The sequence below is a fragment of the Ixodes scapularis genome, unplaced genomic scaffold (assembly GCF_016920785.2).
Source record: "Ixodes scapularis isolate PalLabHiFi unplaced genomic scaffold, ASM1692078v2 PGA_scaffold11__112_contigs__length_91849675, whole genome shotgun sequence".
Classification (NCBI taxonomy): Eukaryota; Metazoa; Arthropoda; class Arachnida; order Ixodida; family Ixodidae; genus Ixodes; species Ixodes scapularis.
The window spans coordinates 35,983,151-36,127,329 of NW_024609837.1; the positions used below are offsets into that span (position 1 = coordinate 35,983,151).

Sequence of the window (144,179 nt, forward strand, 5' to 3'; positions counted from 1 at the left end):
GTTTGTACTGCCCCGCATGGTGGATGGTCGAATTAAGAGAGCATTAAATGACCTCGTGACACAATTTACGCTGTGAAAGACTCCGCCTCCGTGGCGAAGCAGCGGCTGGGGCGAGCAAATTTCAAAGAGGACCCTCCGTGATGCCTCGTGGCTTCTTCGGATCAAGTGTTCTCAAAGGCGCCCAGAGAGGGCGTCACGGGCGTATTGACCCAGCCCGTGTCGGTGGTGCGTCTAGACTTTTACGGCTGAATGGTTCACTGGTTGCGGTTTAAAAGGGTCTGTGACACGCACCGCGAGCCGCAGTGCAACTTTCCTGCTCCGCGGTGCGAAATATTACTTGTGACTCGGGATGAACGCGGACTCTTGTCAAATTTCAAGTTGGAGCGGTTCGCAGAACCTTCGTGCTTTTGGCTTAGTTCGAGGAAGTTTGAAGTCTGACACGTTGCCTTTTGGCGTCCTTTACCTGCTCTTTCCACAATGGCTTGTCCGCGTTCTTCACCCAGACTTGGGTGTTTTGAAGTTGATAAATTTACACCAGCTCGCCTGCGCTATCGCTTTTTTTGAACAGAGTTGCCTGAATGCCACAGCCGAAAATTGTAAAATTATGGCAAAAACTAATTTATAGGGAACACTTTAAGGTATTTGGAACGTCTACTCTTGCGAAAATCACTTTGGAGAGCAAATAGCCGAGCAGTTTACGCTGGTGCATTTAGTATGACCTTTCACCATGTTCTGTGCAGCCTTGTACACGCTATACTCGAAAAAAAAATCTAATCGATTAAAAATACAAATACCCTTAGTTAAAGAGCATTGAATTAAATTACTTGATTACTTCAGAAGAAAAGTAATTGGCCTTCATTTTAAGAAGTGACCGCTAATTTAACGATTACTTCCGATTTTCAAAAACGACAGGTTTTAAAGTACGTTTGAAAACGGACTTTTTGTACCGTTCATTAATGGATTAGAATCACCGAACAATAAACAACTTATCTTCTTAATGCAGCAATTTCGGTAAACCATTCTCCGGTCGGAGACTTGGATTGAATGATTCCTTCGAAGAAAACTTGTACATATAAAGGGTACCATTCGAAAAGAGAGAAAAAATTGTAACGGTTGCAATTAATAAGACTACTCTAGCCGATTACTTTCCAATACATGCATTCAAATGAATGCAAAGTTATTTCAAAAAGTAATCGATTACAAGTAATTTGTTTACTTGTAACGAGTACTGTACAAGTCTGGTTCAGTGACACAGCGCAGCCGCCCTTTTTAAATTTAAACGCACTATCACGATTCACCGTGCTTCTTCAGTAGATTGCTGTGATTGGCTGTCCTAAGTGCTCTGTGGGAAAGTATAGGCGCTCCAGGTTTATTAGCGTGTACTCTGCTTTATACTTCACGCAATAAAAAAAACACGTTAACTCTTTATTGATTTAAGTAGTTTTGTCAATGCGAGACAACAGACCCAATAAATGTGGCACCCCTCCTCCGCCGGGTGATGCCAGCACCTTTTCTGTTTCCACGCACGCGCATAACAGTCAAACTTTGATCGACCTGTCGTCGAACTTCGCTCTTCGAGTTCGAAAGAAAGTCGAACCTAGCCGAAACTGGACAGATGCGCGACATCCTCACATGAGGTCACGCGTGTGAAGTCCTTGAGCTCCCTGTAGCAAGTTGCTTGTTTGCAACCTGCCGAAAAGATCGCGCGGCCTCGGTTAAGCAGTGCGGGTTACAAAGGGCAGCCCGTGTGCGCCCTGACCGTGTCGGCGAAAGCGGTTTTGACCTTCCTGGGGTGCGTTGCGGGGGGTCGCTATCGTGAGAGACGCGAGTGTTCCAGGCCGGGTATTGGCCCCGGTTTGGGTTGGAAAGCTCACGCTCCACTGAGAACTGGTCGAGAGCCGAGGCTTAAGCTGGGATGCAAAGCTTCGGAAAGGTACTCAGTAGCGAATCTTGCAGCGTTATCACTGTTTACAGCGATAAAGCCGTAAGATTCGCTGCTCCGTGACCTGGAGCAAAGATATACATAGTTTGCTCCAGGTCACATTAGAATAAACCTCGTGGTATACTCCATTTCACTTTGTGTCTCACCGGAGGCGATGAATCACGCAGAATTCGCTGCAAAAAGAACGCAGAATTTCGTCCCATTTACGGTGCGGGACTGGTTGAGTCGACCATAGCAAACGCAAGAAGGCAGTGAGCGCCGTTAAGATTTGCTTTTGGCGGCGATTGACTCGCTTCACTGAATTCTACCGTTGGTTGAGGGCAGACTTAAAGGGAAACTGAGCGTAGAACACAATCGAGCTTGCACCGGCACTGATCGCCAATAATATTCAAAACCCACCCGAGCTAAACTAGAATTAATGCTCGTAATTTGTAGATGGCTCAAAAGTCACTTCTAACCGAGAGAAATTGATCACCTTTCTTGACTGAGAGCTTTAAGCAGACCGCAGACCGCAGGAACTCCAACCTGTCTTACCTATACAGAATCACGGGAAACATTCTAAAACCGACACAGAGACGAACAAAAAAGGCAGACACACCGCTGGCGCTTTAACAAGCATGAACCAAATAGCTCAGCTTCAAGCCGTCACATTCCAAAACCGTGCCGTGTGGTTTAGTTGTTGAACTTTTTAATTTCTTTATGTACATTTCTTCCCTTACATAGTGCCCCATCACGGTTCTGTAAGGTACTGAAATATATATATATATATATATATATATAGATATAGGTGAGGCAGAGTGGTTTGAGAACAATGGACCGGGAAAATGAAATAAGTTCAAGATCCGTACTTTCGGAGGTGCTATGCTAGGAGTTTATTGTGTGTATTACAACCACTGATCTCTATGTCTATTTGCTGGATCGCGTTTGCCCGCTCCAAGAATGCGGCCGCTGGCGGCCATCTTTTTGGTAGAGTTATATTACCTCTAGCCAACGTACAGCTGGTGCAGCCACTATCATCCATCCAGGGCAGACTGCGTTGTGGCAAAGATAGCCGTGGATTATATTTCGTTCTTGATTGAAATTGTTTGACGAAACATATTTTTGAAACCTGGCGTGAACGGTAGCTCGATCTTTAAAGACCCGGTGAAAGTTTCACAAAATTGCAGCACCGGGAAAGAGCAGCACAGCACGCATCGAAATTTGCATCGAAAGAAGCATTAAAAGCAGACGCCGGTACTGCGCCTGCTTTCGATGCGAGCTGCGCTGCTTTCTCTTGGTGCTGCGCTTTCGCAGAACTTCCGCCGGGTCCTCAAAGATGAGGCTACTGCTCAGGCCGGGTTTTAAGAATCTGCTTCGTCGAAAAACTTCAATCAAGAACGAAATATCACCCATGGTACAGTGTACTAGATCCACGGCTATTTTATGGCAGCCTGCCGCCATAGCGATGTCCGCAATATTACTGTGATGGCTAGAGATAATATAACTCTACTAAAAAGATGGCCGATCGTGGCCTCATTCCCGTCCATAGGTGGAGCTGGTCAAACGCGATCCAGCAAATAGACAGAGATCAGTGATGACGACAGTTTCGCCGAAAGGCAGAGATGGACGAAGCCGAGCCTCTCGGCGAAATATAGCAACTCCGAAGATACGGATATTTTATATATATATATATATATATATATATAAAAGAGAAATGTTCACGGATAAGGACAATATTCAAAATAAACACGGGCTTTTGGGTTCGGCGCTTATGCACGCAGTTTAAGCTCAACCGCAGCTGACAATCCGGTGGATTGAATCAAGCTTACAGCGCCAAAAAGTCCATCGTCAAGTTACTCATTGCCTTTGTGTCTTGTCTATCACCGACTGAACCATCACGCACAGTGTATGCGCCGCTCGGATTCAAACCTTTCGCACTGCATTTTCTGGGTCACCAATGGAAGGGAAGCGCGCGTTCTTGCATTTTTCACCGGTCCTCATTCCGCGGCTCCCTCTACACCATCTGTTCCGGCTCCTCTCTTCCCTGCCCTTTCCACCTTTCTCTCGGCTCGGCGCGCTTTCTTCCACCACCTTCTTTTGCTCCTCCCGTTCCTGCATGCTTTGTCGGTAGCTCAGTCGGCAGCGCGCTCGGCTTCCAGGCCGGTGTTAGCGTTGTTCAATCCCTTGCTCCGATTGCAGTCTTTTCAAGATCGTTTAGTGGTTAAGGACTGACCCACCTACAGATTTCGTGCGTACGGGGCTCCTGAAGTTATTGAACCAAACACCAGCACTTGAAGAAAAAGAAGTCTGTGAGTTTACTTTTTGGCACGACGCAAAGAACGTCTTTAAAGGGTTAAAACAGCGTAAACGACGTGGGGCAAGAAGCAGAAGGTCACATACACTGCGCAGCGTTGTGTATGTTTCCTTCTGCTTCTTGTCCCTCGTCGTTTTCGCTGTTTTCACCTTTTAAAAATGTCACACCAACTAGCCCAAGCTTCAAACTTACCTATATTTATAAAGAAAGACATTCGCGACGTATAATAAAAGGTTATCCGATTAAGGATGGATGAGAAAGCTCAGAATGCGATCAGATCAGAAAAACTTGATTGCATAGAGACAATGAGTAAGCAAAACATCGGGTTTATTGTTTCTGCGCACATCGCATTTTTCAGATCAGATCGTGTTCTGAGCTTCATCATTCACTGGGACCCTTCTATTCTTCACTGTGGTTGGCGGTCTCCGTGTTCTGCAGGAAGATGTACTCACAAACGTTTTTGGAGGTGGTGGCGCATCTCACAGTCTAGGCCCTTATGCACATAACACATGAGGCCGTTACGGCAGCCCTGTGAAAAGACATCGTTTCGGTTTTACCATGAGACGTCCCAGAACCGTATTTCTCCTGGCAGTTAGAAGTAAAAAGGACTACAAAGACGTGCCGCTGATTAAAAAAAAAACACAAAAAAAGCACGCAGGTCTGCCAGTCCCGGAAGGCAATTACGTCAACGGCTGGCATGGAACGTAATTAGGTGCCAGAGAGTATTATCTGGCGCGACAGCGTTCGATATTTTCCGTTACAAGTTGGAATCTTAGGCTCTAATTCGAGTGCCCTAATAAAAATGCACCTATGTTTTTGCGGTGCCTCGCTGCAGACTATGTCAAAATGTGACAGCCTTGCTTTTCATTTACGAAGGTTATATACGGCTGATTAAATTGTGACGGACGCTATAGTGGGTTACTAGCCATGAAATGGCCGTACTTTTACATTCAGTAGAGATGGATATACTTAGCTCGCTACCGCTCCTGTTCAACTACCTACACTTCAGTCCGCTCCGTTCGGAATTTTATTTGTTTTCTACTCAAAATATTTACTTATCGCATTTCAGCAAATGCGCATGGAATTCGCGTTACAGATGAAAATTCGCCGAGGGGGGGGGGGGGGGGGCAACAAGTTTTTCATGAATTTACACAAGCGTATGATGGAGAACTATCATCTCAAATTTCAGTAAAATCGAATATGTTTTTTTTTTTAATTGCGGATTTAATTTTTTTAGCATTGTAACTTACAACAAGTTTGGAGCGACATAAAAATTTTAATATTTAAGATAGAGCAATCATTTATATATTAATCGAAATAAAGTTTAAATAACGATATATGATATACATTTTAATGTTGCATCTATGACATACATTTTAATATTTCATTATAGATAACGGCTCAGAAATCTAGTGGCAAAACGCCAAAGGAGCCATGTTTGCACATTTTTGACGCAAATGTATGACATCTACAACGCTATACATATACCACTCAATAGTTACTATGATGTATTATAAGTGCAAAATATTGGATATTTTTGTATTTGTATTTTGCGTAGTAGGTGTCATCAGACATGACATAAACGAATTTTTTTTATCTTTAAATATGATGTTTTCCGAGAAGTACTTTTTTGTTACGTTCTCTGCACATGTTAAGAAGGAACAAAAAAAAAAAAAAGAACGTCCAGACTCGCGTGCATGATTTTTTTTTTAAGTATATGTTGGTTTTCTAGGTTTTTCTTCTGGAACCCAAAAGAGCGTGCGCTCCCGCCTTTTGCAAAAAAAGAAAGCGTCCGTTTTTGTTTGGTTTCGTGAGAGACGACAAGAAAACCGCATTCATTTTCGCGCATGTTTACATACTTCCTAATCATTCTAACAAGTTGCCAGCGCCTCGGGTATCGTCCTTCTTATTGCCCTAGGCTTTATATGTTAACCGTCGCGTGTTTCTGATGCTGCGCAAATATATATATATATACTAGTCTGGAACATGATATTTTAATTTGACGCGCCATCGTTTTTGCCCCTCATCAAGTGCGCGTTTTCTTCCAGATCCCGGTTTGTTCGCTGCACCCTGAGGAAGGTTTTTTTTTTTTTTCGTTCCTTTTGTGGTAATTTGTCCAGGTTCTTCATTGTACGGTACGATCCAGTGCACGATTTCCAACTAAAAATTAAGTAGAATGCTTTTTCCGAGAAGCGAACAAATATCATTAAATATTGCAGTTTAAATTTTTTTTATTTTTTGGTTTTAATATGATTAAATACTCGAATTACACGAATTCAAGGTTATTTGTAGGTTACCTGAGGATATTATGAACGAGTAAATAAATAAACAAAGATAATTGTTTCTTAATTTCTAGCACTACTGTCATGACCCTGATGGTCACTACCGTGACGATCATGGTCATGATATATATTCCTATAATGATGAAGGTAAAACCATGAAATAGACGTTGAACCACCTGTCTGAGACAGGTTGCACACTCACATGAAGATACATGGTGTACATATTAACATAATACCGAAGGATATGCTTGGGTGAAGACTTTTAAAGAGACCTTATAAGTTATAAGTATAATGCTCGAATTTAAAATTTTATATTTAAAGCTGTATACTTCTGCTTAGAAAGCGGTCCTAAACGAAGTGACGTAATGGGAGGGAAACACGGAAGGGCGACGGTACACCTCCAGTTCACAAAAAAAGATACCTAAAATAACTTGTTACGCGTGCACAGATTTGATTTGGTAGGAATGCTCGCTCAGACTTCAATGTCTTGAGAGAAAGTTTACAATATTCCCGCATGTCTAAGAATATTTCAATATATACCTATTAAATTGTAAATATCTGTTGTTGTTGTCATTTTTTTTTTCGGGGGGGGGGGGGGAGCAATTATTTTAGATGTGATATTTTTTTTTAATTAGAGATATATGACAGCCTTGCCTTCTACGCAGAAAACTAGGTACTACATGCCAAGTTTTGAACGCACGAAACTTAGACTGGCAATGTGGGTCATACTATGACGACCACTATAGTCACTCGGTGCTTAAAGGGGCCCTGCAATAACTTTTTGACTAGTTTTTAATTTGGACCGAACCTGAGCGCACTGAACGTAGTAACTTAAAGAAACTTTTCTTTTCTCAAATTTCGCTTTATTTTAAAAGTTATAGGCAAATTGGAATTACAAAAACAAGCAAAAAATAACCTCCTTCATGACGTCGTAGGTCCTGGCTTGAGTGGCCGTGAAGTAGTGAGCTCATCGAGCGCTCACGGCTGCCGCACTCAGTGTCGACGGCTCGAGAGGGCGCCACTAAAGCACGTGTTGAGTAGGCTGTATGAAGCGGGCGGCCAGGGTGGCTCGCATTGCATTTGCCGCGCGATTAAAGACTAATTCGGCATAACACTTCATTGGCCACATACGACATCAAACACAGGGTAAAGATCAGTTCAGAACAGGAGCCACTTCGCGCTGCCATACCGCCAAATGGCCAAAGCGCCAGCCAAGCCCGCGCCGAAAGCCTTCGGAATGCTCGGAACTGGTAGGATCCTCGAGCCGGTATACGACCGCAGCGCCGCCGCGTACATCCGGGACCTTTCTACGCCTGCCGTTCGTCGGAGCCTCATCCCACTAGGCCTTTCTAGAACGCGCCGTTTTTTCCGCCGCTTGGTGGCGGGTTTGTCGACGGGTCTTTTCTTGTTTCCGTACTTTATGAACTGCATTTGTTTCTTTTCTGATCTAAAATACTGAACAAAAACTACTTTCATACATAATTGAAACGGTTCGTGACACTTATATTTTGTATCTCGACTAAAAAAAAAGCTTTTAGCGGCTCTGACCAGTAGTAAGCCCAGGACCAAAGACGTCACATATTGCGCGCTATCGGCAACGCGGGTCGCCCTCGTAGGTGGAGGAGGTTTCCGCGTCGTCCAATTAAAATATGACTCACTGATATTTAGTTATTCTCTCCGTGCCCGCTGGCTTGCCCGAAGCCCAAGAGACGTGGAAACCACAAAAGAGGTAGACGCTTAAATATGATTGCAAGGCCCCTTTAAAGGGCAACTCCGGTCAATATTTTCGAATTCGGGATTCGACCGTTTTCAACTCAGTCTGTGTCCCTAAATTACACCGTATCACTTTTTTTTTTCCTATAAATATTTTTATAAATATCACGACTCAAAATATCAGCAAAGGCGTCACTCCGCAGAATTACGCACCCGGTGAACGACGTGTCTGAAGGAGCTCTGCAGAACGACGTTTGTGGCTTGTGTGCTGTCCGCATCTACGGGAGACAGCAGCTCCTCATCCCTTCGGCTGGCTGCAGTCGGCGTTTTCATTGCAAGTGCCTCAACGTTGGCCATGAAGAATACAACATCTACCTGGAAAGCGCCAAGAACACTTTAAAGTGCTCTGGCTGTGCCAGAAGATGCAGCATGTCAACGGGCCACAACAGCACGAATGCTTCTTCCGGCGAGTCGGTTCCTGCGTCTGAACTGTTGGACCCGCCAGCGGACGCGCTGGATGGAAACTTGTTCCTCCCGGCCTCTTACGCATCTTCGGAAGCCTGTCGAAAAGGTGCGGCTGCCGTCACTTCCACCGACCCCTTATGCTTCCATCGTTTCCCAGTCGTCTGTCGCATCGACGACAGCTCCATATACTGTGTCTGTTCCATCTTCATGTAACGCGCCTCCGGACGCGGTTGGTCGTCCGACGCCAGCAGCAAGGTGAACCGAGCGTTGCGGTCTGCGAATGCTGCTCTCTCGAATACCGAGAACGCCGGGAACGACGGTTTCACACTGGTGGGACCCGGACGACGAACCAACCCGTCACTTGAAACCGCCAAACCGAACAAGGTGACTGCTGTTTTTCGTACTGCACGCCGTGTCGCGCTGTTTGTCTCTAGGCTTTCCCGACACGAGTGTGCCTGGTGTCCTTGCACTAATCGAGCCCATCAAGGAAGAAAAGTTGGTCGTTCGCTCGAAAGTGATGACGAAATTTGAAACGTACTCCATTTCATTCTTCAAGCGATGAATCAGTATTTGGCGCAATCAACAATCCTCAAGTTTGGCCGGAGGGCAGCATCTTTCACGAGTTTCTTGGACAACTCGACCTCTCTCGTGTTCACTCTCTTAACCCAGTAGGCAATGAAAAAGTCGAACATAGTTAAGTTTTTTTTTATCAAAAAGTAAGAGGCCTACGTACGAAGGCAGACGAGTTTATGTATAATTTAATTGTTTCAAAACATGATATAATTTGTCTTTCTGAAACTTTGCTCTGTAACGGAATCACTGGTGCAAATTACCTTCATCCACAATGCAATATATATCGTCGAGGTAGAGATTATTCTTACACAGGGTAGAAGCTAGGCGGGAATGTCATAACCACCGTTGAGGCCTCTCTTGTCTCGCAGAGAAGGTACGACCTTGAATCATATTCAGAATGCGTTTAGGTGGAAATCGAGGCGAGTGACGGTTTTATTTTTTTATTTATACCTATTATTTTCTTCCTCAATCAAATCAGACAGAATTTTTTCATTGAGCATTGTGACGCAAGCAGTAAGCAAATTAGTTTCGAGAAGTGCCGTGGTTAAATGTATAGCAATTTTTTTCTACCTTGTGTGAACTGGGCAATGAAATCTGTAAACAGTAACACCATAACGCATATCAAGGCGTATTTTTTGCTATCTTTTATAAACTTTTGCGGTCTTGAACAGCCCTATACTATTAGAAACAATGTTGGAAACGTACTAGATCTTGCTCCATCCAATATGCCAATCTTAAGTTTAAATCAGGTGTTTTTTCTATGTCTAATGTTTATCATGCTACTGAGATGCTTACGTCAGCTGAAAAAAGTGCTATTGACAGATATATTCCTAAATGCTGCAATAAGCCTTCGATATTTCCTACTTGGTTTTCAAAGGAGTTACGAGTCAGCCTAGAAAAGAAAAAGATCCTTTTCGCCGACTTCTTTAGAAGTCCTTTTTTTTTCTTCGGTGTGCCACAATCAGCACATTCCGTTCCCTAGTAATAAAACCGTTTAAGCGTGATAAGCGTCTACACCACGATGGCTATAGAAAGCAGCTTGAACCGTCGACCAAAATCATTTTGGAAATTTGTGAAACAGCACACGCGTGAGACCGGTAGAAGCATCTGTTTGTGCATGTTTGTGCTCCTCTATCAGTTTTCACCTGCTGATGTTGCAAATATTATCGCTGATCATTTTAGTACATGTTACTGTCTGACAGCAATCTTTTCAATGTGGCGACGAACTGACTTACTCTCGTGACTATTTATGTTCTGTGGGTGTCAATTCCGGTGGAATCGCTGAAGCGATAAAGCTGAAACCTAAGTTTTTGAGTGGTGTGGATAACATACCCAGTTTTATTATCAAAGGTTGCTGTGAACTGCTCATTTCGATTCTGCAACATATCTCTAATCTTTCACTCAATTCTAGCACCTTTCCCTCACTTTGGAAGAAATTGGTGATTGTTAGCATTTTGAAGAGCGGTGATGCATCTCATATTTCAAATTATCGCCCAATTTCTCTGCTTTGTGGTTTTTCAAAGATTTTCTAGCTTGTCATTCGTACGTGAATGCTTTTTTGTTCCCGGCAAAAAATAACCCCTTTACAGCATGGTTTCATGAGTGGTCGGTCCGTCGAGACTATGTTCTGTTCGTTCTTATAATTTTCTGTGCCAATTGTTATGAATTTTTACTTAATTGTTACGAACTAGACCAAGTTGATTCAATATACTTCGATATGACTAAAGCGTTTGACAAAGTCGGTCATCCGTTACTATTGCGTAACCTGTTTTCATGTGGAGTGTGTCATGACCTGTGTGAATGGTTTGACAGCTATCTGTCTTTGCGCTCTAACACTGTTCGCGTTGACGAGAGTTCCTCGGAACTCTTTTTTACAACTTCCGGTTTTCCTCAGGGATCAGTTTTGGGCCCTTTGTTCTTCTTGATTTTTATAAATGATAGTGTGTTTTGCGTAGATACTTCTGAGCTATTACTTTTCGCTGATGATATTAAGTTGTTCAAAAGCATTCATACACTTCAATATTGCGATATCTTACAAAATAACGTGTCAAGCGTTCTTCCAAAATTTAAAAAAATTGAATTGTTGCTCAACCCCGCAAAAACAAAAGTGCTTTTCTTGTGCCGACGGCTTGATGTTATTGACTTTATTTATTACCTTGAGGGATCGCCAATACAACGTGTGTGTTGATTGGGCTTTAACTTTCAAAAACCACGTGTCTTTACTCATCGGAAATGCTTGTAAGGTACTAAGAAATATCTCGCTTGACGCGTAATTTAAAACCACCCCTTTCATTGATCCACCTTTTTAATTCCCTAGTGAGGTCACGACTCAAGTTTGCTTCTGTCATATGGAACTCGATATCTAAGACACAGGCTATAGACCCCTTTCAAAAGTGTGACAACTCCGTGCGCCTCGGGTAACAGTGTGCGCGCTCTCCATGGTGAAGGAATCTTTTTTCTTCGGCCCGCTGGCTCTGCGTGAAAAGGTGGCATGGCAAATGAAGTAACGCGGCTGTTTCCCGCCGCCGGCCTTGAAACTAACCTTGCTAGCTAGCTTGCTAGGTATGAAACTTGAAAACAAAGATGGTGAGATGATGACAAATCATGACAAATATGACAAATCATGATGTCTCTGCAAGTCCCCACTAAAGTTGCATAAAAAGATGCCCTCAAGGGGAACCTAATTCGGTGCTGTCCCAATTCTGCATGGGAGCATAAAGTAAGATGGTGTTAGTGGACGCCTCAATAACATAAAAGAAGATTTTGTGAGAAAAAAAAAAAACGCGCGTGCAAGGTAAAGTTGTTTTTTTTGTGTGTGTTTATTGTTCAAATGTAGAAAATGTTCGCAGGACTGATAAGGAATTTCGACAGCTCGTTTAGCCTCGCCAATGGTGTCTGTCTACCGAGCAACACCAAATAAATCTGCAGCGAAATAACAACGTAGTGCATTAAGCAACCGCATGCAAAATAGCGAGGCCGGCCGAAAGGCAACGGATGTGCCGGGTAAAACCGAGGCTCGTTTATCCGCGTCAAACGTATACCTGGCTAACAGCAATAGTGAAGAAAACGCAAATCAGTATAATGGAGAACAAATATATTATCCTCATTAAGCAAATGCATGCGAATTCGTGAGCTAAGCCAAATGGTCGCGGCAGCGGACGGTCCGATAGGTGTATATAAGCACTCCCGTCCGTCCGAATTTGTCAGCGTATCCATATTGCATGCAGACCGGGACACAGCACTGTGTTGGCATCTTCACTGATACTCTGGAGCGCGTAAACTGTCCTTTAAACAACACATGAAGCGCCTAAAGCTCGGTTGGCGTAAAGCGAGGTTGCGACCTGCTTTCCTTCACCATGTCACGCAGCTGCTGACCGCCTCGCTGTTGCCATGGTTACCATGCCGAGACACACTGTTGCCGTGTTTTCTGTAAGGGGCCTATAACAATCGAAAATGTTCAGAAAAAGGTTATCCGAATTGCTTATAATCGATACTTTGAGAGGTCTTTTTAATATAATTCTGCACGTATGCTCCAAATATTTTCACTTTCACTTCTTTCTACCAGAAGATCTATTCGAGATATTGCTTTTCTGCACAAGGTTGCTAATGATGATTTTGATTCTCCACAACTCCTTGAAAAGGTGAACTTTCATGTTCCTCTCGTCTAACCATTTGGATACTCTTATATTTGTCTCTTAACTTTATGTGTGCTTAGATTGTTTTCTTTTTTTGGTTGCTGGTTTTATTGTTACAATGTTACAAGAAACCCAATGTGGTTGTTTTTGGGCACCCAGAATAAAGATTCTTATTATTCTTATTATTAAAGTTTGGTTTCGGGCGTCTACACCAAAACTGAAACTATCTGCTAGAGAGAGATGGCAACACTGATTATAAATTGTACGGCGGTGACGTGACGGCAAGGGGGTGATGCGGTACGCGTCGCCCAGTGTTGTTTGACTAAAAGCTAACCCGCTTGCCACCCGCTAAAGAGAAACCAGTCGCATCTTTAAAATCATTTTATCTTTTTTTTTTTTTTTTTTTTTTGGTGGAGTGCGCGGTTTCACTTCGGCTTAATATTTCGGCTGTGATCATATTTCACTCCACTAAAGCAATACCAGTCATTTATTTTGGTTTCGTTTTAGACAGGACTCGCCCTTTAAAGGCTGACCCACACTTTGTGCTTACCGCTTTTGCCCGATTCTTCCTTTTTTATATCCTTTCCACTCTCTACCTTGCTCCAACTTGGCTGCCCTCGGATTATCTCCCCTGCACAAAAAAAAAAAAAAAAAAAAAAGGTTTTTACGTCAGCTTATGATAGCCACTGAATTGCCTCGAAATTGGTTCTACGGATTAATAGACACACCGGATCTAGTAAACTAAATTGCAAGTCGCAAATTTCTTTTTTTCTCATGAAGTTTTTCTTTTTCCTTTGATTTGGGTTCGAGAGACTGAGATGCTTTACTGGCAACATTGAAAACGTAACGTCAGATGCTGTAACGCGGAACAACATGGGGGCATTACAGTGTGTTCCCTACGGAGTTACAAGAAGAACTTTAATGATGTGATATGAATGCTAGTTAAACTCATGCGTGAAAAAGAAAAAAAAAAAACGCGCAACGTTTTGTGATTTTTAGACTGCCTACTCGATTTGCAAGTTATACACCAACACAGTGTTTACAAACAGGATTCCGTGTTTTCAGTGTTTTTCTGTCTAATTTGAGGGTACTTTTTATGGAAATTGGTTAAGTTATAACCAGTTTACAGAAAAGAATCGAATCTGTGAGAAATACACCCCCTTCCCCTTTCCAAGAAAAAAAAAAACCTCAAATTTGAAAAAAAAAAAAAAAAGAGGAAATCGAGAACACGGAACCCTGAGTAGAAACCTGATCTGGGAGGAGTGAATCGTCCACGCATGCGCAGTGCCGACAGGCGCGGCAATGCAGTGACGTGACACCAGAGTTCAATTGGCTTATAGAACGTGTGACGTCACCACACAGAAAAGCGCGGGAAAAGAATTGAACGTTGATTTTTGTATTTTCTATGTTTGTCATTTTCTCAGTAGCTAAATTATGAATTTAGAGATAATAAATATTAATAATACATGCCGGGTAGTAGTAGAGCTCCGTTATTTCGAAAATGCCTTTTAGCTTGATTATCTAAGCGAGATGGCGGCATTAGACCAAAGGAACACCAGTGAATGATTCCTGAATTTGCAAAACGCGTGAACTTCATAAGCCACATGCTGAGTTTCTTCAGTTGCCCGGGACCATAACATCGTTGTCAGACTATAAAACAAACAAAACCAGAAAACATTCTGTGACTTGTAATTTTTGTAATACAAGCCGTAAATATGCAGCTAAAGCAACATTAACGTGCTCATTACCCGAGCGAAGTTGCGTGCAAGATGTTGTTCATTCCTGTAAAATATTCACGTGGGTGCGATTGTAATAATGTCGCAGTCTCGCCGAATAATTTATTAAGATAGTACATTATCGAAGAACAGTGCTCTCCGCTTCCTGAGTTGAGTCGTTCAGAACAAAATGTCCAAACTTCACCCGCTGAGAAAGGCAGCACGACACAACCTCGGTTTTCTTTGGCTAAAAAAGGTTTTCTTAAACTCTTTTTTTTTAATATACACTTAATGTAGAAATAGAAAAAATAAAAAAAGGAAGTATCATAGTTCTCCGCTTGAGCTGCAAATAGCCACAGGGCGACTCATCCCACAATGCTCGCCATTAATATTGCTAGAAATGGAGCAGGTAATATAGACCAGTCTAAGCGAGTTAGAATAGAAGAGACCAAAAGCTCTTAAGGGATATGAGCGCGCAAAGCCTCGTCGACACCGCTAATATAACATACAAATGACATGTTCGTTCATAATTTTGCCATCGTGTCTGCAGCCAATATCGAGTCTTTTGTGTAACGTGTGAACGGTGTGATCACGATTTTACGGTTCGTCTGAACTTTCGAAGAACTGTAGCGCATAAATGGACTAACTGCAAATGGCACGGCCGAGGCGACGTCAAGCACAAGGAGCTTGGGTGTATTGTCTTCACGGTCAGTTCAATGTTGACGTAAGGCGAAGAACATAAATATACCTTTTCACGCTACAGAACCAAACGCGGAAATTAACTGTCACACATTGAGGCGCGTCGGTCGGAGGATTAGGCGCGTTTACGCGGACGCCAGGCGCGCTCGTGGTTTGAGCGTGCTGTTTCCGTTTTTCGTCTGTCGGTAGCTTGGGAGCGAATAGTGGAAGTGGTGACCGGAACAGAGGGAACCCTTCCGCTTTCGCCCTCCGACAATGTTTGGGCAAAATGACTTCCGGAAAACTCCCGATGACTCGCAGGGAGGACGTGGACTCTGGTAACGACGTGTCCGCGCAGAGTCGCCGGCTGAGCTCAGTTCATAAAACTCCAAATGACAAAATATGTCCCTCCAAGTGAGATATATCGCGTAAAGTAATTGAAAAAAAGAGAATACAAAGAAAAAAACAAAATGTTCATGCGAAACAGCGTCAACGTTAAAGCAAAAATATTTCACACAAGAAATAGCAGAACGAAAGAAAGGAAAAATAAAACGTTCTACACTTCCGAACGTTAGTAAACAAAAAAATATAATAATGTGGAAAAAAGCCGAGAAAAATAAGAGCATAAACAGAATAAGGGAAACGGAACAAACATTTGTAAAACGCACAAACAAAATCAACCCCCCGCAAAAAACAAACACACACACACACACAAAGCGTCGCAGACATCAAAGCGCGCGGGGAGTAGACAGAATAAACCCACAATGGGCAATGACAAAAAGGAAGCAAAAAAGAAAAACAGCTGGCGCAAAGGAAGCGATGCTTCACCATGCACTCTTATTTTTTTCCATTTTCCGGAAGTCAATTGTGTGGAGAATCCGGAGCCGACGAGATTGCGAATGCACAAAAGAAAAAAACAAAAAAAAGGGGCGGGTGTTTTACAGCAGGTGCATAGAAGCTCTCTAGTCCGCTGTCGCCTCTCCATCCCATTGAATCAAAAATAAACAAATAAAGATGCCACTGATAGTACATTTCCTACACCCCTAAGCTGACAGTACGGTGGTAGCTACGTGCTCGTTCCACCAGTCATATTGCGAACTGGCCGTGGTTCAAGTTTGACCAGTTTGACTTTTTCGAACTTCGTTTCTAATAATTCTACAAAAGTTCGACTGAAGTTCAATCTTCGTGCGAATGCGCGAAAATTGACAACGAGTTGACACCGTTTCTGACAGAGGAAAAGTGCAATATTTACCGGGAATAATGTTGTAACGTTTCCTCGTTATTAAACTAACTAAAACCCTAAAATATACTCTGCGACACAGTTAGCGCGAACGAGCCATTCTCAGTTGTACTACTAAACTTAAAGTCAAAGTAGCACTGATCGTGCTGCATACAGAATATAATGCGGTCGCTGGAAATGCAACTTAACAGAATAAGCCCCTTTTCGCAATTTCGCAATGATGCGTAAATTATGTGCGGCCGCCATGAGTTGGTCGTGCGTTGTGAGCACCCGTTGGACACGAGCGCTTCGTCTGCATTCGGAGCGTACTCGCATCGAAACCCATTCCACACGAGTGCTGCGTCAGTGTTCGGCGCGCACTCGGAACCAATCACGGCGCTTCACGCCGGAAGCGATGAGACCAGCTCTAATAGCGGCTGCGCATAATCTACGCGTCATTTCACAATTTCGGAAAGGGTCTATTGTCGGCGGATACGCCGCAAGCACGATCGCAGCATGTTTGCTTTATAATGTGCACACTTCAAAGATGTCTGCAAACAGTTGTTCTTTTTTTAATAATGTGACAAGATTGTTATACGTGGCAGAAACACGCCCCAGACAGTTTGTGCAGACGGTCTCTTGTTCGACGTATCAGCTGCACGATCCCGGCTTCTAACACGGAGATGGTCGTAGGCCTATTGTTCGCCACGTGATCACACTTGCGCGCATACCCACGTGCAGAGAGCGGGGATCAGCCGATGAAAGCGAGGCGGTTCATTTGTCCGGCGAGCGCGTACCTCCCACCACACTCTCAGTTCAGGCGTGAATGGAGTAGAGTGCGGGGCCGAAAAGGGAAGCTCCCATCGGTCACGCGAGACACAAATACGCGAGAAAAAATACGGCGTCCACGGCACGTTGTATATGTGGAGTCCTCGCTCCCGATATGACATCCGACTAATACAATTGGCCCGCCGCGAGGCCGCTCCTGAGTTCTATCAATAGCAACTTGTGCATCTCCGTGAATGCTGGGCGTTGCCGGGGACGAGCTTTTGCAACCTGTGCTACTCTGCGGTCGTTCCTCTATTTTGTTCACGGTATTCGTGGCTCGCATCGCCGCTGAGCACGTATACCTTCTGCTGCGTGCATTTCGAACGGAACGAATTTGTTTTCATCGGCCAGTAGGCATGGCCGCCCGCATGATGCTACGACGCCAGGTACAAGTCGTCGTATACGACGTATCCAGCGTCGAATCTGGTTCTATACTTTGCTTGCACGTTACGCCATAGCACCGTGCTGGTAGCCATTCTGGTTGATCCTGACGATTTCTTGGGGAGAAGAACACATTCGGTTGTGAGAAATGTGGGCGGCGGAGAAAAGTTCATCGGAGAAAAGCTCAACGGAGCTCAGCACACCGGGGGAAAAACAGAAGCAAACCACAATATCGTTCGATGCGAGAAAACCTCAGCGGAATTTTAAACGATGAGGAGAAAAGCTCACCTACAGATCAATAATCCGAGCCCTCACTAAACTAATGCATGTTTGGATGATATATGCATATTTTTTGTTGTTGTGCTTGCACTTCACCAGGCAATACTTTCCTTTTTTTACAGCGTCTTTGGTTGCACGCCAAAAATAAAATGAAGCATTTCTACAGAACGTTAATTAAACAATAGGCAGGGGAAATATGGCCAGTGTAGTACAACTTGACTAGTTCTCTATAGATTATTCTATAGGGTGGTCCATGTCACCAGGTTCGATCTGAAAAGGACCGTAAAAATCGACGTCTGCACGTAGCAATCTAAACTTTTCGTCAAAGGTGTATTTCACAGCATTGTAAAACCCGAGACGTAGGAGAAAAGGAGAAGCAAAAAGGGGACAACACAGACACAGGTCTCAAACTCAGCTGAACATTTATTCCCCCAGCCTCGCTAATAAGGACAACAAACCACCATCCTTCGGCATACGACGACACACTGTCAAACACTCTCTCACCCACCCTTTCTACTCACCCCTCCGCCGAGAGTCTTCAAATAAATTTCGGACAAAACCGGAGCAATCGCCGAGCCGATGCACACACCCTCTTTTTGCACGTACTCGCATCCCTCATACCCCACCGTGGTCGAACTCAAGAACCTTTTCAACGATTCAACGAAACTTCCTGCATCAATGCCTGTCGCTGACTGAAATCTAACTAAAGTTCTCTTTTAACCATTCCCTTACGCTAAGAAGCAGTTTTGACTGGTTTAATGAGTAGTACAGGTCATTTATGTCCAACGAACACATTTTTCACGGCCTGCCATGAAAGCCATTCAACACCTCTACCAACTCATCCGAATTTTTCAGTACCATTGGGTTCACTAATTCCACGGCTGTCAAACATTTTTTGCAAAAACTTAGACAATGCACCCTGCCAAGTTCCCAACTCATTCACGACGATCCTTAATGGAAAGCCTACCTTGTGATCCTTTAGGAACAACTTCACTGAAAGCGAACTCTGCGCCCTCTCTCTGAGAGACTTCATTATTTCAAAAAATTCGCAGTCTTTCAGTATAATCATTACTTCTTTTTTCAAGTTCTTCACGTTCAGATGATTGATTTTGAATAAACCATCAAACGCCTCTTGCACCTTCTGTAATTCACAGGTCGTTTTTTTTTTATATATATAAAATTGCAAAGCGTAGCTCTTTCTGTAAAAAAATGAGGCAAAGAAACTTGCCAGGGTCTACGGCAGGCAGCAACGCAGATGACAGGGGTCCAGTAGCGGGGAGGGGGGGGGGGGGGGGGGGGGGGTTTGGCGTTCGTATTGATAGATGGCGCTACCTCCTTATCGCGACGGCTCGCGATCACCATGGTTTATTAAAATAAATATAATCTTTTTGAAATGTACCTTCGGTTACAAAATAAATTCGAACAATAAAAGCAAAACTTAAAGTAAAAAAACGCGTCTCCATAACGGTGGCGCTTTTGCTACCAACAAATTTCGTCTGCGTGTCGTCTGCTATCTTTCGCTGGTCGGCTGCACCTTCAGACGTTGCCCCCGACGCCATCTATCAATAATAACGCCAAACACACCTCGCTACTGGACTTCGTCGTCTGGGTCGCCGTTCGCCGTAGACTCTGGCAAGTTTCTTGGCCCTATTTTTTTACTAAAAGAGAACTACGCTTTGTAATTTTAAAGAAAAAACCGACCTGTTGAATACACCTTTGACGAAAAGTTTAGATGGCTATGTTCAGGCGTCGATTTTTACGGTCCATTTTAGGCCTAGCCTGATGACTTAAATCACCCTATATATATAGGTACCTTTCACGTAGTAGCCGGCACACCATTGCCAAATATTCACGTTTCATGATTTATTCAGGAAATTACGCTTTTATTTTGAAGCTCTTCTAATCGCCAAATAAACAGTGCTAACATTTCATCTAGTCCATTTACGTCAGAATGAAATATGGCAGCAGTAACGCGAAAACGGCCGTCCTGCATCGGAACGATCGCTGCAGCTTGCACCCTGCATTGAAATCCACACCGCCTGCATGGGGCGCGACTGCAGCTTTCAATGCACTACTGCTCTAAAATGTAGAATCCAGTTCTCAAAAATAGGAACAAATTTTTCACTTCATCAGATAGACATTTAATTGATGACGATTACCTCGAATAAATATTGAAGTTAAGGTGGGCTTTTCTCCGTGTCTGCCAAAAGAAGTGAGCTTTTCACCGTGCCCACGCAAAATGTGGGTGAGCTGCGGCAAGGCCATACCAATGACCACTCGCTGACATGACGTTATGCAAGCCATGTATGCGGCGACACCAATGAAGCGCTCAGGTCAGCGTTTCCGCATGTCCACCCTCGGATATGAATCCTGATGATATGTGTATTTCTATAATTTCATTTATAACGTTTAAAGCATTAGAAAGTAAGGCGCATAAGGAAGTTATGAGGAGGGTTCAAATGACATGCTCAATATTGCTTAGTGAGTTGTCCCGTTGCCCTTACCACACCCTCGCACCCTCACACGTCGCCTAAAACAGTATGACGAAAACGGTAGTCGTTGGAAGTCAAAACACAAGACCAGTTCTCATAACTTAGCAATATATGTCCCGATAGAATTAAAAAAAAAAAGTTAAAGTAACAGCAAAATAAACGTTGCAGTTCAGGTTATAAAGATCGATTCACACACTTGTGCCGTACTCGACCGACTGCGAGGGTTGCTATGGCAACAACTCCGTTAGCTCCAACAAAACTGGGTAAAAACGGGGTTTGCTGGAGCCGACGCAGCTGTTGCTATAGCAACCCTCGTACTCAGTTGGACTCAACGCGAGTGTGGAAGTCGCCCTCAAGGCAGAGTTAGCAAACCACGAATGTGAAGACCGACCATGCTTTGATTAGCGGAACCTATAAAGGTAGGCCACGACCAGTGAATTCGCGCTATAGTCCAATTAGTAGTATTTCGGTTTCGTAAATGCTAGTGAATCTATACTCGTTGTCACATCAAGAAAAACTGATGAATAGAAAGCGCCACAGGACAACGGACACAGAAGGAGACACAGACACAGCGCTACTTACAACTGAACTTCATTTCCCTGCAGCTCGGTATATATTACCGGTAACAACACAAACAAGTTAGGAAGATATAAAATTCACATCGTAGAAATCTTTAAAAAAAACATAAAGGATAAAAATTCCTGCATGACTCATCGGCCCCCACCCGAAACTAGTCATGCTTGTTCAAGAAACTGCAATTCTTTTCGGATAAAGGTAAAAAGAGGGTGCGCTCACACATTGCAGCCCTAATCTGGAAATTTCTCGAGCCTCGAGTATTTTCCTCGTGGTTTTGTTTCTGTTTTTGTTTACTACTGCACAATCTGTGAAAATCAGAGTACAACCACAATCCCGGCGATGCACACCGAGGTGTCCTGATATGACGGCATCAAGGGTGTAACGGTGTTCCCTCAATCTTTCATTGTGGCAGCGATCAGTCTGCCCCACATAATGACGCCCGCACGATAATGGCACGGAGTACATAACCTCCTGAAAACATTCAACAAAGCAAGTTTTGTGCTTTTTCGTGCAGCCGGGTCTGCTTATGATGTTCGAGGTAGAGTTTACCTTTTTACATAAACTAGTGAACTTGACAGGTGCTGAAAAAACAACGTTAACCCCTGCGTGCAAGCCCACTCTTTTCAGGTTATGGGACACTTTATGTAGGTATGGTATTACCACTGGTTTCTCTTTTTTCTTTCCCTGTACTCCCGTTCCCTGCTATTTTTATTCCTTAACGTCTTGAGAGTGTTATTCTCTGCTACGGCTGATAGAAGGGAGACTGGATACACCGCGGGCTTGAGTCTTGACATCTGATTTTTAAAACTTTCGTTCATCTTGTGAGTTCTTTAGAGCGTTACCGAAGCAGAGATTGATTATCTCCCTTTTCACAAGCCTTGGGTGCGCCGACGCGAATGGCAGGATCGGCTTGTTCCCCCTTGGTTCATGAATCCAACATACAGGCCCCGGTCGGAAGTCAAGCCTCAGGTCTAAAAACCTAGAATAAAAATAGGCAGGGAACGGTAGTACAGAGAAAGAAAAAAGAGAAACCAGTGGTCATACCATACCTACATAAAGTGTCCCATAACCTGAAAAGAGTGGGCATGCACACAGGGGTTAACGTTGTTTTTTCAGCACCCGTCAAGTTGGCTAGTTTATGTAAAAAGGTAAACTCTACCTCGAACATCATACCCGGCTGCACGAAAAAGCACAGAACTTGCTTTGTTGAGTGTACAGAAGAGGCTGTATACTCCGTGCCATTATTGTGCGGGCGTCATTATGTGGAGCAGACTGGTCGCTGCCTAAATGAAAGATTGAGGGAACACCGTTACACCCTTGATGCCGTCATATCAGGACCTCTGTGTGCATTGCCGGGATTATGGTTGCACTCCGAATTTCACAGATTGTACAGTAATAAACAAAAACAGAAACAAAACCACAAGGGAAATACTCGAGGCTCGAAAAATTGCGAGATTAGGGCTGTAATATGTCAGGGCACCCTCTTTTTACCTTTATCCAAAAAATAATTGCAGTTTCTTGACCAAGCATGAGTTTTGGGTGGGTGCCGTTGAGTGATGCAGGAATTTTAGCCTTTTTATGGTTTTTTTTTTAAAGATTTTTACGATGTGTATTTTATATCTTCTTAACTTGTTTGTGCGTTTGCCGGCAATATATACCGAGCTGCAGCGGAAATAAAATTCAGTTGTAAGTAGCGCTTTGTCTGTGTCTCCTTCTGTGTCCGTTATCCTGTCGCGCTTTTTAATCATTATGAATCACCAACTGGCCCAACTTTCTACTCTCGTAAGAAAAACTGACGTTGTGCGCGTAATATTCATACTCTGTGCGAAGTAGTTCTTACAAGATCTGGTTTTCAAAGAAAGAAGCGATGATATTGACTTTTGACGCGTGTACGTGTTGATACAATAACGTGGAGTTTGTACCGTTCACAAAAAAACGGGGCATTTTTTTTTTGTTACTGCTGTTCTTGAGGTGAATATGAGAATAACAAAAAATCTTATATTACACGCCACAGATATACTGACTCATTCACAGCTAACATTTCTGCGGCTGAGTCATAAAAGACTCACGTGTCAATGAGCACCAAAATAAAGACAAAATATTTCAGCTTATTACCTCTATCCCTAACAGAAATATTGCGCGTAGAGCAAGTTATATAGTTGCCACCTGGCATAGCCTCAGTGTATCGTCACGTGACCAACCTCCACCAAATTTCGCGAATGACGTCACTTCCGTGTCGTTATTTCTAATGTTGGTATTTTTCTACCCACACAGGCCTATACCGATGCGCGTTTTCAAAAATTGATAAAACTGGAATATAAGATACCATTAAAGAAATACAAACTGCGAATATGCTTTTTTCTACAGTATATAAACCGCATTTTACAAATGTTTTGCGAGTGCACTTAATGATCCCTGTGATATGATGCTTTTTTCAGGCTCGGAGTCGGCGCGGACAGCGAGCCATGCGTACGATGCATGGCTACCTGCTCAGTCTGGTCATCGCCCTGGTGTATACCTTCTCCACGGTCCGTGCGCAGAGGTTCCGCTCACCCTGGCTACATGGTGGGTCGTCACATTAAGCTTTATGCGCACGCAACGCTATACACCGCATTGTTCAAACCTCCATCATGCTTTAAAATGTTAACAAAAACAAACAAACAAGGATATATATAAAAGTTTAAAGCTCCTATTCGCGACTCCAGCAAACTATAGGGGGCGCGCTGGTCAGGCAAAATGACGGACGAAAGGAGGTCATCTTCATCGTTCAGCACGCGGACCACCATAAATTTCTTGCACTGCAGCGTAAAATTTTTATTACGTATAAAAGCAAAGTGGTTTTTCGACGGTAAGAACCTTCTTCTAGTCAGTGCGTAGGAATGACAAAGCGGAAACATACAAATAATTACTGAAAACGATGTTTGTTTCTATGCTGCCTACAAGAACCAAACACCGACAGCAGACGACAGAGTCAAAACGACCTCCTTTCTTGAGCTTCTCAGCGTTGCCGCCACGCGGCGTCGATTTCGCTGGAATTGGCAATATTGGAAACCTTTCACAGCAATGGTTAAACTGCGATGACGTAACGAAAACGGTTAATGTCACACCTTTCAAATGTAACGAACTATAATAGCCAGAGTCTAAAACAAAAAACAACAAGAAAAACAACATCCGAGTTTAATTTTTTGCAGAACTTCGAGGCAGCCAAGCACGGCGAAGAGCAGACGAAGCTCGGAATGCATTTGAAAAATAGGATGTGCACATAGACAAGGAACCTTACGTTTCACATGCTTATTATCGATAATCACATCGCTTTTTTCAGGCCTGACTATATTCTGAGCATAGTCATGTACTGGAATTCTTTCTATTGTTGGCAGTGATTGGATGTAATTTCCGTGTTCTGCGGAAGTAACTCGCGGAGATTTATATAGAGCGCAGTTACTAAGCCTTAAATATAACTACAGGGTGTCACAAAAGAAAATTTACACGGTCTTTTTTACCGCAAAAATAAACTAGGCATAGCCGAACGCTCATTCTCCGCCCACAGGTAGAGCTAGAGGTCACAACCAGATGCCAAAGTTTCAGCCCGATCCGATAACTTAATCAAAAGTTATAAGTGATTCTCTGAAAATTTCAATGGGAAAATGGCGACCGACGGAGTTTTCAAACACATGGGGCTCTATGGCACCAGAAACCGAAAACGGGCAAAAATGGGCTCCATTTTCCTATCGAAATTTTCAGAAAATCACTTATAACTTTAGATTAGGTTATTGGATCGGGCTGAAACTTTGGCGACTGCTTGTGACCTCTAGCTCTACCTTTGGGCGGAGAATGAGCGTTCGGCGATGCCTAGTTTATTTTTGCGGTAAAAAAGACCGTGTGAATTTTCTTTTGTGACACCCTGTATATATGTATCGTTAACAATTACTGGTTACATTTGAAATGAGTTAGCCGATCGCCATGTCAAACGCAATATCAATTCTGGTTTTGTACAACAAATCTCACTACATGTATTACGAAATTTGCCGTGCAAGTTCTTCCCAGTTCAATTTAACCAATCCCATCTCTACCTGCCCTCTTCTGTTCTATTTTTAAGAACGTTATTTGATTTTTAACTTTCTCTCTAAATCTCCTTCATATCCTTCCAATCTTCGGTAAGAAACACTTACACCCCCCCCCCCCCTCCCTTTCCCACAACATAATTGTTCCATCATCGATCCTTTCAGCTCGTCTGGATCACCAGAACAAAGTGGTTGATCCCTCTTGCCACAATAATAAATATTTTAACTCCTTCGTTACAGGAATCACGAAAGAATGGAATCGGTTACCTGCATCTCTTACATCAATTTTTGATAGTGCTCTTTTTCAGTCAATTGTTAGTGACCATGTTTTTCCGACGGTTTAACTGCTGTTTTTCTGTTGTTTCATGTTGTTTGTTTCTCTTATATTTTTCACCACTCCCCTTCGCAATTCCCTAGGGCCCTGAGGGTAAAATAAATAAATAAAAAAACAAATAATTGAGCTTGCTGCTTTAAAACAACAACATAACCCGCAATGTCCTTACGTCGCTACAAGGTGTTCAAACAATTGTGTTTGTTGCTCAACTGGAACGATTCGCTCGGCAATACCTTGGACACGTAGGATTGTGCGTTAAATAAACAAAGGAAGCCTCTACCGGAAGAAAGACATTCAATCGAAGCGTCAGAAACTGACATTGTGGTGTTGGCGACACAGTTGCCAAGAAAAAAACACACAAAAAGGTTGAAACACACAGTGTCATCACACTCATGGACGTTTCTACACTTTAACTGTCTTTACTTCATTTGTTCCTCATGTTACTGTTCTCAGAGTAATGGTTGCTTAGACTACTTCGGTGATTGGATGAAGACTGAGTGCCGTTATCTACTGGATAGGCGATTCCTAGATCCGTAACATCCGAATTGTTTTGGCTCGAAGAAAGTATCTTATATTTATATCTAATCTTGGTTCCCCGGAAATCAGACCTAGGCCGTAATCACCGTCGAATGTGCTCCGCTTCCGCTTAAAAAAGACAAAACAAAAAATACCAAGATCGATCTTTTTTTTTTTCTTTTTTTTTTTTTTTTGTAAAGTGCCGGAAATAACGGTTTGTATGGTACGCGTGGGAATCGGAAAATCGAACTTTTGTCTCCGATGAAACATTCGAGGATTTACAATCCACCAAAATTGGGCACGCGGAACTTGAGTCCAATTACGTGAAGGAAGTCTTTTTTCTTTCTTCCTCAATTTTGTGCGTCGCCGTAGTGTATCGTGCACGCCCCAACGAGCCCCACATGCGTGCTCAATCATGTTTATAATGTTTACATAGACACTTATGACGGAATTTTTAAAACTTTTAGGTCGTAAAGAGAACGTATAGACTCTAGAGTATGTTGCCGCCATAAAATTGCGTTAAGAAATAAATACTTACCTTGATATTTGCATATAGTGCATAGATGAATACATTGTACGTGTTAGCTTCTTTGACGTTTGAAGCGCTTCCAGTCTTTTAAGTGTGTATTGTTGTTTTCGAACATTTAGCGATTTTAAAACACTTTCATGTGTATGCGGAGAGCCAGTCGTCTGCTTCTTGCTCAGGAGTTGTGGTGATGTCAGAACGCCGCCGCCGAGCTTTGATTGGCTTTGATTGAAAGGATGGCGGATATACTTTAATGCTAGATGCCTTGATACCTACCCACTATTCTTTTTCAATCAGCCAATAAGAGCTCGGCTTTCTGACATCATCACCACTCCTGTGCAAGCAGCAGATGAACTTGCCCACCGCATAGCTCTCTTTCAACTTTTGGGACCCTGATTTGTTTTGAGACGTACAGACACACAACGGATTCTTCGTCTTACTTCCTCACTAAATGTAGCTGAAAAACTGTCTCGCACAGTTTTCGTTACTGTCGCGCTTCACATTCGCTATCAACTCAAAAGCAAGCATGCAAAGCGTGGCTGATTATCGTCTAAAACCACACTACCGCTGTCTGGGGAGTGATATTGAGATGCTGGTGACTCAATTTCTTCCTTTCTTTATTGGTGTCAGTGACTTTTTACGCGTAAGGGTCAGCGGCATGGCGCCTCACTAATGGTACTCTCTATGCGGAAAAGTAATGACATCTTTTGTAGAATGCCGCCTGCTATCTTGGAGTGATCCGGGCGGCACCACCGTCAACGCGCGAGTGGGAAAAAGAAGAAAATAAAAATAAACAAAGTGTGCACGGGGGAGGAGGGAAGAGGAGGAATGTCATCTGATGTCAAAGCGCAGCGGATGCACGCCTGGAGTCCATGTCGCCAATCAAGTAACGCTGAAAGGGCAATCTCACGTCTTTCATCGTCTTTCTTGGAGTGCATTCATCGCGGTTCATCGAATTGAATGCAGAGGATACACCGTGACAGTTCGCTTTTAGTACGTCTATCTCTTTATGTATTTGCTTGTCTTTGAGCCTCTGACTGCGCTCTGACTCAAGTTGAAACCGGGTATAGGAAGGGTGTCTGCTATTTTGGAACAATCCAGGTGGAGCTACCGTCGACGCGCGAGTACGGAAGGGCAAACAATAAAGATTAAAGTGTGCGCGCACCGCAGGCAAAGGGAGAAGATGTCGCTGCCTTCTTTAGGTAACTTCAGGGGACTTATGATTGACGGGTTCTTTATGCCCCGTACGGTTTAGCAGTGCAACGTATCAACCTCAGATACATAACTCGGGCCGTATACAGTGCTTCAAGTTTCCCATCGGTGGCAAGGGGCCTCCATCGTGGCCACCTCGGTCCGGGCCAAGCGGGGGGTTTAGAGGGACATATTTTGACAGACAGCTTGCCATTAAACAAATAAAATGCGCATGCATCCATACGGTGACACAGCGTTCGGCTGACACAGTCAAACGCTGCGTCAGAAACACGCCCGAAGAATTTATGTTGTACCCATGTGTTTAGTTCTGAACTTCGCCGCTAGGGGCACAACGGTTGGATCTACCCCCCAAAGGGGTCTCAGACCCCCGTTGAAATCTGTCGGGGGACTGGACTCCCCAAGACCTCCCTAACTTTAAGCACTGAGCGTAACTGTAGTGCACCTTTGGATCTTATTTTCTTTCACTGTTACTGTGTTTGCCCACAGACGTGGATCATCTGGAGGCGGCGGCCGGTTACCGGACCGCGAGGCTGCGCTGGCGCTACCCGCACAGCCCGGAGCCGCCGGCGTTTCGCGTCCAGGTCTGCGAACTCCTGCCCTGGCTCCCCAAGTCCGGACCCCGGTGTCGGAACCGGAGGCTGTCCCTACGCACGTCCGACTCCCCGACACCGGATGCCAGCCACGAGGGCTCTTCGCCGAACCTGGACATGCTCCGGAGGTCAGTCTCCATGAGCAATAGAAGAAGTACGCTAATGACACGCGTCTTCGACTAGCGTGTTGAACACCCTATACCACCCGTGCATCCCAAGTGGTCCGGCAGTTGGTAACAAATGACGTCTCAGGAGCCCGGCGTGTCATGTCGGATGTCACGATCCTGCCGGTCGGTCTCTGTGGTTTCTGTGCCATGGCGGCACGGCGTAGGTCTACGTCACAGCGTCCGCAGCAGTTGCTACTGTAACCGCCGCGCAACGTTAGTTTTCGTCGTCCATGTGTTTGGGACTTTAGTATCCTCGGCAAAAAGGTATAACCTGTTGTGGCGTCGTCCCACCTCCCGGCTACCGAAGCTTCCGTGAGCTGTGAAGGAGGAAAGAGCGAGCTGCAGCAGAGCGAGAGTCTGCCTCACCCGCCCCTGCTCCTGCGCCCCCGCTAAGATCGCGACAGCTAGGTAACAGAATGATACTTATATGCTGTCTTGTACGCGTTACTGAAAACAAAATTTAACCGATTACAACTACAATTACTTTAATAAAAAACGTAACTTATAACAGTAATCAATTACTGCATCACAAATGTAATTAAATAATTACCAGAATGTAAGTGATTAATTTTCACCATATTTTTTAACTTTTTATTACGATATCATAAATGCATACATTTGTTCGAAGTGGTTACATTTATGTTACATTTTAAGCATGTTATATTTTACACGTACGTTCAAAGTGGTTACTAAATGAGCTTAGTGCAGACCACAGTCGTCTATTACGAGGCAAACCCGGATCCTAACAACCATTACACATGAAACGAGGCACTCTCGACAGCTCGACTGTCAAAACGTCACTGAGCGCGTTGACATTGTAATCCTTCTGGTATCTTGGCATTCTTTCTTTTTAGTTGTTCAGGGGTAAAAGAAAAAAAGTGTCAAACGTCGGTGCAACGTAGGCGAGTGACATACGAACAGAACAGAGCGAGTTTTTTTACCGTAGAAAGAAAAAAAAAGAACTCAACTAATTCATTTTAACTATTTTGAAACATATAATTGTCTACTTTTAATTGATTACAGAAACATAGTAACTAAATTACAGCGAACGTTATCCGCACAAAAACGTAATTGAAGCGTTAAGAAGTAACAATAACATGTAATTGTTTTCGAGTAATGGGTTAGTTGTAACTCGTTGCGTACAAGTCTTCTTCTGTGGCGTCATCAGGCGGAAACTGAAGGACCACATCAGAAAACGCGTTGAACGCACCACTTGGGGAGACACGTTCCAGACACTATAGCAGAAGTGTTGAACTTTGAAATAGTGGGGTAGCAAAGCACGCAGAAAACAAGATAAAAAAGAAACATCCACAAGAGACGAGGGCTTACTCGCACCTGATAGATTATTGAAACTTCGTATACATCTAAAGGGTCCCACCTCCGGTTCGCTCATGCGCAGTACAAACCCACGGCTATAACATCAGATAGGAGCTTATATCCCCTTTCCTTTATACACTTTGCCGAAGAAACCGTGATAATCACTTCACTACATTCTCAAGTTCTTGTTCTTAAGAAAGAAGTAAACTCAGATTCTAGAAACATGAACGATGGATGGTGAGTTTACATTTATTTCAGCAACTAGGTTTGGCGTTTGGCTGAACGTTTTTTACTATGAAGGAGATAAAAGGTCTTGTCAAGGATTAGGGTGACCGGTGTGTACTTCGGAGGACAGAACCGGAGGCGGAAGTTGTTCCTGGAGTATGAGGCTTGAATTAACTATTAAACTATTAGTTGCGCGTAAGCCCCTGCCGGGTGCCTGATTTTTTTTTTTTTTTTTGTCCTTGTTTATTATCGCGTTTCCTTTTTCTTTGCGCACGATGAATTTTACGCGACCCGAGGAATTTTGTTTTATGTAGTTAACAAACTGTCTGTTGACGAACGCGCGAGCGCTTTCCCCCATCAGGCTCGAAAACGTTACTTTGCGAAGAAATTTCGCGAGAAGCATGACATAAGAGGCGGCGCGTTCGTCCGCGCATTAGTTCGCTGCAGCTTCGCCAAGTTCAGCTATGGAAATCGGTATGCTGAGCGCGAATTCGTCTGCTTCTTTCACGAGGATTTCGATGACGTCAGAACTACGCCGAGCTCTCATTGTCTGATTGAATAAAATAGTGGGTAGACCTCGAGGCATCTAGAATTGAGGTCTACCCACTATACTTTCAATCTAAGCCAATCAAAGCTCGGCATCGTTCTGACTTCACCGCGACTTCTACCCAAGAAGTAGACAACTTGCTGTCCGCACTGAAAGAACCTACTAGTCAGATAGATGACCTAATGATGTAAATTCCGTAATTATACGGGCCAGTTCCGAGTCGGGATACGCTTTGAAGGTTGGTTATTCATATAAATTAAAACTAACTAAAAAAATGATTGAGTTTACTTTTTACTGTACACGAAGAAGACCAGCCTTGGCGGACGACCTAAGGATATCAGCAATAACGAAGCTCACAATACTATTAGGCCTTAACAATGCGATGTGCGCAAGGATAATATGTTCAATGAAACGTAGTGCTATTTTTTTCCCGGGAAGATCGTTTTTTTTTTGTATTGTCTACTCGTAGTCTGAGTTCTGTTCTTCGCCGGGATTCTTCAGTTAGTGTTGTGCAGAACGGCACTGCAAGGAACGACCTTACCAAAACTCATTCCTTTTGGGGGAAACAAAGTCAAGCCGCCGTTTCATCCTGTATTTGTACAAAAAGCAAGAAAAAAAAAAAAAACGGCAGGAGGAGTCTTATCTGTATATAGATAGACATTTAGACTTTTTTTTATTATCGACTGTTTTAGCTTCCGCCTTCAAGAGATGGGAAAATATGTCTGAAAGATTTAAAGGAAAAAGAAAAATCTGGAACAGATGAGATTGTGTGGCGATGCGACACGCAAGTTCAATCTGGATATTTTCTCTTGCTTGCCTTATCTTATAAAGTGATTATTGGGTAGAGTATTTCATAAATATACGCGACCGTAACGTTAAGGTAACGACACGTTTTTAATCTTAAATGTGTAACAGAAACGCGTTCCTTTCGAACCACTGGAAGTCGTAACAGGAACTCGTTCGATGATCGAGAAGAAATGAGGTACTACAGGTTTTACTTGAGCTAGTTCGTACATACTTGAATATGGTCAGCTGAACAATTACAAATTAGAAAAAACCGTGAGAGGAAATTTATACACACCGCTGACTATCAACTTGCTGCCTTTAATACTTCGTCTTCCTTTTTTTTTTCCTTTACTACAGCTAGTGATGACAGCCATTCGCCATGTCCGCGCGATGCCCCCATCAGGGTGCATTATTCAATTCCACACGCGAGCATCATGCCAATTCTACGGGACAGCATTGAGAAGCAAGGAGTGTCACCTTTTCAAAATGCGGACGGAGTGAACGTTGATTCCTTTTTGAAACTGTTAGGGTGCTACCTGACAGCTACAGTAGTGTCACATGAAGGCCAGGCATATATACAGAAAAGTGAAGTATGTATTGGTTCCCGGGTAGCTCCTCACCTCTGCGATGTATATTTGGCAGCGTGCGGAAGGAACATTGAAAGCAAACTAAAGGATACCAGAATCAAGGCCATCTTCCGATATGTCGATGACTTTTTTATTCTGTGCAACACTGAAGTGAATGAAGAAGAGGATGGGTGCAAAGCAAAAGCTATACAGTGCTTCCAAGAATGTTGCCCCGAATTGGATTTCACATATGAATTACCCGTTGAAAAATCCATCAGGTTCCTTGACCTGGTGCTTCAGTTTCAAGAAGGCCATGCGTGCTGGAGATATGAGCCGCGCTCGTGCCAAGGGTTTCTTCCATACAACTCGGGGCATTCGAAAATCATCAAAAGGAGTGTTGCCACAACTGCTCTTATTTCCACCTTAAAAAAATCATGTCACCATCAACTTGAACCAAGTTTTGAAACACAGATGAGGCGTCTACGTGAGTCTGGTTATCCGGAGTCTCTCCTGGTGACCGTCACGGAAACCATTTGCCAGAAGTTGAAACGCGAGCATGCAGGGAATGAGGCTTCATCGCAAGCTACAAATCGAAGAAACGTAGCTGTCATACCCTACATCCATGGTCTCACACACAACCTAAAAAAGATTGCCGAGAGGCATGATATTCGGGTTGTGTGCTCGGCACCAAACAAGGCCTACTCCCTGTGCCGGAGGACTAATCGAAAAACAAATCAAGAGAAGAAGCAATGCACAATTGCTCACAGGACACAATACAGCCCGTGCCAAAGCGGCGTTGTGTACAACATACCGCTTTCCTGCGGCAGGTGTTACATTGGGCAAACGGGATGGTGTGTGAACGATCGAGCTAGGGAGCACGCGGCTTCTGTTAAAGGAACATCGGCAGGACATCTTTCTGCACGTTGCCGGTCCTGCAAGTGCTCTCCTAATTTTAACATCACCATTATAGGGCGGCACCGGAACGCATATGCACGTGAACTAATTGAAGCTCTGGCCATCGAAGACAGTGCTCAACTGTGCGTGAGCACCCCCCGTCTATCATAATCCACCCAAAAGAAAAACAATACTTGGGACGTGGCACGAGCCGCATAACACCCTGATGGGGGTTATGCGGACATGGCAGATGGCTGTCATCACTAGCTGTAGTAAAGGGAAAAAAAAAAGAAGACGAAGTATTAAAGGCAGCAAGTTGATAGTCAGCGGTGTGTATGTATTTCCTCTCACGGGTTTTTCTAATTTGTAATTGTTCAGCTGACCATATTCAAGAAATGAGGAACGTGCTTTCGTTCCTGTTTTGGATTAACTGCCTTCAGTTGTCTTTCGTTATTGGTTGTCTCTGTGTTACGCAGGTAAATAAACTTCCATACGTTATTTTTTAATTATAAACTTACATATAGATATTTTTTTTAATTTCACCATGAAGGCGGTCGAACCGATGCTGTTCCTCTTAACAAAAAAGTCTGACACTGAACTTAGCTTACCTGTCAAAAAAAAAAAAAGCTTTTTAGCTGTTTTGAGGTTTAGGGTTTGCATCACAAAACACGTGTCTCTTTTCCCATTTTCCCGGCAAGTCTCGTTTGGCATATCAAGTCCGGCTGCTTCATTGTTTCCTCCAGTTTTTAGCATAGTTCCGCTATGCAAATCAGCATTGAAAAAACGCACTCGGCGTGTAGCTACACTTCTAGACAAATGGTAAGAGCGCGGACGAGGGGTTATCGATCGTAGCGCGGATGTAGCTCATTACCGAAGGAGATTAGGCAACGAAGATAGCAGGGTGTCGAACCGAAAAAAATACGGGTTCGGTTACGGTTCAGGTTCAGGTAAATTACTTTTGTTCCGGTTCAGTTCCGGTTTGATTAATTCGATCCGCGAACCGGTTCGCGAACCGGTTCGTGGCGCTGAACCGGTTCGCGAACCGGTTCGGAAATTATAAATGACAAATTGCAACATCAAAATAATAAAACAAAATACATCAAAATAACATGAAAAAAAAATTGCAACATCACGTTCTAGAAACGTGTTATGAAATGAGCACACATCGGCATTTAGGATTTACGAGATTGTAGAAAAATGAAATCCCGTGACGCGATTTTTTTGTTTTTGCACAGCTTTCCAATTCTCTTTCTTCCGTGCAAGCCGCGACCAGCACAATACTGGTTCCTATGTCAAGATTCATGGATGCAGCGTTTGTCAAGATTCATGGATGCAGCGTTTACATTCCTAGGACTGAGTGGAGAAGAAAAATATGTAAGCGAGGTGTGTGTCAGTTGACGGCACTTAAAAAAACAAATGGCATTGATAGCACATTCATTGTCAACAGCGCGTGGCCGAACCGTTTTGACATGAGCCGGTAACCGTTATTTTTTTTTTCGGTTCAGTTCCGGTTCGGGTTAATCGCGATAACAATATAACGGTTCGGGTTTGGGTTCAGTTCCGGAAAAAATACCGGTTCGGTTCCGGTTTTCGGTTCGGTTCGGTTCCGGTTCGACACCCTGGAAGATAGAAATAACGGATCTACTGTCACTGACATCTTAAGGAACAGGGGCGTGACTGATCATGTTCCCACTTCCTGCTTTGTGACTCGTGCTCCGGCGTTCTTATTGGGAATCGCCGCATGACTAGACAAGCGGAGTTCTGGCCAGATCTTGTACTTGTTTTTTCGAGTTGGGAGCTACAATGTTTTGCCGCCGAGGGTTTCACATGGTCACGTCACCACTCGCAACCTCGTGTTGGCAAAAAGATCACAGTACGTGAATAGCTATCCCGAAGGTTTATTTAGACGTCTGAGACCCCAAACCTCCTAAACAGAATCATAAAAGGACATTTGCCAGTCCAAATAAGCTTGCATCTTTAAAAATGCGCACGAATAAAAAAATGAAAAAAAAGGCCAGCAACCTTTATCTCTATAGTCCTCTTATAATGCATGAAATGAAGTATTTATGGAACGACCGTTTAGTTTTGTTAGCACAACATCAAACGGTCGTTTTGGAGAGTGAAGAGCGTATCGTTGAATGATTTCCCCTCAGAGCTTAGCGAAAAAAGGCTCGTCAAAGGATTTTATTTTATTTTGTTGACAGTATGATTTGTCACCGTGTAAATCATGAGATAATAAGACGTCACATGACGTCATGTACTGTGACCTGACGTAACGCGATGTAAAACGTGTCGCGACGTCACGCGACGCCGCAGTATCATGCGTCACGTGACCACATCACGTAACGTCAAGTCACGTGAGACGAATTTCCTCGCCGAATTTGGCGGAGAAATTGACGCCACGTGACATGACGTTGTTCTACGTGGTCAAGTGACGTGACACCACGGTGACAAGTCGCAACTCTATGTGGTCACGTGATATGACGTCATGCGACGTCAATTTTCCTTCTAAATTTAGCGGGAAAAGGTGCGGATGGGCGTCCTATGCGCGGACGAACGAACGAAGAAATGTTGCCAACGCTACGATTTAATGGTACCAATCAAGCATCGTCAAAAACGCAAGTCACTTGGCCTTTTTGTTTATGATTTGTTGAGCAATAATAGAACACACACAGAAACATGACGAGCACGATTATAATACGCCTTTGACGCTGTCTGATTGTTACCATCAGCTCGTAGCATAGGCTGCGTCTCGACTTAAAGGGGCACTGACACCCCAAAAATCGTATTTTTTTTTTTATTGTCTAATACGATGCAGGTTGCAGTCATAGACACGCAAAAAAAAAAAAAACGCATCGCGAAAAAAAATTTTTCCGCACGCGCGCGCGCCTTTTTGTTTTTGGCGTTTGATTCTCCCGCCTTTCGCCTCCTCGCTTCTTTTGATTCGTGACGTCAAGAATCATGAAATTTAGAAGCTTTGTAGGCGACATCTCTATAACATTTAATAACGGCAATCTTAAAACATGTTTTTTAACGCAATTGCGAACGCACTAAGGCCCTTCTTTTCGAAATACCTAAAATCGGGAGTTCGTTGTGGGGCCGTCTCCTGGATATGTATCCTCCCACGGAGAAAAAACGACGACGAAGTTTAGAGAGATTGGGAGCCTTTTGCATCTGCTCCCTCGAAAACGTCATCTGTTTTTATTTTACGGGTGGTACGCCGTGAAATTTAATTTCCGGCACCAAGCAGCAAGTTCCCGGTCCCGGCCCAGGGTGGTACTTCACCAGTAGCCCCGAGCCGAAGACCTCAGGGATGTCTGAACAAGCTCCATCGCTGGCGCCAGGGATCTCCGAGGGCGGGACACCCGGACCATCACGTGCAAGTGCTCAGCAGCCATCTCAGAACGCCATAGCCATGTCACCAGTTGTCATGGCTACCAGTACTATAAAAATCCCAACCAAGCGACGATGCCCGGACTTTGATAAAGATCCACTATCCGACGACGACCGAACCTCTACCTACACCGTTCACGGCACAGTCGCCCCATCGGAGGGAGGCAGTCATGATCACATGCAAGACGTCGACCTGGACGATTACGAGAACCCTTTCACTGAAGTCCGATACAAGAAAAACCGCCCTGCAGGGATACCAGTAGTCTTCAAAACAGTCAACAGCGAAAAATCTTTCTGGCGCATCAATCCCAATGTTGTTGCCAACGAAGTGATTGGCATCACCAAAGAGAAACTACTCTCGCACCGCATCAACAAGTATGGCAGCCTTGCTGTTACCGTGGAATCTCTCCTAGCGGCAAACAGGCTTCTTGCTGTTACATCGCTTTGTACCATCGAGGTGACCACGAGTGTCCCCGAGTCGTACTCACGGAACCTCGAGAAAATCAAAGGAGTCCCTCTTGAATACTCGGACGGTGAGCTACTCGAATATTTAAAAGATTTCGGCGTCCTCTATGTTCAGCGCCAGATTGCTTACAGACGACAGGATGACGGCAAAGTCGAAGAACACAAGACAGAGAGTGTCATTCTTCGTTTCCGTCCGGATCGCCCAATGCCACAGCGCATTTTAATGGGTTTCACATCTCACCCTGTAGAGGAATACTTTGGCCCACCCATCCAATGCTTTCACTGTCAAAGATATGGGCACATTTCAAAATTCTGTCGTGGTCCACAACGTTGTAAAGTGTGCGCTGGGCCACACAATCACAAGGCGTGTACATCTTTGCAAGACCCAAAGTGTGCCAACTGTGAAGGTCCACATCCCTCAACGTTTGCTGGATGCCCATGCAAGAAGTCCGCGACAAACATACACAAGAAGGAACTCGTGAACGGTAGGGATTACCGAGCAAAGAAACCGAACCCGAACCCAGACATTGTACGTTTTTCAAGGCCACCACCATCTGCAAATCTAAAGAAATCAACGAAGATAACGTACTCTGACGTCGTACAAGGGGCACCAAAAGAAGATAGGAGCAGATCAAAAGCAATGTTACAGCAAGACATTCCTCTGTCAAGAAATACCTCGGATCCTACGACACGGCCGCCAGTAGCAGCACCTCGTAGAGGAAAGAACAATGAATGCAACCCACCAGCTGCTGCAATTCCAGGTAGAATACCTCAGGAGCAACAAAACGACCTTGGACAAGTTATTGTTCCCATGCTTTTTGCTGCGCTTCGAGCAATAATCAGAACGCTGCCCGGTTCTAGCGACCTTCCGGAAGTTAGGGCAATACTGGCCATGGAACCACTCATCAGGACAACATGCCCATTGGTGAGGGGATACCTCCATGGCTGAGGTCTATAAGCGCACATCTATCCACCAGTGGAATGCCAACAGCTTGCAAGGAAAATTAGGGGACTTTCGACAATTTGTTGCACAATACTCTTTTCCCATTCTGGTAATATCAGAGGCGCGTGTAAATAATCAATTTCGACTTGCTAAGTATGTTATGTACCAATCAAAGAAGCCAAAAGGAACAAGTCGTTGCTTAGTCGGGGTGCGTAAAGAATTTGGCTCGATTCTGTTATTTACTTCAGATTCAAGTGCATTGGAGTATGTCGTCTGCAAAGTCAGTTACGGCACGACCTCACTTACTGTAGTAGGCGTATATATAGAACCGCAGAAGACTGTGACAAGAACAGAATTCGAGGCATTATTCACAAGACTTGAACGTCCCTACGTTGTTTGCGGAGATTTTAACGCCCATCATACCCTATGGGGCGGATCCCACTGCGATCTTCGAGGAAACCTTATAGAAAGCCTGGTAGACCAGTATGATATGTGCATTCTGAATGACGGCTCTCCAACATACTTGAAAGGTGTAAACTTTTCAAGTTGCCTTGACCTGACCTTGTGCTCCTCCGATCATTCACATGAGTTTGACTGGCGCACAGACTTGGACACGCGTGGCAGTGATCATTTTCCCATACTGATACACCATCCCCGGATTGTTGGTAATCGTGTTCCGCACCGGGTACACTTTACCAACTGGAAAATGTTCCGCTTTTTAAATAGCAAAGAGGTGGAAAAAATTCAGTCTCTCGAAGACTTTGAAAACATCATTAGCAGAAATTTTGAAAAGGCTACACGCAAGGTGCCCGTTCCAAAAGACCGTGGTTGTGTGAATGGCGAATATGAAAGACTGCGGGCTATAAGACGCAAAGCTGAAAGAAGATATCGGAGATCTGGGAGAATTGAAGACTATCGTGAGGCTCAACACCTCCATACTCAAATGCGCCGACAGCTAGAAAAGCTGGCTAAGCGTCATTGGAGAAAGCTTTGTGCCAGATTTTCTCCTTTCACCCAAGTTAAGATGGTATGGAACATATTGCGTTCGCTTAGGTCCCCTGTTACGCAACAACGTCCATTTCGGGCACTGGCACTTTCACGAGGAACATCCGAAGTGATAGTGGCTGATGAGTTTTGTGTTTCTCTATCTCAACCAGGTTTGGCAATGTTATCGCCAGAATATTGTGCCTCTCGTGAAGCTGCACTGAAAGACGTTGCTCACGAAATTCATTCCCAACACTGGCAACTCGACTCTAATTTCACCATTCATGAACTTAATGAGGCGTTACGAACGATTCGTAAGCATACAGCCCCTGGGCATGATCACATTCGTTATGAAGCACTTACAAATCTCGGGCCGGGAACACTGCGCAGCCTACTTGATATTTACAATGATGTGTGGAACAGAGAAACCTTCCCAGCTTCATGGAAACTAGCGAAGATAATTCCAATACTGAAGTCGGGAAAAACACCGAAAGAACTGGGATCATTTCGCCCAGTCAGTTTGATAAGCTGTGTAGGAAAAATCTTCGAAAAAATGATACAATCACGTCTACAATGGTGGATGGAAACAACCGATGTATTACCGGAACAATTAACCGGATTTCGACCTCGACGATGCACTATAGACTCAGTCTTAGATCTTGTAACAACTATTGAACATGAACGGGCATCCGAAAATATGACGATCGCTGTATTTCTAGACGTGCATCGCGCTTTTGACACCGTTAGTCACGAACATGTTCTCCGTGGACTTCTACGGCTTAAGATACGAGGCCGTATGATCCGCTGTATACGCAACTTTCTCATGCACAGGAAGATATTTGTAAGCACGAGTGAGGAAAATAGCAAACAACATGAACTCCATCATGGTGTGCCACAAGGCAGCGTGTTAAGCCCCACTTTATTTAATGTAGTCATGGCAGAACTGCCAAGTAAACTTCCTTCACCACTGAATGTGTCCATCTACGCTGATGATATTTGTATATGGGTATGTGGGTCTTCTGAGACCAAGCTACAAGAACAATTGCAGTATGGCCTTAATGACACATACAGTTATCTTCGTGAAAGGGGCATGGACATTTCAGTTAAAAAATCTGCATGTCTCCCATTTACTAGAAAGCACCTTAAGAATTTTAAATTGACACTTCAAGGACAACAGATTGAAAAGGTGAAGTGGCATCGTTTTCTTGGAGTTACGCTGGACTTCTCCCTCACATGGTCAAGACATATTAACATGCTTGAGGAAAAAATTAACAGAGTCATTAGCGTTCTTAGATAGGTGGCCGGTGCCAGATGGGGAGGCTCGACTGATGGACTACTGCTATTGCATACAGCTCTAGTACGCCAGACTATCGCATACTCCATTCCTGTTTTACATGGCCTCTCACCAACACTGGAAAAACGCTTGACATACATGATTGCGCGAAGTTTGCGCGTATGCCTTGGACTTCCCCGCGCAACATCTAGTGACCTCGTCATTGCTGAGGCCAAGGAACCTCCAGTACCTGTTCTCCGGGAACAAGAAACATGCCGCCATTATCTTCGACTGGCTTCGCACTCACATGCCCGACCCTTGTGCCAAAAGATACTTCGACGGACGGAGTCTAGCTTTCACCGACTTCTCGTCGCACTACCCGTCGCAGCACCCCATCATGCGCATTGGCTTCCAAGTCTAATCAACCCTCCGTGGACAATTCCGCCACTGGAGATATACAGACCGAAATTCCTGGTCTTGGATCAAAATCTTCGGTGGCCCCCCTGGTGGAGAAGACAATGTCCCTCTCCCATTTAGAGGCACGCTACAAAGACAACATTCATATTTACACAGACGGGTCAACATCTAACAAGGGGTCAACATCTGCTTACTCAAACCCGATGTTAGACACATTTAAATGTTTTCGATTGTCCCATCATACATGCTCGACGTCAGCGGAATTACATGCAATACTTTCAGCATCATCATTCATTGAAGCATTCGGTACACCATCAAACTGGGTTATTCTAACGGACTCAAAAGCATCCCTAGAGTTATTACAAGGCATGCACCTTCGTACTTCCCAGGCGACCATTATATATCGGGTGCAACTCACGTTAGCACAAGCTCGGCTCCACGGACATAACGTCAGACTACAATGGATACCGAGCCACTGCCAAATCGCCGGAAATGAAGAGGCTGATCACCTGGCAGCTCAAGCTCACGATGGTGACGCAATGGAAGCGACATCCTTTACCCCTGGAGATGCAAAATTCATCCTTCGTCACTTACGCCATCTACGTTGACGGAAGTGCTGGCTAAAGGACACTTCAGCAGAGACTCTCCTACCATATATTGACCCGGACTTTGAGCTTCCACCGCATACCGGGATGAAAAGAATATACGACGCATTAATCCATCGACTCAGACTTGAAGTGGCCTTTACTAACAGCTTTTTATTTCGAATTAAACGCCGAGATTCGCCAAGATGTGACTGTGGAGAACCATATCAGGATGTACAACATATCCTCCTTGACTGTGAACGCTTTCAACATGAAAGGCGCCGGATGGAGATTCGCCTTCAAATATTAGATGATAGACCCTTGTCTCTGACCAAGTTGTTGGGGCCCTGGCCGAAGCGTAAAAAACAAGACAGAGCAATGAATATCATTCATGACTTTCTAAAGGACACTAGAATCGTGTATGATTATTAAGTGCGAACGTGCATCAATTTCAACGGGAATGACTTTGTATGTAATTTAGCAAATGGTGCACGACTCCCAAACGGTCGTCTTATTCGCAATTGTAATTAGATTTGTTTGTATGTTTTTTTACGGTTTTACTTTATGTGTTTTATCTTTATTCTTTTCCTTTTATGTTTTTCCTTTTATTCATATATATTTTCTCTCTCTTTCTCGTTATGGAGTAGCCGGTGTCATTTAAAGAATACCAACATCTACATAATAAAGAATTTATCTCTCTCTCTCTCTCTCCTCCCACGGAAAACAGGCGACACCGCTCAAAACCGGTCCGCCGCAACGCCGGCGCTCGCTCCTTTCCTCCTCGCTTTGGGTCGCCATGGCAACAGCAGGGAGTCGTGAAAGAAAGTGGACTCTCAGGGCTCCGCAATATTTGACGTCAACGCACCGGCGCGGATCGCGCGGGAACTTCGAATTCGGCATTTGGAAATTGTTTTTTTACTTCACAAATACTGAATTCATAAATTTCAAATTTTGAGGGTAATGTCCCGGCATCGTTTTCAATCGTTTCAAATAATAAAAAAAAAAATATGACTTTGATGTGTCAGTGCCCCTTTAAGGTGAAACGAAGTATAGGAGTTTCCGTTATAAACAACGAAACAAAAACATTATGCCCATTAAAAAAAGAAAAATCTGGGCGATCGAAAGCTTAAAGTTCGCAAAAACTAGAGACAATAGACGAAGTCCAGAAGCACAGTCGCGTCTATGTACCCATCTACTGCCCTTTTCTTAAAAAATTTTTTGCCTTTCTTCTGTTCTGGTATCGGCAATATTAAATGCTCATTTTAAGACGAAAGCCTTGCTTGTCCCATTACGCGAAAAGCCGTCGGCGTTGTCCCCGAGAGGTGGCCACAAAACTACGTCATCAAACACGCGCCTCAGAAATGAAACATAAAGCAAAGCACAGCAACGCAAATGCTTTGTCACGGAAGCCGTCGTGAGGCTGGCGGGGTTAGCCGCGCCTGCGCGCTGGGGGAGCGTGATGTCAGCGTCGGAGCGCCGTGTGCAAAAGGAAGACGTGGCGCGCTGCTTCCAAGAATGCGCTGCATTCTTGGACTTAAGAAGTCACTGAAGACTTAAGAAGTCTTTAGTGACCTCAGCGAGATTTTCTTTTCAGAATTCCTGCCACTTGGTGATCTCTCTCTCTCTCTCTCAAAATTTCCCGCAGACCCTCGAAAGGAAGTTACGAGGCCCTGATCGGCGACCTGCGGTTACTGACCAACTACAGCATCGCCGTGGAGCCGGATTTCGGAAGCGATTCGGCGGCCAACGCCATCATCTACGCGGCTAACCCTTCGCTCGAGGACGACCGCAGGTTCCAGATGGTCACCTCCGAGTACACGCTCATGACTACCAAGGGCTGTAAGTATATATATGCGGGGGTCTCTCCAGGCGATCTAACAATGTGCATCGAAGAGAAAATCTTTTATCCGGGGCTGGTGCCTGCACTCTATAAAACCGCGGTAGCAGCGTTAAAAGTCGCAGACACACACTGCTTATATACGCATTGCAAAAAAGAAAAAAAAAAACTTATTGTGTGCACCGCGAGACTGAGCATGATGGTGTAACCCCACAATCGGCGTCGCACTAGACACATCTCAATCTTCTTTATTATCAGCCCAACTTCCATCGTACATGGCGGCGATTGGCACTCCCCGGCGGGTGCTTTGCGGGAGAGACGGACGGCGAGAAATGCGAAGACGGTCGACCAAATGGCGCTCCCCGAGGGCTTAAGAAAGAACGGCCAATGTCGCAACCTGATTGGTGCAAAACGCTAATTAGACGCACACGACTCGCCTCACCCTGGCGTTTGCTTATAAGTTGTCGGCGACCAAAGCGAGCGAGTCGCACCCTCGTAAGACACTGTGGCCTATATCCTGAGCGCTTCGATGTCAATCTTGTTCGCTCGTATTAGTAATTGAGGTTGTGTTTATATTTATACAGCTTGTAGTAGGTCAGCCATTTCAAAGTTGCGACGAGTCACTCGCTGTAGATGAGCAATTCAGCCAGTGCGGTACAACCGCTAGCCTGGGATCTTTAACGTGCACTCCACAGTAGTGATACACGACCGCACGCCGGCACGATGCTCGCGCATTTTACGCCGTTTACTCGTACACATTTATTGAAATGACTTTTTCTTTTCGTAAACCCCTTTACATTTTGTATTTAAGATACAAATGTTTTCTTCAAAACACCACGTTTCGGAAAGCCGGCTAGCGATCGAGATATCCAAAATACGGCAATCGTACACATAGTAGATTATTTCAGAAGACGAATGGGTGATGCCCTGACGGCTGAAGTTGTTTTCGCCGAGTAATAATTTCCCTGAAAAATACTATTTTCATGTACAGTGATTGTTTTCTCATATGAGGCGAATATGTTTAAGGGGTACCTTCCGTGTTAATCGTGCTAGCGCCTCCTTGAATAAATTCTTACAATTCAATTATGGATGATCAATAACCTCTGAGATATTATATGGCCATCGTGTCATTAAGGAGCGACACAAACTTGGAAGGTGTTTAGATTAGCAAAAGTAGGATACCTTGTGAACAAAAAAAAAACAATACACAAGAGGTTCCTGATCGTCGTACGAATCGCACATTACGCAGGCCGAGCCCCGTTATAGGCCTCGCATAATCATGTCTTCCGGAAAGAGTTAACTTCCTCGGTATACAATGATTACGTGGAACTAGGCAACGCTACGCCACAAACTACCTGTCTCGAATAATTTATACAATCGCGCCGTTACCGATGCTTCGGAAAACCGCTTCCCACGTGGACCTGAGCTCCGTTCCGCTCATGCTCATTGAATTAAGAAAACCCCCCATGCCTCCAGAGAGTCTTAGAAGAAGTATTGATATAAAAGGTGAACCACCCCAACCGCGTTGGGGCATGAATTGTGACCTGATAAAGTTGAGAGCCTTCGTATGTTCAGTTCTTAGAACGGAACGGGTTTCAGCTACTGAATTTTATGAAAGAACCGTGCCGAACGACCGTCACGAAGGAGCGTCATGATGAACCGTCGCGTCAATTTACCTGCTAGATTTAGCGGGAAAATTGATTTCACATGACAACGTCGTGTGACCTGAAGTCACGTCATGTTCATTTCCGCACCTAAATTTAGCGGGGAAATACGTCTCGTGAGTGACCACATCACGTGACCTCAATTGACGCGATATTAAACTTTCCACCTATAATTTGCGAGGAAATTGATATACCTAAACACGTCATGGGACCTCAAGTCACTTGAGGCTAATTTTTCCATCTTGATTTAGCCGAGAAATTGATGTCATGTGACGTGATCACGTCATGTGATCTGAAGTCACGTAGCGTCAATTTCTGCGAGCTGGTTTAGCTGTGTAAGTCAGCTGTGCATGTGTGTTGTTTACAGCTAGACACATTCCGTGCTCCGCTGTCTTCGTCAGCATGCTCAATCTCGTATAATGTTTATTTTTCTTCGGATCGGTTAACAATGAAATACACTCGAGTGTTTACATACTAAAAAAGATTGCTCTGCGTTCGCTTTCGTGCAGAACACACAAATAACCAACTTCGGGCAAAAATGAAGGGGTGCGACCGATCGACGAAGCTCATAATACGATCAGACCTGAAAGTTGAAATCTGAGCAGTGACAATGGGCCCGCCCACTGCCCCTGCACAATGTGTAATTTTCTTCTTTTTTTTTCTGATTGTTATTTGAGATTTTTTATTCACTGGGATCATGCAATGTTCGCCGTGATTATCGCGTTCTACAGGAAAGTGATTTCATATATATATCTTTATTTTTTCAGTGTGTAGTAGTTTACCCTAAACGTGAGAGTACGTACTTCAAATAACAATTCACAAAATTCACAAAACCGGCCGCCACACTAAAGGAGAAGAAAAAAAGAATTGGCGCAACAGCGCTTTGTATCTAATTGCTGTCTGGGAAGTTGGGTGTTGGGTAAGAAACCGGAAACTCTTTTCTCTCCTTACATATACATATTAATGAGGAGCGCGGTGACAAAGTGATGACGAAACGGGACCGTGACTCTGAGGTAATTGGCTCCCGTTTTACTTAAACAGCCGCCCGCGTGCTGAACGCGCCGACGCCCCAAGTAGGCGCGAGAGATTCATTACCATTTAGACATAAATATTCTACGCACTCTTTGCAAACAACGCAGGCTTTTCCGCAGGACATGCCTATAGATCCAGTCGACGCAACTATAACAATAGAGAAAATGGCAAGGAGGGCCACAAAGACTCTCTTGAAGAACATGCATATTGTCACAAACGACAAATCATGAGGAGGCGAATAACTGGAGAAACTAAACGTTTAATGGGGCGAACTTGTGCCCAAAACAATAGAGAGAAAGACTAGCGTCACAGGCGTGTCGATGTCGGCGAAACAGCAGGATCGAGTGCTGAGGCGAGACCGACTGCGGTTCGCCACGCGGAGCATCTTTTTCATCAGACAAGCTCAGTGTTGTACGGAACGGCGTTTCTGGAACGCGTTCCTTTTAGGAGGAACGAAGGAACGCCGCCGTTACATTTGGCAACGGTGGAACTGGAACGGGAACTCGTTACACTTTTACTGGAACGGAAAGAGTAACGGCGTTCGTTTTTCTTCGTTCAGTGGGGTAATTTTTTATTTAATTTCTAAGAGGGAAATTTTAAAGGTATAAGAACTATACTTTTACGAACATATTGTTTTTAACTTGTTAACTTTTTGGCTACTTATCTTAGGGTTTATTTTGTGTGATCCTCGCCTGGAAACAGTCGGGTGCAGGAGGGCTGGTGGACACTGATTCTTTTTTGAGTGCCCGAGACTGAGGTACAAAAAGCAAAACTTGCAGCCGCAGGAAAATACACAGAAAGAGGGACGTTTCAAACTTAGCTCCTTTCTATCCCCCCCCCCCCCCCCCTTTCCACTAATCCTCATACTCCCAGAAATCTAAGGCCGACTAAAGCCATTTCCGAACTTCCATGAAGAGGCCTACAGTTACAACAAAAGAACAGTTTACCAGACATCGAATGCACCCTTGTATCCCAAACATTGGTCACTTAAAAGAGACATAAAAATTAACCTTGATTTCTTCTCCCCTTGTCCCCCACCTTCAAACTGAACAACGAATCCAACCTTCACATAGACGTATTTGTACTTTTCAAGACAAACCTTCCAAAATACCTCTCCTCTCCTTCACTTCTTCGTCGTGCGGACAGCAACATCGAAGAGCAACTGTTGTTAAACTGTTGTTAAGTTCGAACAAGGAACTTTGTTAGAATTAAAATTTAAACATGTGAGGTTGTTGTAAAACGCTCGTGCAATGTGCACGAGCGTTTTACAACAACATTTGTTGTTGTAAAACGTACATTTGGCTCGTCTGGATCGTTCACCACAAATATAAATATGGTTAAAAGCTAAGATTTTTAAACTTGAATATTTTCAAAATTCAATTTTAAACTTGAATATAAATCAAACCTTGATTCCGCTTGTTTTCTTCTTTTGGTGCCCTTCCATCACGACATATAAATTTGTATGTTCCCATTTGATGACATTAATAAAAAAAATTGATTAATCTAACTAAATATGGTAATCACCAAAATAAAAATGTAACGTATATGTAACGATACGTACAATTTCTTTAACTGTAACGGGAACGAGTTCCTTCTTCACATAAGGAACTTGTAACGGGAACGCGTTCCAAAAATCGGAAGGAACGAGGAACGAGCTTTCGTTCCTTTTCTAGAGGAACGTGTACAACACTGGACAAGCTTGATAAATCGTATAGTCCATTATCTCCCACGTACGATCGCGAGAGCCCCCTTTTTTTATAGTGCTTTCGATGCTGGCGAAACAGGCTCAAGCCGCCGACGTGCTGATGTTTATACAACATCTGACGTCACAACCAGATGGCGGACCGGTAAACTCGCAGGCTAGTTTCGGTTTTGGCTTTATCCAGACTTGTACCGTACGCATTACAAGTAATCAAATTACTTCTAATCGATTACTTTTTGGAGTAATTTTGTAATCAGTTGATTACTTCTATTAGGCAGTTTTCACAAGAGTAATCTGATCACTTTTTGAAGTAATAAAATTACTTGTAACCGTTACAATTTGTCCACGGGACCCCCCCCCCCCCCCCCCCCCCTCCGGGCACACACCTTTTTTTTTTTTATGAAATGACAAAAATAAAATTTGCTTTTTTTTGTCGACGAAAAAAATAAAAAATTTTGAGGAGCTGTAGGAAACGAGGTCAATCTCTTTCTATGTACAGTTTCTGTAAAATGTCCGTTTTTTTTTTTTGTTTTTTTTTTCGAGCCGGGACTGGGAGTGGGAAGCCCCAGGGAAGCCACAGTGCGTGACAAAGGCCATTCAGGGCGAAGTTTGAGGAAGCAGAATGTAGCTTTGTGAGTCCTTCGTTCAAACTAGCCCCCTCACGCAAACACACACACAGACATAAAAAAAATATCCTGCTTAGGGTACCTACTCGCAGCCCGTAGGAGAACCAGAACCGAAGAATGCCTAAAGCGGATGCAAAATATAACAAAGGCAGCTGAAATATTTCCCCTACGTGATCTTTGTGACAAGCAATGTTTCGAGTTGAGAAGTGGTCGGGGCGATCTCTTCCGCTAATGGATACTACACATGATCCGTTTCAAATCCTGGAGCTGCTGCTCTTTTGTATAACATGCGAGCTCATCCACATGAGAATAATAAAATGAGCGACGCAAACTTTGAGCGACAACCCTTGCTCAAGCTTAAAAAAATGTAGAACCCCCGCCCCCCTCCCACACACACACACACACACACACACGCACACTGGCGAACGCCCAAATCATTAAACGTTTTCAAACGAATTCTATGCTTGTGTCCGCATTGTGAAGGTGCAACGACCACGAAGAGGGAGCTAGTTTTTCTTCTTCAATACTTGTGCAAATGTGAAATATACCTAGGTTGGAAGTAGTTCATTGCTATGAGCGCTAAAGATGTGTCGACAATAAAGTAATCGGAAAAGTTACGATTGCTTTTTTAAGTAATGTCCAATTACTTTTGCCGTCGAGTAATCAAGTAATCTAATCGACTACTTTTTAGCCAAGAGTAATAGTAATTGTAATCGATTACTTTTTTTTAGTAACGTGTACAAGACTGACTTTATCGTATTTCTACCATTAAAATTATTTAAAAAAAGTTTTTTTGGGAAATTTTCTTTGTTGCTCTAGGCTCAGTTTCTTGCGCTCTTTCACAAGATATGCTTAGTTCAAAACGTTGAAATTGACGCCGGGATTGGCGTCAATAGACGCCATCACTCCTCAGCCAATGGGATTGCGGCATGATCCGATAAGAACTCCGGAGAACGAATCAGGGCGTAAGAATAGGGGAACGAATTAGGCCACGCCCCGCTGTTCTTAAGCTGTTAGTGCCCATGCGCCGACAAACTGAGAGAGAGAAGAATACGAGAGCGCGCGGCGGCTTGATAACGACCAGCTCTACTTGATATGATTAGTTGGCACACGTAAAGCTATAGCTGCCTATGTATCCACAGCACTCTTTGAATGCGCAAGAGCGCGGAATGCCGGCGTCCGGCGTTGGCTCTCGCGTTCGGACGCGTTCAACGAGTGCGATGGAGTCAAACGCAGCTAGCTTTAGGAGTATACCCAGTAACGTAGCCTCCTATATACTGACAAATCCTGGCAGATCGCCACGAGACGCGGCCGCCGAAATGGAAAAGGCGGAGCCGCAGACAACGGATGAGAGGGAAGCCACGTGACTGGCGCCCCGCTGCGACGAGGCGCCAAAACACACTTCTCCTTTCGAGCGAACAAGTATCTTTCGGGTCCTCGCCGCTGCAAAACCTGTGCGCTGACGTCCAGGCTCCCCGAGAAATGGCTCTTTGATGCTCTGTACTACCAGATTCTCGCGCTTCAAATCTGCGACCGGGCACTCTGTGGCCCGCCCCGTCGTCGAACCGCCAGGCTTTGTGAGTTTAGAGGAGGCTACGCAAGTAATCATTCCAACCAGAGCGCGGCGTTCTGACGTACCCGCTCGCATTCGTCGCCTTCTCTCCATCAGTTTATCAGCGCTTAGCTTCCAAGCAAACCGACCGAAATGATCTGGCGTAATTTAATAGGCCCGCATGGCAACGCGCGAGAGCCCCATGGAGACGGGAAGTACGTCAACAGAACTTGCAAACCCCGCTCGCTCACAACGTTACGGGGGAAACGTGTTCCGTGCTTCAAGTAGGGGAACGTCCGCGATTGCTTCAGAACTATGTACCAACCCAGAATCCAAAAGAGGAGATGGGATGGCAGCGCAGTTTCGGCTCGCCTTTTTTTGCCCCCAGAGGATAGGAATCTTGCGAAAAACAAACAGGGTCGCGCAGCTGCAGATATTTTTTTAAAACGAAGTATTGCGACAAAAGACAACGATAGTAATATGAAAGGTCAGGTAGGAAGAGAAAATTTAACTACGATCCCTGAGGCAACAGCGTTCAAGTTATAATTGCTTCTTAGTTCAAATAATATAAAATATTTGATGGCTCGACGAAGCCATATGAAAACATGGGCTATGTTTAATATATGCAGTTTGGAAGACCGTTGTTTGTTTTTTGTACACTCGAGGTCTTCGAAAGTTTGCGACACACAAGTACAGAAGTGAACAATGAAAGTTGTTTGGAGTGTACACCCAATTAACAACTTGTCCCCTCCTCAAAAAAAAAAAAAAAAAAAAAAAAAAAATATATATATATATATATATATATATATATATATATATATATATATATATATATATATATATATATATATATATATATATATATAGTGTTTTTTTAGCTGCACCAAATTAAAAAAAAGGGGGGAACGTGAGATAGCGTAATTTAAGCCCTGGGGAAGTGTTAATGGCCATGGCGGCCTCTAGAGAAAAGGTGAAATGAGGTAATTAGTTAACTAATTAACTAAAATGTTTAAACTACTTAATTTATTACTTGAAGGCACATAATGTATTTAGAGAATTGAAGCTCGACCACAATATGGTCCAGCACGGCCATCAAAGTTTGGTTAAAAAAATTGTAGTAGGTGTTACGAGGTCAAGAAAGGTCACTTTGATACACGGCGTCAAACCGAAACTAAACTAGAAAGAGCGCCGGTAAAGTAATCGCTCCGCCCTTCCGGCCCCCGTGGATCGTCGTGATCGCAGCCAGCTTCGCCTAAGCAAGTGGAGCCGGCCGCGATTATTACAAATCGCATGCCCGAAAGGGCGAAGCGACAACTTTACCGGCGCTCTTTCTCGCTTATAGTTTCGGTTTGACGCCGTGTACCAAAGTGACATTTCTTGACCCCGTAGCGCCTACTGCAAATTTTTTAATCAAACTTTGATGGCAGGGCTTGACCATATTGAGGTCGAGCTTCAATTCTCTGAATACTTTATGTGCCCTCAAGTGAAAAATTAAAAAGTTAGTTAAAACCTTTTAGTTAATGAGCTAACTAATTACCTAATTTCACCTTTTTTCTAGAGGCCGCCATGGCCATTAACACTTCCCCAGGGCTTAAATTACTCTATCTCGCGTTCCCTTTCATAAAAATTTGGTGCTGCTAAAAAACAAAAACAAAAAAAACACTGTATATGTATATAGTTACGCAATACTGAAAGCCGCTAATGTGACCTATGCAGGAGTGGATTGAAAGTTTATAAAGAGCTGAAATACCAGAGATCAGGCATTACTATATTCTACAAAAAATAATATCTCTACTTTACGGCGATACTTAACGACGCAACGGGGAACGCCAAGTTTTTGTCCAAATGAGGCGCTAGTGGCCCGGACAACATGACAGAGTTTTAGAACTAACCATTATCTTATTCGAAAGCTGTAGGCCATTTCCTGAAGCTTTCAATTGGAAAATGGGGCGCGCTGCCGGTACCTGAAGCCATTTATCTCCGCGTATTCGTAGACCTTGTTGGCCGCCATTTACCCATTGAAAAGTTCCGAAAACCCCCTAAAGCTTTTAAACCAAACAACTGCAGGCTCTGCGACTTAGGCACCTGGTGGGAAGCGCTAGCGCTACATTTGCGCGGGGTCTGAGCGTACAGCCATATTTATTTTTGTTGTGGAGAACAAGAACAGCAACAACAACAACAAACACATTATAAACCTTTTTTCGGGACGCTCTGTATCGTAATTTTCGATCATACGTCGTTCTGGGGAACCGAACACTTTTGGTGCTTTTGTTTACTTGGTGTGATCAAACAGTCTTAATGCTGGTATAGAAATGACGGTTCGGATCAAATAGTGCCGTGTCATTCAGTGCTAGGGAGAACAACAGCATACTTTATTGTCGGTGAGAGCTTAGCAAATGCAGGGCTCGGCAAGCATCTGATTATCGCTTTGAAGAGAATAAATTGCGGTTTTGGCCCGGTAAGAACTACAAAAAAGCGAATCACGAAGCAAGAATTAATATATTCAATCATATACTATCCCGCATTTTTTAAGCCGTCAGTAACTATAAAATTAACGACAGCCAACAGCGGCGATGACGTAGCACACTTCACAAGAAGGGCATATAGCGTCTTCGAGTTTATTCGTCTGCCATAGACCGCCATGTTTGCTTTCCAAAACATGCACGGTGCACCTTCATACTTCTCGTCCCAGAACAAGTACCTACTCCAGCGCCTTTTCCTTAATTTTAACTTTTAGCATAGCGTTCATTAGGTATTGCCATGTGCCGAATTAAAAACAGTCTGCGCAGGACGTTTCACCCTGCTCAGTGTCGAACCCCAGGCTGTTTCTTTTCTTAAGGTATGAACCAAATTTTTGTTTCCTCATTCGCCGACTTGTTTTCAAAGACTGACGAGAGTGGTTCCCTCATATGCTTTGTCCGGAAAGTAAAAATTCCCGACTTCTTAGAGCAAAATTAACCGCAAAATAAGTTTACACAAAAAATCTATATCGCGAAGAGATATCTCAAAGGTGGTGAAGCTGGAGCCTGGAAGAATGAATACAGAGAGGTCTTTGGAAAGGAAATGAAGTTTTGCGTCGGAAACCTTCCTGTGCGGAGTGCAAGTTCGTCTGCTTCTATTGCAAGGGTTCTGGTGACGTCAGAACGCCGAGCTGAAATTGGCTCTGATTGAAAGATAGTGGGTAGACCTCGAGGTAGCCTGCTTTGAGTTCTACCCGCTATCCTTCAAACAGAGCCAATCAGAACTCAGCCTCTTTCTGACGTCCCCACAATCCCTGCAAAAGGAGCAGACGAACTTGCGGTCGGCATACCCTGTTCCGCATAGTTCGACTGCAGCTGACTCTATACAGTCTGATGGAGTCAATGAAGTAGAAAGCAAAAAGTGCATCGCCATGACGCATGTTGTTTTTGCGTGTTTGCTATAACCCGCTAAATAAATCGCGCATAAATGCGCCGTGATTCTTTTTTTTTTTTTGCGCGATTGGTATAGTTGGTTATGGCAAATGCACGAAGACGACAGGTACCGTGAGGGTACCATTATGGCACTACTTTCTTAGAGAGTTTTAGAAAACTGTGTTTGCATATCCGATACGGTTCGTATACCAGTTCGTATATGAGTTCGTATACCGGAGGGCTCATCGTACCGAATCGGATGTGCAAAAACAGTTCCCTAAAACTCCCTATTGACCCAATCGTATCGTAGCGTCGGGTACGGTGCAACATAAAGTAAAATAGAGTATAAACGGAATGTTGAGAAAGATTTGCTTGAGATTCTGGTATCCTCTTGAGTGTTCACAGTTACAACACTTATTTCAGCAGCTGCGACATTTCTCAATCTTGTCTATATGCAAAAAACGAATAGCTTATAGTAGATAGAGTCAGAGTCTGGAGCCGTGCTTTGTAGTACAAACAGGGTACGCCTCGATTGAGTTGAGCTCCTTTTGTTACGCGTCGACGTCGCGCATCTCAATTCCAGAAGTGCTGTATGCTTGAGTAAAGCAGAGTTCCTTATTGATCAAAGTCTATCGGTTGCAAAGATAAGTTAGAAATATTTGAAGATTCCGCGAATGAATCGATGCACTTATAAGTGCCTCTTTTTTTATGTCCTTCACAGAGGTGCCTCTTTCCCATGGTCGACGATGAAACACCAATAAGAACGTTCATTGCTCAAATGGCAGCAAGCAAACCCCATGGTCCTTCTATCTGTGCTCCCGTGATTATAATGAAATATATAAACGGTCACTCTGCAGCTGTGCGACGGGCTCCTCCTGCCCTCAGATTCCTTCATGTTTTCTTTTACTTTTGTTATTGAGCGCTCTCAGGCGTACCGGCAATTATAATTACATTAAATATTTAAAAATTTTGGCTCGCTGCGCAACCTCATCGCCCAATTGCCCGTTTTATAATTTCTAACTACCACTGCACAGCTAGCATTACCTCTATGAAAGCACCCTATCCTTGCCTAACCCCTCTTCTTGGTAGATAAATATTTCGCCGATGTTCGTTTCGCAAGATTTATCACTCTAACCAAACACCTCGCCGAGCACTGTTTTCAGAACCATATCTTTCACGCACGCAACTATAACTTAGGATCTCCTCTTGCGACATGTCTACTTCTAATTCCTCCTTGCCACGAACCTCGTTTGAATATAATCGCCTTATCGCAGTCATAGTTTGAATTACGAACACCGCTGATTTTAGAATTGCAATTACTGATTTGCTAATTGTTGTTTCGTAGTACAATTGCACTTACCTCTTCTTTAACTCTTATGTTTCTGTTACAATGTCCATTCCTTTCTCTAATGCCTTCGGGGCTGAGATAATTATAAACTAAGTGAAATGAAAAGACTGACTTTCAAAACATTAAACGTCGAATCTATTTCAGGTAAAAAACTTTTCAGCAAGGAATAAATTAATATATTCTTGGTTATACAATGAAAGCTAAACAAAAAAAAAAAAGGACCAGGCCAGCCGAAACACGTCTGTTTTCTTCCTGACATTTGTCAAATCCGTCGACAATGTCAGTTTTTTGTATTGACGATAATAGGCCTAGGAAACAAAATTTCAATCTTTTGTTAAACAATGTTTTATCCAGATAAGGTCAAGTTCTCCAACTATCGTGTTCAATTCCAACCGGTACAATGACATTTTGAGACGCCGTCTTATCTATTCTCTGCCTCTTTTACGTTTTGATGTTTCTTCTCTACACCCATCTCAGGTTAATTCAACAGGGTTAATATTTACCATTCTGACGGAGTTCAAGCTTTCTGAGATGCGTAGTTCATTTACACGGGGCGGAAAACACGGACCTCTTTTCTCGGGCACGTCTTTTTCCATATTCGTTCGTTTCATTTTCATTGATTTCTGAACTGACAAGAATGACACAGAATAAATCGTACCGTTTCCAGGGTGTGCCAAGCAGTAAAGTCAGCCTGAGTGTACATCAAAAGAGTCCCGCAGTTCCCTGCATTCCGCGTTACAATCTTGGATTGCCAAGGGGTCTTCTGCGATTTTCCAGCAGTGTCTATTTAGCCAAAGCTTTATCGTGAATTCGAAGACACGACTGCTATGCGCCCCAGAAAAACACGAGGCTTAAGTTGAACCGGGTTCATTTGCTGCTCTAAGTCGAAGGATATCGAGTTTCGAATGGATGGCCTAAAATAGGGACAACCAAAAACGCGTTCAACAGGAGGTTGGTGGAGACATTCGTGAATTCTTTAAAATCAAGTGAACTCTTGCATTAGTGATTTCCCAGTTCCGATGACCAAATTTGTCCTCATTAGTCAAGCTTAGTAATTTTTTTATTTTTAGTTTTCACAAAACGCGCACATGCTAGACTTTTTGATCTCGCGAATTACGATATCTGACTAAAAATTAAAAAAAAAAATGTTATTTTTGTTTCTTGTGTTTCATCGTCAAAAGATTAATGTATGCATGCAGTTATTTTATGTTAATCTATATTTAAGCGATTGGAAATTCAATATTCCTGAACAAAGATTGTGTCACGTTCACTGATCTCTATTTTAGTAGGCTGGATCGCGGATCAGGAGCCCGCCGGTGTCGCCACCGGCGGCCATTGCTTGACACCAGGCAATACACGCAGGTCTATGGGAGAAACACACAAAAGTAAGCATACTGAAGCATGTACGCTGTGCTCTGTGCTCGGAGGCGAGTATTTTATGGTGCGCTACGATCCTTATGTCGGATCTTTGGAGATCGAATTGGTATTTCTCAAACGTCCGGTCACCGAATCAAAAAATGAAACGTACCGGAGCACCTACGGCTGAGCTGGCGAGCTTGCTCTCGTAGAGGAGTAAACAAAGTAGCTTGCCGTCAATAAGACCGTCCTCAGGGAAGCCCAGAAGTTGATGAATGACAAAGAAGTTCCAGCTCGACAGCGGCTTTCCGGGAGAGAGCGAATTCCGCGTAGCAAAGCCTTCGAGCTTGTCGTCTGCTAAACCCAACTCAACGAAACCGCCACCGACTCGGCGGTAACTCTAGGTAACTCTCGCCTCATTGAGTTGCACCACAGCGGAGTCACTCTCGACCACAAAATATTTGTTTAGAAGAACTGCAACGGCTGTCAGTTTTAATGTTTGTACGCAAGCTATTTGACGGGCTTATCGAAAACCATCCGAAAAGTTTCAATGTCGACAACAGCTTAGAAACAGGGGAAAACGTCACTTTTTCTCGTTCTTCCCATAGAGTCTCATGCATTGGCTGGTGTCAATCAATGGCCGCCGGTGGCGACACTCGGCCCCACCTGCCGAGGCCGCGGTCCGCGATCCAGCCTACTACAGTAGAGATCAGTGGTCACGTTCCTCAAATAATAAGTCTGACCGTCAGCGAGCGTAAGCAGTTATTATGCATTAATTTTTCTAGCTTCACGTGGACTTGTATACACGTTACTAAAAATAGTAAGGAATTGTTTTTACAATTAATCAAGGCTAAATTGTGATTTATTATAATTACAATTACCCTCCCGCAAAAGTAACTGACCCTTCCCCAAAAAGTAATCCGTTACTTCCGTGGTGTTACTTTCAACATTATTGTCCTCATGTAAGTAACAAAGGGAAGGGGGTTATTCAAGTTCTTATTCTTGCAACCTGTGCCATTTAATGACCTTGAGTATTTTGAGCAACAGCTGGCTCTCGAAAATCTCGCCAGACATTTCGCGTTATTTCTTACTCAATATGTCGACTGCTACGCTGAACACCCTCTGAACTGAGGCATTGGATAGGAGGGCCATATTGTTCCTCACGAATGCTTCATGCTCTGCATTGAGCTTCTTCAGCGAAGCAAATAAAGTACTATTTACCTCGAAGAGAAGAGCAAAACTTTGTCGTTGCAGCCGTTGCCTGATATTCGACAGTTTTAGTATAAAAAAATGGAGAATTTTTACTAGATCGTTCTGATACCTCCGATGCCCCCGATGACGATACGATGCATGCGCAAAGGCGGCGGCGAAGTATCTGTTAAGGTTCTCGGAGTCATCAGACCGATCTACTAAAATTCTCCAAAGTCTAATTCGCGAAGCTGTGGAAGTCATCATACATCTAGCCAAAACTAGAATCAGAATTAATTTATGTCAATCTTACTATACCGACATATAATGCCAGAAAATAGTAAAACATAGTTGTAACAGTAAGATGATAAATAAACAATAAATAAGGTTTGGCTCGATATTCTTCTTCCTTTGGTTCTGAACAGGTCGAGTCTCGGTTGAGACGTTGGTGAATAAAAAAAAAGTTTCCAGTATATGATTATAAGTAATTAAAAAAAAGGAGACTCTAACAACAATTATAAGAACGTCTGTTAAAACAAGGAAATGTAAACGCACGTTTGCCGTGTCTACCTTTCTTGGTGCCGTTCAAAAACGCACGGAGCACGGACCGACTGCAGTTTACTCCGGTGTTCTCCAGATAGACGTCCGCTGATGCCACGGGCAGCGAAAAGCAGAGTACTAAGTAAGCCGCGCTATGACCCCGCTCACGAATTTCACTCTTTCCTCAAGCCCAGAATATCAAGTCTACGTCAGCCACCATCATGTTTTATTTGTAAAAATATCTGCTTGAGATAAGTTGCGTCCTGCTGGGGCAAAACAGAAAGAAGAAGAAATGAAGACTATTTTACCATTTTCCAAGTGCCCGCAAAAAGCTGACTCACAAAAAGAGTGACTGAGATGCAGAAGACCTTGCTGAAATTCAAAAATAAAATGGGCCATCCCTAGAAGTTGGACTTCAAAGAAGTAAGTAGCTTTTAAAACAGGGTCAAATAATGTGAACGATACAGAAAAAAATGCTTCCTCTTTTCTAAGAGAAGATAAGTGTGCAGCAACGAACGAGGATGCGTGTGGCAATAACACCTTCACATATTATCACATCTCTTTTAGCGGACTTTAGGGTAGACGGAGCGTTGTCTCGTGTTGTGACATTATGAAAATTATCGTGGTCACTATAACCGAGAAGGACATTGTTAATTCTTTTCTGTGTACTTACCGCCTCGAGCTTATCGAAGAGGCACACAATTATTTGGTGTTCTTTTCTTCCCGTCTTCACTTGCAAAGAAAAACAAAGGGACTAAAAAAAAACGGATATAACCCCCCCCCCCCCTTTTCTTCTTTTTTTTTTGTAGAAATGTTTATTTAGATCTTTCGACATTGTTGTTAGGTTCTAAGAAAATAGATTCAGGGGCTTGGTGTTGCAAAAAAAGCTTTGCGGAACTGAAGATTGCCAAGCCTCCGTTTGCGCTAGTCAATTCGAGTGGCAGTGTCACTGCGCTTGACGTCACCAAAATATAAACAACCTTTTCTTTAGAAAAAAAGGGGGGGGGGGGGTGTCCTGAAAAAAATGTAACAGATTACAAGGAATCCGTTACGTAAAAAATGTAAGGCAATTACTTTAAAATTTCTCTAGAAAATATGTAATTATTCCGTTACTTAATTACTGATAAATGTAAGGGATTACAAGTAATTTCGGTACTTGCAACGGATTACGTACAAGTCTGGCTTCATGGTACCTTTAAAACAAAGGTGGCCAAGTTTCGGCTTGCGAGCCGCATGTGGCTCTTCGCGTGTTAAAGTGCGGCTCGCGGCTCCCCCCCCCCCCCCCAACCCCCCCCCCCCCCCACACACACACACTCTTTCGTCTCCCTCCCAGTCACACGAGCACCTCCCCAAAAAGAGGAATGGAACGCGTTTTAAATCGGAAGACAGATTGCGGTTTGGTAGTCGTGTGCTACTGCTACCTTAGGTACAGTTGGACTGCTTTTGACTCGGATAGACTGAAAATAGTACGAGTCTTGTTTATTGCTCTAAACAAAAGTTTGCGCCCCCCCCCCCCCCTCCCCTTTTCCGCGGCTCTTAAAAGTCTCGTGGGTTTGTTTGCGGCTCTTTGTCCGGGTCAGCCCGGCCACCCCAGCTTTAATATATTTTATAAAAACTTCGTCGGGTTCAACAATTTCATTTACGCTTGCACGAGTCGTCGGAAACCAGCTGGGTCGTCGGTGTGCGAGAGATTGGGGTGTAAAGGGGATATTAATTTCTTAGTCGGAAACTACTTTCTACAAGTTTTCCCGCTCATATTAATCCAAGCGACGGCAAATTTAATCCAAGCGCTACACAATATAATCCTTGCGCTACCCAATTTAATCCCGGGGTCAGTCCATTTAATCCACAATATATAGAGGTTTCTTTGTTTTACTTTTACCTTTCAGATTTGTTTTCATAAAAGCCGGGAAAGCTACACTTATGCGGTTTGGGCAGGTGAGTCATACGGCCAGGGGGACATAGTATAGGGAGATAGTCGCGACTATCAGTCGGCTAATTAAGTAAAATTTGTTAATTAACTTTTTAATTATTATAAATAGACATATAGTTCCAATTAGAAACTGGCTGAGCATCGTCGAAAACCACTAAATCAACACGTATAACTTGCCTGCACAAACCGCATTAGTGTAGCTTTCACGGATTTTTTTAAACAAATCTGAAAAACTAAAAAGAAAAACCCTGTATATGCATTCTCTTGCGAAAATGGCAGAACTGGACTTATATAAAAAAAACAAGGTTATATAAACATTTGGGCATATCTGGCCATTTCAAGCACATCGGTTCTTATAATGCTTATCTAGCCAGATCTGCCCAATGTTTTATATAACCATATCTGAATCTGCCAAATAGGGGTATCTCTGCCTCCCATATCAGGCGAGATCTGTCCCAATCAAATAAGGCTACCATTATATACAGGGTGTTTTTTTTATTCTTGCAGATTTGTTTTTATAAAAGTTATGAAAGCTTCACTTATGCGGTTTGTGCGAATGAGTTATACGCCCAGCGGGACATTATGTGGGTGGCTAATCTTCACGATAAGTCGGCTAATTATTTGAAATTCACTACTTCACTTTAAAATTGGTGAAAATAGACATATAATTCTAATTAGAAACTTGCTGAGCGTCGTCCAATATCCTTAAATCAGTCATTTTCAGAAAGACTTTTAGCGCGAGAAGCGTAGTAGTGCACTAAAGTTACCACTCGTGGAGCAGGGACAAGGCTAGCATTTTTGGTAAGGCACCCGCGCAATTTATCCATCTCTTATCTAGCCCCAGCCTTGTACCTGCTTCACGAGTGGTAACTTCAGCGCACTACTGCGCTTCACACGTGCTCAAAGTCTGCCTAAAAGTTACTGACTTAGGGGTTTTAGACGACGCTCAGCAAGTTTCTAATTCAAACCATAGGTCTAGTTTCACTAATTAAAAGCTAATTAGTGAATTTTAATTAATTAGCCAACTTATCGCAGAGATTAGCAAACCGCATAATGTCCCTCTTCGCGTATAACTCCTTTTAAAACAAATCTGCAAGAATAAAATAAAACACCCGGTATATTGTTGTTTTCTACAAATAACTACCAAAAGTGACTTCTCATCTGTACAAGAAAAATACCAATTGGATATTAAGCATGTACCAACTTTTATTAATATTTACATGAGCTGCACTTTACGCCAGTCCTGATTTCGCTCAACTTAATTCCCAGGGAAAGCAGGATTATCGACAATCGCTCAACCGGTGTCGATCAAACGTTAATGTCGACGAAACGTGTATCCACGAGAAGGTGGCCGTGAAACGTGTTATCACGAAACGCAGGGAGAATAAAAATTCAGTATTCTACCTGCAGTTGTCACATGATTAAAATTTCGGAGAAATTTTAATCATGTCACAGGAGATAGACACGGCCTAATTCTAGAGGTAATCTGGAAGAGTACCCTTAGGAAAACGATCAATTGTCGTGAAGTAGGTTGCAGACTTGCACCGCACTTACGTTGACGAGACCGGACTTGAAAGTTGTAATCCGAGATACGTGTGGACACGGCCACGGCAGAACACAGAAACGAGAAGGAAAGTGTTTGTGAAGATTCAACACGATGTAGCACAAGCTGTCATCCGTGGAACCGAACACTAAACGCATCACAAAAAATTCTTGGCCTTCTTTGAAGAAGTCGCTTGCAGAAGCAAAAATCCGCAGCTGCCACGAAGGGCCAACACACGCCAAACTAGATCCGGCCGAGATTACCAACAGCTCATGCGTCATTCGTCAAACGACGTGACCACGCACCTTCTACCCCACTTTGAGCTTAGGGAGAGAGAGAAAAGGAGAGAAGGAAAGGCCGAAACGGGAGTGCACACACACAAAAGGCTTATCTTAAGGGGCATGAACGCGTCCACAACGAGCGGATTTGTCACTTGTACCCAAGGTTGATAGTGCCGTGTTCTGCTTTATCACCAGCTTCGAGACTGTAGTCATGTGACCCTAACCGGAGACACGATTGGCCTAAAACATGCATAGCGTCAACCCTGCTGTCTACACCCAGTGAACATACCGCTCTATGAAGTCATGCTTTTGAACTTCCAAAGAAACTGTCCAGCGCGAAGTGACCCAAAACGATGCGAGTTTGAAGATACTATGTCTTACGCTGTATAACCCACATTATAATTTTAAATGAAAATTTAAGTGTGACTATTTTTTTTTTGCTCACGATGTTCACAAAAAAGAGATTAATAAATATGTATATATATTTTTACCAATAAATTTAAAATTATGCCTACACTGTTAGGTTCGAAGTAAACATTTGGCAGAAATCTGCCTGGTTGGGTAAGAACAATTAGAAGAGGAGGAAGGAACGCCAACCAAAAATAAAAAAAACCACCCTGCGAGCCACAAGGCGTCGGTCGTCCGGACACTCCTGTCCCGAGCGAAGACTATTTGCTCGTCGGAGGACTACAGAAAAAAGGAAGAAGAAACCATCATCTCCGACCTGCTAAATAACGGCTACACACGCAGTTTTATTCAGCGAATCGCTCGTCGTCAACGTAAATCTGATCGACGCCTAAGACCAATCGGCGAAACACAAGAAATCGCACATCCCCGCTCAACCACGCGCATCTGCGTCCCTTACATAAAGGAAACCAGCGAAGCGCTCGCGCGTGTGCTGGCAAAAGAAGGCATCCAGATGTCCCACAAACCAGTGTCAACGCTTGGACACCTGATGCCCCGGCCAAAAGATCGTCCCCCAAAGGAAAGAGCGCAAGGCGTTATTTACCAGATTCCTTGTGCGGACTGCCCTGCCACATACATCGGCGAAACCAAAAACTTTAAAGAAAGACTTCGCCAGCACAAAACCGACGTGCGAAAATTCGATCATGAGCGCAGCGCGGTTGCGGAACACAGTGACTCGAATGACCACCGCATTGACTTCGACGACACACGTATCCTCGACATTGAGACCAATTCCCGGCAAAGGCTCTTCGTCGAGTCATGGCACATTCAAACCACACCGCAAAACATCAATCGGTCGCTTGGCGCTTCACCGTCGGCTTACGTCAGCGGGCTCAGCCACATTACGATCGCGAAAACATCACGTCCACCGCCGTAAAAGAAGACCACTTGCTCCTCGCGCACACAGTCGCCCCTGAAGAAGAAACCAAGCAGGTTTCGAAACGTTGGGCTCCTTTTTATTTTTGGTTGGCGTTCCTTCCTCCTCTTCTAACTGTTAGGTTCACGTTTTTAAGTTTCAATTTTTTTCACGAAAGAGTTACACATAAAAGACACCACGGACAGCACATCTTTCCGCTTTCAAAACACGATGAATCGCAGCGTTCGCAAACGGAAGGTTGCGGTGCTGCGCGAACGGTTTTTGAAAGATTCTGCGTAGAGAACGTACTCCGGGCGCAACAGCTTCGCAGCCGTTCGAAGGGAAAAGGATTCGGGACGACAAAGTAGCGTCTTGCATCTTCAGTAAGCTAACGGTTCGTGTTTCGCCCCTCAATTTAGCTGGGAAACATGAACAAAATGAGTTTCACTGCTAGATTTAGCGGGAAAATTAACCTCACGTGACATACATACCAATTCAATTTCTCGTTAAATTTAGCGGGGCGCTTACACCGATGGCGACGCCGACACCGCTTAACTCGGAAATGGACGCATAAGAGCTGCGATCTAAAATCCATTATTTGATTAACTCGCTTTCCGATCTTATGCACTTCGTCATATTGTCACACGTCAAACATACAACCAAATTTCATTTGCCTTTCAATCTTCAAAATGTGCGATTGATTAATTGGTCCAAATACCTGTAATAACTTCACTTTAAGGATGTTAAGAATAGTTAACCAATTACATGAGACTCATGCAATATATATATCAATCAACTAGTGGCTTGGCGAGTACATATGACTTATTGCTTGCACGACCGAAACGGGCTCATATATCAATATCAGGGGCTATAATTTCACGCGTATATGGCCGTATTTACGCACTTATATGGCCACATCTGGCAGTATTTGAACACTTATACACGAACTCATCCCTGTTACGTCACGGCGCGGTGGTGGCGCGTCGGACGCACTTCCGGTCTTGGGCTGTGGACGGAAGTGCCCATGTGAGACGTGTATTCCTGCGTTGTTTTGATAGGAACCAGACAAAAACTTGCCTTCTCGTCAAAATGCTGCGACTGGGGCTCTACCAAAAGAGTCGAGAAAGGTTTGAAGGTCAGTTTTCATGCGCTCAGTTCGTCCGAGAACGTGGATATGTGCCGTGAAAAGGGAAAACCAGACGCCATCGGACCGCGATTGCTTGGGTGGGAAGTACTTTGGGTTGAATTCACGGATGCTTCTGGCCATCAGATTTATTTGTTTTATTCCAACATGAACGCCGGAAAACCGACAAGTTGTACGGACCACCTGCGGACTACGTTCAGTGCGTCTTCAAGTTCAAACGGCCGCCTGATCGTTCGAACTGTCGTCTGCTCTTTCAAACGTTTCTGCTTGTCGTCTGCTCTTTTAGAGGATACCGGCCCGTAGACCAAACGTGGGCCCGGTACTTGCGATAAGAAGTAAGTGCAGGCCTCAAAAAACTTAAGTTTGAAGGTTGGTAAGCAGGCTCGACGTAAACAGTAGATACAAGGAGATGTTGATCATTGTTACCACTGGCCATCACCGACTTGTTATGCCTGATTCACTTGATTAGATTCTGCTTGCGATTTTTAGTATCGAGGTCGACCATCTCAGATACGGTTCACGCTTTTGCAGCCCAAGTGACGTCGCTACTGAAAATTGGCAGCGAAATTTCATCATGTGAATCAGACTTTAGCGTACTTTCTGCGGCGTCCACGCGGAATGAATCGCCGCATGACAGATTATTCACGTGAAGTTTTGCGGTGTAACAAACCTCGTTAATTTCGCTGACGATGCTTAAGTAGTAAGACATCGTTAGGAGGACGTAGAATCAACAATTCTAATGCGAAAAAGAGCGCGGGGACTCACACCGACGCCAACAAGATCGCATTTCAATGGTTTGTTTATGGGCGCCGGCGAGCTTCTTGCCCACACCCCCATCGCGCATGCGCGGCGCCGGTGGCGTCCGCTAGGGGCGCTCCGGTTTGTTTGTAAACATGAGTTGGTGTATACGGCGGAATATGGCCGTATTTGCTCCCATATATGGCGGAAATACCTCAATTCGCAAAACAAAAAAATATATATGAATACTGCAGCCCTTTTTTTAAAGAAATGAGCACAAAAAATTGGCATCCCTCGGGGGGGGGGGGGGGGGGGGAGGCCGTGACCTCCCTGAGGGGGTCACGTCACCCCAATGACCCCCCCCCCCCACCCCGAGGTGTGTCACTTGACACCCCTGAGGGGAGTCAGGTGACCCCCCGAGGTCACGAGGGTCACGTGACCTCACGGTTACGACGACGCCGCTCGGAGGGAGGAGCAGTTGGATGAGGAGGTGAGGAGGAGGGAGGAGGAGTACACCCTCCCCTTAGTACCCTTCCCTCCTCCTCCTCAAGAGCTGCGCTCTAATTCGGCGTTACAAGGAGTTGTAAACGGTGAAGTGGCAAACGGTAAAGTTGTAAAAGCCTCTACCAACTTATATCTTTGTCAATATTTCGTCAAAGTATTCGACAGAGTAATAAAAAATGTTTGTTAAACTTTTAATATGTAAATTGTGTTATTAATAGGTCGAAAAGATTAGAAGCTTGGAAGCCATACAACTAAACTTTAAATAATATTAGTGTGTTATTATTAGCGCGAAGTAATCAGAAGAGTAATCATAAATTTCAATTGTACTTGTATTATCTTAGTTGCATCAAGGATAAGTCGAGTGATAAGAAAGATTAAACAAAACGTCTATTCAGCTAAAATATATTCGAGTGCGCCACAGATTACAAAAAGAGTAATCAACATATCAATTAAGTCTCGTCAATAGTGGGACTGGCAACTCCAAGCAATCACAATGGTGATCAAATTATCAGTTGTCCCCCTAAAAAACTAATCGTATAAACAAATATTCTAAGTTACGAAATGTGGAAGCAAAACACGAACACTGAAGACCCCCCCTGCCCAATAAGTGCATATATATATATATATATATATATATATTGTGGATTAAATTGACTGACCCCGGGATGAGATTGGGTAGCGCAAAGATTAAATTTCGTGTCGCTTGGATTAAATTTAGTTGCACTTGGATTAAATTGGCCGTTGCTTGGATAAAGATGAGCGCGAAAACCCGCGGAAGGTCTTAAATCTGAAGAAAAAGGGGGGGGGGGGGGTTGATCGCCTCCCCCCCCCCCCCTTCTTTTTTCTATGTCATTGTATTAGGCACTGGTTAATATTTGCTATCAAAGACGTTTCCTAGGTGGCTCATGCCGCTGCCTGATTAGAAAAGAAATTCTCCAGACGTGCGCATCTATCCGTCCTGTCCGTTTTCCGGCAGTTTCCGCTCGTGCCGAGCGGTGCCTGGCCAACTCGTCCCGAGTGGTGGTGAGGACCGGACCGTTCTTCGGAGGAAAGATCTCCGTGGAGGACACCAAGGACGACGCATGCGTAGTCCTGGGGGACCCGGAATCCCCCAGGGACGCCTACGTCCTCGACATCGACCACAAGCTCTGTGGAAGTCGGCTCGTGGTGAGTGCGTCGTCGACCCGCCTTCTGGAGCCCCTTTCCTCTATCAACGGGAGATTTCCCGCTCTTTTCCCTGCTCTCTTTTGAGTCGAGCGTAAGAATTATTGGTGAATGAGTCTGCTTTTCAAACGCGATGGCATTTCTTGGCGAGCCCTACGCACTTTCCTGTTCTTCTTTCAATTTGTGACCCACGAAGTAGGCGGCACGCATTTAATGTACAGACTCAGCGATCCACTGGTAACGATGCTACATATAACTATGTGTCGCTTATAACGTTGAGTTTCTAGAATTTCTAGACTAGAGACGATCAGGTTGTAGTCTAGGTAAAACGATATTCGGTTATATCTTGCGGGTTTTCTCATCATAGTTAGGAGCGGATTGCACTGTATACCTACATAAATTACGCATACAGAGGGTAATGCGCCCAACGAAGGTAATATAAAATATTCCTTCAGAATGGCAAATACGCTTACTAAGAGTCAAATGATGTTCATATACATAATGCATGCATATTGATACGGCAAGAAAGAGAAGTTTGAACTGCAGTAACGCTACAATGAATGCCGTTGCTCTGTCGTTGGAAGCCCGCCTGCGGTAAGTAGAAAGATCAGAAAGTTATGTGAATTGGTTTTAAATGTGGCAGACAATTAAATAGGCGTCGACAAACACTATTCTTAAAATTTCCACACTGGTTTCTAAGCAGTTTAATAAAGTAGCATCTACGACAAGATGGTGCGAAATGCTCTCGTAACTTAGGGAGAATCTGCGCAACTATTTCCCGGAACTTTGTTTTTTTATTATTAAGTGGAAGCAAATTTTTTTTCGATATTTTTGTACGCGCGATATTCACGTCTTAATCTGCAACCCTAAGGGAATATAGAAACAAAATGATAAAAATATATTCGCTCATTATGAATGAGATACGTCTTAATGGGAGAGAAATAAGAACGATATGCGACATATCTCAAGAAGAAATAAAACAAAACTTTTCCGACGTTAATTTGGGCATAACTGACGAACTCGACATAGGAAGAATGCGCTTTTCGGTCGGCAAGTCTCAGTAAAATCGTCAAAATTGCTGAACAATCAACTTGAACTCGGAAACAAATAATGTTTTTTGAGTTTACACTTTCGTAGAAGACAGAGACTACCAATGAAACAGAGGAGTAAAATGATGGGCGGGATTCAGAAAACTCAGTACATGACTACACAAAAGACATTTGATGCGCGCAGGTATATTAGGCATGACGTTTCACTTGCTCGCGAACCCACACACCTCTTGCAGAATGAAATATTATTCGGACAGCCAGTTAACCGATCTCGTAATTAATTGATATTAAACCTCGTTAGCACTGTCAGGAGAGACAGAGAGAAAGCGAGGGCGTAATTTTTCCCAACGCTCGGTTAAATTAAGTTGATTAGTTCGAAATACACGTGTGTGGATCTCTGCGTATTCCACGGATTACGTGCGGGGATTGAACAAGTTCCCGCTAACGATCCTTACCTCTACCTAGAGCTAAAAATAGAAGGTCGTTTTCAAACTGTCCTGTCGCTTCTAACCGAAGGCACAGTTAAACGATGCAAACGGCAAAACGCAGGAACTTAATCCGCTAAAATTTACAAACTGGAATCGATTACCTGAAACCGGATCGAACTCGGGACTAGAAAAAACGAAAAGAAAAAGAGTGTCCGTCTGTTGGCGGTGCGGAACGTAACACATATGCCTGCGTGCTACTGCCCGTAACGACTCAACCGATACGTGACCGGTATTGGGAACTGCCTAACGATGAAGCTCTCCCCGCTAAAAGAAAATAAAGAAAGAAGCCGATTTGTTTATGTCTTCCGCGTGTAAACCGACAAAAAAGTGCCGAAATGTCCCTCCAAACTCCAGCAGCTGCAGTCAGCAGTTCAACTACCTGCAGAGCGCAGCTCGGGACTGTCGCTCGGCACGGGCGTACGTGACGTGCATTCTCCGAATCTCACCCGTCACACAATCTGCCCGGATATGAAAGCCCTTAGGCCGAGATCCCACGGCATGCCGTCGTTCCAAAAGCGAAGCTCGGGGAAAGTTCGGCTCGAGTGAAAATAAGAACAAACAACTGCAGGATAGGAGAAAAGAAAAAAAAAAAGACCGCACCTATTCACCTGATATGTGGCGGCCAGAGTTACGGATGTGAAACAGGAGAGGGCGGTGGTAACTTTGGTAGCGAAACGAAGGCTGCTCTGCTCTAAGAAGAACCTAATGGCGTTGAGGCGCATAGGAACGAAAGAACAGGCACCGCATCGATACCAGCTACACTGTTAGCAAAAATAACACGCCCAGACGTGTAAACCGTTGTCCCATAGCGGACACGTCGAAACGTGTTCGTTTTACACGCAGCCATCTGTGTTTTTCGTCTACACATGAGGTGCTGTGTAAACTTAACACGATACACCGTGTTTTTCTTCCGCTAAGCACGGTTCAGCGTGTTGGCTGAGCGTGCTCATAAAACATGGCGGCCAGCAGCCGAGAACAGGCGAGGGACGAGCCCAGCAAGCCGCGCGCCTTTCGGCTGAATTGAAAGCACACAGGACGGCGTTTGTTCTCCTTCGATGTCTTTTATACAGACTAAACAGTCTCCAAGCGGCGGACGTAGCTACGCGCAAAAATACGTACGTGCGTCGTCGGCGGTCGGCGGCGTCAGTAGCTACGGTAGCTACGATCGAGCCGCTAGACAGAAAAGCGAACTTAAATGGACAAATAACTCGAGCAAACTATTTGAAATCGGGCGGTAACTTCCGCCACCTAGCGGGATTTCTAGCAGTCTATAAAAAAAGTTTGTTAATATGCTACGAGCCTACGATCGATCACAAGTAGACACAACCCCTACATACATCACGCACAACACCAATACCACGCATTACACATCACCGACATATACACAAACACAACACCCGACACTGCGCCCGACACTTCCTACTTAACATGCTTTTCTCTCCGCAGCGTATATAAGCTTGGCATGTGCGGGTGAGCTATTTAGTCGCTGACCGTTACAGATTTATAGAAGAAGACACAAAACACGGCGCAATGGACAGCCGTATGTAAGAACTCTTCGCATTTAAAAAGTATGGAGGCAAAATCTATAATGTTAGTCCGTTGCGAAAGATAACGATGTATTGACAATAAATCCTAAACCGGTCATGAAGAAATTCAAATTTTTGTTATTTTTATGCTAGACCAGTGTTATGAGCAGTCCGACTAGCTTGAATCAGATTTTTTTTTAATTATTAAGATTTTATCATTATATAATTAATAATAAACAGAAATGATGCTTGCGCAAAGCATTTTTTTATATATTCTTGTGAAGGACATGTGCTCAACACTTCACTTCCGCTAGTTGCAGTACAGGAGCAGACGCCTTCACTTTTGGGTCGTGTTGATGCAGTTTGTTGTCGTCTGTCGTGTCGGTGCTGAGTGGAGCGGTGGGGCTCGGGAGTTCGTGGCCGGTGTTATTCGTGATCACTGGTGTAGGGCGCTAATGCGTCTTTTTTTTTTTTTTTTTTACACTGCCACGCTGTTACCATTCCGAACTTTGAATATACACGGGCCCGTAGCTCTGCATTATGCTGAATGGCGAGCTCCTTATCTGCTGACGTCGCTTTCCTGGTACCACTCGTGGATACTGCAAGCGTTTAAACAGTGTACACCGTCTCGCCTACATCCCCGGTGACGTATTCGACCTGTTGAAACGTTTTGCTTCCGTCATTTTTAAGTACGCAAGGCAGTTATTTCGTTGCTCTGGTTCCGGTTATAAAAGCAAGGCAAAACGCTCGTAGTTCCCGCCCTCAGTACACGTTGGACATCTTCCACACTTTGACACCGGATAACTGAATGAACGAGGATCTACATTCACTTCAGAGGTCACTCTCGCCGCTTCCTCACCGTTTAGCAGCAGGATCAGCTGGCGACAAGCCACGGATGAAAGCATTCGTGGCTTGTGAGCATCAACAGCCCAAGCGCACTCGGTGCCGACGCGGGCGATGCGGGTTTCTGTCAACGGGGAGGCCAGCACAAACCGTGACCGTTCCAGCTCTTCGTCATGGCACAGTGTTGCAGAGAGCAGAGTAAAATACAACTACACGGACCACCGAAGCAAACGCACTGCTATTGTAAATCTTGGCTTGTGATTGCGCCTTTGTAGATCATCTTATTCGTTTTACTGGAGAGACGCAAACGACAGGCATAACAAAATCGCTTGCATACTCCGCATGGGAGGCACTCACTTGATCGAATGACGTTTTAGCGAACGCCCACGTTTCATCGAACGACACTTTAGCGAATAGTCGGACGCCGCGAAGCGGCGTTTTCGGGTGGGCCAAGTGAGTTCATATTTTTGTAATGAGTTGCCGCAGACTGTCGCCGCGAAGCGGCGTAAAGCGCAGCTCGACGGATGGGTTAACGCGCGCCCCCGTTATTCGCTAAAACGACCATTCGCTCAAATGTCGCCGTTCGCTAAAATGTCATTCGCTCTTGTGATATGGACCCACTCCGCATACCTCGCAAAAGCATTCACCCAGTCACCTTACGAAAAGCGCGAAACACGGAGTCCGCACCGTCCTAAGCTTCTTCTGTTTTTTACCTGCTTTAGAGCAGTTTGTACCCGCTTTTAGATATGCCTACTGAAACTGAAACAGGGCAGTGCCATAGAAAACAGACAAAGTTGGGAAAGCTTGCTCGCTCTCTCCAATTTCTCAACTCTCAAGTGATTGTACCATAGTAAATGCACCAGCGCCTTTCCAAAACAAAGAAAAAGCACTATGTTCACCACGCAAAAAATGGTCTCAGTTCATGCATCTGTGGGCAGGTAGGAAATCTTGCCCCAATTTATTCACACCGCATGATGAGCGCAACAAACTCGCACGAGATTTAAAGGAAAATATCAGTGGTGACTTAAGTTTCCATGAAATTCTGTTACCGGTCGTTTGCAGGACCGAGTCATCTACTCGAGCTGTGTGCGTCGCTGTGCAAACGCAGTCCAACACGAAGCATAAAAACGGCAGATCTAGGACAACAATCCGGAGTCCATTGTTCAATTTAAACGACGTAATTTTGTTGAAAACGTCCACAGCTTTTTACTCACGGTATGCGTCGGTATACTTCCACATTTTGAAACAGAACGAGGGAAGATTTACTTTTAAAAACGCTCGCTGCGTCCTCCCGGACCAGCTGGACCGGATCAGCTGATTACGACGGACTAAACCCACAGCAACCAATTCGCGCTCCGTGTTAGTGTGGCTTTCTACCTCTAAGCACCGCACCACACACCACGGACACTTCAGCTCTTTGTCGCATCGCCGCGTTGCACCAAACAGAACGAGATCGCCGAAGTAAACGCAGCGCTGTCGTGACCCATGGCTTGTGGTTGCGCACTCGTGGACCCGGTGACACCCTTCGCTTTCCAAGCACACACGACGATTGCGAATGATGCTTTCCGTCGTCCGGGAACATCACAGGGGCACGTCTCCGGTCACGTCTTCGCTACATGTGCTCGCAAACCGAGCACCTTCCAACTTTCTTGCCCAACCAAAAGAATACCGGCGCCATGTTAAACGTGCGTTGTTGCCAGATTTTCTCCGACCAAATAAAAAACAACGAAAGCAAACCGGTTCTAGCTTCCAGCTTACATCGGCGTTACGCCGTGGCCAAATTTTCTCTGTCAGCTCTAACTTAAAGATGACCTACAGATGCAGCAACACTGGACACCACGGAGCGCCGTAAATTCTGAGGAGGATGCATGGGAAGCGGCGGCACCTTCGCTTGCAGTTGGAAAGGTTGAAGCCAAAACGAAACCAACTGCAATGTCGCGTGTTCAGATCAAGGGCACGCTTTTTATAGCCATTGTAACTGTTTAGAACGAGTAATTATACGCCTAACTTTACTTTTGGTGTGTGAAAAACAATTATCAAGACCCCTAATATAAATACAAACAAGGGCGACATAAGGGAAGCCGCATTGCCATTGTCGACCACAAACAATGGCAGCCAGCACGCACGGTAAGCGCGGGGTTCGCCCCGTCTCGCGACATGGCGTAATTGCTTTTGGTGCTTATCTGTCTCCGAGACATGTTCCTTTCCGCGGAATTTGACTCCACGGTCCTTTCTAGGTGTGTCCCCAAGCGTTCCGGTGCTTCGGTAGCCGGCAATGCTGCGGTCGTCGCCGGCGGTGGTGCGTGTTTTCGAGGTCGGCTACATGGTTATGCGTGTATGACCGAACGAAAACACGTTTTTTACAACCTCGCATGATTTTTGAACGAATTATCCGTTACTCAACGTGTAAATTTATGGTAATTTGTGTAAATAGCGTGTTTTTCACCCCAAATATTCACCAAATACACGGGACTTGCTAACAGTGTAGAAGACAAGACCCGCGATGACGTCATCATCAGCCGATCCCCGACGCGCCCCAAGCGACAAACTGGCTGAAGCTTTACCAGAGTAGCCCCAACAATACAGACGCGCGTCCGTCTTCGCGTTTCCGCGTACTATACTTCGTCTCACCTTAGCATGGACTAACCGCGAATGTTGTGCTAGCGCGAGCGGCTGGCCTTGACTGCCTTGACTGGAGCACTCGTTGCACGAGCGCTCGTTCAGCCGCCGAGGCTTCATTTGTAGCAACTAGCTCACGTTTTTAGTAGCACGCGCGGCTAACAATAGTCCATACTAAGGTGAGACGAACTATAAGAGTATTGCCCTCATGAGACGATATCGCGCGTGCGTTTTGTCTCTTCGCCAGAGCATAACAGGAACCGCCTTGTGTATTAGGGATCGTAGCGGGTAGAACGTAGCTTTATTAACACTGTAAAAGTGCGATTGCTTTAGTTAGTGTATTTTTCTTTGCCAACGAACGATGTCAAACTGCGCAATATTTCAGGCCCAAATCTGTTCTTCACATAAGGCGTGTAAAACCGAGCGACAGATTTAAGCAAAATAACATAGGAAAGGTATGCAGAGTGTGTTCAAGATGTGCCAACATTCCGATAAGGCTGATGTATTGCTAATATGCCAGCCTGCTACTATATTTAAATTGACTCCGTAGGGCCTGAAAACACCCAAAACGTAAACAATAAACTAAGTGGGCTGTAAAAGATGTCTCTTAGAATTGTTTTATTTGCCAGTCATGTCTTATCGGTACCCTGTTTCTTGAATTTTCCCTTTTTTTTAATTTTCGGGGGTCCGGATGACGTTTTGAACGCTTGAAGAAGAACATTCGCAGAAATACGTGAGCAGAGAGAATAAAACGAAACTTAACTGTTGCGGTCTGTAATTACTTGGCTATCATTTTATTTCGATCGTCTACAAGCACGGGGTGTTACTAATCTTGTTTTACTGCGTAGTTCTTGCAGTCCTTCTTGTTTTTGCAGATGCCATTCGTTATTTTGGATGGTAAATTTCCAGCAGAAAAAATTGGCGACGTCGTCTTCGCGCTAAAAGTGCCGAACAGTGCGAACAAATGCACGCAAGAAGTTATTCCAGAACCGTGTTTAGCGCCACGAATATAGAAAAAAAAAACACCTTAACAAACCAATATTTTCCCCAATTTCACCGCGGAATGTTCCAAGGTATCTGGCACGTAACCATTTTTCGCAACGCGCTCTTAGAATCAAGCGCAGATGAAAACGTGCGCCCGCTTTTCCCCTTAGGAGTGCAATTCCGGAAGCCAATTTCCGACGGGTTGCGGCCCGCTTCAATTCTCGACAGCACCATAGCGCGAGATGAACCTCTAACACAGATGTTCGTGCACGAACATCTGTGCTAACACAGATGTTCGTGCAATACGTCCAGCACTTTTTTTTTTTTTTTTTTGAGTTAGTGAAACATTTTGAAAATTTCATCATCAAACATAGAGTACAAATCGCTAGCTTGAAGGGAAGTGCGTTATAGTTGAATAAAAGCTCCAAAAACGCCTACCCGTCTTTAATGCGTCTCTTTCTTTCTTGTGACGAATGAGGCTTTTGGAACTTCAAGGCCGTACACAAAGTTGTTTCCGAGAGTAACAAAATTTCGGTTCAAAGCCGAGATAGGAACACTGACGTTGTGTGGGACACGTGAGTGTTGTTAATGGCCCCGTGTTTTTACTCGGGTTGTATGATCGTAGACAAACTGGCTGTCTTCTACCGATAATATACACAGTTTATCTCCTCGAAATGTCTGGTGCACGAAGCGAAAGTATTATTATCAAGTTTATTATTGTGTGAAACGTCAAAAAAACCAGTTACTTTATAATCGAGTACTACTACTACTACCATAAGTACAAACACCACCATTATTAGTAGTACGCGTACAACTACGACCGAAAACATCGCCGAAAATACACAAGGACCAAGCCAAAAGGTACAACTGAGCGAGGCTGTTTGTCTTGCCTCTTTGCCTTGGTTTTTGTGTTATTTGGGTGCTGGTTTTCTTAGCTATGAACTAAATGGCCCATTTACCATCTTGCTACTACCACTGCTACTAATAATACACCTACTTGTAGCTACGAGAGAGATTACAAATATATCCGCACTCTGGCTGTAAAGTTGATTTTATTATAAACCTTTCGCAATCCAATTGTGCCATGGATTGTTGCATAGGAAAACCCTCGACTGATTTGAAAAAGAAATTGTCACATCATCCACTGTCACTCGTCTGCCCGACAAAATTAGTTCACATGCACGCTCAATATCATCGTCAGTCGCGGACGGGTGTCCAGTTCCTCTTTATCGCTGACACTTGTGCGTTCTTCCTTCAGCTTCTGTAAATATTCGAACAGACTTCGCGATACAAACACTTCCTTCATTTGGTCACGGAGTCCCGATAAATATCGGTTCATTCTTCCTGGTCCGAGGGAGTGTTACCCTCAGACTAGAAAACAATGGCTCCCCACATTGTGCACCTCGGTCACAACCGAACTGAATTAACACGTTCAAATTCGTACAGCAGTGACTGGAGAGATAGTAACCTTGTACGGAATGCGCTCATAAGACAGCGCGGCACACATAACTTTTTAGAATGGTCGGAGTGCAGATAACTTTCGAATCCTCGCCCTCGTATTTTGAAGTTAATTGCGGAAGCTGCTGTCTTTATGTTTGGATCTCGACTTCTGCAGAATGGGTCCAAGATGGAGACCAACATCATCGTGCACGAGAACAGGGACATCATCACGCACAACACGAGACGTTACCTCGTCGTGTGCAGCTTTCTGCCCAACACCTACACCATCACCGCCTCGTGAGTCCACCACGCATGTCAAATGCCACCTCTACATCGCCCGTGAAAAAAAGTTGCTGCGAAAATGCACGCTGTGTTTTAACTTCTAAGGTAATAGGGAACCCTTTATGGGCCTTTCTTGCCCGTGCAGGTCTGACCGCGTGAAGTCAGAATGTCATGTGTTGTCATGTTGAAACGTGACGTCTTTGCGTCATGTGACGTCACAGTCATTCGACGTCATGATGTCACGTGATGTCATAATATCACGTGATGTCATGTTGTCACGTGACAATGCGGTACCAGGTGACGTCATTCTGACATGTCACGTCAGGGTGTCAGTGTCCTGATTACGTCATCGTGTCAGGCGATGACGTATTCAGGGGGATCGGTGGCTCAGTGGGCAAGCGCACACCTGCTCGGAGCACGTGGAGCGAAAGCTCGCTTTGGAGAAGCCAGGGATTCCGGGTTCAATCGCCACCCCTGCCCGTTTCGATCTCGATGAGCATTGTACCGGCGTGCGGTCGTGTATCACTACTGCGTGATGCACGTTAAAGACCCCAGGCTTGCGTTTGTACTGCACTGGCTAAATTTTTCATCTACAGCTGGGAGACCAGTTGCCCTTTTAGGCAGACTAGTTCTAGGCTGTATAAACATACACACACCCCAAATGTTTTTCGCAAGCTCCCCGCAGTGACCGAAATTACCTTCCACACAGTGTGAACCTTCCCCTGCTGCGAGGCAAGAAGAAGAACTACCCAGGGACACACACCAAGACTCCCGGCGGACTCTTGTTGGCCGACCCGAGCCCTGACCCCAACGAGGTGTTCACATACCAGCGACACAAGGACAGCAACGTGAGGGATTCCAGAATCGCCGCCGAACAGCTCAGCAGCAGGACCCTGGAGAAAGGAGACGCTGGTAACGGGAACATTCATTGCACCGGGCTGAAGGAATCCCCGACGACCTACCCTCGCTGCAAGGTGTTAAGCAAATGATAAGTTCAGGCTAGGGGTACGAGAATATTGATTCGAATAGAATAGTGCTGCGTCATTCCTAGGTTCAACACCGCAAAGAGATCTGACATGCCCTCATTCGCCCTTGCCGTAGGAAGGTTATGAATGACGCAGAGTTTTCCGATTTGAGCTAGTCTTCGCGCGCTTCTATGGTTGACCAAATAGTGCTGCGTCATTCATCCCTTCTGCCGACGGTCCAGATGTCGCGGTTCTGTCTTGCGCTGCAGGTTGGCTGCAGGCGCTGGAAATGAAGCGTCGCACTCTTTCCCCTCGCCGTACTTCTCTCTCTTTCTTTCTGTCAGCTGCAGCAGCTTTGAAATCGGTGAAGAGTTTTGGTGTGAATACCTTTGGGTGTTCCAGCTTCGGGTCTCGTCTGTGGATTGACCCGTTTCAGTCAGCAGAACAAGTTGAGCACGGAGCTCGAAGCCTGACTAGGTTGTTTCCGAGTACGCGCCAAGAAACAAGAGGAGGAGACAAAAGCACGCGGGCACGTTAGAACGCCGAGCTCTGATTGGAAGGATTAATGGGTAGACCGAAAGTAAGCTGCCTTTGTTCACACTGCACTCATCGAACCCGTTCGCATGCGAGAGCCCAACGCCGGCGTCTCTCGTTCTTATGGCTTCGTAAAGGCTCTGTTACACTCCGACGTTGAGCGTACCAAACGTGGCGTAGCGCGTCGCGTAAGATACTGATTGCGCGCAGATATCAAGCTCCTGCTCGCCGGCCAATGAAGAGCGCGCGTTCCCCTCTACGGTGTGTTCGCTGTGCTCAACGTCAGAGTGTTGGCGCTGGGCTGGCTTCCAGAGCGTGCCACCGTCGGTTGATCATCAGCGCCACTGTGGCCAAATAGGCAACACTGGGGCGGTTAAAATCGCTAGTGTCGCCGGCGTACCCTCGCGAGATTACTAACTCCGAGCGTTGCGTTGTCCCACGCTACACTACCGACTGCCTTAAAAATATAACGTTAAATATATTAATGTGTACGTGTGTGTGGTTGTGTGGTGCTAGGGCATTAGGGCGTTTTCGTAAGTACCTTCCTTGGTAGGTTGAGACAACTCAAAACGGAAACTAGCCGAACAAAATTTAACGCCCTGATATCACGGCCAAATTTAATTTAAAGCAAATAAACAAGGGCAGTTTTCTTTTCTTTTTACGTTGTTTGTTCTTGTCCGTTAGCCAAAATCAGTTAAAACGAAATGAGTGGTGCAATATGGCTTGAAAAAAGCTGCCCGCCTGACGTTGCAGATCTTGCTTGTGGTCGATCACTGCAAATGCGTACATATGAGATTATTTTCCTCCGACACTCGCCACCGCCGTTGACAAAATCTACAACTACTACTACTGTTACTACGGCGGTCACGGTCACTACTATCAACTTATTTTCGGAGCGAACGTGAGTCAACTCATTAGAGCACGGGTCTCCAAACTTTGGCAAAGGGGCAGGATCAGTGATCTGTATTTGACTTGAGGGCCAGAAGATAAATAAGCAAATATAAATTAAGAGAAACTAAATACATAATCGTAGATAAGCATATAAATAGTGAACTAAAAGTTGAAGTAAATAATAAAAGAAAATAACCTAAGTTGCATGAATGCATATATTTATTAAAAAATCAACATTTAGCTATTTAGAACATTACGCAATAATTGGGACCCAGAAAACTCGCCAGGTATAAAGCAAAGTCCTTTGGCATGTTCACACAGGGGAGAAGACGAAAGAGAATAATACTCATGTAAGGCGGCATTCGAAAGGTCCCTTTCACTAAGCTCCTTTATCAAATCGGCCGGTCAGCACGCTATGTTGAGTGCGCACGTGCCCTACGCCGTGCGCTGGTTCGCCGATTTTATAAAGGAGCTTGTTCTAACGGCTTTTAAAATGCCCGTCTGACAGGGGTATAATAGAACTAATGCTGGACAACATGCGAAAGATGAGACGCTGGAAACTAAACACAATATTGCTACGCGCGTCTCCGAGTAAGTGCGTCCGTGTTCGAATGGTTATTGCGCTCGGCTCTCACGCAAAAAGCGGCGGTTCGATTCCTGGAAGCGAACGCACCTTTTTGTTATTTCTCTAATGTCGCGTTCTAATAAATTCGACAACCGTGTTGCATGTTCGAGGTCAGGATATTCAACGCGACGAACCATCTACGCCGATTGTTCCAGGAGCACCTCTACATAAGAGGCTTTGCGTGGCCAGCTGGGGTCAGTCTAGCCCCAGCGCTCGATCCCGCTGTTACACTAGAGAGTTTTAGGGAACCGGAACAAAATACGATCGATAAACAAAAACGATCGATACCTTGGATCGGGCGTATGGACCGATCGTGTGCCCTGAAACGGCTTTGGGGGAACCGTATTTGCAGACGATAGCAGACGATCGGTACAGGTCGCGCCCCCTGGCAACGGAAACCTGCATCCGCCTCATCGAGAAAAGACAAAGTTGCGTGTGTTTGTACAAATCGCAGAAACTTAAGTAAATAAAGATCGCACCCTAAATATATAGAGAACCAAAAATATAGTATACCTACTTATAATTCGTCTCGTTTTTTTACTGGAATGAATGCGCTTCCGTAATACAAAACCTGGCGCACCACGGCGTGTCGCCCCTAGCACAGCGAAGTTCTAAAATGTTCGTCGGCTAAAGAAGCAGACGAGCTTTCCGACAACAATGGCGCTCGATCGTTTTGACCGTGACTTGGAGTCGGCTCTATTCAGCGAAAGAAATTTAGAAAAAGTGATTTTGTATGACTGTCTGCGCACTAAGTGTGGCGTGAGTCTCTTTTGAACTTCCCGCTTTCTATAAGCGAGGCACGCACGCGCGTGCCGTGGAGCCCGTGACTTGTGCAGGGGCACGAGGGAATAAACATTCTTTTTGGTTTGCCGTGACACGGAGTCAGTCGCATTTCTTTCGGGTGCCACCGAGCACCGATACAGTAAGAGAAGGCGCTTGTTGGCGGCAAGGCATAGGACGTTCAACTTGGCGTAGCTTTTGAGTAAACAAAAAAGTTGTGAGACCAGGAATGATGTGCGGATACTACGAATGATGTGCGGATACTACGAATGATGTGCCAGCGTATTTTGTTTTTTTTTTTCTTTCAGTTTACCAGATTTATATACTTGAGAAATAAAATAATGCCTCGACCGTACATGGTAACTTGTTTTCTAATAAATCATGCGTTCTCAGCGGGCAAGCTTCGGTGTTTTACATCGACCAAATATGATGTTTACACCAAACACGTCCTGATATGCCGAAACCTTGCCGAAAGCAAACTCGATTTGGCATAAGAACACGCTCGCGCGCGCTTATCATCAACATTCGAAGTCGTCTGCTAGCGATCCTGTCTCTTTGCCTCGAAGCCCAATGCAGGATCGAGTATTAAAGGGGCGGTGCAACGATATTCAATTGGAATGTTTTTCACTTTACACGACCTTACTGGCACTAGTGGGACTCAAGGATACTCGCACGCAACGCCACTGACCAAGAAACGCCTTCGTTGTGCTGTAATTTCGAGGACAAAACCGAGTGTTTTCATTGAATCTCTCCTTCGCGAAATCTGATGACGTAGCTGGGCGGTAGCAGCACTGCCCAGTGACGATATTCGTATGCGACTCATAGATTGGACCCGAGCATGGCGTGGACACTCGATTTGGGCTCGTGATAATCGATAGCTCGAGAAGCATTCGGGTAGTGTCCTGTGTCCTATCGCTGCAATGACGACAACAGTCGAACCATAACAATGTCTGGAACTCAGCACGTGTCCTGTGCCTTGCCAACCCCAGCGCATGGCTATGATCAACCTTGGTGGCATATAATCGGCTCCAGATCACATAGCCACTCGTTCTGGCTGTGAGTTGAGGGGGTGAACTCTGCTCGTTTATTTTTTTTTTTTTCTGCGACTTCGATTGCGTGTGGTGAAAAACCAACGGGTATTTCACAGGTCATTGACGTCAGGGATCCGTTCTAAGCGGTATTTGCGCAAAATTCAAAAATCGTTGCATCGCCCCTTTAAGAAAGCTACGGACTAATAAAACTAGAAATATTAAATCTCGAAGAAAATACAAAAATAACCAAAGTATACTCACTTTCTCAAGTTGATGCGGCCATTTTTCTTGTACAAAGCTAATTGAATTCAATTTTCAATTTAATTCAATTTTTATTTTAAGATCAAGTCATACAAAATAAAGAGCCGGCCCACAAAAGCAGCATTCTGCTTGTATGTGGGGCCAGGCGACCAACTACAATACATGTTGTTACAAGAAAAAAAAACAAAAAAACACTCCGCAGCACAAAAAAAAAAATGAAAGGAACACAAAATTAGCAGCACAAATAAATACAAAAAGGAATATACCTGAGACTGGGGTAGAAAAACATAAAAGTCGAAGAAACAGAACGGGACAGGACGACGTCTCAATTGAGACGTCGTCCTGTCCCGTTCTGTTTCTTCGACTTTTATGTTTTTCTACCCCAGTCTCAGGTATATTCAACATGGTTAACATCCACCAGCTCGCCTGCACCCTTACTATTATAACAAAAAGGAACACTTTAAAGCATGAAATATGGGTGTTTATAGCCAAGTCTACTCACGCAACCATGAAATAAAAGTACGAAACATCTCCAATGGCTAGGCTACGATATCTACAGCTCAAATGCTTGACACCAATTCCTTAGTTTCCTTTTTAGTACCCTAGTGGATTCTATATTCATAAGGGACTCTGGGAGTTCGTTAAATAAGGAAGAAATGTAATGATTTCTGTTTTTCTTTCCATACAGTGTGTATATTTTTGGAATGACGTATCTTTCAGTACGTCTCAAATCACTATTTTTATTTACGAGGAGGTCAATCCGTTCCTTCGCTCCTCGCAACGAGAAGTTCTTTTTCAACGCTGCGTCATTCCAAAGTGCTAGAGCGAAAAAGGAGTAGCGCCTAGCACCTCCCGAAGTAGAAAGATGTTGTCTACTGCTCTAAACCGCTTGCGAGGAGGAGGCGGAGGGACGAAGGTAGATGCGGCGCTCATGTTGCTCTCTTACGGTACAGATAGCAGACGATCACGGTCGTACGCCCGAGTACCGATCGTTGCGCCGTGTACGGTACGACCACAAAGAAAATATAAAGGAAAACCTGTAACTTTACTGCTGTACAGTTATTAAAACTATCACTCAACATTCAAAGGGCTCGTTTTATAAGATATATGTGATTAGCATTTGTACAGAAATGTTTAATTCATGCAACATTTTTAAACTAAAAAGTATCCAGAGCCTTGATGCAGAAGGCTTATTGCTCACTCTGTTGCCACTACAGATAATCCTCAGTCATAACAACAGCTGTAAAAAACGGGTGATAAGTGCTCAAAATGCACATTCAATGTTTGTATAAAAAGAACAAAAAAAAAAACTTATTATATATAAAAAAAAAAATTGACTCTTGGCGAGCGGAATTCGAACTCTCCACTACCGGTCCTTTACGAGCTCTAGAAATGGGCGCTCCAATCCACTGAGCTACACAGCAGACAATTTCCTGGTACGCAAAACACCAATTTATTTCTATTGAAAAAGTCCTATTGCGCTTTGTTCTTTATTCTTTTTCTTATTTGCTGACTCAAACTTTATGAACTTGCTGTCACACATGGCGCTCCTGCCAGGCACTGCCACGATTTATTTTATTCATGTTTGGAGCCCCGGCACGCCCTCTCCGCCAGCGAAATAGCCGTTTTGCCAACCAAGCGAGACTGTCCATGTCGGCCATTGGTCGTGCCGGTCGTGCCTTACGGTTCCACCAGCGCATTACGGTAAGATCGCAGGAAACAGGCGCATGCGCAGTTCGTACCGGAGGGCCCATCGTACCGTATCGGATATGCAAAAACGGTTCCCTAAAACTCTCTACTGCCATCAACGTATGCGACGCTAGCATTTTTAGAAACTTGTTTTTGGCACAAGTTCGCTCCATTGAACGTTTAGTTCCCGTCAGTCGTTCGTCCCTTCAGCAATTGCTGAGACTTTGCGTTTGTCCGTCTCTTCTCGTCCCAGTCTCGGTGTTCTTAGTCAAATGTTCAACCACCACCAGCTCGTTTGCGCCCTAGCCTTTTGTTCACCAATTGGCATTCTTCACAAGTGTACAATGTGTAGTTTACAAGGAGAACTTCACGGGGACATTGGAACGCAAGGGAATTTTAACATACATTGTTACCCAGATATGAAACAGGGGTCGAAGAATAGTAATGCTGGTAATGATAATGCCCAATGAATAATATAATGAGAGGACACACATTACAAAGATAGCTTTATCTCGTTTTGTCGGGTATCTCTGTTTACGCAGTTTGTGCGCGTTGCGGCGCCGTTTTTCTTGGCGCACTTTATTTTGCGCCGGTAGCAGCGAACTTGCTGTGAGCGGGCCACGGGCCGGGCTTCATTGGAAGGACCGGCCCGCGGCGGGACGATCTCCATGGGCCAGATTTGGCCCGCAGGCTGGGGTTGGGGGACCTCTGCTTTAGAGCAACCAGCTCTAAAAACTCCCGTCGTTCCGGACTAAAAGAAACGTTGTCTGTTCAAAGGCGAGCTGCGTGTCACACGGGATGCAGTTCACTGCGTACCGTTTCTCGTAAACATTCGTATTCGGAGGTACTACAAGCGTAAATATAAGGGTAAAGCAATTCGACTCAGTACCTTTCCCATTTCTCGGAGGTAAGCCGGCATAAGAATTTAGAACGAACGACTTAGAACGAGGGCTGGGGACCTTTAGACTGGACGAGAGCAGAATGCGACAAGGGCTTTTTGTCTAGACTTGTATAAGTTTTTAATGCTACATTTTCGTCTCATTGAATCGCAAACGTTAACAGGTTGATGTCTAATAAAGAAAAAAAACTTTTCTTGCGATGATGAGAATGAAATAAATTACAATATAAAAATTAATATATAAAATATATAGATTGTGTTGTGCGGATGCAAGAGTTTGATAACAGAAAGTACCCTGGGGTCATGCTCTACCCAACTGTGGAAGAGGAGGTGTAGAATGCGGGACATGCATCTGGATTGCGCCAGTACATTTTACACGCCGGTGTGCGTCGATGAGCGAACCCACAGTGCAGTAAAGTTTGCTTCGACAATCGTCACCATTTTATGCGGAAGTTTGGCGACTTAGGACGGCCCGTGGCCGCAACTACAGGTCCGGATCTCTAGCTCAAATCGCCGAGTGCCCCACCACACTCTGACGCTCCGCTCGTATCTAATCGTTCAGTAATTAAGCCGCGCTCACACTATTAATACATGACAAAAGACAGTCTGCAGATACTCTTTGAAGTGTGTGTCTACTTTGTACTGCGGTCCTGTTACACTGGTTATACAAAAATTGTCCTTCTCAAAGTTGCCCATTGCGCACACTAGGCGCGCTGAATAGCGGCCTACCAAGGCGCCTCCCGTTCACGGCTCTGGGCCTATGGTCTCGACTTGCAGGTAACCACCTCACCGGTAACATCGCGCTCGTGCTCCTCTTGGCAACCACGGGCCTCGTGGGCTGCGGTGCCGCTCTCGCCTGGTACGCGACGACGGGAGGCCTGCGGCGACAACAAGAAAGCGAGCACGGCACCGAAAGCGACACCGGCATCATCACCATCTCCAGCGTCCCCAGCGACAACGGCGACGCAAGCGTCGACATCAAGTCCGAAGATCACGCCGAAGAAGATGAATCTTCCGTGGTCAACTTCATCACCATAGAAGGCCGGCCGGTGGCCGTTTTACCAGACTCGACGGTCAGTGAAGCATGATGCGTCATTCTAGAGTGACACATCGAAGAACCGAAAGAACTGGTGGTGACTGCGTGCGCCATGATGACCTCTGGTCTTCGGAAGTCTTGAATCCAAGGGTGTCATCCTGAGAACCTTGAGGTCGTCGGAGGCGGTCATCAAAAATGATGTTAATAGTTCTACCGGCCTGGATCTTGATTTTACACCATACAATCACCATTGGTCCTCGTGCGCATCAATTGTTCATGCTCGCAGAGTGCTCAGATGCCGATCACCGAGACTTCTGCACCTCCTCAAAGAAGGAAACAAAGCTTCTGGTTCTGAATAGTGCACAAGCTTTCTGTTCGCTCAGGTCATGCGTTGCCTTGCTGTAAGCGACCCCGAATTACTGATAAATTGCAAGCGTATTGATATTCCCATTTGAATATTAAGCACAGCATCGCGAAAGAAAGTAACTACAGTTTCAGTGAAGTTTGAGTAAAGAAAGGTGACGTCGTCTCTCAATGAGATAACACAAAACACTTTACGTCATATTGTGTTTTTACAAAAATTTTAGGATCAAGCCGAGGCTATTGAGTCACACCTGTCTGCCAGACCATATCGGAACATATCTCTCTGGAACGTCAGACTAAAATTTAAATTCCATGTAATCTCAAGACCAATCAATATTAACAAGGCAAAGAAAAAATAACACTTGAGCGCATACTGAAATAATATTATAAAAAACCGTAAGTTTTTATCATCATTGACAGTTTAAGAAAGTGAGAGTATAATAGAAAATGCCGCTTATAAAAAGGTGGGGGACAGCGTGAGAGAAGGGGGGGGGGGGGGAACGCGCCACATCCTATGTTTGTGATGCTGCAAGCTACTCTAGGAAAAGAATTGCTTTGTATGATATGTACCACTCTTGCTCTTTCCTTTTTTTCTTGCGCGTATCAAATAGGAACTAAGATAACATCAGACTATAATGAAGAATAGTACATTAATTGAACGGGGGGGGGGGGGGGGGGGTATTTCTGCTCTGTCACAATAACAACTTGTAACCATGCAGCGACCACTCTGTGGATAACTATTAGGTGCCTCGCGGAGCGCAGTTGCGTGCTTAAAAAGCACTGTCGCGTACGTTGGAGTGATCTCTTTCAGCGTGCCTGCCGAACCAAAATGATCGTCTACCCATGGTTCGTTGATGCGCGTTAATGAGTGCCGCTTTCTCGTAAACATGCCAGGGTGCAGAGTTAGGTGCGTGACAACTGTAAGGACCCTCCATGCCGTCGATTGATTTTAAATGGCAAATTGACGACGAGGCTTAGCGGGGTTCAACACTCTGCACTTGGGACTTAATAATTTGGAAGAGCACAAATAGGAGACGCATCCCTCGAACACGCAGACATATGAGTGGCCATTTGCAGAAAAAGAGAAGACTGCTTTCTGCCACCGCCATCAGTAAACTGCTCTTTCGAAAGTGATTGACCCAAATACAATGGCTTGTGAGATTAGTGTTAAACTTTGAGAAGCTAATGCCATCTTATTCGGCAGTTTAACGTGATCCTATCAGCTCTTTAATGAGCAAATGCCGCCCATTTAAATCAGTGATTGTATGAAAGAGAAAATGGAGATATAAAACATCGCGTGTTTGAATAAATTGTTCATCTAGGTTAATCATAATGAGTAAACCATCAAGATTGGAGTGTACGCTGAATTACACACACACACACACACACACACACACACATATATATATATATATATATATATATATATATATATATATATATATATATATATATATATATATATATATATATATATATAAAGTGCATCGCAAAAATATCAGTTTGAGGCGGGTGGGCTTTGTGTGTTTGGTCACTCTGACTAACCTTCACCTAGTAGTTTCTGGCTTCGCATGTCTGGAATGTTGCCCATACAAATAGCGTTTCCCACGCACAAGGTAAGTCGCTTTATCATAAATTATTTATAGAAATCGCTTTTTAGTTGCAATTGAGGTAATGTTTTCATAAAATGTTGACACCTTAACACATTTCATATCGTTGGAATCACTTCACAATAAAAAACTCAACCAAGGAATGCACAGATCATGGTTGGCAATTTAAAACAAACTCCCAATAAACCTCGCTAAAACAAATATCCTTTTTGTTGAAAAAGAAAATTAGTCAGTTGAGAGAACAATTTACACTATTTCTTCAAAACTCGGTCATTTTCTGTTCTTTTGAGCAAACCGCGGCGGTGGAAAATTTTTGTCTGACGGCTGTTGATTTGTCCCATATGTTTTATTACGAACAAGCCTTGGCTTCCCAATCAATGTTGTTACGCAGGAGAGAACATTCATCGCTTCGGCGGAGCCTCAATTAGGCGATGTTCGCGTTATTGAAATTAATGTAAAAACTGCTTGCATGTTGTTGAACGTGTCGGTTTTGTATGCAGGATCTTGAGAATGGTGCATCATAAAAGCTGTGCTTTGTGACATTTAGGTATTACGCTGCTCAGAATAATAAACATATACTTTTCTAGTTTTACATTTGGACGTCGTTTTTTTTTTTTTATTACAGCGTCGACGTTTTGTTTTTTCTTGTCGCTTGATTACGCTTAAACTCTCTGTTTCCCCAACTGTTCTAAAAATAGGGAAACTTGCGCTTTTTTATCCTGGCAATATTGGTCTTTGAGCTATAGTGACGTTTACCAGTTGCCCTCTCTGATGTGTTCATCAAAATTGCTACCGTGGGTGAAGAGAATCGGGGCAGCGTCTGTTGTATTGACGCACGGCAGCCGGGAGTTCATGAAGCGAAAGCTGGCGCTTCAGAACCCAGGGATGCTGGGTTCAAACCCTACCCTACCGCTTTCAATCCGGATGAGTACCGTACCGACATGCGGTTTATTTACTTACTTTTTTTCAAATACCCTCAAGGTAATGATACATTGAAGAGGGGAGTGGACATCAAAATAATAATTACAATGAGCACATGTTAGTTAGAACTCTCTTAAACAGAACAATATCAGTAATATTAGCTATTGAGGCGGGAAGGTGGTTCCAATCAAATGATGTTTGCGGAATAAAAGAATATTGAAACAACGAAGTTTTAAAATTTGGCATACCGACTTTATGACTATGATCAATGTGAGCCGAGATATAGAATGGTGGGATAATTAGTTTACGACAAAGGTCAGCATTTTCATGAAATATTTTATGGAAAAGACACAAACGAAAGATTTTAGGGCGATGCGTTAGTGATGGCAGGCCTAAAGAGGTCTTCGTGCTAGAAACGCTGGCAGTGCGGTGATAGTTCGACATGATAAAACGGGCTGAACGGTTTTGGACAGATTCAATAAGGGAAATTAGTGAAGAGTGTGAGGGGTCCCACGCAGGCGGTGGCATATTCTAATTTTGGGCGGATTAGAGGTTTGCACATGGTTAGTTTGAGGGAGGACGGAGCGTCTGTGAAATTTTTTTTAAGGTATCCTAACATACGATTAGCATTGTTAATCACGTAATCGACATGAAGTTTCCAAGAAGGGTTAGACGTTGTATGAACACCAAGGTATTTGCAACTTGACACTGATGCAAGAGGCTTACTGTTAAGGTGATAAGTGTGAGACAGAGATGAACCACGTGATATTCTTATATATTTACATATGTCAGTGTTTAGTTTCATTAGCCATTGGTTACACCATAATGATATCTGGTTAAGGTCTGATTGAAGAAGTAATGTGTCAGATATGTCAGTTATTTTCCTATATATTGTCACGAATTAAGGCGACGAGAAGGCGAACAGTGAACTGAAAAGAAAGGTTTAATGGGCGAACTTATGCTAACCAAAAATAAGTAACGAAAGCGCGTCGAAGCAGCAGAAAAGCAGGCGGCGATTCGGCGGCGAATCAGAGAGCGCGAGCGAGACTGAGACTGACTCGACAAGCTCGCGGGCAGCTGCTTATCTACCGTGCGTCATTATCTCGAAAGTTCGGCAAAGAAGGTTCGAGCGTCGCGCGCTCGGGTCGAGGATGAACTGGCACTTTCCAGAATAACAAAGCAGAGGGAAAGTTACATCTGCTGCGAGAATGACCGGGAATCTTCTAGAAGACCGTGACCAAGCGTCGTTTTCTCGGCTCTGCGGGCGGCATTATCCCCCTTTTAAAAGTGCATCGCCCCGATGAAAAACGAAAGGAAAACGGAAATGGCTAAAGCAATTACGGCGAAACAAAACAAACATGTAGTGTCACAATCCTAACGCGCGTAGAACGGCTTGAGTCGAACTACGTTGACGACTTCGGGTCGTGGCTGGCGGCGTCCTGATGGGCGAGTTCCGTCGGGGAGCACCTCGTAGTTCAAGTCCCCAAGGCGGCGGATGACCTTGTAGGGTCCGAAGTAGCGTTTTAACAGTTTCTCGCTGAGGCCGCGGCGGCGAATGGGCGTCCACACCCATACCCTGTCTCCGGGCTGGAACTCCACGTCGCGGCGGCGAAGGTTGTAGCGGCCAGCGTCCACACGTTGCTGGTCCTTTATTCGAAGACGGGCTAGCTGGCGTACTTCTTCTGCTCGTTGGGTGACCAGCTGGGCGTCGTCAGTGCCGTCGTCCGTCGGGTCGTGGGGCAGCATTGCGTCGAGCATCGTCGTCACCTTTCTGCCGTGCACCAGCTGAAAGTGTGTAATGCCGGCAGGGATGGGCAAAATACATGCAAATATGTGTCGAAATACAAATACCAAATACTTCGTCATAAATGTATTTAATTACAAATCTAATTACATTTCCAAAAAAGCATTTAACTACAAGATACAAATACAACCAAATGTATTTGGTCTTCACCAAATACTTTTCCAAATACATTCCCCAAAGTTTGCGTCGGCGACTTCAGGGCACCTGCAACTGGTGTCTGAGTATCTGATTTTAATTTTGCATCACACACTCGGGAGTTAGTGTGCGAGGCTCTAGTAACGTAATAGAAATATAATCTCAAACAATGTGATCATCTTGGACGTTATAGGTGAAAAAAGTACAGAGCTTCAAGCAGCTTTTTTTGTCGATTACATTTTGGTATAAACCAACAAAGAACCGAGACGACCAAGACGCGCAGCACTAGTTAGAGAATTTTTTATTGTTACAACTCGCACCAGTTACGAAAATCTGGACGACCCGCGCATTTAGAATGTTCCAGGAAATATGGATGCAAATCAGGCTGCAAAGCATCAAAAGTTGTCACAGGCACTTATTTAGCCAGTCTGCACGTGAACGACGATTTCGTCACTATTCTGGCCCTGGACTAGCACCGTAATCACAAAGTCACTAAACGCTTGTGCTTGATTGAGAGACACTGCGTTCGGTGCAGAACGTAGTTTTCTTCCTGCTCTGGACAGTGACAACACATTTGAGGGATGTATTTTTGCCCACAAAATTGTATTTAATTACAATTGTATTTGAAATACCCACGTTTTAGTATTTAAATACACACGTCAAATACATTACCCAATCTGTAATTAAATACAAATGCAAAATACACAAAGTATTTGAAATACGTATTTGAAATACTTGTATTTGAAATCCTGCTCATCCCTGAATGCCGGTAGTCTCTTGAATCGCCGTGTTGTACGCAAACGTGACGTAGGGCAGCACTTCATCCCACGTCTTGTGTTCCACGTCCACGTACATCGAAATCATGTCGGCGATGGTCTTGTTTAGTCGCTCCGTCAGCCCGTTGGTCTGCGGGTGGTATGCCGTCGTCCGGAGGTGGTCGGTGTGGCTTAGGCGGAGTATCTCTTGTGTCAGTTGCGCCATGAACGAGGATCTTCGGTCCGTAATCAGGACTTGGGGAGCGCCGTGTCGGAAAACGATAGACTTCACAAAGAACTTGGCTACTTCCACGGCGGTCTCCGACGGGAGTGCTTTTGTCTCGGCGTACCTGGCGAGATAATCAGTTGCCACGATTATCCACCGGTTTCCCTGCGTCGAAAGTGGGAAAGGTCCGAGAAGATCCATTCCAACCTGCTCGAATGGTGCAGTCGGGGGCGCGATCGGTTGCAGGAGACCTGCCGGCTTCGTCGGTGGTTTCTTGCGTCGCTGGCATTCGTGGCACGAACGGACGTAGAGATGGACAGTCTTCGGGAGCTTGGGCCAGTAGTATTTTTCTCGCATCCGTGCAAGACTCCTACTGTAGCCAAGGTGACCAGATGTTGGGTCGTCGTGGCAGGCTTGAAAGATCTCTCCTCGAAGACTAGCAGGAATGACCAGGAGTCACGTCGAGTTGTTGTCCCCGAAGTTCACTTTATAGAGGAGACCTCTCCGGACGGCGAATCTTGGCAGGTCACGCGAGAAGGCTCGGGGAATCGTACCCCCTCGTCCCTCCAAGTGGTCGATCAGTGCACGCAACTCAGGATCGTCCCGCTGGAGCGCTGTCATGCCGTGAAGGCTCACCGCGCCAAAAACGTTGTCGTCGTCGTCGTCTTTGGCACATTCGGTAGCAGACTCGACAGGGGCTCTGGACAGGCAGTCAGCGTCGCTGTGTTTTCGGCCTGACTTGTAGACCACGGTCACGTCGTACTCTTGCAGTCGTAGGCTCCACCGAGCGAGGCCTCCCGATGGGTCCTTCAGGCTCGCTAACCAACACAGCGAATGGTGGTCGGTGACCACCCGAAAAGGAATCCCGTACAAGTATGGGCGGAATTTCGTGATGGGCCCAGACGACGGCCAGTCATTCCTTCTCGGTCGTCGAGTAATTCCGTTTCGCGTTCGGCAGCGTCCGGCTAGCGTATGCGATTACGCGCTCCCCACCGTCTTGTCGTTGGACCAGTACCGCTCCGAGTCCTGTATTACTGGCGTCCGTGTGGACCTCCGTTTCGGCTGATTGGTCGAAGTGGCCGAGAATCGGTAGTGACTGGAGCCGTCGCTTTAGTTCGTCGAATGCCTGTTGTTGTTCTCCGCCCCATTCGAAATTCACGGCGTCTTTCGTAAGGTGCGTTAGCGGCGCAGAAAGCTTTGCGAAATCCTGAACGAATCGCCGGTAGTATGCGCAAAGTCCAAGGAATCTTCGGACGGCCGTTTTGTCGGTGGGCGGTGGAAAGGCCGCTACGGCGTGAGTCTTCTCAGGGTCAAGACTTACACCTTCGTTGCCCACAACGTGGCCCAGGAACTTCAGTTCGCTGTAGGCAAACCGGCACTTCGTCGGCTTGAGGGTGAGCCCTGCGGTCCTGATTGCCTCTAAAACGGCCCGAAGGCGTCGCAAATGCTCGTCGAAGTTGGCCGAGAATACCATGACGTCTTCGAGGTAAACGAGACAGCTCTGCCACTTGAGGCCTGCCAGGATGGTGTCCATGACACATTGGAACGTTGCCGGCGCCGTGCACAGTCCGAAGGGCATCACTTTGAACTCAAACAGTCCGTCGGGCGTGACGAAGGCAGTCTTTTCTCGGTCCCGTTCGTCGACTTCGATCTGACAGTAGCCACTCTTAAGGTCCATCGACGAAAAGTATCGGGAGTGGCGCAGCCGGTCCAGCGTGTCGTCGGTGCGGGGGAGCGGATACAGGTCTTTCTTGGTGACCGCGTTGAGCCGCCGGTAGTCAACGCAGAATCGAAGCGTTCCGTCTTTCTTCTTTAAAAGCACGACTGGAGAGGCCCACGGGCTGCTCGAAGGATGAATGATGTCTTTGTTGAGCATCTCCTGTACTTGCTCATGAATGGCCTCTCGTTCCTTTGGAGAGACCCGATACGGCGGCCGATGCACAGGGAGCGCGTCCTCGTTGGTAATGATGCGGTGTTTCGCAACTGTTGTCTGGCGCACCCTCGACGTCGTCGCAAAGCAGTCGCCCAACTCGGCGAGGAGGTCTCCGAGCTGTCGTCATTCCGTGGCGCTGAGCTTGGGGTTAACGTCGAGCTGTGGCGGCACTGTACTGGACGGCTGACATGGCGAGGGCTCGTCGGAGATCGCGGCGATTTCGGCGTCGGCCCGGAGTTCCTCGACGTGTCCTATAGTGGCACCTTTCGTGAGATGCTGTGCCTCCGGTCGAAAGTTCGTCACGAGGACCATAGAACGTCTATCCCGCAGCTCCACTACGCCCCTCGCGACGCCTATTCCTCTTCCGAGAAGCAGTTCGACGTTGCTTTCCAGAAGGACTTTCCCGCTGGCAACTGCATCGGTCACGACGGGCACAAGAACACTCGACCGTGGCGGCAGGTTCACGTGGTCCGGAATGACTCGAACGGCGGCTGGCAAAGTTTTGGATCCCTCCGGATGTAGCACGGGCTTTCGCAGCGTCAGCCTGTTTGCTCCAAGGTCGATCACGGCACCGTACTCACAAAGGAAGTCCATGCCAAGGATGACGTCTCTCGAACAGTCTTTGAGGACGACGAATTTGACGGGGCAGGACTCTCCGTGGATGTCCACGCGCGCAGTAGACCTTCCCACTGGTGTGATGAGATGTCCGCCGGCGGTTCGTATTTTCGGGCCATCCCACGGCGTCATCACTTTCCGAAGGCGGCGAGTGAGCTTCCCACTTAAAACGGAATAGTCTGCTCCGGTGTCGACGAGTGCCTTCGCGTCGTAGCCGTCGATGGTAACATCGAGGTTATTCGACACCGTCACAGAAGCGTCGTTCCTATCCGTTTCGTCGCTAGTGTGGGAGCCCTCCGACGTTTGTGGAGGATATTTGCGTCGTTCGTACTCGGCAATACCACCTCCCGGCATTGCCGCACTCAGTTTTCCCGACGGGAAGTGATGGGTGACAGGCCGTCTAGGCGAGACCGGCGGAAGGGCGATGGCGAGCGTCGGGGAGACGGTGAACGGAATCTTCGGCGGCGAGAGGACTCAGGTGAGGAAGAGCGGCGGAGGTAGTCCTCAATGTCCCGAGGTCGCTCCGCAAGACGTGGTCGAGGTTCGTTGGGCGCAAACCCTCGTAGACCCAGCTGGCGGTACGGGCATCGACGATAGATGTGGTCGGCTTCCCCGCAGTGGTAGCACAACGGGCGTCGATCGGCCGTCCTCCACACGTCGGTCTTCCTTGGCGCAACTTATTCTGGACGAACGCGCGCCCGACCTTCCTGGCGTCGGGAATACTGCGACTCTGGAGGTACACGTCGGGGAGGCGCCATGTACGGACGCGGGGCTGATGGTGTTCGGCGGACCATGCCGGCGTAGCTTAACGTCGGTTCCTCCGGTGTCGTCGTGTTGATGGGAACCTCAGGGTGGACCGCCCGTTGTACTTCCTCGCGCACAGCCTCGGCGATGGAGAGCGTCGCTGGACGACTTGCGGCTGGCAGCAACTGGCGGAGTTCCTCCCGGACGACCTCCCGGATAATCTCGCGGATGTCCATACCAGAAGAGTTTTTGCCGCTAAGCAGCGCGGTTGCAGCGACGCTTGGGTGCCGCTGGTAGTGGGAAGCGCGCGCTTGGAAGGCGCGCTCGATGTTTGTCGCCTCGGTGACGAAGGCTTCGACGGTGCCCGGCGGATTGCGCACGAGGCCTCCAAAGATGTCATCTCTCACCCCGTGCATGAGGACCCGCAGCTTCTTGTCGTCTGTGGCTCGTGGGTCGGCACGGGCGCTCAGGCGGAGGACATCTTCTACAAAGCTTGTGACGCCTTCGTTGGGGCCGTGCGTTCGAATCCGGAGGAGATCTTCTGCCCTCTCCCGTCGGTGTAGGCTGGCGAACGTCCGCTGCTACTCGGCCACACAGATGTCCCACGACGTAAGCGAAGCCTCGTGATTCTCGAACCAATGCCTCGCAGTACCCTCCAGCGAAAGGTAGAGGTTCTGGAGGCACTGCTCGTCCGTTGTGGCGCGCCACATGCTCGTAGTTCTTGATCCAATCTTCAATATCCTCGTGGATCTCGCCGTGGAAGGGAGTCGGCGTACGAGGAGCGACGGTCAGGTAGACGACGGCAGGAGCGGCGGGGTTCGGCGACTGGTTCGCCATCGTCGTCTTCGTTTGCCTTGTCCTCGCCGGGAGTGGTCCGAATTCAGAAGGTTGCCCTTGAAGACGGCGGCTGGCACGATGCTTCGGGTCTTCAACGAAAGGTCGTCGGGAAGTGGGGCTTGCTGATCGAGTTCTTGTAGCTGTACGCTGCACGGGTTTTGTACCCCGCACCTCCACCAGAAAATGTCACGAATTAAGGCGACGAGAAGGCGAACAGTGAACTGAAAAGAAAGGTTTAACGGGCGAACTTGTGCCAACCAAATATAAGTAACTAAAGAGCGTCGAAGCAGCAGAAAAGCAGGCGGCGATGCGGCGGCGAATCAGAGAGCGCGAGCGAGACTGAGACTGACTCGACAAGGTCGCGGGCAGCTGCTTGTCTACCGTGCGTCACTATCTCAAAAGTTCGGCAAAGAAGGTTCGAGCGTCGCGCGCTTGGGGCGAGGATGAACTGGCATTTTCCAGAATAACAAAGCAGAGGGAAAGTTACGTCTGCTGCGAGAATGACCGGGAATCTTCTAGAAGACCGTGACCAAGCGTTGTCTTCTCGGCTCTGCGGGCGGCAATATTACGCAATCGTCAGCAAACAGGCAGATGGAAGAAGAGATGTTCCATATCAAGTCACTAATGTAAATAAGAAACGGTAGCGGACCAAGCACGGAGCCCTGTGGAACGCCTGAATTGACTGGAACAGTGCGAGAATTGGTATTATTAGCAGTGGTGAATTGTAGACGGTTAGTTAAAAACGCGTGGATCCTTTTAAGTTTGCGTGAGTCGACGTTAAGTGATTGCAATTTATGAAGTAGAAGCCTATGGGAAACTTTCTCAAATGCTTTTGAAATATCCAGAAAGACACAATCAGTTTCGCATTGGTCATCAAGAGAGTGATAGAGATCATATATGTGAAGAATATTAGTAGCTTCTCACATGAGAAATGTTTTCTAAAGCCATGTCATGTTGTGAAGTAGTAAAAAAGTCATTAGATTCAAGAAAGTTAACCAACTGCGAGTAGTTGACATGTTCAAAAATTTAGCAAGGTACACTGGGGAAGGAAATCGGGCGATAATTGAGCGGATTATGTTTTACACCAGATTTGTGTAGAGGAACCACCTTCCCAACTAACCAATCGCTCGGGAGTACGCCAAGGTTAAGGGACTGTGTATAAATGCTTGAGAAAATTATAGAAGAATACACATTACACTTTTTTAAAAACTTGCTGTTGATTACATAAATTCCGGCACATAATGAAAGTTTCATATTGTTAATAATTCCAGTCACACCAATATCGTCTACTGTTACAGGGTTCATCGGTAAAAAAGAAGGGGATGACAATGCAGGCATTCGGCTGACATCACAGGTTTAAAATGACATTCTAAAAACATGGTTTAGCACCGTTGCACGATCAGCAAAAGATATGCTTGTACCATCTGAAGACTGAAGACTAATATCAGACTTAAAGTTGGGATTAATTACACTCCAAAATTGTTTAGGATTAGTTGCTAACATGGTAGGCAGAGTGTGGTTATAAAAATGTGATTTTGTTTCCTTAAGGGTTGACGGGTAATCGTGTTCAGCTTTGTGGTACGCTGCCCATCGAGCGTCTGTGGGCGATCGCTTGGCAGCGCGAAACAGCCTTTTCTTCCTGTTTCGCAGTCGTCTCAGATTAGCGCTAAAACAAGGTGAGTTAGTGTTGCAACAAATTTTTTAGAGGGTATGTATTTTTTTGTTAAAAATCCTACAACATTTTTGAACAACACCCAATTTGACTCCACGGAGCGATCTGAAAGAAATAGGTAAGTAGTCATCAAGAAACTGGGACAGTTCTGAGTTAATTGACGTAAAGTCAGCTCGGCTATAACCACGAATATGTTTTATGGTTACCTTAGGAGTTACTAATGGAATGCGCAATAAAAAGTGTAGAACTAAATGGTCGCTTAGAGATGGCAGATAGGTTATTGTTGATATGACGTTTGGATCTGTTGTCAGGACGAGATCAAGAATATTTGAGGATTGAGGTGTAACTCTAGTAGGCTCTGTGGTCAGTTGAGAAAAGTTGAAGTCAGAACACAGGTCAAGAAAATCGTTAGTTTTAGATAAGAAAGGGTTAGATTCGGGGCTTTTGTCGGACCATATAATGTTGGGAAAATTAAAATCACCCATTAATAAAATTGGCACTCCTGGATACTGAACGACAATTTGGTTAATACAATTATGCAACAAATTCACAAATAAAGAGCTGCTAGCTGGAGGTCGATAGCACACACCGATAATGGTTTGTTTTGTGCTTAAGTTTTAGGCAAACCCAAACAATATCAAGTTCGCAGACTAGAATGACAGGGCGAGAAATTATCGAATCGGCAACGACCGATAAAACACCACCGCCGCGTCTGTTACGTCTCTCGCAGCGAAATGTGTTGAATCTTTTTTTGACAATTAAAGAATTCACTATCAACCGCTTTGCTAGAAAGCCACGTTTCAGTTAGAGCGATGACGTCTGCGTTGCATGAATCAGCAACTGAGCATAATACTTCACGTTTGTGGATTAGACTACGAATGTTAGTAAATATGATTGATATATTTGGAAAAGGCAAACGCTCTTCGCTGCTCCTTGCTGGTTGTTAGGATGACGCCGGAGAAGACGATACAGTTTGAACAGCAGATCGGGAGGACGTAGCGGAAGCATGGTGACTGGGCGAGTCTATTTTGTGAATGCTGTCGTCAATGTCGTTGTAAATAAAGCACTTGTTATTTACAAATAGTTTCTTATAACTTAGCTTGAATGTATAAAGTCTTCCGAAACAGACAAGGGGGGTTTGTTTTTAATTTAGACTTAATCAGCAGAATACTTCCTTTGGTTTTAAAGGATTGTAATTTTACTAAAATGGGTCGATTTTTTTCGGTTACAAAAGTCCCCTAACTGTGAGCACGCACAGTTTGTTCCCGTGAAATACTAAACGAAGCTGAATCTGAAAGTAGACAAATAACCTTATCTTCTGCCTGGGCCCACGTTTCACCAGCGCAATCGTCCACCCCATGAAACACAAGATTGTCTCTGCGTGTCTGGTCTTCCATTTCGTCTAATCTGGTACGCAAAAGATAATTCCTCCTTTCAACGCGCTGAGCGGCTTGATGGTTACCGGCCAGCTCACGGTGTAGTTCGTCGATCGATGCAGCCTTCACCTCAATCGCGGAAACCTCTTTACCGATATTTGTAACCGTAGGTAGTAGCTGCTCCTGCTTTGTTTTTCGATCGTTAATCGAGCTCAGAATTATATTTTGCCCTTGCTCAACTTTCTGAGTACGTGCATTCCTATCTTGCATTAACCGCATCATTTCATCAAGCTGCTTAGCTAGTTCAGCACTAGTTGGTCCGGGGTTGGTCTCGACATCAACACAAAGCTGCAATAACATTACTTTGAACAATTTCACCAAAGCGTCTGGGCATGGAAGCACTACAGTACAAACGTCATTTGATTTATAATAACAATCGTCATTTTTACCAACCTGCAGGGTAAGAAGAAAGTAGTTGACGATGTGCATCCTTGGCGTGTTTCCATGCCCACTGAAGATCCACGGTGGCGAGGGCCACTGATCTCTATTGTAGTAGGCCGGATCGCGGATCGCGGCCTAGGCAGCTGGGGCCGAGTGTCGCCACCGGCGGCCATTGATTGACACCAACCAATGCATGGGTCTCTGTGGGAAGAACGAAAAAAAGTGCCGTTTCCCCCGTTTCTAAGCTCTTGTCAGCACTGAAACGTTTTGGATACTTTTCGATAAGCCCGTCAAATAGCTTGCGTATAAACATTAAAACTGACAGCTGTCGCATTTTTTGTAAATAAATGTTTTGTGGTCGAGAGTGACTCCGCTGTAGTGCAGCCCAATGAGGCGAGAGTTACCTAGAGTTACCGCGGAGTCGGTGGCGGTTTTGTTGAGTTGGGTTTAGCAGACGACAAGCTCGAAGGCTTTGCTCTGCGCAATTCGCTCACTCCCGGAAAGCCCCTGTCGAGAGGGAACTTCTTTGTCATTCATCAACTTCTGGGCTTCCCGAGGATGGTCTCATCGACGGCAAATTCCTTTGTTTACTCCACAACGAGAGCAAGCTCGCCAGCTCAGCCGTTGGTGCTCCGGTACGATTGATTTTTTTACTCGGCGTTCGAACGTTTGAAAAATACCGATTCGATCTCCAAACACCCGACATAAGGTTCGCAGCACGCTACAAAATACTCGCCTCCGAGCACAGCCTACATGCTTTAATATTCTTACTTTTGTGCGTTTCTCCCATAGACTTGCGTGCATTGCCTGGTGTCAAGCAATGGCCGCCGGTGGCGACACCGACAGGCTCCCGATCCGCGATCCAGCCTACTACAATAGAGATCAGTGCGAGGGCGGTCTTGGGGATAGCGATAATGCCGGTGACGATGTTGCTGTCCCGGAATGGCAGATGTGAAGCTGATTGGTGACGGTCGTGGGGATTTCGTCGGGTGGTTTGTCGTTTTCTTCCTTGAAAGTAGTGGAACCGTTGACGAACGGGACTCCATCCAGGTTAATCGAATCCCTTGCTCCAGTCAAGTTGGCGTCCAAGTAGCCAGGATCGACACCAAGGCCCGTTCCGCTCGAAAACGAAAACGGTTGTGTATCACTGCTGCGTGGTGCGAGTTAGAGACCCCCAGGCCTGCTGTGGTACTGCACTGGCTAAATTTATCAACTACAGCGGAGTAACCAGACGTCAATTGGGCCTGACTAACTTTATGTGGCATACACAAACCCAAACCGCAGTTACTTTCACCTCAAGTTTGGCGTATAGTGCACACAGCAGGATACATGTTACAAAACATTTCTGGGACAAAAAAAGGAGGACGCTTTAGATATACACCGACACGCGTGCTTGACGTCACGGAGCTGCGGCGGCGCTCCGATCGCGCCGGAGCCGGGGAGTGTGGGCAAAAGCGCGCACGTTTCGCATGGGCGTCATAGCATTTCAGCATGCCGCGAAGCTGTGTTGCCGTTAATTGCACCGAAAGGTACAAGAAAAGCAGCGGAGTGAGTTTCCACAAGTTCCCGACAGACTCTGAAACGCATAGAAGGTGGATAATATCCGTGGATCGAAAAGAATGGTCGCCTCGCGCGAACGACAGTTTGTGCGCGGCAAACACTTTCTCGGAGGGAAGTGCGGCTTCCATTTTAATCTCCGTCCCGAGGCTTGCATATGTGCAGGGAAACCGTTGCCTGATCGAGACCACCCGGATTTTGTTTCCACGGTGTTCGCGCACAACGCACCCGGGCACCCCCCAAGCGCTCGTCGGAGGCTCGCTACGCCCGTGCTACCAAGCAGAAGGGGTCGACGACAGAACGGCAGTGTTGTAGGCGTTACCAAAAAAAAGTAACCAAATACGTTATTCGTTACTTGCAAACAGACTTGTACACGTTACTGAAAAATAGTAACGAATTACATTTACAATTACTCAAGGCTAAATTGTAATTTATTACAATTACAATTACCCTCTTATAAAAGTAAGTGACCGTCACCCCAAAAAGTAATCCGTTACTTTCGTGGCGTTACTTTTAACATTATTGTCCTCAAGTAAAAAACAAAGGGAAGAGGGTTATTCAAGTTCTTATTGTTGCAACGTGTTCCATTTAATGACCTTGAGTATTTTGAGCAACAGGTGGCCTTCGAAAGTCTCGTCAGGCATTTTGCGTTATTTCTTACTCAATATGTCGACTGCTACGCTGAACACCATTTGAGGTGAGGCACTGGATGGGAGTGCCATATTGTTCCTCACGAATGCTTCATGCTCTGCATTGAGCTTTTTCAGCGAAGCGAGGGAAGTACTATTTACCTCGAATGTAGAGCAAAGCTCCGTCGTTGCAGCCGTTGCCTGCTATCCGAGAGATTTAGTAAATCCTTCCGATACCTCCGATAACGGTACCGATAACAATATGATGCATACGCAAAGACGGCAACGAAGTATCGGATATCGTTATCGAAGTCATCGGACCGATCTAAATTCTCCATTGTCTAAATCGCGAAGCTGTGGAAGTCATCAATAGCAAAACATAGCTGTAACAGTAAGGTGATAATTAAATAATAAATAATGTTTGGCTCGATATTCTTCTCCTTTGGTTCTGAACAGTTCGAGCCTCACTTGAGACGTTGGTGAATAAAAGAAAGTTTCCAGTATATAAATATAACTAATAAAAGAAAAAGGACACTCATAACAACAATAAATTAGAACGTCGGTTAAAACAAGGAAATGTAAACGCACGTTTGCCGTGTGTACCTTTCTTGGTGCCGTTCAAAAACGCACGGAGTACGAACCGACTGCAGTTTACTCCGGTGTTCTCCAGATAGACGTCCACTGATGCCACGGGCAGCAAAGGGTAGAAGTAAGCCGCGCTATGGCCCCACTCACGAATTTCACTCTCTCCTCAAGCCCAGAATATCAAGTCTACGTCAGCCACCATTATTTTTTATTTGTAAAAAATATCTGCTTGAGATAAGATGGGTCCTGCTGGGGCAAAGCAGGAAGAAGAAGGGATGACTATTACCATTTTCTAAGAGGTCGCAAAAAGCTGACTCACGAAAAGGGTAGGGTAGACGGAGCTTTGTCTCGTGTTGTGACATTATGAAAATGGTCGTAAGGACACTGTTAATTCTTTTCAGTGCACTTAGCGCCTCGAGCTTCTCGAAGAGGCGCACAATCACTTGGTGTCCTCCTCTCCCCATCTTCGATCCCAAAGAAAAAACAGAGGGACTAAAAAAGAGCGGAAATCGCTCGCCCCCTCCCCCTTTTTTTTTTTTTTTTTGTAGAAATGTTTATTTGGATTTTTTGACATTGTTGTTAGGGTCTAAAAAATAGGTTCAGGGGCTTGGTGTTGCAAAAAAAAAAAAAAAAAAGGCTTTGCGGAACTGAAGTGCCAAGCCTCTTTTTGCGCTGGTCAATTCGCGTGATAGTGTCACTGCGCTCGACTTTACAAAAATGAAAAAAAAAAAGAAGAAAAAGTTTATTTAGAAGGGGAGGGGGGGGGTTGGTTCTGACAAAAAAAATGTAACGGATTACAAGGAATCCGTTACGTCAAAAATGTAAGGGAATTACTTTAAAATTACTCTAGAAAATATGTAATTATTCCGTTACTAAATTACTGATAAATGTAAGGAATTACAAGTAATTTCGTTACTTGTAACGGATTACGTACAAGTCTGCTTGCAAATAAAAGGTACGCGTTACTGAGCTACGTTATCTAAAAATAAAAGGACGCGTTGCCGCTACCGATAAAAAATAAGGCACGTTACTTCTGCGTTACTTTTAAAATTATGATGTAACACATTTTACGGTTTTGACGATACAGGTCATATATCAAGAAACATTATGTTCATGCAGAAACTGAACATAATTACTTTAGCTCTTTTCACGGTTTCACCTAAATACTTACGAGAAAAAACGCAAAGAAAAACATGGCTTGACGCCTAAAACACGGAGCCAATTGAAGTGTAATTTCTTTAAGACTTGGGAAGTAGTAACGACTAACGTAACTACGTTACTTGAAATAATAACATAAGTAAGTTACCCATTACTGTGCCGAAAACGTAACGAGTAGGTACTACGTTACTGAAAAAAGTAACGCGCGTTCCTGGCAACGCCGTTACTTGTAACCTGTTACCGTCAAGACTGCAGAACGGACAAACCTTTATTGGTTGTAATGCCTTGTGGTCATGAGGGTATGAAAAATATCATACCTTGACTAGAAGACGTTCTGTGTATTTAATTAATTAATGAATACACACACTTCCGCAGACCCATAGTCTGCTGATCCCACCGGCAGTGCGGAAACCGACTCGATGAAATCGTAGACTTGTGAATGGGGCCAGCTGAACATGGAAAGCACACAGAGAAAAAATATAACATTCGCACCGCTGGACTAGCAAAATTTAATGATTCCTCTTTTTCCTTTTCTGCTAATCCTTGATTCCGGTTTCCTTTTTCTTTACACTTAGATTTTTTAATTCTTTACACTTGATTTACGTTTTCTTTTTCTTTACGCTTAATTCGGAATTCCTCTTCCTTAAACGCATTGTCCTTTCTGCCTTCGGAATGTTCTCATCCCTTTTCTTCTGTCTCCCTTAAATGGTCTTCCTCTTCTTCTACTTTTGCCTGGTCCTCATGTCACTCCGCAGGAAAATCTTCTCGGAGTTGTGTAGTGCGACGGAAGGGGCACTAACACAGTCCTCGCCTTTTTCTTCGATGGCTAGGGCTTCCAGGAGTTCACGGGCGAGTTGATTTTTATGTCGCCCCACGATGCTTACGTTGCACAAGGTTGCCCCGCATTGGCATGCGCGACAATGGGCAGCAAGGTGTCCTGCTGCTGTCACGTTTCGTAGAGATGTGGCATGTTCTCTGGTTCTATCGTTGATACAGCGCCCTGTCTGCCCAATATAACACCTTCCACATGTTAATGGAATGTTATAAATGACCTCTTTTTGACATTGGGCGTACTTTGTTTTGTGTGCGATGTTACATTCCTCTTGGTGCCTACGTTGGTCTTCGTTTACCCTGCCGCACATTGAATACCCTTTGTTTGGCGCGGAGCTTATCACTTGGACCCCTTGCCGGCCTGCGATCTTTTTTAGTCGGTGAGTGATGCCATGGAGATATGGTGCTACCACTATGGGACTTGCACACAAAACAAAGTACGCCCAATGTCAAAAAGAGGTCATTTATAACATTCCATTAACATGTGGAAGGTGTTATATTGGGCAGACAGGGCGCTGTATCAACGATAGAACCAGAGAACATGCCACATCTCTACGAAACGTTACAGCAGCAGGACACCTTGCTGCCCATTGTCGCGCATGCCAATGCGGGGCAACCTTGTGCAACCTAAGCATCGTGAGGCGACATAAAAATCAACTCGCCCGTGAACTCCTGGAAGCCCTAGCCATCGAAGAAAAAGGCGAGGACTTTGTTAGTGCCCCTTCCGTCGCACTACGCAACTCCGAGAAGATTTTCCTGCGGAGTGACATGAGGACCAGGCAAAAGTAGAAGAAGAGGAAGACCATTTAAGGGAGACAGAAGAAAAGGGATGAGAACATTCCGAAGGCAGAAAGGACAATGCGTTTAAGGAAGAGGAATTCCGAATTAAGCGTAAAGAAAAAGAAAACGTAAATCAAGTGTAAAGAATTAAAAAATCTAAGTGTAAAGAAAAAGGAAACCGGAATCAAGGATTAGCAGAAAAGGAAAAAGAGGAATCATTAAATGTTGCTAGTCCAGCGGTGCGAATGTTATATTTTTTCTCTGTGTGTTTTCCATGTTCAGCTGGCCCCATTCACAAGCAATGAACCAACATGCTCAGCTTCAGCCAATAACAAAGTAATCGTAGACCTCGAGACACTTGTACGCCTGCACCGTGTCGGCCGTGAACTGGCTTGGCGAAAAAACTAAATAAACGACGACCTGAGCCGTTGACTTCCGTGGCAGCAACTTTACGTCGGAAGCCCAGCAGGCCGTGTTTACGGCGTACGGATCCTCGTAGGCAACGCCGTCCACGCACAGTTTGTTTCGATACCGCTACCGTTCAGGCTCGGGCAACGAGCTCAAATAGTCGGGCATAGCATACGACATACGTTGTGAGGAAATACGACGCACAAATAAAGATACAAGCGTCCCTGCAACGTCAACAACGAGCGCACGCCATAGAGCGCAATGGCGAAAACACGGACAGCCGGGCTGCTTTTGCCCACATATCTACCGCGCATGCGCGGCCTTCCGGCCGTGTTGGTAAGCAGAGCCGCTCCGCGTGTCGGTCTATAGTGAGATCGCTGAAAATCGCGCCCTGTGGCCCACTTTAGACGCATCGTTTAACTACAATCCATATTCGCTATATGGCTAGTTCACTATAAACGAGCTTGGGATACGGAAATGAGTGAATGGATAATAAAGAGAGCCCACATAATACCTACGGCACTGGTCGCACCTTCTTCAAGTAGGTTGCGTTCAGAAAGGCACTCAACGTTGGGGGACGCTTTGTTGTCATTTTGAGAGATCATCCTGCTCGTAGTTAGTTTCTTGTTCTGTCACAGACAGTGATCGCGAGAACTTACGACAAAAATAAAACAAGAAAAAAAAAAAACCTCAATGTTTTGTCGTAGCGGGATCAAATATGCAACAAGCAAAAAAAAGTGTCTTCTTTTTGTGCTTGCTTTTTATTTTCTTGACACTCAAGTCTGCATTGTTGTCGTAGGTCGTTTCCGTTCTGCGTTGCGTCTCAGTGTGGCAATCCTTACTTCCGCAAAACAACCCCTTTTGTTTGAGGAATATTTTGGGGGAAACTCTAGAAAACAAAATGCGCCTTTGGGAAGGCGAGAGGAAAACCCTTAATGTACGAACTTTACGGTGAAATATGAGTTACAATCGGCGCAAAAGCGATGTTTCCACGAGCTCAATCTAAGTCACCGTAGCTTATCGGAGCTAGCAACAGGATTTGGTTGCTCGAAACACTATTCACGTTTGCTCGTGCTACGCCCATGCGATTTCATACCCAAAAACTCGGAAAATGGCGGAATGTCAAAATTGTATTTGAGATAATGAGTACAAGATACTTGGAAATGTAATGAAAATACAGTCTTAAATACTCTCGATCAAAAGTATTCGCAAGATACCAAGATACTTCAACAAGTATTTGAAATACAGTATCTTGAGTCGAGTATTTGAGATAGGCACAAGTCTGGTTGGTTGTTGGACAAGAAAGATGGTGCCTCGTTATCATGTTCGTTCTCGAGGAGGCTACTTGTTCGTACGGCCACTTCATTCGCCGTGTTTCATGCTGCGTTTACAGCCGTCCCAGCGAACGAGTTCTGCTTCTTATGTTATGTTTTAGCGGCCGCAGTTTGCAAGTGCTCCTCAGCGGTCGTGAACGAAGCGTGTTAGTAGATCGTATTCTGCATAAACCGATCCCAGCGGGCGCGTGCTCAACCCATGCTTCAAAGTAGCGACACGAGCTCACTCTAGGCGAGCGCTTCAGAGCATGCACCGAAGTGGCAGCGCGAGCTCCTGCTAAAAATAGCGTGGCCTGAAAACTCAATCTATAAAACTCTCTGTTGACTTCCCCCTCGCTCAAGTGTGTTGTGGTGCCGAAGGTGGCGTACACTAAAGCATACACTGGCGACCATAGTTTAGTACGTTCCTGCACAGCTCCCGCTCACGATCTTACACAACGCCTCTGCAACATGCATTGCACAGCACCAAGATTGCATACGTTCTTCTTAGTAGATAAGGAAGCTCGCTCTAAACGTAAGCATTTTCGACAGAGGTCTGTCTGGTTAGGGAGAAATTGACATAGTTTTTGCGGACTCTAACCAAAGTTCTATTAAAAACACATAAACCCGACGTTTCGGGACCCGCTCGGTCCGGATCCCTTGGTTTCGGGACCCGCTCGGTCCCTTGGTCACAGGTGACTTTAGGTCACACGTGACCAAGGGACCGAGCGGGTCCCGAAACGTCGGGTTTATGTGTTTTTTTCTCGTGACCAAGGGACTGAGCGGGTCCCGAAATGTCGGGTTTATGTTTTTTTTTAATAAAACTTTGGTTAGAGTCCGCAAAAATTATGTCGAAGCTCGTTCTGGGCCTGCGCAGAGCCAGCGTTCATCTTGGCAAGCTCAGTTTTCGGCCGGCAACTTTATGAATCTGAATCTTTGCTACAGATATTTGCTATCCACGAAGCAAGTCAGTAAAATAGCCTTGGCGTCTTACCTGACTAAAGCGCGAAACACATGCACGACGAAACCGTCCGATCCGACTTGCGAACTGCCGGAATGACCTTCGGGAGCGAGGGTTTTCGTAGCACCGAAGAACGTTGAAAACCCTCGCCTTCGAACATCGTATTGCCTGATTGGACGTCAGATCGGACGGTTTCGTCGCACATTTGTTTCGCGCTTACTCTTGCGACTAGGCCAGTCATATGTTTTGAGGTACTACGGCACAAACCTTGTATCACGCGATGGCCGTGCAGCTGATCACAAGGGTTGCCATCATACTCGAGCCGGTAGTTTTGGCTTAGCCGTAGACCCCCGAAACAAAACTTTAATATAAGATATCTACGAAAATACACGAGGCATCGAGAAAAAAACAGTATACCTCGTAATTTAGGGACGTTTCCTTCTCTAAAAACAATAGTTACCCTACAATCGAGAAAATGTACCGAAGTTACCCTTTACCTTTCGCAACACAGTAGTGATGACACTTACTCACACTCAGGACTGAACAGGAACGATTGTCGTCGTCCTGTTTATGTAGCTCAGCAACCCAATTGCGATATGCGCAACGGAAGACTACGGGAAACAAAGTGGGCTAGATGCAGAGATGGCGAAGATCATGACTATGGGGCTACAGTGCATGCGCAATCACGGTGAATTTGCTATTGGCCGTCCACGCACATATATGGTCGTTGTTGTCGCCATCTTGATGCTTACACTCGGTATCGCCTTATTCTTGCTTTAGTAAGTCCACTTATATCTGTGGCTGGTGCCGGTTCTGTTCGGGATCGACCTAATTAAGACCCATTTGCTTTGTCGTTGTCTGCAAAATGGCGCGAACTGTAAGCTAATATGTCGCTCCTACTCTAAGAACTAAATCCATCTGGTTCAGGATCAGAAAAACGACGTGGGAAGAAACAAGTTGGTATTTTTATTGCATGTATGTTTAGGCCGCGGGAACTTAGCCCCAGTGTCTGTCTGAAGGGTCGGATGTAGATTACACATTTAGGCAGGGCAGAACGACTGATAGCCTGTTGTATTTATTGTCTACCTCGCAGTTGTGATAGACGACCACACGTCGGTACGATGATTGTCCAAATTGAAACGGACAGGAGGAGGGATTAAGCGGAAAGAAACGAGAATGGAGCTGGGAAGAGAAGTAACCATTTCTGCAAGTACCAGCCAAACGATAGGAGCTAAACTGCTCAACGGTGGCCGGTATTGTGAAAAAAAAAAGTGACGCATTATGAACCCCTTCATTTGAACAAGACATTTTTGCGCAATTTAGTAGACATTCAGACTAATATGTTCTATATTTATTCACGCCACACGATCTTCCTTTAAGTGTATATGCGTGAGAAAAAGTGTAAATTATTTGTGTGTGTTATTTTGAGGTATGCAAAAAAGGGGATTTAGAAGAGGTGTGAAATTGTCTAGATGCATAGTGAGCCTTTAAATTATTCACGAACCATCACCAAATCCCGCCTTTCTATCCGCCGGCGGATATTACACCCAAAAAACTGTTGTTTTTAGTGGGGCCGTTTTTTTTTTTCTATTAAATGTTCTTACATGTCACCAGAAACCACACTTTTTACCCGAGGTTAAGCGATTGTGAAAAAAGAACAAAAAACACGCACGTTACACAGCGTGCTACGCACTTAAAGATATTTACACCGTTCAGTGTGTAAATCAGGTTCTCCTAATGCGACCACCTTAAGGACGTTACAGGAACGCCTTTAGATTGCTGGTGAACACAAGCAATCCAGCGTCTCTGACGCTGGTGAACACCAGCGTCGGAGTTGGCTCCGCCGTCGGCGTCGGCGTAACCACGATAAATTTAGCGGGAAAAATGATGTGACGTGACCTCAACACGAATTCAATTCCTGGCTAAATTTAGCGGGGAAAATTACGTCATATGTCCAGATGTAACGTCACCTAGGAAAAAATTCAGTTTCTCCGCCAGATTTAGCGGGAAACTTGATGTCAAGTGACCTAAACAGCAAAACAATTCCCCGTTAAATTTATGGGAAAATTAACGCAACGTGACCTCAACCCCAATTCAGTTTCTCGGTTAAATTTAGCGGGGAGAATGATGTGACATGATTTGGTGTCACGTCACCTATGAGAAAATTCAGGTTCTCCGCTAGGTTGAGCGGGAAAATTGACATCACGTGATTTCAACAGCAATTTAACTTCCTTCTAAATTTAGCGGGAGAAATAACGTCACGTGATCTCAACACCAATTCAGTAGAAGGGTATGCACTTGGGCTAGTTGGTGATTCATAGTTCCGAGGGTAAAAGCGCTAAAAAACAACGGACAAGTGAAAAACGAACAGCACCGAGCGCTCCGTCTTGATCGTCTCTTTCATTTGTCCGTCGTTTTTTATCGCTTTTTCCATCTGAACCAATTCAATTTCCCGCCTAAATTTAGCGGGGAAAATGACGTGGCATGACTTGGTGTCACGTCACCTATAAGCAAATTCGGGTTCTCCGCTAGATTTAGCGGGAAAATTGGTGTCACGTGCGGAGGAGGAGGAGGAGGGGAGGAGGAGGAGGAGGGAGGAGGATGAGTAGGGGAGAGGAGGAAAAAGTACGGAATTCAGTTTCTCCGCTAGATTTAGCGGGAAAATTGACGTCACGTGAGGAGGTGGAGAAAAGGAGCAGGAGTAGGGGAGATGAGGAGGAACAGGGGAGGAGGAGGACGAGAGAGGAGGAGGAGCTGAAACGGAGGACAGGAGGAGGAGAAGGCAGGGAGGAGAAGAGGAGGAGGAGGAGCATACTTTCCCCTCCGTATCTTCCCCTCCTCCTCCTCAAGAGCTGCGCTCTAATTTCGCGTTACAGATTTGTAAACGTCTAATTTTTCTACGAGCAAGAAGTTTAGAAGCAAGAAGCATCGCATGTAGTTCTCACATGCACAAAAAAAAAAAGCCCAATATAGAGATACAGTGAATGACGCACGAGAGACGAATCAACTCGGTTATCCGCCTGATATACTCCACAAATGAAAAACACTCCTTCGCGGGTGATCGTGTTTGCAATTACGAAGGTTACAAGTATAGTTACAAGAATGTTCCTGTGAATATATCACGCAAAGCCTAACACTTCTAACTAAAAGGAATATCTCTCCACATGAAAGGATCGGTACAAGCAAGTATTGTACGAAATTGTCGCTAAAACAACCTCCGCTAAAGCTGTTTTCGAAGAGGTTGTGTAAAGCGCCGTTCACATATATGCGACCGACAGAGACCAGACCGGTTTTTAAGCCTCTTGCGACTTCTTAGGACCGAATGCGCTGCAGCGAAGCTGTTCCTAAGAGATAGCAAGAGGCTTAAAAACCGGTCTGGTCTCTCTCGTTCTTACTCGGTCGCAAGAGTGTGAACGGGCCGTAACAATAAGTTACACAAATAAGAAACCGTAAAAGTCAGGCTTAGATTGCAGCGCTCGAATTCAACCAAATTTGGCCTTCGATTTTTTGCGCCTTTATTTTGGGCACTTCACTTCATCACTATGGTCTCACCAGAGGTAAGCCTCATTCTGCCCTTATCCGCAGCGCAGATTTTAGCACAGATTTGCAATTATCACCAGTTAAAGTGGCAGCAATGGCGGCTCTAGCGTTGTGCTCAGTTGCGCAGAACGCGACAGTTTCGCCGCATTAGAAAGCGAGAAAAGCACGCACCGCATACGCCAGCGATAAAAAGGAGAGGAACACCAAACCCGGTTTAAAACATAAAGCCACGGATACACTGCGAATACCTCGTACATCCATAAAAGCTGTCCGCAAATAATTCTGTCTTCATAAGTGCGCCAGACAAAGTATCTTCTGTATGATGTATGGGCAGTGTGACTGGGGCTCAAAGTTGCTTTCTTTTCGCAAAAAGTAAAAAAAAAAAAAGAAGTTAACTTTGTTTAAAAAGTAAACACGACTGCTCAAGGTAGCCGTTATGGGGATATATGTGGCAGGCCTCGGTGCAATGGCGCCGTCATATTGGTCTCGTGGCGCTCGTTCCCGCGTATAATACATACGCAAATGATGGAGTGTTACGACCATACGTGTCCGGGTATATCGAAGCTCCTGGAATATTTATAAAGAGCGCTTCCCTCGTATGAGCAGTCGAATAATTAGGCGCTCAGCCGCTTGGCGCTTCGATCTCACCTCGACCACCCCCGCAGATGCGGTTGCGTTAAGCGAGCGATTTGCTCGCTCGTACAAGTAAGCGACCCTCTGAATAACTACGTACTCACGCGGTGGCCGGTTATTTTTTCGCCCCTTTCAACGTTGGAAACATTCCGTAATGCACGGACCTGCGCGTTGACTTGAAAAGTATTTGCGCCTTGCCACATGTCAGGGTCGGCCAAGACGCTGCTTGTATCCTGACGTGTCGTGCGCGCAAACGAGCGCTGGGCTGAAATCGGCTGTGTCATGCCACGGTTACGCCACGCACGTCAGAAAACGCTCCCGTCTACACTTTTACCTGATTCGACTTCTCCAACAACGCGCTGAAGCCGGCTCCGGATCCTAAATTCTCCTGATCTGTTGATCTTGTGGCGAATTCCACTCGTCGTTTTGGCTCGCTCCGGGATCGACCTTTTTTTGGAGCGCGGGTCCGTCACTGGGCGTTGGGGATAAACCCGGATGTCTTTCGCGTGTCGTTTTGAAGCAACGCGGACTCCAGGGGCCCTAATTTGGACACTTGGCGAAAAAGTCGGCGAGAAATTTGGCGGCTATGATTGGCCGGCGCCAAGGTCAAGTGCGGCGTTGGCCAATCACGGCCGCCAGATTTCTCGCCGACTTTCTCACTAAGTGTCCAGATTACGGTCTCCGATCTCGACTCCAATTGGCCAAATCTCGCCCCGCCTATAGACCTTTTCCGCCTACTCTCGCCCCCGACCGCCAAGTCGGCATATCCGGTATGGGCGAAGAAAAAATATTAAAACGTTTCAACCTGCAAATAGTAAAAAAATAGAGGGCAGACAAAACGAGGATGGGTGACGGTTACGCTTATCTCCTAAATGCATTCTCTTGGCGTGGCGACGGCCAAACAATGTTTTCGCCCATACTGGAAGTGACGATATTTCAAAATGGCGGCGCCCGTGTGAAAAAGGTCTATACACCGTTCCAAGTCGGTCGATGCAGAAAGGGAAAAACACTCTCGAACCAGAGCGCTCCGCCAACACTCCGCTTACCCTTTCCCTCGAAAGCTCGTCTGCTTCACGGAGTGAACTGTTACCGAAGGGTAGAGAAAGCACGTGCGCAGTGTACGGAGGCAAGTTGTTTCGACAATGTTAGGCGCTGCTTTGATATTATAGCGTGTTTTCGCGCGTGACCTGTGCAAGGAAGGAATCGACCGGGCAGCATTAATTGTGCTGTAATTGGTTGCCCAAATAACAAATAAAAAAAAAACGTAATAGAAACGCCGATTCAGTGTGCGAGACTCACGCTGTGAAACAGGATGAATGTGGGTGCGGCATGTTTATGCTGCACGGGCTCCCCGCTTCTCCGGACCTACAACGCCGGTGGCTGGCGAATTCAAACAAGAAAGACTTCTTGCCATCGAAGAGCAGTCGTGTGTGCTCAGACCATTTCTTGGACGGCCGACGAACTGCGGAGAACCCCGCGCCGTTCCTTCGCCTGGGCTACGACCGAAAGGTAAGCGGAGGGCGGCTTAAAAATTGAAAAAAGAAAACAGTTGCGTGACTCTTGGTCCACTGATTTAATGACTCTATTTTTCTTCAGGTGGTAATTGGCAGGCGACGCCTGGTGCGGAACAAAAACGAAAATTTCGGCAACGCCATTCTGCAGTGTCTCACTTCAGATGTTCCTTCGTTAGGAAAGCAGAAACTGACAGAAGAAGTGACAAACACAAGGCGCATTGCCTTGTCTTTTTATTATATTTCAAAATTTATATAGCGATTCATATTTAAATTTGAGGTTTCTACTATTTCAGTTAAAGCAGACGTGGCAGCACAGGTCTGAGCCGTTAACCGCGCAGTTAGTTCAAATGTTCCCCGGCGCCCCCAAGCTGCGACAACTCGAGTTCGGCGCAAATTCTCGTGCCGTAATTTGTGCCATCCTTGCTTCTTTCAATCCTCAATTCCACTAGCGATCCTCAATTTTACTAGCGATCCCCAATCTTGCTAGCGATCGAAACGCCGAGTTTGGGTTTGGGAGCGACGACTGCTCCAGAACCGCGCTAAAAATTACCCACAAAAAGTTGCCAGGAGAGCAGGATGCACTTTTCCCCATGCCTGACATACCGATTAGGATAGTGCTTTCCTCCATGGACGACGCAGACGATGAGCCGATGGCGCCGAATACGGCAGCCGTGCCGGCAGAAGCAGCTGCGATCGATGTGACTCGGTGAGTAGGGTAACAGTTCAGTATTGGCGGTCGGTCATTCGGACGGGTTCAGATTCTCCCAAATGCCCGGATGAGGGTAGACGGCGCTACACTCGTAAAAATGGCGCCGCCCAGGAAGCCCAAATTGGAACGGTGTATATCCGCGAATTGCTTCCGGAAGCCGATTTCCGGAGGCACGTGACTTGCTGGCGCGCATTGCATGCCGGTCAGGATTCCGCGATCGGCCGCTGAATCGCTGACAAACATCGGGACGAAGACGGACATCGGCACGGTCGGTGTAAGTAGCGGAAGTTAATCCCGCACGTGAAGGGTTGTCCTTGACTATGACTTTGTAGTATGATACCGCGGTGATTAACCTGGACTTCCTAGAAAAGAAAATAGGACATCGCCGTGTGGCGACGTCGCCACTCGCAGTTTCAATTCAGCAAAACGCTCGACACGTTGTCTTTATTTGCAGCGTCGAAATTGGTCCTTTTTGAACGTTTACGGCCTCAACCACCGTACATTTATTATTTTTGTGCTATTTGTGCTCAAGTTTGAAGTATTACTGCTACGTACTATTTTTGTAGTGTGCCCGAAACATACGGACTTTCGCGTTTTATTTTTTATGTGAGTGGAATGGGTTGGTTTGTGCTAGTATTCCTGATCACTAACTTTTTTTTTTTTCATTTTCAAAAAATATCTCGCTGTTGCATTATCAAAATTAAAATATAATCTATACCTGTAGCGTAGGAATCTCAAAAAATCTATTCTCGTGATGCGGTCGTGTAGTGTTCAAGTGGTCGTCTGCTCGCTCTCGGCTTAGCGTAAGCCTGTTTCTCTTCGGCCCTCCGAAATTCATCACGAAAAACATAAATTACAAATAAAGTCCTTTTTATATAAAAGCAGTCCCCCGTCTGTTCGTTTGCCACGAAAAGACAACGTGCCCATAGGACAGAAATATCTCAAAGCAACGTTCAAGCGGCTGTCCGACTAAAGCTCGCAATGTATTTGTCGTTCGGTAATCATCCGGGGCCTGGCGAACGCCGGCCGCTCCCGCGGAGGTGGAGTCGGAGACGCAGCGACTTACACTGATCGCGTGCTTCGTCACAATTTTAGGCCATTGATCTGAACATTCAGCGGGATTCGTCATACGAGTACGGTCGAGTGCGCCAATGTACGAAGGGGCTTTACAAAGCACACGCCTCGTGCAGCCTCTACACTCTAAGAAATAATGGAGGAAAAAGGTAGCAACGGTGCATTTTCCTCCCTTCTACTGACGCACCCCAAGCGGACACGAGAAGAAGGGAGGAACAAGACGTTTTTCTCCTTCTCCAGGCAGACGGGGGGAAGCTGTTGCCCTCCCGACTCATCTCCTTTCGGTTTCATTTTTCGAGCACGTTGTTTAATAAAAGTTGTTGAGTTGATTGAGCTTCAGCGGCAGCGTAGGCCTCCTGTAATTCCGTCTCCCAGTCAAAACCTGCAGAACATTTCGGTTGCATTGATGTTTTTACCACAAATTTTATCAAACGATCGAGCAATCGAAGCAACTAGAAACAGCGAAGTTCCGGAGCAGTGCCAGCAGCGCTACGTACACTGGGCTAGACGGCCATCTTCGAATTGCGGGGCCCACGCGCAAGCATGCGGACCAGGCGGAACGATGTGTCTACAGTGGATGTGTCGACGTTGACGACGTTATGGAAATCGTGGGAACTGCGTCCAAGACAGTTTCTGTTTTCTGTTGCCGAGTGCCAACCGGCAGTCAACGTGGTTCTGTATTTCTGTGTGTCAGCAACATAGCAGCAACATTGCGATGACAGTGTTGTGCGTCGTGAACCGAATACTATATTTATCGCCGATGTGACCGTGTGTTCGCGTATCAGTGGTGTAACAACCGGATGAGATGACGTAAACTGTCGGGCATTGATGCCGCTGATCGGGCGGCCGTGATCGTAGGGGAAAGGGGAGGGGGGGGGGGGGGGTGTTGCAGGTTGACATTCCGCTTTACATTAGAGTTTAAGATCCCTTGAGTAATTAGGTGCAATCGGTTGACGTGCGGATAGCCGTGTTGGAATGCTGGTCTGAACAGTAGCTCCTATCGGTTGTCTCCTCCCCGAGAGCGATTGCGCTCTGGAGAAAGTACTGAGCAGTATGAAAATATGACGGAAATTATGTATGTTTACAGTTTGGAAGTTTACCATTAAAAAAGGATGGTAAATAAAATCGAAAAATAAAAAGCTAACCTTTATTTTGATGTTTAAATATACTACGGTTCCTGGAGAAACTGCTATTCAAGTGGCGCGCTGGGATGAGCGCTAGAAGTTTTCCAGCTCGCCACGGCGTAGCTCCGTACACTTAACACCTGCCGCAAGTTGCGGCTTTGACAGCTTTCAAGTTGATCGAAAATACATGATGATTGAAACCTAAAACTCTGGTTTTAAAAAACGGAAACTCGTGAAATAGGAAGAGAAAGGGACAGACAACGTCTCAAACTAAGCTAAAAAGTGTATTGCCTCTACGCCTTATATACACCTCCCCCAAACGTCGCCACCACCAGAACGGTTGATCACCGAACTACAAACAATACACCGGACCGCAAATAAAACATAAAAAACAAACAAAAGAGAAACGTGCCCTATCGTTTCCATCTTCACCCAGAACACGGGTCCCAATATAAACAGAAATACAAGGTCGTCACCACCGCACCTGGAAGGACTTTAACGCAGACAATCTAAACTTTTCGCGCGAGAAGATGAGACCTGTTGTGCGAGAAATGTTCGCATAAAAACTTCGGGAAATTTATTACCCAAGCGTCACTGCAACTTGGAAGTGAGTCAAAAAGCTTTCTTCGACTGTAAAGACCTAGTGTGGGGTGAACTTAGGAGGGGAGGGGGTTGCTTCGCAGAGTCGTTTGCCTTGTTGGGTTCGGGATCCTAATGAGGCGCATTGTTGGCGACTAAGTGTGATTCACGGTTCAGTTCGGGGGAAAGGGGGGAGGGGTAAGTTAGAAATGGTCATTGTGTGTTTCCTTGTGCTAGTGTTACATTATCCGCGTAGGATAATGTAACACTTAATGTGTTACATCATGTAACTGTCCAATCATTGTAATCTGAGAAGAGACCACGGCGATTGACGAGACTGAAAATATGTTAATTTCATTTGCCATGCTCAATGTGGCGACATCTATCTTATTTGGTGGCAACTAAAGTCGTCAACCACAGCACGACCCCGAGAAGGCGGCCACACCAGCTCATTCAGAGACTATCGGCCTTAAAGCAGTCCTCGGTCGTTATGCTCTATTCGGCCTTAAAGCCAACCCGGCCCTTTCGCCCCTCTCGGCCTTAATGCACTCTCGGTCGTAATGCAACTATCGGCCTTAGCGAGATGCTCTCTCGGCTGTAATGCAACTATCGGCTTTAGCGAGATGCTCCCATCCGCGTCGAAGTCCTTCCGGGTCCGGTGGTGACGACCTTCTGATTCTGTTTGTTTTGGAACCCGTGTACTGGGTGAAGATGGAAACGACAGGGCACGCTTCTCTTTTTTTTTATGTATTGTTTGCTGTTCGGTGTATTGCTTGTAGTTCGGTGATCAACCGTTGTGGTGGTGGCGACGTTCGGGGGAGGTGTATATAAGGCGTAGAGGCAATAAAGTTTTTAGCTGAGTTTGAGACGTTGTCTGCCCCTTTTTCTTTCTACTTCACGAGTTTTCGTTTCCATCTGGTGGCAAGCGATTTAACCTTCTCTCGCTACGCGATAATTTCTGGTTATCGTGCAACAGCGGCTTCGAGTTTGTTCTTTTGAGAGCGGCTTTTGGTTTCGTGGTTTGGTTTTTCATTCCTCCGTAATGTGCGGTTGACGAAGGAATTATGACTCGAGGAATAACAAAGGTAAGACGTAAAGTGCCTGATGTAAATAGGTATCGGTTGTCTCCGTTTAACATCGTAGTGCTGACAACAATGAAATTATAACCAGTGGTCCCACTCAAGGCCACTTCCGGTGATCGCGCATACACAGCGCCACTCAAGCCGGGTGGCGACAACTGAATTTGTAAAACAAAAACAAACGAAAACTAACAAGGTAAAAAGAGTCGCAATAAAATAAATTGAGTGCGTTAATGTTAACATTTTAGCAAACATAATAAGGTAGGTTATAATAATAAACCAATATAGAAAGGGAAAATCGAGCTGTGACCGTAAGTTTTAGAAGTTCATTGCCCTAACCGAAACCATGTTTTTAAAAAACTTCGCAGGTCGCATTGTCGGCGTTCTTGGTGTTGCTGTTCTGCGAATGTCTCTTTCGAGTATATTTACCTTTCTGTTGGATTCTTGCTTGGTATTTTAATGTCACGTGAGTTACCGAATCACGCTACGAATGTGTTGTAAATGGGCCTCCTCAGGCAAGAAGTCGAAAAGCCGGGGACTCATTTCACCGTTCGGGATTTTGGGATTCCGCTTCAAGTTCGTTGCTGGTGGGTGCAAACATTTCTTAAAGTGATCATGCTGTCCTTCGCGTCAGGCATGGCACGATCGTCTTTTCTCCAACGCAGGTATGTGACCCCGGTAATTTCTTAGGCGTATGTACGTCGGACGTGATTTGTAAAACGGTCGAACGTAACGAATTGCTTGCTGATTTCGCAACCTCCACGCATCGAAGGTTTCATGCCACTTTACTGGGGAAATTAAACATTTCGTGGCAAATGACGATAATCAGGAGCGAACCTGGGGTTCGCTAATCTGTAAAATTGTAAACGAGAAGTTCGCATCAATATATAAGCATAAAAAACCGCAACACTAAAAAAAGTGAATTTACCAGCAGTTATATATTGGCAAACAGGCTAAGCAAGTTGACTGGGTACATTAAACGTAGTTCTGAATTGGCAGGACAGATGGGGGATTTCAGGGATCCGGCAAACTCGTCGAAAGTCAACTCGTCGACGGCCAACTTGTTGACGGCCAATTTGTTGAATAGGCCAATTTGTAATAGGGCTATTCGTCGAAGGGCAACTTGTCGAAAGGGGCAATCTGTCGAAAGGCGAATCGTCGAATGGGTTGAATGACGGTCCGAGGTAAAAGTTCGTGGTTCCTTGTAATCTTTTGACCTAAATTTTTATTTCTGTTCGGACTAGGGCAAGCTCCATTCCTAGGTTACAAGACGGAAAGGAAAATCAGAAGAGGGCGAAGACAGTACAGTACCTTGATACAAGTTGAGAAATGTTAACTTCGGGATCGTCCTTTTGTTTGGTTTCCTTATTAGATTTTGTAATGAGCCGCCGCAGACTGTCGCCGCGAAGCCGCGTGAACAGGTGGGCCGGGTAGGTTAGCACGCGGCCCAGTGATACACGTGCGACGTAATGATCGGCCCCAACTGCACCGTTAAAGCTGCGAAAGCTGCATGTTGTTATTATTGACAAGAAAGAGCACAATGGAGGTCTACTACCATGCGGCGATATTACGCGTTACTATAGGGCAGGATTTGATTTAAAATTTCAAGACAAAAATCATATATTATGGCTCTGAAACAGTAACGACCAGTTTTCCTCTTCAACGAGTTCCCCTTTGACGAGTTGCCCTTTGGCGAACTGGCCTATTCGACGAACGGGCCGCCGACGAGTGGGCCGTCGACGAGTTGAGTTTCGACGAGTTGGCCAAGACCCATCAGATGGATGTACCTCGAAGGGAATTAACGAAAACGTACCTATAAAAAAAAGCGTTGCTCGAACATGCCAGTTTCCTGTACTCACAGCTGTTTTTTCTCTCTCCTCAGGACACTCTCAGGGTAGGGCAGCATTGGCATCTGTCGTTCAGCATGCATAGAGCCCCTTCCCTGCCTCGCCCCCACCCCCCTTTCCTGTCCAGCTACAGACATAATTTATCTCCGCTTGGCACGTCATGCAGTAAGATCCATAGTACTTCTCTAATCTAAAAGTATAAGGTGTGTCTCATTTCGTCCATTCACTGTATGCTGTTACTTGATTGTTCCAGTATGATGGTTCCTCGGAGTATTAAAGAGAATACTGCAAAGGCCACGGATGTGTGGAAGCAAGCTGCTAGGGCCGGGCACCCCAGACAAGGACCATCAGTAACCAGGTGAATAAGGTGAGAAAACTGAAGAGACAGCTCATCATCTGGGCCACACGGAGAAAATCAGAGACCATATGCTGGGAAATTTGTCGACATACAGCTTCATCTTTGGGTAGCATGAGCATTTTCTGGTCATATTCGTACATGAGGTGAACTGTTACAGAAACAAGGCCGACTCATCCTTCTGCAGCTTACAGGCCGTTACAAAAGCCACGGCACCAGCGAGCCAACCGGAACCTTTGGCTGAGGGACGTAAGAACATATTATGGGAGTATACTCCTCCTACGGAGAGCTCTCATAAACCTTGTTTCTTGTTCTCATTAGCTTTAAAGGGCGGCAGCGTTTTTCTTTGTAATATTAGGCGAAAACAGAGTAGCTGTAGTGTGGCCACTAAAATTGACGTTGCGGTATAACATTCTTCATGAGGATTCTGGCATCTATCCTATAATCTCTTATGAAATTCTGAATATCGCAGCCACGAGTGATCACTTGACAAGAATCCGCAACTCGTCATATGATTAACTGCGTAAATGGTTGGGTAAGTGCAGTAGCGGCAGCTTTGTATATTTGATAAAAAAACAGTGGCTGGGAGGGCTTTCTTCCTCATAACCATCTGTCTCAGTCAAGGCTGTCTTAAAAACGCCTTTCAAGTCAGAAGTCAGAAAGGGTGTTTCTGGGACACCTCTGACACACAGTAATTTTCGGCATCTATGAGACACTCGAGAAGGAAAACATTATGCAGTTGCAACCTGCGAACCAGGTTGTAAACTGTGAGGACGACTAACATCGAGTTCTGTTTTGTATGAGTGGTCTCTCAGCATTTGGCATGCAAAGTGTGGAGCAGTTATGTCAATTAGAACTTGAGGCTCCTGAATACTGGGACTGATGCCATCAACACGACAACCACAGCTGGTTGTCGTGCCAGTAGATTTCCTTCTGAAGTCACCAAAAGATAACAACAATAACCAGTTGCTGCCATCATGTTGTGTTAGCCAGTGGTCAAGAACAAGACTATTTCTCTCTTCAGCTTGGACAAAGTGGTCTTTAATTCGTTTTCTATAAGCTACTTTGACACGCAATGGCACACATAACCTAGCTTAGTGAGCTACCTACATATTAGTAGTGTTTTCAGTTTGTGCTAAATCACAAAAAGAGCCCTTGCAGAATAACGTGGTGCTGTGATAACGTAAATTGTTACTTCCTCATACTGGAGATTCCCCTCCGTCGGAGTTCGGATAGGAGCAAGCTGTGGTCTATGCTGTTAAAAGCATTTCTTAAGTGTAACGGGACGATCTCGCACGGAGTTCGGCTGTCGAGGCTGGTGCTGAGTGCATGGGTGACAGCTGCAGGAGCCGATTCGCAGCTCCTGCCTGGGCGGAAACCGTATTGGTGAGGGCTAAAGAAGTTCGATAGCTCAAGGTGGGCTAAAAGTTGCTTGTTAATGACCCTTTTTGTTGTATGGCAAACGATGGAGGTTATGAAGATTGACCGGTATGAGTGGATGTCAGACTAGAGGGGGCACCGTGTTCCTCTTAGAGAGGCGTTACTGACGCAGTTTGTCAGGATTTAGGAACAGCTGTGGGAGAGAAAATCGTTAAAGAGGCGAGTGAGGACGGGGGAGATACGGCCATTGCAGGCTTTAAGCGATGCGGGGTTGAGGCCGTCTGGTCCAGGGCATTGAGAGGAGTTCACACGTGCAAAGGCTTCATGGGTTTCACTTTGAAGAATGACTATGGAAGAGAGTATGGTTGCTGTTGTGGCTTCGACTGGCAGAGTTGTGCGTTGAGTGGGACAAAGGTTGTGGGTTGGGTGGGACAAAGCAGAGAGAAGAACTCTGCTATGTCGTGAAGATTGGAACAGGGCATGCTGTGGACGTGTGAAGACCGGCGCAGCAGCAAAAGGTTTCTTTTGCTGCTAGTTGTTGCTATAGATAATCGTTATGGGAGATATGGATGAGATGCTTGACTTTGGTACGACTTGGTGGTCTTGGTTGAGGTGAGTGGGATTTTGAGTTTTTTGTGCTTTCTTGAACAGACAGTGTTTACGTCTGATTAAGGGTGCAATCTTCTTTGTCATCCATGGAAGGCTGCCGTGCCTCCTGTTGGTCCTTAAAGTGAACACATTTGTGCTGAATTGCTAATATGGCGAGCCAGTGGTCGTCGGCCTCGTCAGCCGATGGGTGATCAAACACGATGGACCAGGGAGCGAGGTGGATGAGCTAATTGAGATGAGGGGAATCGTTTTTTGTTTTTTTAGAAGTGCTGGAAGCTGGTTGTCTAGCGACTGGGAAAACCGGGAATTGTCAAGGAAATTTTAATTATCGGGGAAAATCCGGGAATTGTCAGGAATATTGTCAAAAATTGAGCACTGTCAGAAAAAATGAGCCGGCAACGCCATCGAGCTCCCTACGCAAAGGCTGGACGACTTGGGATCAGAAAAATAGGCAATAAATTCTGCTTAGAAGGGAGAGCGGGCTCTGCTCACCCGATGTAGAGTATGCTACCCGATGCAAACGGAAGAGCCGACAAATCCAGTCCAAGCCTTGGATTGGATTGAATTGGATTGAAGGCGCGACACTAGACTAGATTCAGTTAGAGCTACTATATATTTAAAAAGAAATAGAAAAGTCGCAGACCGTAATTGAATACAAGCCTTAAGCCGAAAGTATTCATCTGGCGGCCATGCTGGCCATGCTGCCATTCGGTTATTGACGTGTATATGGTTGAGCGTCGTGTTTTCATCGTGTTTCCGGAAGTGGCCTCTTCGCTGACGATGTCGGCGGCAAGGAAGTGTTCGATTCTCCGTGGTGGACGAACCCGAATATTTCGGAATATACAAGTTGGATTAGGCCCGTGCAAAATGATCCTCACACTGCTCAATGATCAATGCCTTGTGTTGTAATGGTCTTAGAGACTTAACCGTCTCTACAGTGGTCAGGGAATTTCGCCTCAAATTGTCAGGAAAAAACCTGGAAAAGTCCGGGAATTTCAATATAATAGTTTGCTAGACACCCAGTGGAGGTTCTTGGCTTGATGGCCTTGCCTAGGGGGTGAGCAGAGGATATTGGTGAGGAAAGCACTGTGATCACTGTTTGGTAGGCTGGATTTGACTGTACAGCGGTAAGATTAGGTGAAATTATTGGTGAAGGCGAGGTCGAGGAAGGTAGCCTTGCCGTTTCGAGAAATTTAGGATGGGGCGTCACGAAGTTGGGTGAGGCCAGCAGTTTCCAATACGTCTAGCAGCATGTCATTGAGTGGATCTGATGGGATGGAAGTTTCTGGGTGGGACCAGTTAATGCAACTGTTGAAGTCACCAAAGATGAGCAGTGCAGAGAACCTGCTGGGGTCGATGCTCTGTAGGCTCTGTTAGAGGAGGGCGTACGATTGTTCGCAGAGATGGGGTAGGCAATAGGTAGACACCAGAAGAAGCTTTCCATGTTTGCGAAAAACCTCGACGAAGATGGCTTCTAGACCCGGAGGTGTGAGGTGGTCGAGACGTGGGCAGGGCAGGTGTTTTGGCACGGCAAGGAGGATTCCGCCCCCAGTTGAGGGGTGGTATTGCTGGAATACAAAGAATTGTGTGAGATCGATTAATTGCCCATGAATTGCCCATCGAAGATTGAGGCGTCCAGCCATGTCTCGTACACAGCGAATATTGTATTTGGAAAAGATTACTTTGGTGCTTTAAAGTCAGGCATAGCTTATTTAGTAAGCAAACATTGGAAAACCAAACGTGATTGGAGTTTGCACTCCAATTATGCACTCCTCAAACGACAACTACGCCAAACGCGGAGTTGTCGTGCGAATGGTGAACGCTGCCGATGTCGTCGCTCAACGGAGGCAGGTCGGAGAAGTGCTTGGTAGAGTTGGTGATTGTGGACTACGCAGGGGCTCCGTGCAGCTTAGGGGGTGGGAGCTGACACGCCGCATAGAGCCACTTAGTTGATAACGAGGACAGGCATCTAAACAAAGTGAGAGATACGTTTTAGCATTTCCGGTGGAGCCATATGTCACGAACGTCGCATTGGAGAGCGGTGACATTGTCGAACAAAGACCAGGAACAGGGGGGCAGGTAAGACATGGGCTGGAGTTAGAAGGTACATCACCAGCGATCAGCAATAGCAGGATTAGGTGAGGTTTATGGCGAGGATGATGAGTGAAAAATGCTCAGCCAAGCGGTCGCTTCCACAAACGGCGATGTTTGACTGTGATGCCGCAGTCAGAAAGTGGTATTCGAGGTGCTTACGGTTTGTCGATGATAGGTGATATTTCTGTCCAAAGGCCAGTAGCCGCGTTAGGCAGATCAGAAGACGGAGAGTCGTAAAGGCGCGCCGTGATCTAATTTAACCTCTAAATACTGCACTGAAGAAATTGGCTGGCTAGATACAACATACCTCCTAAAAAACTGATCAGGTATGTCGAACGTTCATCTCGGGGGCGGGGGGGGGGGGGGGGGGGGGGGGGAGGGGAGGACGGGCTGGTCTATGCACCTCCAAACGCAGTTGTCACAGGGTCGGAAAAATAAAAGATCCAAATGAGCCCCATGCACACAAAATTTATAATTTTGTTAGGACCGCTGACCGGACGATAGGTTTACGCCCTGGGCCCGTTTTCTTGAACGCGAACCGTGGGTTGAAGTTAACTATTGTCCCTAGAAGGGGGAAATATAGGTCACATGACTGGGAGAGCAGGGGCGCCGAGGAGGAGCAGTACCTACAAGCAAAATGGCCGCGACGTCGCTTAATGAGGGCTAATAGTTCTGCTTGGCTCTGCTGAACATTCATTTCAATCCGGCTGTTATATTAATGACGCACCATCAACCTATTAGCACGTAAAGCAAAGCGGTAGTTCAGAGGGACTACTAAACTAACCGACGGCAGCATTCCGCGAACGCATCACTCTTCAGCAGTCCGGGTTCCAAGACATATGACGGTACATAAGCCTTGCAAGTGTTTTTATTGTGAGTAAAAAAATGTTTTGCGAACGAGTGCTGGTATATATTTATACTAACACGTTTAATTTGTTACACTATGCACGCCAACTCGTGAGCAGCGATTACTTTGCGGAGAAAGGGGGTTATCCTCGATAAAGTCTTCGTTCCGGGTGAACAGCTGGGACATTGTACTGTTTTTTTGTTCGCAGTGCGCCAACCGTATGCGGACATCATCGAGGTTTCTACATATCCCCGGTGGCCAGCAATTCAACGGTGACGAGAAGCTTAGCTTCTCGTCACCGGTGGATCGGTTGGGCAAACGGAATAGAGGGCAAACAGTTGAGATCTGCAGGAATCGCAGAAACGTGCGTCGCAAGGAACAAAAACGAGACTACAGCACCGGCGTTGCCAGATTGGAAGGCACACGGGAAAGTTATGCGTTGTTTATGGCGAAACATATTGAAGGAAATGTTTCTTACATTTTTGAATATTCGTCGAAGTACTCTAGCATAGTAGCTAAAATTTCTTCGTACCATCTGAAGCAAATAAATTGATCTTGAAGTACAACATTACTATATTTTGACTTAAAGTACCATACTAGATCGATTACAACCAGCGGAAAAAGAGGATAAACAAAATGACTGGCTTGTTTTACCGATAGATGGCGCATATTACTGCCCAATCAAAAATAATTATTTTTGTTCTATATCCAGCAGTTTATTACAGTACCTAGGTACTTTTTCCTTCCTAGGCACCGTGGTTCACCCAAATGGGTTGACCATCGCTTCGAGAAAACCGGCCCTGGCGGACGGACTCACTGTGAGGGGCAAGGAACGAGACGGAGACGTTGCGTTTAAATAATGAACGATTTACTTGACTCACGCTCAAAACCGGAACACGAAACGCAAGATATAACAAACACAAACCAACTCTTGAACTTCTTGCGCGCGGCGCTTTTACACACAATGGAATTCAAGGAAAAAACTCACACTGCTTTCCTTAGCGCGCAGGCACGACTCACACGTAAAACATTACCGACACAGCAAAGGTTTAAAGGCGTTGTCCACACTGGACACTAGACACATACAAACAAACAAACAAGCAAAAATGTATAGCACAATAATAGCTCTAAATGGTACCTTACAATTCTACGAGGGTGAGTGAAGTGAACCTGGGTCTGGAGAGTGATGTGGGTGATGGGGGCCTATTGCTACGCTGGTCGAAACGGGGAAGTCTGTGTGTGCTTGGATGCTCCGTGTGATGCTCCTTGGCACAACACTCATTCATGAGCACGCACACTTGGGTGCCTGCACAGCCGCGCCGAGGTCTTCCCGCATTCCGCCTTCCGCCGCACCCGCTGTCGCTTCCAACCTTCACGTCGTGTCCATCCCCGGTCCAGTCTCCGCATACACTGTCTTCATTTGGCTTCGGAACCAAGCCGAGGTCCTCACTTTCCCATTTCTTCCATTGACAAGACAACAACAACAAAAAGAAAAAAAAAAAAGAAACCGCCGGACTCGGGGACAAAGCACATTGCTCCACCCTCCTCGAGAGGGGACCTCTCCCACGGTTCCCAATTAGCGGGGGCCGCGAAACAGAACAAGCCGATGGCCCCAGCTCTCCCGCTCAACCTGTGGGGCAAGGGTCGTCCCACGACAGGATGCGCTCCCTCGCGAAAACTCCGAAAAAAGATAAAAAAACAGTCGAATTCTGTGACAGCAGCTTTATGCTTAAGCATATTAGCCTGTGGCTACTGTTAAAGCAACTGTTTTGTAATCACCCTCGTTTTGTAAAGCAATGGAGTGTCTGTGCATTTTTTGACATGGTTTATGAATAGTTGTCTTGAAATGCCTTCACCGCGACTTTACCTCTACCTGTTTAGACTATGCTTATTGATCTTCGGTTTATCATTTTTATGCGCATAGCTTGAAGGCTAACATCCATACTGTTTGTGCTGCCGTGTGTGTTCGCTGATGCCCGTCAACAACCGCATCATTGCATATGCTGTTAGTACCAATTGTACTATGTTGAGCGAAAATAAACTGTTGCCTGTTTGAAATTACTCTTGTATGAATAAATTACTGGTGACTATCGTCCAGTGGTGTGCACATCACAATAAAGTGAAGGTACAACGCAAGGGGACGCCAGAAACCAGTAAACAAAATACCATAGGGGTCGCCATCTTGGAAAACAAAACAATAAATCCGAACCATTAAAAGGGGCTAGTTACCCCATCCGTGATGAGAGGCCGCTTTTACAAGTGTAAATAATTGTTTCAAGAACTTTCGCTCCTTTTAAAATATTTGATTGTCAATATAATTGATATTGTGGGAATAATAGGTTATGCGTTCAGTTCTACAATGTAATAAAGCTTGGACTTGGTTTTGGGCTAGTTGGTTGGACATTCATAGACGTGCTGCGCTGCGAAGTTCTACAGAACAGACAGGCCCCAGAAAAAACAAAACAAAAAACAAAACAAAATAACACCACAAAAATTGAAAGTCCACACATCTTTATGAACACATTTATCATTATTTCATAGCTTTCTTTTTTTTTCAAACTCACGCAAGGGGAAACTTATGCACTGAAAAGGATAAAAAAGAAAAGAATAAACAGTTGTTAGTGTGCGCCCATTCGTGCTCGTTGTGTTTCTCCTCATCTCAATGTAATTCATCCTTTTCCTTTCAATTTTTGGTCACGCGTTTGTTCTGTAGAACTTCGCAGCGCAGCACGTCTATCAATTCTACAATGTTCTTTTATTCACACACGGCCCTTGATCACGTGGTTTGTGATTACCACAGGCTCATTCTACAGTAGACTGTGTATGATAAACTGTGTATGATAAACTGTGGTGCTGACGCCGAGAAGACTGAGTAACTGCTATTGAAACGCAAGCATTTTTTACCTGCAGGGTGAGGCTGGCTTCACAAATAAACGCTGTTCACGGAAAGCTCGTGTTACGCTTTTATTTGCTGCTTTTCTCGTGCAATACAAGAGACGTAGCGTCCTCGTTAAGCCTCATTGACCTCAATTTGCTCGATTCGGGGCCGCCATACTGAGAGGCAGGCGACGAAGGAACGTTGCTTCCCTGCTTCAGGCACGAAAGTTTCTCCCTTTCTTAAGGAACATAGGTCACAAGGCAGTTCCTCCCTTTAATGAGGACTATCGATACCCTTTTTTCTAAAAGTGTAGAGGGAAATTGATACGCAGCACTAAAATAAGCGTCACCAGGAGGTGAATGGCGGCGGAGCACCCGCTCGTGGCACGTGTCTGGAGTTCGCAGAACAATGGTTGGCGGTAATTGTAAGAAACGCGAAGTCCGAATTCTTTCAAGGGGTTTACCGTAACCCACCTGTCTAGGTCACAAATAATGCCAACAGTGGAATGCCAATAAAGAAAAAAGAAGACAGTTCAATGCATGTGTAGAACAGAGGTCGACGTCACGGGCAATCTTTGCTCGCTCGGTTTAGGTTTGAAGAAGTGTAGGGATGGACATTTCCTCGCCCTGTAGCGTCCCCTGCAAACTTTTTTTTTAAAAAGTTCCCATCACGGCCTGATTAAAACGAGGGCGAGCGTCGATTCTCAAGCTAGGTTATGACCGAAGCATAAAGTTTCAAGAGTTCATGAAAACTTATTTTAATCGGCACGCTAAGAAATTAACCAACTTACCTCCCCCGCCCCCCTCCCCCCCCCCCCCCCTCCCCTTCTCGCAACCCACACAGAATAGAGAGTTTTAGAATAAGGGGCCACAAGGCTTGGGGGCCCCAAAGAATTAAGGGCTCACCACTGCGCATGCGCAGAACCCAAACTCCGTCTGGGTTTTGGGTTGGCGCTCGCCCCTAACGCAGAATTCGAAGAAATAGCGTGGGGACCCCAATTGCTTGGGGCCGGGTTGCGTCGGCAAACAAGGCGGCGTCCTTTCGGCGCTCGCTTCGGTGCAAAATCGTCATGGTCGCTGCAGTATCAGCCAATTTCATTGCCAATGAATGGTGCAGCCGGGTATCGCTTCGGCTTTATCTCGCTCAAGTCACAACTAATGAGTGGTGGGCTCGCCCCATTTTAAATATCGTCCTTGATTCTGGCCGTTCCTAAGCTTAAAAAGAAGCGGTAACCGTTGACATGGCAACGTATTGGTACTCCGTGGCTCCGATTGGATTTCGTTCGTGGCACGATACCTGCAGTTTGAAAACAAGCATTTCAAGGCTTCAAGGTCGCTCCAGCTCAGATCTAAATAGAGCAGCTGCTCGCAGAGTCTGCTCGTTCGTCTCAGTTTCGGCAGAGTTGAAAGCCTAAATCTTCGGCGACAGACGGTCAAATCGCACACGAACGCCCAAACAATCTGAGAATGAGCGCCAAATTAGAACGCGCTACGGATCGGATTGTTTTCGCTGAATACAGCCAACAACATTTATACTGATTTTAGACTGCCTCTCGTTCTGGAGAGGGAAACAGAGTCAAAGTACGTAGGACAAAAAACGGGGAACACACAGACCGAGAGCTGTTCTAGCCGGCTTGATTGAGATTTACCTTAAGTATTATTTGTAAACAAAAACGTACTCGCTAAGCGGATATGCCTTTACGTTTATTCATATTTTTCTCTTTTGATTATTACGCTCGTTAGCCTCATTGGCGCTGCAAGCGGGAAACGTAAGCGCGCTGCGCTGCGTTGGTAAAACCCTATTCTATAAGCCGTCGACAACAACCTTCTCGCGTCTGAGTCCCCCAATTTCTCGGGAGAACCCAAGCGTTGGGGCCCCCTATTCTAAAACTCTTTAATGCCGCCTATATACCCTATGGACTGAAAAAAGGATAACGCACATTTATTTCTAATGATTGTAAACATAATCCTTTCTTTCCGAGGTCTGTTTCTTTCTTCTTCTTTTAAGATGCAAAATAGCTACGATTTCTTTCTGTTGAACATGCTTTAACATTTTTATTGTTTTTTTAAAAGAAATGTGTTTATTAAGCACACATGTCCGTGCCCAAAGTTTCTTTTTTATGCATTTGTTTTTGTTTTTTTGTACAATTTTGTCTATCTGCTGGAAACTACGGAATGCAAAGTCCCCAGTCAAGCAGAAATGCCTTTGGTCTTTACATCTATACCCAGCTTGACCCGTAAAAATCCAGGTAAGCTCCATACCCTTTACGACGACTTCTGGAACTACTAGAAACAAAACAAAACAAAAAAACAGTGTTTACCTATCCTTTCAATGTAGAAAGGTCTAATTAGTAGTTTTGAGACACATCAACCTGAGCGAGAAAGTCCATCGCAGCGGCGCGCGGAGCCTTTCGTTGAACGACAGGTGTGGGCGTCGGTCCAGCCCTTAATGAACGACGCCCGCAATCGCTGCTTGAGAAATTGGCGTTCCCTCGCAGACAGGCCGGGCTGAATAATTAAGCGCTCTACGTGCTCCCCTGCGTTCCCGCAAGAGCAATGGGCCGACTGTACGGTCGGTGTCAGTCTCGCATGGTCCGCCTCGCGGAAGCCCCGACGTCGGCGCTTTCGACATGCCGCGCCCAAACCGCCTCGTCGGCTCCCCCTGGGATCGCACGCCAGAGCGGAGTTCCGCCACTGAGTTGAATTACGCTACGATGGGCCCTCCGGCACGTATTCCACGTGCGATACCACCGAAGACTCGCATAGGTGAATGCGTTACGGTTACAGTTACTTTCAGAAGAAAAGAGCGAAGTTACCGTTACCGGAACAAAAAAAGTAACTCTTTACAGTTACAGTTACTTTTAGAAAGTAACGATGTTACTTTTCAGTTACTTTTGTAGAACAAAAAAAAAATTAGGAAAAACTAGAAAACGTCTATCACCAAGTTTTATTGCATAGAATAAAAAAAAAGAAGCAGGCTTTTTACTTCATATTGTAACTTCGCAGAAGTTGCTTCTCGAACTTGATGTATGAAAGTTTCCCTCGTTTGATGGCGATGACGTCCCTGCCCTTGCTGAACAGGCGCTGAACAGGCGCGCTAGATAGAATTGCTGTGTTGTGTCGCAGGAACACGTTTTTGATTGCCGGGTAAGCGTTAAGGCAACAGAGTGCCGTTTCCTTCGAAGTTTCATTTCCCCACCGTTGCGCCTTTCCGGTAGACACAACGTTGGGGTGTAGTTTAAAAAAAAAAAAAAAGAATCGCCGTCATTATCGTTGGTTGACTTTTTTTAGAGCGCAGCTCTTAGGGGCCCGTTTCCAGCCTGGGCGGCGTCGGCGTCGGCGTAACCGGGATCACGTGACCCCCCCCCCCCCGAGGTCACGTGATCCCCCCCCCCCCCCCCGAGATCACGTGACCCCCCCCCCCCCGAGGTCAGGTGACCCCCCCCCCCCTGAGATCACGTGACCCCCCCCCCCCCCGAGGTCACGTGACTACCCGCAGGTGACGTGACCCCCCTCAGTACTTTTCCCTACTCCTCCTCAAGAGCTGCGCTCCAATTCGGCGTTACAGGGATTTGTAAACGGCTTTCATTTTTTCAATGTTTCTTCTGCGCTGCCAGCAGCGCCTCCCCTTTTACATTCGTCATCTAACATCCGGAGTGCGAAATCACGTTGGTTATTGTCATCTATTCATGTCAACCTAAATTTGGGGTGTACTACGGCAGCCAGAAGAAGTTCGTCACAGTTGAGGTCTTCAGCGAACCTGAAAATAGACAGTTACAAACATCACGAAATGTATGCCAGAATTTGCTTCCATGGGGCGGAAAGTAAAGCAGGGTATATCTGTATCGTGACATTGAGCTATAGACGAATGCATTAATAAGAAGGTTAAAATGACACTCGCCTTGTCTTGACAGCCAGCTTGAGCGCTTGACAGCCAGTTTGAGCAAGGAGTGGCGCAAATCAGAATGCGAAACATGCGAAGTATAGTGGCGCTAATGAAAATCTGAAACATGCGCGTTGCCCTCCGCGTGTATTATTGTTTCACGGTTGATTCACCCGTATGAAAAGCGTTTGCGCAGAAAAAAAAAAAAATATGCAACGTAGATAGTGCTTCAAGATACTAGGATGTAAGTGTTCACTCACAAAGTAAAAGAGCGTGCGTAAAAATAACTAGATTTGTTTTTCATAAAATCAACATGTGGCTATATTCGGGTAGCGTCTCGCGAGCAAGAACGTATATTCTCAAGTTCGTGCAAGGCCAACTTGACGGTCTAAATGTCTGAACACATAATTTAGAAAGTGCGAGGAATAGCTAGATTGTACTCGTTCAATGATATATTATTAATAAAAAAAAAAACGGGAAAGTAACGATAAAAGTGACGTTGTTGCTTTCATCTTTGCCTCAGTAAAAGCAATAACAGTTACAAGTTAGATTTTTAAAAAGTAACTCGTTACAGTTACCAAAAAAGTAACGAAGTTACAGTAACGCGTTACTATCCAAGACTGTGGCCCAGTATACCGCATCGGACGTGCAAAAACGGTCCCCTAAACATCTCTAATAACGCTGCACACGGTTACGGGTATAATAGGCGCTTGTTCTCAGAGCGCCTAGCATGAAGCCTAGAGCATGAGACCACTACATAATTGCTAAGCCTCAGTGTTGAAACGCTATGTGGGCCAAGCACACTGTTTACGAAAGGTAGGACATAATAGCGAAGAAAAGGATTTTAATAAGTATATGCAGAACGATTTAGGAGTGTTGTTCTTTAGTGATCTATTGAAGTATGACATCATAATAAAACATGCTTTAAACAATATACATAAAATATAAACTGTTAAAGAACGTTATATTCAAGCGGAATATATGTAGAACCATATACAAAAACGAAATATGGAGAGGCACTGAGAAAATACTACGTATCTAAAATTTTTAAGGAAATGCCTGAAGATATAACTCAATGTAGAAATTTGCACAAAATAAGGATGTTAACTAAAAAATAGACGAATACGGAGAAAAAATTAAAAAAGTATCTAAAAAGGCAATACATATAAAGAAAATCGTAGCCAAAGAAGCGGACCACCCATCCGGCCGTGTCTATTATTAAAAATGTCCTCTTTATTGCGATTATTATATTTTTGTTCGACCTCAGATTGTAAATAAACGTTGGAACTACCCTTAATGTTACATTATTTTTTGTTGGCTTTTGATTTAAACTCGTAATATAAAGTTGAACATGCATACTATTACAATGAAACGACTGGGTATGCCAGAGGCACAAATTTCATTTTAACATGAGTGTGTGTTTACCTGAGTATGTACTTGCCGCGCCCCAGGCACAAGCCTTGTTGGCTTATGTGGGCACAAATTGTAATATGTTAAAAACTAAAAGTAAAAGGTACGTATGTATGTGTGGGTCAGGCGCTTGCCCACACTATAGGTGTGGGAAATGTGTGTGCGCATTAAGTACCGTTTCGCCCGAGCTCACTGAAAGCACATCTCAACTTCGGGAAGTCGAGTTTTCGCATCGTAATGATAGTCAATAGACTTTTTTTCAAAAGTCGGCGATCCAAAGCTTCTTCGCAGTTGCTTAATCACGCACTCTGAGCATGTATTCACCACATTCGGAAAGCAAATTGCAAAGCCAACCGCTCCCGCCTGTGCTTTTGCCTCTCTTGCACGCAACTTATAAAATAAAGCATAGCTACTTTTTTTTTATTGTTTTTTAAGGCGAAAGATTTTTTGTTTGATTTTTATTGCGCGAAAAGACGGCGTCAGTGTACCCGACTGATTGCGATTAGGTGGCCGTCCTCGCTATAGGCAACCTGCAATGCTGTTTGGTTTGGCGCCATCTAGCGACTGAAACAAGAAATATTGGGTACCCCTGGGAGTGGCGGCTGCATTGTTCAAACGTGAGCTATTACTCTGGTGGCACCGTGGAGCCTAGTGTCTGAAGCAAGAAATACTGGGTATCCCAGGAAGCCGTGATCGCGTAACGTGCCAGTAGAGCGGAAGCTACGGCCCTGGCGGGCCAATCGGAACGTGACTGCGTATCACCGGAGCGCGCCTGAACTCCGAAGAAGTATCAGGCTTTTCGCCGCGTCATGCTCCAATCTGTGTGCGTTGCGCTCGTATACGTCGCGCATTTCTAAGCCTTCGGCACGCAATGCGGGGCTTATCGTTCGCCGTTTGCCAAGTTACAACGAGACAGGTTATAACCGTGCGCTCTCACCCTGCTGGCGCCGCCTGGCCGTTGCCGGCCTAGACGTCGTCCTCTAGGCGTCGTCCTCAAGGTCGTCCTAGACATGGTCCTTAACGTCGTGCTAGAGGTCGTCCAAGAGGTCGTTCTCCATGTCTTCCTAGGCGCCGTCCTAGTGGTCGTCCTAGACGCTGTAGTTGGCGTCGATCTCTAGGACGTGGTCCTATACGTCGTCCTAAACTTTAATGTGTGTGGAAACATTACTCGAAAACATTTCTCCCGTGGTACTATAATGCTTTCGCCTTCCTACACGTAAGCACTCTTAAGAGTCCTCCTGTAATGTTTTAGTACTTCTAGCTACAACTAAAGCTACGAGTGAGAAAGGTGCTACGGCTAGAATATTAGAGTGGTCGCTTTATTAGAAACAAATAAAATAAAATATAGAAATGAGCTCTACTTTCTTGTCGAGATATGTTAATTTTCTTAGTATGGGTTTTTATAATCGGCTTTGCTCCGACATATGCATGACCATGATAAGAGTGGCAGACTCAGTGAGCCGTATTATTATTTAATTTGTTTAAAAAAATGCATATTTAAGGGAATTTGGATAGAAATTCCCTTAAAACCTTATAGATTAATCCCAGGAACCCATCAATGTTATATACTTTATAAACTGCACCTTGGCAGTCGTGTGCTTCGCTGATAGTACTTTCGATTAAGAATATACTGAGAGGAGATGCCTGTAGAAAAGTAACAGAAAATCGTTTTTCTCTTAAAACCTTTCGCAATACTCGCTGGTGTCACTTTGGCTAGGGGTCAATAGCGAGTCTTAGAATAGCGCACCCAAAAACTTTGCGTACGAAAACAAATAGCATCGCCGCTGTGCACCAATCCAGAACGCGGGATAGGATCGGCGGCAGTGGCAAAAACGCTATTTCTGTGCGTATGGAACATTCTTGGGTACGCACATTCTAAAGCAGTGGCGGACAATCGTTGTCGCGCCCTTGTGAAAAGGGTCCATTAGACCCTCTTTAAAGGTCCGCGACAGCGCCTGATTTCCATTGCGCGCTTTCTATCCAAACAATGGTGACCGCCATTGTTGCTGGTCGCCATTGTTGCCGGATGAACTTTTGAAAAGGGGCTAGTTCGCTCCATTTCCGACCTTCGGAAAAATTTCCCGGTTCTTTGCAGTACCCTACAAACAAACAGCGGTTGTAGGCAAGATGATGCGCACTGCTGCACACAGTTGCACTGCCGCGCTTAAACTTAGCCGCTAAATTTAGCGGGCGGCGCTTATGTCAGTCTGTAACATCACGTGCTGGCCTGATATCCTGTGACACTGTAAAGTCACGCGGCACATTATTGTCACTTAGCACCATGATATCACGTGACAATCGTTCTTCGCTAATTTTGACGGAGAAAAAACTTCCTTGAATTTTTATCGAAACATTTTTCTCCGCTAAATTTAACGAAATAAATTGTGATGTCGTGTTGACCAGACACTGGGATGTCACAACGCTACGACACTAGGACACTGCGCTTGATTTTGTGAAAAACATTTTTTTTTCCGCTCAGATTTAGTGGGTCACTTTGTGAGTACACAAGACAAACACACGAAACACAGCGTACTCTCGATCTTCGCGTTGATAGGGGGATCGGTGGCCGAGTGGTCTAGAGCACACCAGCTCGGAGAACGTGGAGCGAAAGCTCGCCCTGCAGAACCCAGGGATCCTGGGTTCGAGCCCCACCCCTGCCCGTTTCGATCTGAATGAGCATTGTACCGGCGTGCGGTCGTGTATCACTACTGCGTGGTACACGTTAAAGACCCCAGGCTAGCTGTTGTACCGCCCTGGCTAAATTTCTCATCTACAGCTCGGACACTCGTCGCCCGTTGAGGCAGACCAAGTTCTAAACTGTATAAACGTACACACAACCAAATTGTGTTTCGCGTTGACAGCGGTAGATGGTGCCGTCACTTCAAAGAATGGACGAAGCACGCGCTCGCTGGGCCAGCTATCTGCAGCGCACGTTCTTCTAAAACTCTAGGGAGTTGGTGGCCGAGTGTGCTAGCGCACACTTAACGCACACCAGCTCGGAGCACATGGAGCGAGAGCTCGCCCTGCAGAACCGAGGGATCCTGGGCTCAATACTCCCCCGCTTCCCTGGGCCCGCTTCGATCGGAAAGAACATCGTACCGGCGTGCGGTACTGTTTAACTACTACGTGGTGCACGTTAAAGACCCCGGCCCAGCGATTGTGCCGCACAGGCTGTATTGCTCATTTACAGCTGGGACACCAGATGACCAATGAGGCGGACTAACTTCCGGCTGTATAAACAACCACAGAGCATTTTTTTGAACTAAAACTCTCAAATAATAGCTATCACCGTAAAAAGAAAACAAAAAAGAAAAACAACATGTAATCAACTTTTACGCAACTTCCAGGAATGACGACCATATTTTTGACACTCGAGACTTCAAAGAGATTTTCTGGAAATATGAAACGCAAAGGTCATTTGAAGATTGAAAACTGGGCACTCACATCGCGAGTAAAAATTCTCGTGTTTCACTACAAGATGCCGAATTTCGATATTTTGTATCTCGATATTTCTGTAGTGGAGGCAACGCAAGAAATAAGCAATAAAACACAAAACCACAGCAGTCTTGAGAAAATGATCTGTTTAATGGCTGGAACAAAATAAATGCCAGGAGCAGGTTTTAAATGATACATAAAATACAAAGGAAATCTAGGCGTGTACTTAGATTCTCTCTTATGAGAATCGAGCTATATGAATAGCCGTGAAATATTTATGCAGTACGATAGACTGAATAAATGAAGTAAACAGTATATTCCGCGGCCCCGTCGACGCCTTCCTTACTAGTAAATAGATTGTAAATATAAACTCGTTCGCATATCCGCCAATGTCTTCCTGAACGCATTGACGGTGTCCTTCTTTTGCAACTACAGATGCACTTATGGTTTTCGATGGTCAAATCAGAAGAAAACGTTTTAGAGCGCAGCTCTTAGGCGCCCGTTTCCGGCTTGAGCGGCGTCGCCGTCGCCGTCGGCATAACCAAGGTTACCCCAAGCTCACTCCAAGGTCACGTGACTCTCCCCCCGCCGAGGTCACGTGACCGCCCCGATAAAGTCATCGTTCCTGATGACGTCACCGGCATCCGCATCGTCATCGTCATCATCACTGATGACGTCATCGACACTGATGATGTCACCGGCATCCGCATTGTCATCGTCATAATCACTGATGACGTCATCAGTGACGTCACTGATGACGTCACCGGTATCCGCATCGTTATCGTAATCATCCCTGATGACGTCACCGACATCTGCATCGTCATCGTCATAATCCCTGATGACATCATCAGTGATGTCACTGATGTCGTCACCGGCATCCGGATCGTCATCGTCATCATCACTGATGACGTCACTGATTACGTCACCGACATCCGCATCGTCATCATCACTGGTGACGTCATCCATGACGTCACTAATGACGTCATCGGTATCCGCATCGTCATCATCACTGATGACGTCATCAGTGACGTCACTGATAACATCATCGGCATGGTTATCGTCACGTGACCCCTAGGTCACGTGACCCCCCGAGGTCACGTGACCCCCCGAGGTCACGTGACCCCCCCCCCCTTCGGTCAGTTGACCCCCCCAGTACCCTTCCCTCCTCCTCCTCAAGAGTTGCGCTCTAATTCGGCGTTACAGCTTTCACTTTTTTAGAAGAATTTAAAAACAAAACAAAAGCGTAACTCCGAAAACTTATCCTCTCCCGTCGCGATTTTAGAAATCACATCTCTCTTTATGTTCTACATGTGACATTTTTTTTAATTATTTTCACACAAAAAAGTATCCGTAAACGAGTGATTGTTTTTTTTTCCTTCTTGAAATAATGGGTATTATAATTAAAATGAACAATACACTGTACTAGGAAGGAAATCGAAAGATCGAACAGAACAAACAGAAAGATAAGAGTGTTTATATAGAGAGTGGCGTATTATGTTCTCACTTTACGCTTGATGATAGTTCTCCGGCATTTTTGTTGGCCAATGCCGCCATCCTCTTGGCTCAGGAGCGATCATAAGGTGCTTGGAACTTGCCAGGCCCTGATGTTCCTAAGATGTCAAGACTCTAGATGAAGCTTGTGCAGTGAAATTGAAATCGGACACATGTACATACATTCCTTGAGAAGCAGGTTGATAAATCTCATCCGTAAGAAAAGGGATCATGTGCAAGTTGTGTTTTGTGCTTGTCTCTTGCCCTAGCGGCCTGAGGGACAAATGGCGGCTGCGACCTTTCTTCCGTGAAATATTAAACCAGTGTTCATGAAACGCAAGAGACGAATGTTAAAAAGCCACGCCATTAACATGCTATAATGATGACGAGACAAATAAAAAAAGTCAACATTTAAATAAAATAATTCGCAGGTTAAGAGTCCCAGAAAGTGTCTTAGAATCTTCACAGTTTTTGTTTCGTAATTCAGTCCTTCTGTGGCCATAGAAATTAGTTAAAGCGAAGAACAAGCACTATAGAACGCACTGAACGTTACAGTACGTGCTTAACTCGGCTGTGAAGTAAGGTTTAGAGCATCACAAAATATAGGAGATGGGTAACGAAAGCCGAACTGGGCTACGGAGCCAGATTATTACGAAACTTCGTTAAAGGGCAATTCCACTAACAAAGTCGACCCTATAGATATGGCTGATATCGCTTTTGGGAAGTCAAAATATGGTCATACCCAAAATATCACGTCAAACCGACGCTGCATTTCCGATTAAAACCAATATCGAAAATGTTCCACCAGCTGGGTTAGCGGCCCGACAGCGGGTAAGCAACGCTGGCACAGGGTGAGCTAGTGAAGCAACACTGGGCAACGACGTAGGTTTCGTCCTATGCCCTCGTACGGACGCCGCGGACGGTTCGTTTCCCTGACATTCTGCGTTTCTGCTGACGGCAAGAGGTGCTTACCGCGTTATCCAGTGTTCTTTTATTTTTATTTGCGTCCTGGCAGTTCATTTAACTTCAGCATAGCTTAGCACCGCACGGAAGAGATCAAAGCGGTGCTGCTCGCTCACGTGTGTGTCGTGTAGCAGGAGAGACTCGCCGGACTCGCGTTAGGCAATGCCGAGCGCGACTTGTAGTGCTGCGGGTTGCACCAACAATCCGGTGCGCAAGCGGGAGCTGCGGTTCCACCAGTTCCCATAAGACCGGAAGCGTCACAAGTAGGTCGGTGCCGCTCGCCTGATAGACTTCGGAAGACGGTGAACTCCGAGCTCCAACGCGAAGCTCTGCCCCCAGCACTTTACGGCAGACTGCTACGCCAGACTGCTGCGGGTTTCTCCACGAAACACGCGTCTTTGGAGAGCGATGCAGTGCCTTCGCTGTTCGCGTACCGTTCGCCGACTGCTCGAGCACGAGCGGCCGGACGCAGCAGGTCGCATAGCTCTAAGTAGCGTACACGCAAAGCCAGTTTAGCCTTAACAACTTAGACAGCTTGTGGATACCATCTGTCTCCCATTGTTACTTTTCTCTTTGTCCGCGAGCAAGAAACAAATACAGTCAAGCAGCGCCGGCACTGACCGCGTCATTATATTCATAGCAGTCGGATTCGCTTTTCGGCCGGCAAATTTATAAATACACACTAAAACTTACTACATGTAGTGCAAATTTACAACGTACAGCGGTAAAAAAAAAAAAAATGAAGTACAACTTACTTCTTGTTTTGAAACTCCACGTGCGACTGAGCCGGTCGTGTCGGTGAGTCGGCTCAGGAATGCGGGACGAAATCTACGTCACGCCGTCGACGCGCAGCTCATTAACAGTGTTGCCAAGCTGCTCCTGCCGGTACTTTCGGTTTCGCCGGTCCGCCAGAACGAAACCTGGATAAGCGATATCTGCAAAACAATACACACTACCGAAAAACAAATTATATCTCGTGATTCAGGGTCGCCGACTTCGACTAAACAGATCATAACTCAAACATTGTAAAATGGACACCTTTCGCAACATCAAAGGAAGCAAGCCGGGGAAATGTGCGTAAGGATAAAACTAGGCAAAACAGTTACCGCCACGCATTAGAAAAATCTAATTGTGAGGAATAAATTTGACAGCAGAGGCGATCGAAAGTCAGTGACCTCGGGCTCATTTATTTTTATTTATTTATTTATTTATTTATTTATAAATACTACATACTCCAATTTGGAGACATGGTAGGAGTGAAACACTTCAAATATACAGAAAACAACAGTCCAACAGCCGACAGTGCCTAAGAAAAATGAACAATGGGCTCTCATGTAGATACAGCTCACTGCATAAATACAAAGATCAACCACGCCAATCATATAATAGAGCAACAAGGTACACAAGAAAGAAACAAAAGAATAGGGCCTACATATCACAATCACAGCTCCTAAACATAACACACACTGAGCAGCGGAAAAATAAAATTAAAGGTAGTTGTTTAAGCGTTTTACAAATTCTGGCGAGCTGCAAGAATTAACAATTTCCTCGGGTAACTTGTTCCACTCATTCACCGTTCGCGGAAAAAATGAGTACTTAAAAGCATCTATTCTGCAGCTAAACTCGGCGAAGGCTCTGATATTTCGATTTCTGGAAGGATATCTAGGAACCCCAAGTGGTGTTATGTACAGAGTTTTATCCAGGTTTACATGACCGGAACTTAAACTGAACATAAACTTCAATCTGTCCACCTTACGTCTATGCTGCAATGTAGGCAAGCTTGCAAGGTCATAAAGGGCTGAGACTGAGTCAAGACGACCATATTTGTTAAAAATAAAACGGAGTGCTCTTTTCTGTACACTTTCAAGTAAGGAAATATTTTGTGCAGTGTAGGGATCCCATACGATTGCAGCATATTCGAGAGTAGAACGAATAAATGTCTTGTAAGCGGTCAGTTTAATATCCACACTAGCTTGTTTGAAATTTCGACGCAAGTACCACAGTTTCGACAGCGCCTTACGCACTATGTAGTTAACATGAGCATTCCAACGCAAATCGTTACTAATTAGAACTCCAAGGTACTTATAGGACGAGACTTCTGAAAGGATATGACTCTGCAATGCGTACTGATAAGTTAGGAGGTTGCGTTTGCGAGTGATGTGCATGTAGACACTTTTTATGGGGTTTAGTGACATTTGCCAGGTCGAGCACCATGCCTGAATTTTGCAAAGGCAAGTATTAAGTTGAACTTGGTCATTTACATCACGGACTTCAGTGTACAATATGGCGTCATCAGCAAACAAGCGTAATTTCACAGGGATGTTACGAGTAATGTCATTAATGAAAATCAGGAATAAGAGAGGTCCAAGGACGGACCCTTGCGGAACGCCTGATATTAGAGAGTTTTAGTAGATCGTTCCCATGACTCCGATAACGATATCCCGATACTCCGCCACCGCCTCCCTTGGGCATGCATAGTATCGTTATCGGGGCTATCGGAGGTATCGGAACGATCTACTAAAACTCTCTATTACCGAAGCATATGAAGATCGAGAACCGCTAATTTCAACAAACTGGGATCGTGATTCTAGGTAGCCTCGTAACCAGTTAATTATATTATCATTACTTAAGATGAACCTGCGAAACCGAATCGAGCGCGGAGCTACGTTAATTTGTGACAACAACTGTGTAGAGATCCTAGATTTAATAGCGGGAGTGTAACTCAAACCACGGAGAGCGCTCGCCACTTAATGGCGGACCCCTCCTGGGCGGACTGGTCGCGAGTGCGTGGAGAGGAGGAAAGCGATCGGAAAAGGCAGAGACGCTCGCAGACGACCAACGCTTTCGTCCCGTCCTCGCAGCTCGCATTGTAAACGCGGTTCACAAACCACGTGACTTCAATCGAGCAGTTCAAAGCACTCTGAACTCTCTAGGCACCTAGGAATTACTCAGCTCGTGAAGCAGTTGAAGCCCCCTCACATAAAGCGCGATCCAAACCAACGCTTCTTTTTGCGCCTGTAGGTCGTGCGGCTGCGGATGTGACGCATTCCGCGTCGTTTTTGCTGTTTCCGGGCGCGCTTTCTGAGTCAGAAGCGTGCGCTTTGGTTTGGACGGGCCAGCTACGGGCGGGGGCGCACGCGCGCACGCAGGCACGAGCGCACAAGCAAAGTGCAACAGCGACAGACTGGCCGGCGAGAGAAAGAGAGAGGGAGAGAGATCGCGTTGTCATGTTGGAAGAGAATAAAAGGGGGGGGGGGGGGGGGGGAGGAGAGGGCAGCCAGACGGCGAGAAACGCGGAGCCGGAACTAGCTTGCCCTCCACCGATTGGCCGGGACACAGGCGCGGCCTGCTACGTCACCGCGCTTTTTTGTGCGGCTTGAGAAAGAAGTTGAAATCAACCAACTTCTTCGTGCGCGCCCGGAAGGAGCGAAGAAGCGGCGCGACGTCACGAAAATACGTCACATCCGCAGCCGCACGACCTACAGGCGCAAAAAGAAGCGTTGGTTTGGATCGCGCTTAACTGATAGACGACTGTCGCCGCAGACACGCAAATAGGCGGGGATTGCCCTCGCTCGGTGCCGATAGAGCTAGCCGCGTAATTAAGTAAGGTGCGACGCGACGAGAGCACTTAATGCGTTTGACGCCTACAATGAGATATACAAAGCAGAAATAGAAAGCGGACGAACCCAAGCCAAGTCCTCTTTCGGCAGATTAATTTGGATCGAGGGAGTTAGAGGGCTGAAGTAGAGTGTTCGCGCGCTCGTTATAAGCATCATCACTGGCTGGTTATGACGCCATAGCAGCGTTTGGTAAAGTAGGTTTAAAAAACACTCGAAGTAAAGTACAAAATAGACGAGGCGGGATCTACTTCAAGTAAAGTAGTAAGAACACCGGGCACAATGTAATTAAAATAAAGTATTATAAATACAACGTACTTTGAAGTAAAGTACACGTGCATTTTAACACAATCTTTGACGATGCCCTTTCATTTCCCTATACAATCCTTTTTAGACTGGTACCCATTACCTTAGGAGTAATGGGGGCTGGGGGCACCAGTTATTTTCGGATACGGTGGCGAATATTGGATAAAGTCAAGTGGCCATAGAGTAGCTGTTTTACTCTCGTTGGCGACTAATATTCAACACAATCAACTTATAAAGCGCATACTTGTTAACAAAGCATCATTTTGAGATTCACTAGTTTAACAAGACAAAACTTGGGCAACATTTTTTGAAATCGTTGGAGTTGTACTTTCCTTTGAAAGTACCAGACAAAAAAAATGCTTTAAGTAATGTACAAGTGCATGCTCAGAGCATGCATGTATTTCAAGTAAAGTACACGTCTTTCAACCTACGAAAAGGATAGTGCTTTAAGTATAATGCACTTAAAATACTTCCAAACGCTGAACCATAGTCACAGAAAACTCAAGAAACGCGGGACGAGGCGATAATGAGATGTGCAGGACGCGAACGTCATTATCGCTCCATAGCCGATCAGATTATGGCATTAGCTGATAAGAAAGCCGAAATATCAATCGTGATGCAACAAGTGTGAACTTAGGAAGTCGCGCCGCGCGGTTCTTTGGCTGTCAGAAATTATTCGCGGCCTTGAGTAATTTGCTACTTGGTCGTTTACAGGTCGATGGTAGAACGAGTGGGTCGCCGTGACCGCCGAAAACATGTATGCGTAAATTGCTAACTCCGGTTCCACCGAGATAAGAGCGGCCTCTTTTCAGCGGCGAATTAAGATGCATTTTACCTAGGACTCAAAATAAAGGGGAGGAAGATTCGGTGCCCAGTTCAGAACCGTGCATGCTCTCTTGCCCAATCAGAAGCCTACAATTATCCCCTAGCAGTGGAAGCGAGAAACAGTTTTAAACGTTTTAATAAGCGCGTAAAAGTTAAATGGAGTAACCTTTCATGGTTGAAAATAGAATGCACGTGATGTTTCGATTATGATCATACAGAAAGATGAAAGAAACGAATGTGCCGCTCAAACCCTGTTTTGCTCGGACAGGGTGTGACCGATCGGACGGCAGATTGCCGGCCCTCGGCGCCTGGCGTACGGATTACGCTTATCGTTCCGTTAGTCGCACTCTTCCACCATGATTTTGGATGACCGTGATTGAAACATCACGTACACCACATTTTCAGTCACTAAGAGTTACTCCGACGCACTTATTAAGTTGGTTTCTCGCGACCACCGCCAAGGTATTATTTCCGGCTCCTGGTTGGCCACATTCGAATTTGTGAAGAAGCCCTGGAACACGCCCAGCCCGCTTTCGGTCAAGAAAGCCTCCTCATTTGTCTCCTATACTTCCCAAAGAATGGCCAAACACGTTTGTCGAAAGTTGAAGGATGTGTTGTCCCGTCCCCTGTCTTTTCGTATATAACTAACTCTTTCTAAAAATACATCATTACCAACGCGCTCACTAACAAGTAGAGTATCTCTACATATACGACTCGATCACAAAGAGGGTGCATGTGCTTCGCACGTAGTGTGCCGCATCACCTGTCACGCCTGTCAAGAAAATGAAAGTTCGGGACAAGTTTTCTACGTTTAGAGAACTAGAAGCTGTAAAACTACACAGCAAAAAGAAACTGGTACAGTTTTATGTACGCGATTATCGATCTATCACAGCGGCAAAGACTAAACTGAAGCGTTTCCTGATTGAATGGTTTGAAATGTACCAAGTGCACTACTGCTGTACCAGAGGTGGAAAGTCCTTCAAGAGGCCTAGCAAGGGGGAATGATATACCAGGTAAAACCAGTGCTGGCATTGGTTTATTTTTTTTTTTGTGCTGCCAACCCACCTTGGTCCAGAACGTAGTTCATTTACATTATGAAATTCGATTCGATTGTTTCTTGAGAGACCTTCGACACATGGTATCTGATCACTTCCCGCACCTTTCAAGTTGTCTGTTCCGCATTCGTGAAATGCAGGGCCACTGACGACGGAAACTTCCTGGAGGTGATTGAGATGAACGGGAACCACAACCATAAGCTACCTGAGGTATGGAGTTCATTACCATATTTCGAAGTGTCAAATGTAGTGACACTCCTCAGTCTGAATTTTGTGAAACCTGCCAGAGCCTTGTGCATGCGATATACTCTCACTGCACCGCCTTTAATTCCTCCTCCTCGATTTGTTGCACCATATGGTTTAGAAGAAACAAACACTGCTCTTGCTGCGACTTGTTCTGCTTCATTGGTGCCTGTCACTGAACTTCACAGAAATGATGTTCTAATCTTTCATTTTTCATATAAACAAAGCTACATTTCGAGGTTTTACAAGGTCTCGTGCACCACTGAATTATACGTTCGACGAAAATTTGAGCTACCTCCATTCTATCACTCTATTTATGCCACCCTGTTTGAACTTGATGCTGCAATAATAGTATAGTCAACATAGACTCTCGTCGCAGGGACAGTAGAGTAAGGTCGGAGCGAGCTTGCTGGTGCTGACAACTTGGATGGTCTACGTGCTGGTGGTTATGTCTCTGCTTGCTTACTTCACTGTGTCAGCTTCATAGTGTGGAACGCAGTTAACCTTCCGGTTACATATGTGCACCTGGTCGAGGGTTTTATTCTTGATCATGAAAGGCACCATTGAGTTTGTTTGCAACCATCACCTGATTATACCTTTTCGCTACACTGCTGACTGACATAATCTATTGAGCGGGGGAATTGCATACGTACGTACGTAAATTTTAGAATGAACCAAATGCTTATTTTATTTCAGACACTCTACAGCCACTCGCCACAAACCACAGTATTAAGAGAACCAGGGCCGAGGAATGAAGCTACTGAGCTTTTGGCTTTGCATGCAAACAAGCAGTTGGTCAAGAAAAGGATCAAAAAGAATACCGGGAAAGTTGTCCTGCTCAAAGACTTCAGCAATGCTGCCTCTTTGCTTAGACCACAGACAAGAAACGACCTCATGAAGACAGTAGCTCTTCTGCACAATGAGCATGCTCAGCTTCTATTATAGTGTGAGTTCTAAAATAAGCGTCTGAAGCATAGTTTCTGCAACTATGTTGCAAGGAGTCTGTATGTACGTAAGACTGAATAAAGTAAAGCAGACCACTGAAGTAATGCATGCTGCAATATGAAAAAAATGAGCGGTTTATTGCCGTTCCGCCATGTCTGGAATTCAAGCTAGTCAACCATGATACGTCTGCGTGTCCCCATATGCTAGCTGTATCTTCCCACTGCCGGCCATACGTGGCGATACGTCACTGTACCAGATGGTCATGGGCCACGTCGTAACACGGACGGCCCGCGGAAACCTTATATTCCTCAACAACGTGAACTCTATATAGCGAGCTTTACAGGCTTAGAGGATTTACGCGCGTGGCTTAGCCATGCACTCATGCGTTGCTCTAGAGCCACTGAATGAGCTGCG

At 45.4% G+C, this 144,179-nt stretch overlaps 1 protein-coding gene and 1 pseudogene across 1 annotated transcript; one reads left to right on the forward strand and one right to left on the reverse strand.

Annotated features, from left to right (window-relative positions):
* Window positions 1-23,536: 23,536 nt before the first annotated feature.
* LOC8042121 lies at window positions 23,537-83,729 on the forward strand. Its single transcript, XM_029985580.4, has 7 exons — window positions 23,537-23,636; window positions 28,207-28,438; window positions 42,517-42,710; window positions 65,549-65,739; window positions 74,861-74,982; window positions 75,677-75,879; window positions 83,419-83,729. Exons 1-7 carry the CDS (start codon window positions 23,537-23,539, stop codon window positions 83,727-83,729), a joined length of 1,353 nt encoding a protein of 450 aa, XP_029841440.2.
* Window positions 83,730-120,769: 37,040 nt separating this feature from the next.
* On the reverse strand, window positions 120,770-121,261 carry LOC120848935 (annotated as a pseudogene).
* Window positions 121,262-144,179: the final 22,918 nt, after the last annotated feature.

Excerpts from the sequence above, each read along its gene's own strand:
- LOC8042121 (XM_029985580.4), top strand. The coding sequence starts at position 23,537 with ATGCGTACGATGCATGGCTACCTGCTCAGTCTGGTCATCGCCCTGGTG. Across the intron at positions 23,637-28,206 it reads CCGCTCACCCTGGCTACATG|ACGTGGATCATCTGGAGGCG; the intron begins GTGGGTCGTCAC and ends GTTTGCCCACAG. Across the intron at positions 65,740-74,860 it reads TCTGTGGAAGTCGGCTCGTG|AATGGGTCCAAGATGGAGAC; the intron begins GTGAGTGCGTCG and ends CGACTTCTGCAG.